This window comes from Gadus chalcogrammus, unplaced genomic scaffold (genome assembly GCF_026213295.1).
Source record: "Gadus chalcogrammus isolate NIFS_2021 unplaced genomic scaffold, NIFS_Gcha_1.0 GACHA071, whole genome shotgun sequence".
Lineage (NCBI taxonomy): Eukaryota > Metazoa > Chordata > Actinopteri > Gadiformes > Gadidae > Gadus > Gadus chalcogrammus.
Window position 1 is genome coordinate 203,621 of NW_026613506.1, and position 135,754 is coordinate 339,374.

The following is a 135,754-nucleotide window of genomic DNA, read 5'->3' on the forward strand; positions in this document are numbered from 1 at the left end:
CTCGTAATATACCTTTATTTTGAATGTCACTTAGCTACATGTTAAAGGTGGTATTAGGGTGCACTCACACTAGGCCATCTGGCCGTGGCCGTTGGCCGTTTTCACACCTAACCGTGCTCAAATGGCCCCATTGTTCTCTGGCCTGCACTCACACTAGGCCATCTGGCCGTGGCCGTTGGCTGTCGCAGCTGTGGCCTGGCCACGGAAGGCTCTTGTACATACGTCATCACGTCGTAACACGTCATCACCAAGCGTCCGCTGCATGGACCATAATAAAAGTCTGCCGCCAGTCAGAGTTTTAACAACAATGGACAACAACACAGAGAACACACCAACAGTTGAACTGCTTGACGCGATGTTTACCGTTTAATGGGAAAGAAGGCTCGTCGCCTTTATTATGTCCGTGGTCGTCGCATTGACTATACGTCATCCAGCTCAGGTTGCGTAGCCGTGCGTGTGCGCGTGTCGGCTCATTAGCATCTGTACCGTAGCGGCCCGTGCCGTAGCAGCACACCTCTCCCAAGTGGCCAAATTGGCCCGGCCTGGCCAGACTGGCCACACTCACTCTGGCAGATTTGAGCATGGTTAGGCCACGGCCACGGCCAGATGGCCTAGTGTGAGTTAGGGCTGTCAAAATTGCTCAAAAATGACATTCGAATGTTCGTTTGGAAAAAAATCACGAATTCGAACTATTCGAATATCTGGTTGCCTATTTTACGCAGTTGCCGTCAATATGTCAATAATGCGACAAAACCATGGTTCAAATTAGTGGGATATATATATATCCTATAAACAGCCCAGTAACGTGGAGGCCTAATCATGAAAAGCCACAACTTTGTATCGCTTGCATTTCACCACCACACCTGCAAGCGCGCAAACTATAGTAATCTGAAGAAGCCCGCTTCTGAATGTTACAAAGTATGCTAGTGGTAACGTTCCTTGCTTTGCTTACCATTTATCGAGAAGGCCTATTAAAATCGATAAAGAAAAAAATGCATGTCGCCTACGTCTTCCACCATGCCAGCGAAAGGGCCAGCACTACGCACCGTTCGGATTCATGAAAAAAAATCTGTCTCGGACTTTGCCGAGAACATTGCGTTATAGCAGCTTTCACCAGCCAGACTACTAGCTCCCTGAGCTCTACTTCGGATGCTTATTGAATGGCATAGCCGAGCTGGAATACCTATATCCAAGTACGGAAACCCAGAGGGGATAAAATACATTCGCTCTTCACAATACTAGTCTGTTACACTTGTACCGCGGGAGTGTTTTTTCACATTCGAATATTATGAGGGACATCGCGAACAGACAGAGGCACATTCACAAAGCAGATAGAGGCGCTTGTACCGCGGGAGTGTTTTTTCACATTCGAATATTAATTTTCACGTTCGAATTCGCGTTTTTGGATACATTTCGAACGAATATTCGAACTTCGAATATTCGTTGACAGCCCTAGTGTGAGTGCACCCTTAGATAATAATCGGTTATGAACAAGAACACTTTAGAAGAAACACTTTATTTAAATAAGAAACACTGAACCACACATCTAAAAATACACACACACGCATCTAAAAATACACACACAAGCACACCTAAAAATACACACACACACACACTCTCTCTCTCAGCTTTTGAGAGAATGGTGGAGAATCACATCTTCTCAACCATTCCGCCAACTTTGCCTCGCTCTCCTCATGCCTCGCCTGCTCCCTGGCACTCTCCTCTTGGAAAGGGTGTCTGGGGTGGTGGAAGAGGTGCCTGGGGTGGAGGAGCATGAGGGAGAGGTGGGGGGGGGGGGCTGGTGGCAGTGGACTCAACGAAGTCCTGAAAGAAAACGAATAAGAAGGAATTAGGAATTATATGCCAGAACTGGTTGATATGGCCATATGTTATGTACAATATATAATAGCTATGTACACAATATAGTACTGCCAAAAAATACATTGATTAACCATGTAATATTACTAATATAATATAATATATTAGTATATATAATAATACTTATAGAATATTACTAATATAATATAATATATTAGTATATATAATATTACTTATAGAATATTACTAATATAATATATATATTAGTATAAATCTTATTTTTAACCTGGAGTCACTAGAACATGGAAGATCTGGATATCATACGACATGATATGCAGCCCGGTCTGCAGAGCCCGGTCGACGGCCGGGCTGCAGAGCCCGGTCGATGGCCGGGCTGCCGGCCGAGAACCGGGGTCGGGCGGCCCGCGAAAGTCGGCCTCGCGATCTTCCGCGAAAGGCGGACTTTCGCGATCTTCCGAGAGTCCGCGGCCGGGCTTCGAAGCCCGCGGCCGGGCTGCAGAGTATAATTAATAAAATAATTACTAGTTAATTACAGAGAAAACACTTACATTTGTGTTTTTCCAATCCTGTCGCATCTTTTCGCCCTCCATCTTGTCTAGGATATTTCTTGATTTTCCGTTTTCTCGCAAGGTATTGTGGGAGCAAGTCACAACTGAAGCGCTTTGAGGGTGCCCATCGAAAATCTCAATTTTGAGGGGATGTTAGCCCTCCCCCTTACCCCTTAAGCTACCTTAAAACTGTATTGGGACATGGCTCCACGGCGCGTGAACGCGCAACAGCAAGGACTAGGGATGAGATTTTCCATGTAGCAAAGGAATGAGATTCGCCCTTACACTCACTACTGAAACGCTCACACACTCACTACTGAAACACTCACACATACATGCATACTCTTCTGAAACACTTACACATACATATTAGAAACACACACGCATACATACATACCTCTGTGGCATATACACATACATATGAAATGCTTACATTCATACAAGTGAAACATTTATACGTATCTATCTGAAACACTCAACAAGCACATATTTGTATAAATGTTTCAAATGTATGAATACGTTTTTCAGTTATATGTATGTATGCTCTTACATGAGGATGTGCAAGCGTTTCACATGTAGTATTCATACCAGTAATTTCAGTAGTGACGGTGAGAGCGTTTCAATAGTGAATGTAAGAGTGTTTCATAGGTATGTGTGCATGAAATTCCAAGGTCAAGGTCGGCATTTAAACCGGAAGGTGGGAACAAAGAGTGCCGGTTTCTATGCCAACGGTGAAGAGCGTGACATTTCAGCCAATCTAAGCCAACGGTGAAGAGAGTGACTGACATTTCAGGTTTTTTGTGTTATTGAATATGAAGGTGCAACTTTTAATTATTTTGATCAGTCTGGAGGCTTTATTTGTAATTGGCAATCGCGATGAAATCGTATATTTTCTAAATAGGGTGCTGCGCTGCGTTGAAAGCCTACAGCAAGACCCGGGAGACGAGAGATGTTTTAGAAAGCTTAATGACCACACCATTATATTAAATTCTATGTTGTCCATGGTTCGCTCTAGGGAAGGACCTGATGGAGAGACTGTTGTTTTTTTGCAGTCAATATCTTTTTGTTTCAGTAGATTGTGTAATTTTAGAACTAGGCCTAGAAATACTCAAGAAAACTGCCTTCCTCCAGTTCCACCTACAGCCAGACTTGGCAATCCATGTCGCCCACGATACGACATAACAGTTGAGCAATTTAACCAGTGCCTGGGACTTGGTTTTAACTGGCAGGGAATTGCTTCTTTTTTCGGAATAAGCCGTCGGACTGTGTTCAGACATAGGCAACGTCTTGGTGTCGGACCTTTAGAATACACGTCCTTGACCAATGTAGAACTTACATCAATCGTGAGGGAGATTTCCATGAGTACCCCGAATGCTGGTGAGAGATACGTCATTGGAAGTCTACGGGCTCGCGGAATTCGAATCCAGCGCTGGAGGATCCGTCAAATTCTGCAGGAGATTGATCCCGTCGGACGGTCATTGAGACGCAGTCAAGCCATTCGCCGAAGGGTTTACAGTGTGCAAACTCCAAACGAGTTATGGTATGTGTGCTTTGGGCCATTGACAGGTCTATTCTTACAAGTTATGGCTTGCCTAACGTTACTGTTTGTGATCCCTGTATTTATATTACCTGTACAATTTTGATTTAAAAGTTTCGCTCATAGGCTTCCCTAGATTAGAACTAGCTGACTTCCCCCAACCGAGGACTGGTTTAGCTCCATTGAGTCAAAAAAAATACAATGTATCCCTGAGTGTGTGTGATCAACACGATAATTTTGATCAGCATATTTTACATAAGTGATCGTGATCACAGATCACACACACTCGGGAGATTAGCCACATTATGGTTAACAAGATTAACAAATATTTTGAATATTGTTGATATTTGGCTGTTCACCATGAGTTCATTGTTTTATTGCTCAATGGTGATCTTGCCCGGCTATCAGTTGGGGAAGCCAGCTACATTATAACTGATACTAATGGACAAATAACACAAACATACAACCTTTTTTTTACCCTAAGGGTTCATTAAGGTCTCGCAACAATATTTCTGGCCCATAGAGATGGACCACTTGTATGATGTGACCCTAAATAATTCAGAGTGTTTTTCCAGGATTGTAACAGCTGTCACTTCTTTCTTTTATACAGGCATATTGACGGGAACCATATATTGGTGAGGTGGATAATGGTGTTCCATGGCTGTGTGGATGGGTACAGTCGCTCCATCATATACCTTGAGTGCCTCAATAATAACAGGGCATCAAGCGTTTTGAGCCTGTTTCAGCAAGGTATATCTGACTTTGGTCTGCCTTCGAGAGTACGGAGCGACCATGGAAGGGAAAACATAGAGGTTGCCCGATTCATGCTGAACAATAGAGGGGTGAATAGAGGGAGTATGATCATGGGGCGCAGCGTACACAAAGAATAGAGAGGCTATGGGCAGAACTAAACCGAGTCGTTTCTTATTACTTCTCTGACTTATTTACGTTTATGGAAAATTAAGGCATACTTGACTCTCTTTGTGATCTTCATTTATTTTGTTTGCATTACATTTACTTACCTCGGGTTCGAAGGGGAGTAAGAGAATTCAGGAGCCAATGGAATAACCATGGACTCTCTACCCAAGGAAGCTGGCCTGCACTCACAGGCCAGCTTCCTTGGGTAGGTAAATTGCAATTGTGGCATAGAGGTGTTGTCAGTCATATTGGAAGCAACAACACAGCTATACGTGGTGTGTTTCAGATTGATCAACATTTAGGCACTGATAATGGTGAACCGCTACCTGCAGTAGAGAGCAGAAATAATATTGAGGTTCCTGAAAACAGTGTTCATGTAACAGTACCATGCAAGAAATTCAAGAATGAATTGACCCATTAATGAATGATGGAAATCATGGAATACAATTATTTCTGTCTCTTTTACATTTTTTGCAAGCAAGACATCCCAGAGGAATAAGTGAATGATTCTCTTACCAGTGTGCAAAGTTGAGTTGGCTCTTAGCCTAAGAATTTCACTACTGATATTGATGTTGCTAGTTGATGTCTAGTATGTCAATAAACTTGAACTTGAATTAAGAGATGGGGCTATTATTACATAAAACATTTATTAATATGTTAATGTACCTGTATAAAAAAAATGTAGATTGGACACATCTACATTCTGCAACAGAACCCCCAAGCTCATTCAACAAGTAAAGTACACTTTAATTAAACTTGACAATAAAAACAAATTCATCAAGTAAACTGGCTCCATTCTTACTCAAACAAACAACAGGACAAATGTAAGCCCTTACTAGGAAATGTATCCACTGAAGTTAACAAAGCAAGCAAACTTGTGTCTAGTGTGAATTCAGTAATTTGACATTACCATGTAATTGTACAATAACAAAATGTCAGATTTTTATTTATTTTTACATACTGTTACATTTTATACGTTTGAACTTTAAATTCATCATCTATGGCATGCCAAACCCCTGTGTGTTTCTTATTGCAAAGTCCATGTTGGTCTTAAAACAATCGTACGTGCTGTAGATCGGCAGTCGAAGACAACTGATGCAGGTGTTGGCAACAGGGAACTTTGCTGCTCCACCACTAGGGTGAAGAAATTCAAGAGATGGTTGAGGAGAAAAGCCGATTGGTGGTACTGCATCAGATCCAGTTGCAAATGCTCGGATGTCCCCCAACTTCTTTGATCCATCTTCCTCTGTGGAGCAAGCAGGACAGCATAGAATTAAGCACAGAACACAAACTACATTTCAGGACTTTGTTGGGGTGGAAGATAAATATGAATGAGAGACAGACCAAATACTTTAAATCATAAACTTTGTCATGTTAACAACAGAAGCTTGTTTCCCTTTTCCTAGAAAAGTGCACATATGAGTTTCCTGAGTTGTTCTCTCTATCTCACACACACACCTTCAACATCTTGCAAATAGTCCCTCCAGAAAGCAACTACTGTTCTCTCCTCTCTTTTCTGGTTCCTCCCCTCCTCTGACCACTGGATGTGGAACAGCCCATCAACCTGGTCAGCGGTGAGCGGCCTTGGATTGTAGCACATCACTGGACTGAACGATTCTGGATGATTCTGGATCTGCTCCAGGACTCCAAGTGTTTTTAACCCATCTCTGAACCTATGACAGTATGGGAGGAATGGTGATTCAATGAAGAGTTCACCCTTTTGCATGTGTCAGGCATCAAACAACAGGATTTTCAATTTAACTAAATTTAAAATACCTTTCAAATGGTCCACGGACTCGATTAATGACTTGAAACATCAAGACATCTTCCACAAGTCTATCCCTGTCGTCAACACTTTTCAGTGGCTTCAGACAGCCTGCATTGGCAAGATAGTCTTGGAGAGGTTCAGTTGACTGGGTGAGTTCCTCCAGAGTTGTTGATTCTGAAACCTAAAAATGATTAACAGTTTATTTTTTAAAAATCAGATAAAATTCTAATCCAAATTCCAGTTAAACATTATTCCAGTGACTACTTTTAGCTCAAAACTCAAATGTTCTCATATTTCAACACTGCTTTGCTAGAGGTGATTGTAACTTTGACGTTAGTGGCTGATAACGTGCCAGTGATATGATTTTACTTTTAATTGGGTAAGACTACTTCAGTCCAATGAACGCAACCTGGGCACTTCGTCACATCCAAAATTATATCTTGTGGCAGATGCATAATACCACAGTGTAAAACGGATATAAACTGATCAATTTAACTGAATTGGGGGCACAAATGATAAGACAGATAGATAGAGACTGCTGAATATGATGAAATGAAAATGCAACAAACCTTTTGTATTTTCTCACGGATTTCGGAGTCGGCGATGTCCCCAAGGTTTGGTCTAGATTTCGCTGGCCCTTGAACTATGCAGTCAAACAGTGTTTGGGACAAGAAATTTGGTGAAGGCCCTCCATGTACCAGACTTACTGCAATAGCCCTTCCTGTAACAAAGTATCGGTCCTCTCTGACAGCTGAAAAAAAAGAGAGGTAGAATTTAGGTAGTGTTAGCATAACCTTTTAACTGTTGCCATGGAAATGCCTTAAAGTCACAGTTTGTAATCTGAGTTTGGCACCCTCTTTGGTACCAGGGTAGCCACACTGGCTTTTTAAAGTGTTAGGCTATTATTTCAAAGGATTAAAATCACTATGAGGTTCAAAATGGAGTGGGAGCCATAATCTATTTTACAGGGTATATAATTATTTCATGAAAACCAAAAACAAGTAATGGCTACCTGATGAATCAAGAGCCAAGTTGAGGTTCCCTTCTGTTCCCTCAAACACTGAAGACTGTGCAAGAGCTTCTGTAAGCAGTCGAAGAAATTCTCTTCTTGGACCACCAAGATCCTCAGCTTCTTCACTTGTTCCTTTGTCGTCAGAAATCTCACACTTATCCTGTGTGTTGGGTCTGTGGTAGAAATTACTGATTATATTCTATGGTAAACTGTGATTATTATGAGGTCTTTTATACATAATAGTGGAAAACACACGGTGCCTAGGTGTCTGGGTTTAGAACAGATGGAGCCCCCCCTAAAAGGAGCAGGGCTATCTTTGCAGACCATTTGTTGTCTATTTTCTGACCATTCAGGTTAAAGTGGATTTATGACTGAATGGAGGCAGACACCTCAAGGAGAAGCTGTTCTGTTTGTGTGTATAAAAAGACGCCGCAGTTTGTGAACGGGAGTGACTCTGCAGACCCACTCAGGCTGTTGTCGTTGTTGTTTTTCTTCACGATAAAGTCTTTTTCAATTCTTGCTCCGGACCCCTCGATTTCTTTTACACTCTCTCTTAAATTAGTCTAAGTGTTTTAAATCTCGATTAATCTCCTACATAATTGGCGTCACGACCAGGAGGAAATAGGGACTCGTCAGCTGCCGGGCCAGAGGACGGGACGCGAACGGATCATACGACCAGAGCTCAAGGGTAAGTTGTCTTGCCATATATAGGATAGAGTCGTTTGATCTGTTCTTGCCCCGTCTGAACGCCGAGCAGCAGGTAAAGTGTCTCTTCGATCAAACAAACCAAAATTATAGATAAATGAGCGAGTGAGAGATACGGGGGCTCCGGGAGAGATTGACGTGCGCGCGCACATTGGCCATTCGCGCTCTGTGGTTCTAAATGACAGAGACGTTGTGTGGCTCCCTATTTTTGATACGAGTTGTTGTTATTTTAAGTTTTGAGGTTTTGGTCAAATAGACCTATTATAAAGTCCTGTGGCTGTATTCTAGAGCAGTCATACTCAAGTAGCGGCCCGCGGGCCTTTTGTGGCCCGCGGGGTGTCTATTAATGGCCCTCGAGCTGTTTTGAAAAGTTTTTTAATTATTAAAAAAAAAAAAAAAAAAAAAAAAAAAAATCGTGCTGGGCGCTCTTATTTTGAAACCGCGCGCCGCGATCTCACTACGAGGCTGGGGGTTGCAACGATAAACAGATAGCACTCCAGCCCACAGACCGCTCCAGCCCTCCCAAACTCGAGGCAGACAGTCCATCTCAGCAGCAGTCAAGGCCGATTTAGGGTCGTTTTAGACGCAGAGACGTAAGCACGTAATTTACACAAGGACCTTGTTTTAGACAAGTTTTGATTCACGGTTCCTTTAAGGTTCCTTAAGGATTGCGCGTGTTGCAAGGGGATTCTCCGCCAGAACAGTAGGGGGAGCAACGAACGAATCTGTGGGCGTGGAAGTGGAAAACGCTGGCTTGTTTATATTTATAATTATCATAATTCGTTCTTGTGTTTTCTTCTTCTCCTTCTTCAAAATTCTTCATTTGCTTCTGTCACGGCCTTTTAAAAATGGCGCTATTATGCTGTAAAACCGGAAATGTGAGACTCCTGAAAGGATGTGGTTAGCTGGCCAATCACAGTCTTTGCGAGCTGCGTAGGGCCGTAGTGTTTTAGTCGCATAGTCAGGAATTTTGGGCGACGCACTTAAGCACGTAAGGGGGGATATTTTACCGCGCAAGGGGGGGTTATGTATCTTACGTGCTTACGCGTAACGTCTAAAACAGAGCATATAACGGCCTCAGTCACACGTATACCGACCGGCCCCTTGAGTCACTGAAAAAAAAAATTGTGGCCCCTCATCATTTCTACTTGAGTACCCCTGTTCTAGAGGATCGAATTAGTGGGAAAGGACAGTAACAGGTCCGCAGGTCGATTGAAGTGCCTGTTGGATGTTTGAGAGTATCACAGAGAGTTGAGTTGGAATTCATTGCCGTTGATGAATTCATTTTTATTTTAGAGGTTTGCTTGGGATGTCGACTGGTGAATTTCTAGTTCCGATGTTGGCATTTTTGAGAAAGCAGATTCTCGCGCTTTTGAATAGATAAGTTTCTTGATTGGAGTACCGTTTGAGTTGGTATTTTGAGGAGTCTCTTGTTTGTTCGTGATCTGGTCGAGTGTTTGTGTTCAGCCATTATTTTGAAGGAATAGACTAGTTGTGCGAAGCATCGTTTGTATGAGTTCAATGCCCTAAACGTGATTCAATTAAGCTGCAGATATTGGATCTGGAGGTGAGGCCAGTCTTTAATTCTGATCTTGGTGCTTTGTGGCAATCATTCTTGTTTGAAATTCTGGTTGAATCATTATTCATCCGACTGTTCATGTGTTAACCAAAAGGCCAATTTCTACACTCGGTCAACCTTTTATTTGTAATTAATTACAAACAATTCGGACATTTTTCAATATAAGATAAATAAATTGTATGAACCGGCTTATTGTCTGTATTTAAGTCGTGTTAGGATTAAGTTACCTCGGAGGTTTTTACGACCCGGTTCATTTTTGTGGTTGTTGATTCTGTCATAAATAAATTAGGCGGACAGAGAATAGTTAATTTGTTTAAAGTAGTTGATAATCATAAATAAATTAGACGGATAGAGAATAGTTGATTTGTTGAAGTATTGAGTAAATGTGTAAATCTTCTTTGACATCACCGCGCTGACTAACTGCACGTGCACGAGCAATCACACAGGGGACGAGCAGGAGCCTGCAAAGCAGGGAGGGAGACGAGCGCCGGGGAGGAGTTCACGTTTGTAGCTTAGAGATAGTAAAGTATTTAAACTAACTAGTAGAATAACTCAAATAAATTGTATTAATAAATAGTGTATTTCAGAAAAAATAAATAAGGTAATAAAGTAATAATTAAAAATGGCACCAACAGCGGTAGAAGTTTTGAGTAGAGACAACCCACTCCTCAGAAATGAGATAAAACAAATTCTAGATAAAACGACATTGAGCATGTTGGTGAAGGGTCATCACAAACATGTGTAAAACACATTACTAAGAATGCTAAAAGGAAATTAAAGAAGCGGAACGAAAAGAAGGAGGAGTGGTCTAGTGGGACACAAGGGGCAGAGGAGCCAGAATCAGAATATGGAAAACACTAAATGCAAGCAATAGGTAGAATAAAAGGTTTAATTAGGTTGTCCAATTTAAATAGATAGTGAAGGGCAATCGGGTAGGATTATGAAGAGGATTGTGATTTTGAGTAACGGATAAGACAGAAGTGAGTCGCCCAATATTGAAGATGCAAGTTTTAATATTGTGATTTTTGTTTTCTTTCACATCTCCCTAGTTAAGGACAATAGGTGGATTGATGCAACATCTGCTGGGAAGGAGTCATACATGCTATGTTGTCAAATTGGATTCGGAAGTAGTGGGTTTACCTTCAAATGCCACTAATACTGCTGCAACACTTTAATAATTTTAACTCTGATAAATTATCTTTTGTTTTATAGTCTCCCTGATGTGTATTCATGACGCACACATATGGCTGCATAAGGGAGATGCGGCTGAAGACTCTGTCTCCATCCCTCCACTTTGCGATCTATACCACCATATAGGTGGGGATTGATCGTATCCCAGGTACGGCATCCTGCAGTAAGCCAGTATGGAAGGCTGGTTAGCCAACGCGGGTAAGATCCCACCTTGAAGCCCGGGACAACCTAATTCAGCACAGTCACGATTACTTGGCAGAGTCACTGTGAGCACTGGCTCACTTGATCATGGAGTGACGGACTGCAACCATCATAGGAAAAGCCGGCTGATGAAAGGTGGAGGGGGAACAGGAGTCAGATATGTCAGCTCTGGCAGCAGAGGTCGTCTTGAAACGGGGCATGTCGCGTTTTATTTTATTTTACCTTTGTGGTATAGAAGGCCACTAACGCATGTACGTTTTTTTCGGTTTAGTGCATGACTTCGGAACAGCGTGGTTTCGGGCGGCTGATGGTAAACCCACCCATATTGGGCTTTGGATTTGGACATACTGGTTTCGATTTCCCTTCCCAAAAGATTGGTTTCAGTTTGCTGATGCTTAAGGTTAGACGTTTCGACGTTGGTTGCACCAACGGCGTTATTAGATTTGCTTATCATTTAATGCGCATGTTTTTGACCATTGCGCAAGGGGGGAGGTATTGAGGAGAATTTGGAATTTTTTTTAAAACAAGGTTTTTCTTCACCATACTTGTAAACAATGATTGACATCCAGCTAAATGAGTGTGAAATATTTGAAAAAACAGTGTTCAACAGATGGGTAGAAGCAGTCCCATCAGAAGACCAAAGTGCGGCTACGGTAATCAAGGTTCTGACTAGAGAAGTCATGCCAAGGTTTGGAATTCCGTCACAAATTAGCTCAGGCGACAGAGCAGCGTTTTTTCAGAAAACACTCAAACAAGTGATTTAACATCTGCATGTCAAACAAAGATTAGGCTGTGTCTACATTCCTCAAACCACAAGGTATGGTGGAGAGAGGAATCGGACGCTTAAGACAAAGATTAACAAAATTACATGAGAGTACTAAATTAAAGGACTAATGCACTACGACTGACACTAATGGGTTATCGCATGAAAACTAACAGAACGACGCATCTAACCCCGCATGAAATGTTTACGGGTCGACCCATGCCTTCACCTGTCATTCGAGGGCCTCATAAAGGACCTCCATTAGAACAATTGGAAACTGAATTAAGACGCTATTTGGGACAACTAACTGGCATACACAGGCTTATTTTTCAACAAGAGAAAGGCAGAGTTCCAGAGTTGGAGAAGGAGCCACCAAGGGGGGTGGAGCCGGGTGACCACGAGCCTAGGCGAGAAGGGCCATACAAAGTCACCAGCGCAACACCAACAGCCATCCAAGTGGAAGGAAGTGCCACGTGGTATCATCTCAACCACTGCACTAAAGCTGCTCAACCCAAAGCCAGAGACGACCGTGAGGAGGAGGAGCCAGACGCAGACACACGTGGGGCTGAGCAGCTGCCCCAGGACCAGATCCAGTCGAGCCAAGAGATACAGCAGCATGATGATGCTGAAAACGGGGAGCCTGTTTCTGATCCTTTACGGGTTGTGCCAGATTTCGCTGGCACAAGCACAGACCCCGAGGAAGGATGAAACCACGGGGACAACACAAACCTGGAAGGGCCAGGAATTAGGGGGTGGTAGGCCTACTGAAGAAAGCCAGAGAGGAACACAGGATAATCCGGCCCAAAATCATTCAGGAATAGTCAACAAGAAAGGGAAAACTGTCCTATATGCTCAGATACCACCGCAGAACCGAGTTAATGAATTTGTGTTTACTGTTATGTCGGATAACCAACCGTTATGTGCATTAACCTTCCGCCAGAATTATGAACATGTGTATAGGAAGAATCGGTGTGAAGTAAATATCCAATTTAATCAAATGAAATGGTGTTTAACAGTAACGTCAGGGATGCATGGGGCTATAACAGAAAGTATAAATTAAATTTGAGAGAATATATACTTCTTAAAGCTGCGGCTTGGCAGAACGGACAGGCTTTAGATTGGCTTTTAGCAGAAAAAGGGGGAGTTTGTGCTCTTATAGGTGAAATGTGTTGTACCTTCATTCCAAATAATACTGCCCCAGATGAATCATTTACACTTGCGATGAACAATTTAAAACGTTTAAGAAAAGAGTTAAAGGAAAACGCAGGCCATGATCAGGGAATGTTTGGATGGCTTGAAACAAAGTTTGGTATGTGGGGAATGATGTTCGCAAAGATAGGTCTAGTGCTCTTAAAAGTACTAACAGTGATGGGTCTGATCTTCTGCTGCTGCATTCCCATAGTCAGATCCGTAATAGCATCCAGGCTTTCTAAAGAGAAGGCCCTCATGGTGACTGACATAGAGGAGTCGGGGGAGTGGGAGAGGATGCTCTATGGAGAGATAGATTGGAGTGACACTAGAAAGGAGACCGGAATGTGAGAATCAGACCCCCTCATGTGAACCACAACCATTTCAGACAGTGTGAACAAATGGACATTGGACTAATGGGTTTCAGGGCTGGTGGCTGCAAACAGAAGCAACAACCACAATGCCCAAACCCCCCACGTTTATATAGTATACCAGTACATGACGATAATCATAGCTATCCAAATCTATGCAAGCTTGTTGACAATCTTAGTTTTTAATTTCTATCATTTACTTATTTTTTTAAATGTTATTTTTTAAGTTTCATATTTTTATGTAATATATTCTGAAATGCTAATTTTCAATGCATTCTGAAAATACTATGTTATGTGTGAATTCTAGTTAAACATTTGATAGATCTTTTTGCCTTTAACAGGTTTAAAATCCTGAGAATTATACAGGTTGAGATTCCTGAACATGCTTAAAGGTTTTTAATGATGATCAAATGTAGTGCAAAATATAGCCTAAACGACTGTTATGTTTTTGTTGTGATCTTATCTTACAAAAAAGGGGGGATGTGTGGTAGAAATTACTGATTATTCTATGGTAAACTGTGATTATATGAGGTCTTTTATACATAATAGTGGAAAACACACGGTGCCTAGGTGTCTGGGTTTAGAACAGATGGAGCCCCCCCTAAAAGGAGCAGGGCTATCTTTGCAGACCATTTGTTGTCTATTTTCTGACCATTCAGGTTAAAGTGGATTTATGACTGAATGGAGGCAGACACCTCAAGGAGAAGCTGTTCTGTTTTGTGTATAAAAAGACGCCGCAGTTTGTGAACGGGAGTGACTCTGCAAACCCACTCAGCTGTTGTCGTTGTTGTTTTTCTTCACGATAAAGTCTTTTTCAATTCTTGCTCCGGACCCCTCGATTTCTTTTACACTCTCTCTTAAATTAGTCTAAGTGTTTTAAATCTCGATTAATCTCCTACAGGTCAAACGAGATTCTTTTAAAGCCCCGAATGGGCTTTAATGGGGCAGCAAAATAACGTCCTTGTTGAACGTTCTGTGGTACGGGGTTTTTCTGTCTGACTCTATGAAAAACAACACGTCAGACGAGCCAACGTTAGTGCTATCTTCCCACAAATATGCTATCGTAAACACACCTATTAGCCCCAAGCTATTACAAATTGTAATAGTTGTCACCTGTGATAAGCGGTAAACCTCAATTTAAAGAGGGAGAGAGATATCGGTGTCGGTTGAAAACTGTATGACCCTCACAAGTTCTCGACGTCGCAAAATCGAATTCGCGCAGTTCGTTTCATGACAGTTTGTACACACATAAATAAATGGCTATCTAGTACACTTAATTACACTCTGCAACTGTAATGTTTTGCACACATACCATGTAAATACCCCTTTTGGGCTGGAGCTTATGTTGTTTAAAATCCGTTATCCTGGTTGACACCGAAATTAATATTAAGTAACGTGTACCAGCGAGTGGGGGGCTAATAGGTCGGGCTACGATAGCTAACAAGCAACATTACCTTTACGTTGCTGGCTAGCCAATATTAGAACAATGCAAATTAATGGTACGGTACAGTTATCTTAAACAATAAAAAATAAACAATTATACTTACTTTTGCTGGGTTTAGCTTTCCATGAGCTAAAAGTTGCCCTTGCTTCATAACGGGACAATAATTCAGTAGTCCGTTGACTGGTGCGGGTTGCATGCTGCTGCTGCTAGACCCAGTTGGTACAAAGACCTAATTCCGAATTAATTGAATTGGCAGAAGTGTATCGAATGAGTTTGTTACGTTATTAATAAGTGAAGGCGACTGTAGTAAGTTCCTCAGTAAGGACACGGCTTCAGCGGTTAAAAGGCTATTGTCTGCCATTGACGGTTAGTGTAAGTAGTAAGTGAGATAAGGTGTAAGTGAGATAACTGACTATTAACGGTCTGATTACTGAGGTAATGTCAAGCTCTTACTCGCTCTTGACGGTTGGCTCAGATTGGCGCGCTCTGGCTGTTAAAAATGCACTCTTTGTTCCCGCCTTCCGGTTTAAATGCCGACCTTGACCTTGGAATTTCATGCACACATACCTATGAACACTCTTACATTCACTATTGAAACGCTCTCACCGTCACTACTGAAATTACTGGTATTGAGGGGAAAAACGTCTGTCTAGTTACTGGACCAGATGAAATGAGACGGAGAGGTAATAAAGTCTGTCGGCACGAGGACCTTGGATTTATTAAGTAAAGTGGCAATGGTTATACAGAGTCATAAAGCGTGAGAGATCGAATATGTCTAAGTCCCTAATCAGCGCTGATGGTTCGTCCAGAGCTTCGCCTCCATGGAAGTCTGCTTCAGAAAGATGAAGAGTCCCTGTGTGATACAGTCTTATGCTGTATCCTCCTCTCGATGAGGTGTGTGCGTTTGAGGTGTGCGTGGTTCTGTGTGTTTTTGCTTGACCTTGGATCTCAGGCCCTGGTATGTGCATGTGTATCTCTTGTGTTCCTCCTAACGGGGGAGAGCTCCTCGAAGTGTCTCCTGTGTGATAAATTAATGTGGCTCTCAGCCCTGGTATTGCATGTGTATCTCTTGTGTTCCTCCTAACGGGGAGAGCTCCTCGAAGTGTCTCCTGTATGATAAATTAATGTGGCTCTCCCGTTCTTGAGGATGACTGGTGCATTGTCTGAGTGTCCACCATTTGCCTGGTTGGGAAATGGGGCCTTCGGCTCTGGCCTTGACCTGACTATATTATCATGTTTGTGTTATGTGTTCGTTGGGTTAGAGCAAGAGTTTACTATATTGTAATGTGCCTGCCATGTGATGTGCTCATCAGGCTAGGGTAGGAGTTACTATATTTGTAATGTACATGTGATGTACTCAGCAGGTTATTTTGCCCAACAGTATGAATACTACATGTGAAACGCTTGCACATCCTCATGTAAGAGCATACATACATATAACTGAAAAACGTATTCAAACATTTGAAACATTTATACAAATATGTGCTTGCATGAGTGTTTCAGATAGATACGTATAAATGTTTCACTTGTATGAATGTAAGCATTTCATATGTATGTGTATATGCAACAGAGGCAGGTATGTATGTACAACCCGGTACCACCACAACAGTATGAGTGGCCGTTTAGGACATAACTAATTGAGACACTCTCACACACATACCTATGAAACACTCTTACACTCACTACTGAAACGCTCACACACTCACTACTGAAACACTCACACATACATACATACTCCCGGTATCACGCCATCGCGTGCTCCTGCGCACGAACGTTAATCTATTGAAGCGTGTTCCCGAGCACGATAGTCCGACTTTTTGCGTGTTACACAAAACGAAATGTAAACCAATGCATCTGAATGGGAGTGTTCTAAGACAATTAACGTGCTCCACAAAACGCTACGAGAGAGAGAGAAAGAGAGAGCGGGAGGGACAGAGAGAGAGCGAGAGAGAGGCTTCAGAAAGGGTGTGCGCAGATAGTACAGTGCACCCTAGTTATGTTTATGCCAAAACCTATATATATAATTAGGCTATAATTATATTATTTAGCGTGTAATGAGACAATCTATAGCCAAATTGTCGAAGATGCCCGAGAATCTTCGGGGATATCAGCATGGGAAATCGGCGAATCAGACCCATGAATCTATGTAGCACCCTGGGACAGTTAAATAGTTTGTGTGTTATGTGTTACATTATATTTCGTTGTCCGTTATGCCAGTTGTTTCTATGTGCATGTATTGTAATGTTATTCTTGTCAAACAGCGTGTGGGGCGAATCATTAGGTCAGCTGGGGGAGGGCCTTGGAAGAACAGGAGGGTGGGGGCCTGCACGCGAGTGAGACCGTGTTGCCGGGGTAACCGGGGTTTGTTTGGGTCCGGTTTTCAGCTGTTGGTTTCAATGTTGTTACAATGTTACGGGTTTCAGTGACCTGGTTTTTGGTCCATTAAAACTACCTTCAACTAATGACTCGACATGATTATGTCACCGGCGAGGTCGTTACACTATAAAGAAACACGTCATCTCAAGCGGAGAGAACGTTTGCGGTGCTGGTTTGTGTCACCAACCCAGCAACCCAGTCGCCAAGAAAAAACGTTGACGGTGTACGTTTCCATGAACACTGGATACGTAGCATTTCAAACGTAAAAAATAGCGTGTTATACTACAGTATCCACGTTGCCGCTGTGGAGGCGGGTTTCGGGGTTTGGGACACGATTGTTTAGGGGGGGGGGAGACTGTTGTTGACCGGGGAGGGGGGGGGGGGGGGGGGGGGGGAGGGGGGGGGGGGGGGGGGGGGGGGGGGGGGAGACACGTTGTGTTGATGGGGGGGGGGGGGGACACGTTTGTTGAGGGGGGGAGACACGTTTGTAGGGGGGGGGGCACGCTCGACAACGAGAGTTGGTTTTTATTGAACGCTCGACAACGAGAGTTGGTTTTTATTGAACGAGACTTCAACACGGAACAGCTGCACGAAACGATGGTCACGTCACTCTCGGTGACGGTGTCGACAATAATGAACACACGAACAATGTTAATAGAACAACACACAACCACATAACATCCCGAACCCATTAACCCCACTTAATCCTAACAACAAAACAAGTTAACAAAAGCCCCATTTGTCAACTGAGAACCCCAATTCCCAGAATCCCCCGCGGCTCCGGAACACGGCTAGCTTATATTAATCTTTATTATCTGAATGGGAAATGCAATATTTTAGGACAGATACACCATTAAACGCGTTTCTAATGACATTTCTAGCGAGAAATGTACATTTTCCTTACATAATCTTCAGTCAGTGAATGTGTATGATCTTTATTAATCTTTATTATCTGAATGGGAAATGCAATATTTTAGGACCGATTCACCGTTAAACGTGTTTCTAATAACATTTCTAGCGAGAAATATACTTTTTACTTGCATAATCTTCAGTCAGTGATTGTGTCTGATCTTTAGTTTTATAGTTATTAGGATTTGATCGGCTCGCTCGCATGTTTCAACGACGTCAGGTTGCTTTCGCTAAACTAGCAGCTCACGTGCTTCCTGCGTTTGTGTTATTAAACTGTTACTTTATGTAACTTTTAATGATATCATCTTGTTAGAAACACGTATATCTGAGAGCCAACCCAGTCGCCAAAAGCATACGTTGACAGTGTACTTTTCGTGAACACTGGATTACGTCGCATTTCAACATAAAATAGCGTGTTATACACACACACACACGCACGCACACGCACACACACACACACACACACACACACACACACACACACGCACACGCGCACGCACGCACACACGCACACACACGCACACGGTCGTGCGCAGGAGCACGCAATCGCGTGATACCGGGTTGAAAGAAAGACGTCAACTCTGGAGTGACCGAAAATTTGCGGTGCTGGTTTGTGTGACGTAAGTACAACTAGGTGATTGACTGCTATTTAAAAACGGTTGAATGCTTGAAATACTAAGATTATGGAGTTGATAGTGCAAATAATTATATTGCCGTTGTCAAAGAATATTAACAGGTATTAACAGCTAATAACATATAACAAAAGCGTTGCTTCATAGGCTAATGTAGGCCTACGTCGCCACCTGTCCCTCGGTAGGCTAGCTAGTTCGTTAGTAATTGAAATTGAACATGAGAAAGGCTTAGATAAGTACCATACACAGCATCATGTTAGAAGGTAATTTCACAATGTAGTCGGCTGTTTGTAAAAAATAGTTTGTTTTTAGTGATTTACTTTTTCTCTCCTGCAGCTTCAAATAAGCATCATGCATCTTAACTATCTATCTGCCAATCTATCTATAATCTTTCTTATCTATCTACTATCTGTGTATCTAATCTGTTTTATTTATCTGTCTATTCGGTTTGTCTGTGTCTTTGTAAATTAGGTAATCTTTCAATATGCCAGGGGCAGACATGCCCCTCCTGCAAAACCATTCTGCCTTGCGCTAAAAAGGTTTGCAGCCACTGCAAAATGGTCCAGCCTGTAAAGAACGCCTCAAAATTGCCTTGAGAAATTGAGGCTAAGCGGGAAGAGTGGGCGTCTTCCCGCAAGAAGAACCACAACATGGCTGTTGTCAAGCAGGAAATGTTCCTCCTGGTATGTAAACATTCTGTTTTAATTATGTTCTACCTTTAACTGTCTGAATCACTATTGCTTTGAATAGTAGGTCTTTTTTGATTACTACAGGCAAAACATTAACATGCTGTGATTTCCTTACAGCTCGAAAAGCTTCAAGCAGGATATAAACCTGTCCTGCTGCTTGGAAAAGCCACTAAAAGAGCCATGTGGTCAAGGTGTTCACACCTCGTTGCACATTGGCCACATTTGCGGAGGAGTCCCTCAAAAAATGGGCTCCATCCATGAGTACATTTGTCAAGGTATGATTCTTTATTTTTATAAATTCCACACACCCTCTGCTTTGTTTACCAAAATACTAACTGCATCTTGTTATTTGTCCACCACATTCATTTTTATCATGGAACTATTGCTACAATTTTTTTGGTTGCCATTTGCAATTTAATAACCCTTTGCAACACTTTTCAAACTTGCACAGGATGGACCCCTTTTGCAAGTGGGACTGCAGAGGGCCAGAAGAGGGCAGGGGGACCACTCAGGTGAAGACATACAGGAATATCTATGACAATTAAAGAGGCTAATCCTATATATTGTTATATACTGCATATATACTCCAATATATTATGCTACAAATTACAATATACTAAGTCAGCTGTATAAGTGCTAACCTCTTTTCATGTTTGTTTATGGTTATTTATGTGTATAGATGTGTATAGATCTGTATGGTCTTAATTTCATATTTTTTAAAACAGAATTTACACTTGCACTGTTGAAGTTCCACGTTGGACTTTGAGTGAGTGTTATCTTATGTCATCTTAGATGGACATGGACATGGGAGAGGTGGAGGACAGGGCCGTGCAGGTGGAGGAGGGGAGGAGGTGGCCCTGCAGGTGGAGGAGGGGGAGGAGGTGGCCCTGCAGTTGGAGGAGGTGGCCCTGCAGTTGGAGGAGGTGGCCCTGCAGGTGGAGGAGGTGGAGGAGGTGGCCCTGCAGGTGGAGGAGGTGGCCCTGCAGGTGGAGGGGGGCCCTGCAGGGGGGAGGGGGCCCTGCAGGTGGAGGAGGGGGCCCTGCAGGTAGAGGAGGTGGCCCACCCGGACACGGAAGGACCAGGTATGGATTTTTCAATTAAAGCATGCATGAGAAGGTACTAAGTGTCATACAAATAAACATCATTGCCTGAATGAGTAATATTTTATTTTCCATTCCAACAGCGGTCTCTACTGTGCAGAGGAAGCGGAGGAGAAAAGGTATGTTCAGAATGTCTGTACAGATCGAATTGCTAATTGACTACTATTCTTTTCACCATAGCATTACATTTATTGTAGTTATTTTGGAAAAAGGACTGTAATAAGAATGTTGGTTATGACCATTTGAGTCTTTGTTTGAATACCTCAACATTTCTTTCTTACAGAGCATCACAGCCAGAAGGGGCTTGAAAAAAGGAATAAGACTTTACCGAAGAGTAAGATGAAATAGTTTGTAACGATCAGAGCACTGACAAACCCTTTACACAATTTATAATTATGGAATTGTAAATTATTCTCCTGTGTATTCATAGCAGCGATTACAGCATTAACCCATTTAAGCCGGGAAAGCATTGCCGCTGTTCTACCTTTAAAGCCGGGAGCGCTGTTGCGTCATTCTACCTTTAAGGACGGGAAAGCGTTTGCGTCGTTTTTCTGTATAAGGGTTTTTTTCCCAAAGTGTCGGCCTCTGGGCCAATGAAATGCATCAATATAGACACATATAGGTGTCAACTGTTCCTCGTGAGTTTAGTTCAGAAATTTCTTCAAGCAAGTATGGCGGAATTTGAGACTGAAGACTTTTCTGACGGTAGCGATTTCGAGGAGTTTCTCGCTTCGAAGATGTTGATGAGGCCGAGTACTTTGATAACGAATACGAACCGATTGACCGGGAATTATGGTTAAGGCACATGTTCGTGAATGACGACGAGGAAGAAGAAGTATGGAATGGGGCTATGGGAATGGGGCTGCTTGTGTTGCCGGTGCGAAGAGATTACTGGCGACAGAGTAAGAATCTCTTTCGGACGCAATTCGCGAGAAATATGTCCCGGGACAGATTTGCGGCCAGCTGGAGGCAAGGACAATAGTAATACTTATTGATTGGGATGATGCTGTAATAAGTAATTACTACAGTTTATATGTAAGAGTATTACTGTCCCGGAGATGCGTAAAGCACCCGGGTGCGTAAAACCAGATAAGCTTCTCTGGAATGTCACTTATACTTATCAATAGTAATACTTATTGATTGTGATGATGCTGTAATAAGAAATTACGACAGTTTATATGTAAGAGATGTATTACTGTCCCGGAGATGCGTAAAGCACCCGTAAAACCAGATAAGCTTCTCTGGAATGTCACCAGTGGCGTAACAAGGCAACGACGGGCCCGTATGCAGGATGTTCAAGGCTCTTCCAAAGAATAGAGCTTCTTTGGAATTTCACACCTAACTGCGATCTCCAGAACAATAAGGCCTAGGCTACTATACATTCCCAATTATAGCCTGTATCTTTTAATTACGCTACTTCTTAGGATGGAATGCAATTGTATTTGTATTATGCATAATACTTTTATTCAGTCATCACATACAAGTGCATGTAATTTAAAACGCAGACTGTTTACAGTTTTAGTCCCAGTTTGTTCCCCTTCCCATGTTTGTTATTATATACTTTATTACTTTCTTATACTTATTTCACTTTATTATACTTAATTTTTTTTCTGTTTTGTGCTGTTCCTGCACTTTTACATATTTTTTTACTTTTTTATTTACTTTTCTACCTGTATGTAAATATTGTAATATTTGTTAATAAAAACTCAAATTTCCCATGAAAGCCACAGGTGTCAGCTCTCAAATACTTTTTGAATTGTGTTCCTATCTGTTACAGGGGCTGAGAAATCAGTAATTTAGTAGGCGTTGACACAATTGCTGAATTTCTAGAAAAACTTCAGGTTTTGGGGGCTTTTCTGAAATCGCCTATAGGTTTTACAGGCATTTTTTTATTCAAGCCCCCGCCCGAGACTTGGCCCGGTCAGACCCCGAGGGCAGGCCCCCCCTGACAAGCTGACAATATTGGTGAGCATAATAAATAGTATTGCTGATGTCACTTACTCTTCCTGCACACAGTGTGCGATGTTCCAGCATTTTTGCAAGGGCTTGCCTGGAGAATCCAGGTGAGATCAACTTCAGCTCCTGAAAGGTGTTGAGGAGGTCCACCGTGTAGATTGTGGAAGCATTTGCAGAAGCTGGCCAATATCCACTCCTGACTAGGTCTCTCACATCAGGGGCCCACTGCTGCAGGCATGTTTGGCACACATAACGTGGCAAATGCAAATCATAACGCCCTAACGAAAAAAACAACATTAGTCATAATCATTGACACATATTGTATATTAGACTAACAGAAGTCTAAATAGAGAACTGGTTTCTACCATTGATGGTAATCAAGATGACTGGTTTCCCAGCTTCCACTGTGAAGCTAGGGACCTGGCAGGTGCAGTGCTGTGCTGGCATTGTGGGTAAAATGCGATCTGTCGAAAAGAACATTCTGTATATGGCAGCAGACTGAATAAACAAGATAAGGATCAGGAAGTCTAGACAGGTAGATTTGTCAGACCTTACCTTGCTCATGTGTGGCATATATTCCAGTCTCTCCTCTTGAGATACATGTGGATGGGGGAATGGCTTTAAAGAAGCCATCCACCATGCTGTCCCTGTTGTGGAGTGGCCGTTTGCTGTGGTTATGCATGTCGCAGGCCCCACAAAACCACTGCTCCGGAAGGCACTCTCTGCACCTAAGCAGACAAAACACTCAAGTCAAGTCACTCAATTTATATGATATACTTTTTTTAGTGTACATAGATACATTCTATTATTTGATTGATAAACATCCAACCTTATAACAGCCGGCTTGTGGCAGAAGCAACACAATGGCTTGCCAACAGCCTCAGATTCCAAAAGACATCTGAGGTGGTACGGCCGTGCTTCCTCCCAACGGTCAGAGGCTTTCTGCTGCCTAACAGACCACGATGATGCTGCGCTTCTCTCAGGCTCAGCAGGACAGGGGCTTGAATCCAGTAGGGCAGAAAGCCTCTCCATGTTTTGTTCTGCAAATAAAATATAACCAAATGATCTACATTCTATATACAGTATTTGGATTTCAGAATTAAACACTGTATATTTACCAAACTCTCTTGAGGATTTTGCTGTGCTCTGGGTAAGGGCAAGGAATCCTCTGAAGGAAGTGCCAACACCTCAGTGTCCATGCCTGTTAAACAGTACATGACAGATTAATATATCTCTACGGCAGACACTCAAGTGCTTGCACTGCTGCAAGAAACTCATTTGACAGTAAGTACGTCAATCAAACGGTCGTACTGCACTCCCTCTCCCCCGCTCCCATGTACTTGTACTTGGAATGGGTAGAGTCAGCGTTGAAGGAGAGGGGGTAGGACCATTTGAGTTGTGTATTTTCAAAATCTGCTGGCGTTTCGCAAATCCCATACCCAACCTTTAACGGTCCAAATGTTACAAATCGACTTTGACCCACGGGAACGAAAAATCGAATAATAGAAAATTCTGACCCATCCCTAATTGCCATGGGTAATTGTTGTCACCAATTAAACTAATCTGAATTTGCACATAAACAAACCTGTAGTTAGGCCACTCCATCGGTCTGCACGGCCTGTATGGCCCGCACGGCCTCCACGTCTCCCTCTGGCCTTGCCGCGTCCGCTCCGTTTGGTTGAGCTCCGTGGTGAATCCCCTCCAGATCTTGCCCGATTGACATTCTCCGCAGCCTCCTGTGTGTTTAAGTCCAACATCTTGTTAGATGGAGTTTCTGAAGTACTGAAACATTCATTTCATGTACAAGTTCAAGTTCAGTTAATGTACAAAAGGTTGTTACCATGGCTTCTGCAAGGAATTGGTCATGCATCAACCCAACGGCAAGGTGTCTTCCTTCTGTGCGGGGGTCACGGAGATCCAGGTCAAACAACTTGTCCATAGCAACACGAGAGAAAAGTTACAGCGATAGAATGAATAGAACTACTGCCGACAATCGATCTTGAGAATGCTTGTAAGATTAGCAGTCCTAGCTATATGTCGCTCGAGAGCAGCGTCATAGAGCTCGTAAGTTCGCCCCTTCCGGTAGGCCCCTCATGGGACCTCTGAGATCGAAAAATATGAATGGGTTTCAATGGAGAGAAAGTAATTATTTTCTGGTCCCCGTCTTATATGTGCTGGATTACACATATGTATACGTAGCGGAAGAGTCGGAGCCAGCTGAGCCAAAGTCGGCGCATTTTCCACATAGCCTGCATTAATAGAGTCATTTTTTAGTTTTTATAGTTTTTTATAGTTGCTAGGCGTAAAGAGTTCACCTTTCAAAGCGGGATGTTTATTGCGGGGGAGGAGCCACGGCGGCAGTCGTGATCGTAATTTCCGGTTAGTGCACCACGGAGTACTCGATTTGGAACAGCACTCACATCTGAAAATTAACGTAGTAGATAGTACGGATAGTATACTTCCTTTAAGTATACTCATGGAAGTACAGGTATTGGAACACGGCAGCCTTAACAGCATAGCCTATTTGCATAATAAGGGAAAATTACTTTTCCAAAGCCAAAACTTACTTTATTTTTCAAGTTTTACAAAGAAGAAATCTAAAAATCATTGTACAAGATACTGTGTGTGTGTGTGCGTGTGTGCGTGTGTGTGTGTGTGTGTGTGTGTGTGCGTGTGCGTGCGTGCGTGTGTGTGTGTATAACACGCTATTTTATGTTGAAATGCGACGTAATCCAGTGTTCACGAAAAGTACACTGTCAACGTATGCTTTTGGCGACTGGGTTGGCTCTCAGATATACGTGTTTCTAACAAGATGATATCATTAAAAGTTACATAAAGTAACAGTTTAATAACACAAACGCAGGAAGCACGTGAGCTGCTAGTTTAGCGAAAGCAACCTGACGTCGTTGAAACATGCGAGCGAGCCGATCAAATCCTAATAACTATAAAACTAAAGATCAGACACAATCACTGACTGAAGATTATGCAAGTAAAAAGTATATTTCTCGCTAGAAATGTTATTAGAAACACGTTTAACGGTGAATCGGTCCTAAAATTGCATTTCCCATTCAGATAATAAAGATTAATAAAGATCATACACATTCACTGACTGAAGATTATGTAAGGAAAATGTACATTTCTCGCTAGAAAAGTCATTAGAAACGCGTTTAATGGTGTATCTGTCCTAAAATATTGCATTTCCCATTCAGATAATAAAGATTAATAAAGATCATACACATTCACTGACTGAAGATTATGTAAGGAAAATGTACATTTCTCGCTAGAAATGTCATTAGAAACGCGTTTAATGGTGTATCTGTCCTAAAATATTGCATTTCCCATTCAGATAATAAAGATTAATATAAGCTAGCCGTGTTCCGGAGCCGCGGGGGATTCTGGGAATTGGGGTTCTCAGTTGACAAATGGGGCTTTTGTTAACTTGTTTTGTTGTTAGGATTAAGTGGGGTTAATGGGTTCGGGATGTTATGTGGTTGTGTGTTGTTCTATTAACATTGTTCGTGTGTTCATTATTGTCGACACCGTCACCGAGAGTGACGTGACCATCGTTTCGTGCAGCTGTTCCGTGTTGAAGTCTCGTTCAATAAAAACCAACTCTCGTTGTCGAGCGTTCAATAAAAACCAACTCTCGTTGTCGAGCGTGCCCCCCCCCCTACAAACGTGTCTCCCCCCTCAACAAACGTGTCCCCCCCCCCCCCCTTCAACTAACGTGTGTCCCCCCCCCCCCTACAATCGTGTGTCCCCCCCCCCCTCAACAAACGTGTCTCCCCCCCCCCCCCCCCCCCTCCCCGGTCAACAACAGTCTCCCCCCCCCCCCCTAAACAATCGTGTCCCAAACCCGAAACCCGCCTCCACAGCGGCACACGTGGATACTGTAGGTATAACACGCTATTTTTTACGTTGAAATGCTACGTATCCAGTGTTCATGGAAACGTACACCGTCAACGTTTTTTCTTGGCGACTGGGTTGCTGGGTTGGTGACACAACCAGCACCGCAAACGTTCTCTCCCGCTTGAGATGACGTGTTTCTTTATAGTGTAACGACCTCGCCGGTGACATAATCATGTCGAGTCATTAGTTGAAGGTAGTTTTAATGGACCAAAAACCAGGTCACTGAAACCCGTAACATTGTAACAACATTGAAACCAACAGCTGAAAACCGGACCCAAACAAACCCCGGTTACCCCGGCAACACGGTCTCACTCGCGTGCAGGCCCCCACCCTCCTGTTCTTCCAAGGCCCACCCCCAGCTGACCTAATGATTCGCCCCACACGCTGTTTGACAAGAATAACATTACAATACATGCACATAGAACAACTGGCATAACGGACAACGAAATATAATGTAACACATAACACACAAACTATTTAACTGTCCCAGGGTCGCTACAATAGATTCATGGGTCTGATTCGCCGATTTCCCATGCTGATATCCCCGAAGATTCTCGGGCATCTTCGACAATTTGGCTATAGATTGTCTCATTACACGCTAAATTATAATTATAGCCTAATTATATATATAGGTTTTGGCATAAACATAACTAGGGTGCACTGTACTATCTGCGCACACCCTTTCTGAAGCCTCTCTCTCGCTCTCTCTCTCTCTCTCTCTCTGTCCCTCCCCTCTCGCTCTCTCTTTCTCTCTCTCTCGTAGCGTTTTGTGGAGCACGTTAATTGTCTTAGAACACTCCCATTCAGAATGCATTGGTTTACATTTCGTTTTGTGTAACACGCAAAAAGTCGGACTATCGTGCTCGGGAACACGCTTCAATAGATTAACGTTCGTGCGCAGGAGCACGCAATGGCGTGATACCGGGTTGGTATGTATGCGTGTGTGTTTCTCATATGTATGTGTAAGTGTTTCAGAAGAGTATGTATGTATGTGTGAGTGTTTCAGTAGTGAGTGTGTGAGCGTTTCAGTAGTGAGTGTAAGAGTGTTTCATAGGTATGTGTGTGAGAGTGTCTCAATTAGTTATGTCCTAAACGGCCACTCATACTGTTGTGGTGGTGGAGAAGACATGTCGATAACTGTTGTGCACCAGGTTGCACAAATAAACGAGGCAAAAATAGATGTACGTCGTTCTACCGCGTTCCTAAAGATGCGGAGAGGCGAGCTAAGTGGATCAGCGCCATTAAAAGAGCCAGGAGCAAGCAAAAAAAGGCTGAAAAATGGGACCCCCCGGCTGTTGGATTCCGCTTGTGCAGCGATCACTTCATATCAGGTGAGTTACAGAATACAAAGCTTAGCAGCTTAGCTTCATTATTTAATAGGCTATAATTGTGGTTTCGGATCAGTTTAATACTACATAGCTAGTTGAATTATAGCATGCAATTCGTGGGGCTAACAATGTCCTGTTTTGTAGCTGCTAAGCTAGCAAGTGCTAACGTAGTAGTAAACAAACCCAAGTTCGACACTGAAATGTTTCTATTTATTTTGTAGGGAGAAAGAGTGATAATCCCTTGAGTCCGGACTTTGTTCCATCTCTTTTCAACTACGTTCCATCTCCAGAGAAGAGGAAAAGAAAAATGAGACTGGAGGTTTTCAACAGAAAGCAAAGCTACAGAAGATAGAGCAGACAAAGCTATCTGCGAAAGCCATCCCTCCCAGGTGAATATTTAAGTTCCTTAACCTGGTCAACCCCACTTCCATGGACTTGGTAAAATTATAAACCAATTTTTTTTTACAATTCATTGTAGGTTTAATAACACCCAATGAGCTAAAAACCATAACATCTGTGACTGGTTTGAAATCATCACACACACCTACCGACTTGCATTTGGCAGCCAATGACTATGCATGTGATTGTCACTGTCATTGTCAATATCCCTGTCATTGTCTTTCTATTCATTTATTTTATTACATTGTTTATTTATCATATACTGACTAGGGCTGGGCGATATGGACCAAAACTCATATCTCGATATCTTCAAGCAGAATATCGATATAAGATAAATATCGATGTTTGTCGAAGGGGGTGGGGGGGGGGAGGCGGGCGCCGTGCTCCGTGCGCAGATTTGATATTACTATTTCTACCGTTCGGAATTGAATACAGTTTGATGGTTGAATAAACCGGGACTAGACACTGCCTCCGCCTCGTATTAGAGAACATTATAATATATAACATCACGGCCAAAAGCTTTGTGCGCCTCCGAAATATTATGAACCGTAACGACTGCGTGGGGGGGGCAGACATGACATGCTATTTTATGTATTCTTTAATATAGGTATTAGTGGGCAACTAACACAGTATTCAAAGACGTTCCCGAAATTCTGCCGTGCAGCCACGGTACCATGCGCTCTGTTTACAGTGGATGTATCGCAATGGCGAGGCGCACATAGCCTTTAGCCGTGTTCTGTAAATATTCTAGAACCCACGGGACCCACATAGCAGGAGACTCCTAGGCGGATCCGCCTTCAATCCGCCAAACCCGCGTAAGCTGCCTCATCCGTTTGGGCGCCGCCCAGAGGATCAGCTCCGCCTCCGAAAGTTCTACTGTCATACAGTGGATCCTGAGCAGACCCATGTCGGATCCCTGTACGCGGATGCGCCTTTCACAGAGGATGGCTCCGCCCACTGTCAAACAGTGGATCCTGAGCGGACCCATTTCGGATACCTGGATGCGGACGCGCCTTTCACAGAGGATGGCTCCGCCCACTTATAACGGTTTAACTTAACAGCTATCGCAGACGCTTAAAGAACCGGAGAAGGTCAAGTCATCATCGGAGATTTTCTGTGCTTTTTTGACTTTGGGCTGAATCCTCTTGACTGAGTAAGTGCATTTATTAATTGAGATATTGTGACATTCACAGTAAACATTGGCCTTTCTGTTTTCATCGTGTAGGGGCTATTGTGGTAGAAATTAACCTTACATTTTATGTTAAACTATGATTATTATTAGGCCTACATATCATATAGATACTTTAATAGTGGAAAACAGCTGATCACCTTTTAGCCTAGATGTTATGTGCCGTGTGGCACCAGTGAGTGAGTCCAGTCCATTCCCATCTAATGTGTCACACCAGTAAGAGAGTCCAGTCTACTCCCATTTTGATGTACTCTCTGAAGACAATGCTTACATTCACACGTGTGCATCATCTCTGTTTGTATAAGGATAATATATGTTCTAAGGTCACATTGGGATCCGGAAGACATGAGAATATGCTGACATCCACACAGTATGACCCAGAAAAACATTCTATGCACATCAATATTTGATGAAAGTCCAACTTTGTATTGTGTAAAGGATTGGGGATATAAGGAGCTGTCCGGGATTCATTTGGCAGTGTGTATTCGCGAATACCATTCGGCTTTGTTGTCTCTCGTTTGCGGGCGGCAATAAACTCTCCATCTATACTTGACCTGGACTCTCCGATTCCTCTTTGCTTATAGCTAGTTGAAGTGAATTAGATAAGTTGTTATTATTAGTGCCACAACACTATATGCTATAATTGTATTGTAATGACTTTGCTTGATATTGAACTAGCAGTAGAACCGAGAAGTGATTGATCATGTGAGTGTATTTGATGTAAAATGCAATAGCAATTTCGGCAGACTATGTTATGTAAGGGACAATGTATAGAACGCCGGTCATTATGGGGAAAATGAGCCCTGTGTCGGTCTGGTCTGTTTTAAGGCCCATATCCATTATCTACTCCTAGCCTATCTGCCTGGCAACGGACGATCACGTCGAATGACGTGAACATTCGCGAACCTTCTATCTAGCGAACCGTTATCTGTATTGTGCTATTTCGTCCTTGACCTGCTTTAAACACTCAGTTTACTTGCTCAATTTGATTAAACAATTAAATACAATACAAATATAAAGTAAAAACAAGTGTTATCAAGCGATCCGTTAACTGTATTATGTTATTTCGTCTTAAGCAACATGAGCGCGAATGTTTTTTGAAACCTGCCCGGCAACGGACGACGTGATCATCTGCTGACAGGCAGGTTTGGAATGGATTACGTATGGATGATGCGCCCGGTAAAAATTTGGCAGCCGGTACAAATTTAGTGTGACAGTGCCCGCGTTGCCCGGGCTGCTGTCACGGGCCCGCAGTTCCAGGGCCATTCATTCATTCACGGGGCACGCGGGAGACGCAGGAGTGCCGTGGCCGCATTGCCCACGGTTCCCGGGCCATTCATTCATTCGTTCGCGGGGCACGGCGGGAGTCGGGGGAGACGCGGGAACGCCGTGGCCACGGTGTTCCAGCAGAGTTTGGTCTCATAGTGTCTATTGCCCCTTTTCCATCCTCTTTGTAATGAAAATTAAGCTTAAACATTTTTCACAGTCGTTTAGACAACGCCTGTTTGTGATTTATTATGGTAGCATTATGGAACTTGGTCCTCATCATCTTCTATTTTGTGTTCTGCAGCTTCAACTTTTCTGCCATTGCCTCCTCTGCTGGGTTTGATTGATCAAGTAAGTCAACATTTCTGTTAATGGACACCTCGTCAGGCATTATCCCTTGCATCTTGCTCATGTTACGTTTATGATACAATTGCCTTTGGAGCACAGAAGATTTCATTGCAACCTCATTACATTCCCTCCATATTGGTTTCTGCTTCCCACTTTACTCACGCAGTCACAACACATCAATGGAACTAAAGCGCCCTGATGTGGCATGAATGGTCTGCTAACAATAATGAGAATAATAATGCCTCACACATACATTTTCCAGAAGGCCATTTCATGTAGCCGAATCAAGTAGAGCATCACAAATGTTTTTTTTTGTCTAGTTTGTAGCAATGAAACAGACAACACCACTAAAGTATATTCAGCAATGTATTTATTTAAAAAACAACATTAGGAGCAATGATTAGGAACATTACATTAGGAACAATGATCAATTGATTGCAACCTGTCTTTCTCAAATGTCTCTTTTAGAACAAAAATGAATAGAAAGACTCTGCCTGTCTCCTCAAACGCCTTAAGACGAAGGGCACGTGTTGACGTCCAAAAAAGGCTTCTTGACATTAGGACAGACATGACTGACATGGACATGACGGCAATGACGGCAGATTACAGAGTTCTCTCTGAGGACACTGCTCCTACCTCTTCAGCTGCAGATGCAGATGCATTTGATTCACTTGAAGATTTAAGTGAAGAGGACATGGATTTTGATGATGGGGATGGGACAACATGTTCAGATTCTGAACCTGATGTCCCATCAGATTCTGAACCTGATGTCCCATCCCCATCCCTTTCCGATAACATTGCCAACTGGGCAGTGAGATTTGGCATTTCAATGGTTGCCCTGACTGCGCTGTTGAGCATACTCAACATAACCCATCCCAATCTGCCCAAGGATGGTAGGACCCTTCTCAAAACAAAAGTCCACTATGATATTCAAGAGAAGGCTGGGGGTAACTACCATCACTTTGGGATCCTTTCCTCCTTAAGGAACACTTTAAATAAACACGTCAAAATACTGACAGAGGGCATGACATTGGGGCTGCAGATTAATGTAGATGGTCTGCCTTTATTTAAAAGTTCCACTTTACAGCTGTGGCCGATCCTTGGATTGCTAGTTACCGTCCCTATGAAGGAACCAGTGGTGATTGGGGCGTACTGTGGACCTAAAAAACCAAGTTCGGCCACAGAGTTCTTATCAGATTTTGTGACTGAATTAAAGGAGCTCGAGGCTGGGTTTTGCTTTGGTGATAAGAACCTCACAATTGAGCTTCACACAGTAGTGTGTGACACCCCTGCACGGGCCTTTGTGAAAAAAACAAAGGCCCATAATGCTTACCATGGGTGCGATAAGTGCCAACACCCGGGGAAGTACCAGAATCACCGCATGTCGTTCCCTGGACCAGAGCACCCCCTTAGAACGGACATGTCATTCAACTTAAAGCTCGATGAAATTCACCACCATGAGGGACCTCATCCATTTCAGGGTATCAAGATAGGCATGGTAACACAGTTTCCATTAGATTACATGCATTTAGTCTGTTTGGGCGTTGTTAAAAAAATGCTCCAGTTCTGGCTCCGGGGTCCTTTAACTGTGAGAATGCCTGCACTGATAGTTGACAGGATTTCACATGAACTCCAGTCTGTCAGGCCGAATGTTCCAGTTGAGTTTGCCAGGAGACCACGGTCACTTAGAGAGTTAGACCGGTGGAAGGCAACCGAATTCCGGCAGTTTTTACTGTACACTGGCCCTGTGGTGCTGGTGGGATTCTTGGACCAGAATATGTATTCTAATTTCATGCTCCTGTCAACTGCCATATCGATCTTGGTAAGCCCTCAACATCACAGCCTTGTAGACTATGCTGGCCAATTGCTGAAGTCTTTTGTTGCTCATTTTGGTGAGCTGTATGGGACAGACCAAATTGTTTACAATGTTCACTGTTTGGTCCACCTAGCAGACGAGGTGAATCGAAATGGCTGTTTGGATACTTTTTCAGCGTTCCCGTATGAGAACTACCTCGGGAAAATAAAAAAACTCGTAAGAAAACCGGAGTTCCCACTAGCCCAGCTTGTCCGGCGCCTTTCAGAGGTTCAAGCTAGGAAATTGGATGTTGATGCAGACATCACTCTAAAAAGGGAGCATTTTGTGGGGCCAATTGTTGTTGGGATGGGAGTGCAGGGCCAATATGGGGAAATGAGATGTGAACGATGGACAGTAAAATGATCAACAGGGGACAATATATTTCTGGTGGGGGAGAAAGTCTGCCTTGTCAAAAACATCATCCAAAATGATAATGGTGTGTTCATTGTATACACTGAATTTTCCCAGCAGTCGCCATTTTATACCTACCCCTTCAACTCCGACATAATTAACATATTCGTTGTCAAACATGCATCTGATGAGCTGAAGTCGGTTGAGGTGTCATACATAATGAATAAAAAAACAATCAGTTCAATCAATCAATCAATCAGTTTAAACAATCAGTTCAAGTTAAAAACTCTAATTATATAGTTGCCTACTGACTATGAATCAGTTCATTCAATCAATCAATCAGTTTAAACAATCAGTTCAAGTTAAAAACGAATTATATAGTTGACTACTGCCTATGAATCAGTTCAATAAATCAATCAGTTTAAACAATCAGTTCAAGTTAAAAACTCTTAATAATATGGTTGACTACTGACTTCTGACTATGACTTCCATTACTTCATTACTCTTGCTGTAAGTATTCCAGAAAAGGTGGTATTTTTCCAGGTATACACTACGTGTCTTGTTTTTTTTATTACTTTATTTTATTTATTATGTTTATTTTTTTATTTAATTTTATTTTTTCCACAATGTCTTGTTTTTTAAACGATTTATGATGACTATATGCTCTGTAAGGTGACCTTGGGTGTCTTGAAAGGCGCCTCTAAATTAAATGTATAAAACACACACACACACACACACACACACACACACACCACACACACCACACACACACACACACACACACACACACTTCTTTTTTTTGCATGACAAATAATTTTTCTTTCTTTCTACATTAAGGATGAGTTTTTCTCACTAAGTTTGCCAACGGGGACATTGCTGTGGTCCCGGAAAATTGGTGTGATGACGGGATGGTGTACTGGCCAAAATATAAAAACACAGAACGTGCCAAAAGGGCAGCGGCCAACAGTGAGACACCAGAGTCAAACTGGCCAAAATATGACATCATGGTCATCAGAACTTGTGGTATGCCAATTCATAAAACTGTAGTTTAAAGAAAATGTGATGGTTTCTTCTCCTTCTGCTTGGAATAACATATTCTGTCTATGTTGTGAAAATTGTCTTGCATTGTTTAAAATGTTCCTTTAATTTGTGGTATGAGCAGCAGTGCTGAGTATGTAGGTTGCGCTCAAGAATAATGTACCAAACAGCACTCTGCCATTGACTCTCTGACTCTGACTCTGACTCTCAGCGCTCTGCCATTGTCCCTGATTGGCATCGCCTGGGAATACCAAAAGCTCAAACTAAGAGTCAATGGCAGAATGCTGTTTGGCACATTTTTCTTGGGCGCAACCTACACATTCAGCTCTGCTGCTCATACCACAAATGCATGTTCCTTACAAATGTGGCATCATTTAAAAGGGGAGGTTTCAGGCTTTCCAACGATGTAAGTTTTCTTGCTAAAAAGCATTGTTATAGCAATGAAAATATCAACCAAACACAAGTTTGCTTACTTTGTGTGCCTAGTTTACGTATCTTTAGTAATAATATTGCAGCTAATTTCAACCTTATGATCATTTTAACATATTCAATTTTAGACAACTACAAAGATGCCTGTAGGCTAATGGAGAAGTACCAGACGGGCTGCAACACACTGATCTTCAGTCTGAGGCAGAGGAGGAGTGTGGGCCGCCAGATAAACGACAAAGGAAGGCAGTGTAAGTGTGTTCTGTCTTGTTTATGTTTTTGTATTGATAGGAAGGATATTTCCCGTAGCATTCAAAAATAGACCAGAGATGTTTGTGCTATACTGTATGTATATTTGGCAATTTTGGGATTACAGTTACCCCAATAATAATATAATATGGTTATTTAACAGGCATCACTTTGGGGACTCTGATGAGAGTGAAGATGGTGGCCAATTGCACTGGCAGAGTAAGGGATAATCTCCTGCCATCAGAAATAACCTTAACTATAATCATAACTTTAATATTAAGATATGGTTAACATTCTTAGTGCTAAAGATAATCACCTCACCTTGTATCCATTCCTCCAGCTCCAACATCTCGCCGAGGGCCAGGCAGCAGCAGCAGAGTCTCTCCTCGACTTGAGGAAAACTGTCTAGGTAAAGACTGATCTCCGAAATAATATTGAATACAGTGGCCCCATCTATATTAACACAGCAATGGTCACTCTGTTTCAAATCAACAGATTGCCACTGCATTACCATCTTAGATTTTCTGCATACTCCACTGAAATTGTAATTTTTTTTTTTGTAAAAATATCTAAATGTCAGCCACATATTTTGTCAATTAAAAACATCTGCATTCATGCAATATTTATCATTCATCAATACCAAATTGTATTGAAATACATCGTCAATCCATTCATGGGATTTAAATAGGTAGTGCATTCCAAAATGTTGCAACATACAAATGAATGCACAACCAGAGCATGACCAGAGATTTTTTGTTTGCAATTGTTTGGTCCTCTAGCTGACAGTCTACCATGGTTAACAAATCACAATAATTTAATAACAATTTCCTTCCCTTAGCACCTCACCATGGGGCAGGACCGCAACAACCGTTGCCAAAACAACTTGCGAGTTACTCAAGGTAAGGAACTTATCTCTGAAATATTAGTGAATAGAAGTCCCATGTGTATTACCAGTCATGATTAACAGATGACTGCTTTTAAATCCATTCTGTCCCCCTCTGGGCCAGGAACGGCAGTCCCTCCTCTTCTCCCTCCACCCCCTCCACCCCCGACAATCAACCCTGAGCCTGCGGCCAACAGAGGAGCCTTCTTCAATCCCCGCCATCGGACCCAACATGGCGAGGGGAAGAATGAATGAGTCCATTCCTGCTCTGGGAAGCAATCTGGCAAATACGGAGGTTCATTCTATGCTACAGATTTGAAGAAATTATGACAACTCTCACATATTTTCTTTCTTCAAACTTTATCATAACTAATGCAGTATGGTGGTAATGAGGATAACACTGAAACGTGATGTTTTTCACACACTACATTTGAGCTATATTTCATGTTTGTTCAATCAGTGGCTGAATTCCACTCCTCAAACCTGCTGAGAGACGATTATAACAGCAGCAAGACCAGCTTGTGGCAAAGGTCAACTACCTCTGCAGCAGGATGAACAGCACCCCGGGGCCAGAAGTTGAGATGCCTGAATAATATTAATCTCCCGTTGGAACACCTGGAGGCAGTGGAGGCATTTGAGGTGTTTTTAAAAGAACCCTCAAACCACCCAGCTCGACAGAGAATAGTGATGAGTCTCTTAATATGAATGGTCCATGCTATAATGCTATTAGGTATATTGATTGTCCCTGATTATTGCAAGTATTCTATGAAGCAGCATGAACATGCCTGTCCTGAACCCCCTTTTCCCAGGTTGTGTCAGTGATGCGCAGTCTACCTGGTATGACATTGTGTGTAAGGTGGCACATGTCCATGAGAGGTGTGAGCCAAGTACATGTTTAGAAAAAGAAAATTCAAGGGAACAGGATTTTTTCTCGAGAGCAAACTAGTACAAATATAGACGTTTTTGTTTTTCTACATTTCGGGATGCTAAGCTTAGAATTGTTTACCTTGCTGATATTTAAAAAAATATATATATATTTGCCTTTTAGATTGCTTCTTTGGCCACAATTGGAGGCCAGGATTTGAAGAGGGTGACTTGGAACATTCTTGGCCGGCTTTACACAGACGACGTGTCCCACCAGATCAACTGGAAAGGTGTGAACACCAAAAAGGCCTTCAAGCCAGATGTCGGCAAAGAGCTTGCTTTTCAGTAAGTATATAATTCAAAGTAATATTGATTGTCTGTGGCGTTGTGTAGCATTATGTAGACAGTGGCGTGAAGTGTAGCAAGGCGGTGTCACGTTAAAATTGTACCGGGGGCGAAATAGAACTTTTACCGGCCTACGTCATCAGTTGTTTACATCTTGACAACCTGCCTGGCAACAGACGACGCGATCGTCTATTGCCGGGCAGGTTGCAAAAAACATTCGGCTCATGTTTCCAAAAGACGAAGTAACATACTATAGATAACGGATCGCTAGATAAAACTTGTTTTACTTTATATTTGTATTGTATTAATTGTTTCATCGAATAGCGGAAACGGGCGAACGCGTCAAATGACGTAGGAAGGTTCTCGTACATTCCTACGTCATTTGACGCGATAGCCTCGATTAAACAATTAAATACAATACAAATATAAAGTAAAAACAAGTGTTATCTAGCGATCCGTTATCTGTATTATGTTATTTCGTCTTTTGAAACATGAGCCGAATGTTGTCGGCAGGTTGTCAAGATGTAAACAACTGATATATATAGCCTACACAGATATCTATATCATATAATATATATTATCACGGCCAAAAGCTGTGTGAGCCGATATTATGAATCTCAAACGACCGCGTTGGGTTCTCCGACGTTCCTGGTTCTTCAACGTCCCCATCAATGTGAATACACACACTGTAACGCAAGTGTTTCTTGTCGGTTCTTTGACGTGTCTTGTATTTCCACAACGAGACTGTCGGGGTTATCTGAGCCATGGTTGAGAAGGAATTGGGGGAAAGGAACTTTGGTTTGACTCGCTGAAGTACATGAACTGCGACATGCCGCGGTTGCCGCGAGGCACCATCGCCCGGCAGCGGGCAGCCGGCAGCAGGGCAGCGCGCGGTTCAGTCGACTTCAGGTTGATGTGAAAGTGGAAGAACCAGAGACGTCGCAGAACCCGCAAAGTCGTTTGTGATTCATAATATCGTCTGGAGGCGCACACAATATGTTATATGATATAGATATCTATGTATTATATGATATTATTTAGATATAGAGCTCCAGGACTGTAACGCAAGTGTTGTACACTTCCCTTGTTATTTGGATAACCGTTCTGCTGTTGGTGTGATGGCGCATAACACGAATGAATGAATTGGGGGGAAGGAACTTTGGCTTTGACTCCCTCAAGAACATGAACCACGACATGGAGGAGAAAGGGATTGTTGGCGGCGTATGTCTCCCGCTTGAGCCCCGCTGAGGGGACCACCGCCGGAGGCGAAGGTGCATAAGCGCTGCCCGGCAAAGATCCCTTTCTCCTCCTTGTCGTGGTTCATGGTCTTGAGGGAGTCAAAGCCAAAGTTCCTTCCCCCCAATTCATTCTCAACCTTGGCTGAGATAACCCCCAATACGAGTCTCGTTGTAGAAATACCAGAGACGAGAGTCCGACGTGATGCGCCATCACACCAACAGCAGAACGGTTATCCAAATAACAAGGAAAGTGTACAACACTTGCGTTACAGTCCTGGAGCTCTATATCTAAATAATATCATATAATACATAGATATCTATATCATATAACATATTGTGTGCGCCTCCAGACGATATTATGAATCACAAACGACTTTGTCGGGTTCTGCGACGTCTCTGGTTCTTCCACTTTCACATCAACCTGAAGTCGACTGAACCGCGCGCTGCCTGCTGCCGGCTTGCCCGCTGCCGGGCGATGGTGCCTCGCGGCAACCGGCGCATGTCGCAGTTCATGTACTTCAGCGAGTCAACCAAAGTTCCTTTCCCCCAATTCCTTCTCAACCATGGCTCAGATAACCCCCACGACAGTCTCGTTGTGGAAATACAAGACACGTCAAAGAACCGACAAGAAACACTTGCGTTACAGTGTGTGTATTCACACACACACATGTGGCGCTCTCACGGTCGAGTCTCATTGGCGGGCCAACGTCTCTGGGCGGGCCAGGCAGAGTAAGGGGAGGAGCTGAGATTCCTCATGACGTCATGAGCACAGATTTCCAAATCAGCGCGCTTGAGCCTCCATTTTTTCAAAGGCGAGCAGAACAGCTAGTGCTCGTTTTACACCAAACGCAAGTTTTAGCCACTGGGGACCATAGGCAGGCTAGGGGAACTCATATTTATGTTAGAAAACCTCATAAACTGAGATTTTCCATGTCATGGGACCTTTAACACTATTCATTTAATTTAAGAAATAGAATAATAATAAAAAAGAAACATTTTTTAAACTGGGGAGTCGGGACCCATTGAATTTCTCAGGGACCCACCCAACTCGCCACCTGTGGGTCCCGGGGACTCACTACATTGAAAACCTATCAACATCACAATATATGTGCTCTGATCAGGGAAATATTTAATACAACTGATATTGTTTGAACATTTTGGATGTCCTTTTAATCATGGCACACCTTGCCCTGATCACAAATTCTTAATTTACCCAAATTCTCAAATTCTTAGTTTACCCACCTCTTATTTTGATCCCCACAACCTTCATAACTTTGCAAGTCAGGTTTTTTTGCACCTCGTAATTTTTTTAATTATTATTATTTAATCTCCTTACCTATTGTATTGTGTTAGCCTACTTGGCTTTGAATGCTACATACCATAAACATAAACATATTTGTCTGATTTCAGGTGCTGTGAGGAAAAATGCTATCACAAAGTCGGTCACCGATGCGGAGGTCACCAAGCACACCATCCGGTGGTTTAACCTGGCCATGGATCGGGCGACAAAGAGACGAGGAGGTGTCCGTCCCCCGACATGTCCCTCACAGCCGTAGTGAAGCCGTAATGAAGCAGTTGAGAACATAATGAATAAAAAAATTACTCAAATTATTGAACGTTTGATTCTTGTTGTTAACCAGTTTTAATTTTCTGATATTTTAGCTGTGTATTGCACAACATTTCATTGAATTTCATTGAAGATGTAGCCTAATATATAAAATGTATGCACTATAGGCCGGTAAAGCACTAAATGAGTTTCTGACCACAAAATGAGTGTAGCCACATTCATTTAACAGGTTAGCAAAAACAGAATAGGCTATAACCGGTATCTTTCCATAAATGTCCATTTTCCATTGAGAAGTTATTACTTTTGTACAGTAAACCGATGTTTTGAATTGAACCTTTTCTGTTAGGCCTATTGTATTGTAAGGTTGAAAATATGCAATGCAGATTTAAGCTTTAGGGCTATATTGCTGTAGTAGGCCTAGTTTCTAGCGATAGTTTTTAGTTTTATCAAATAGTTTAGTTTATCCTATTTTATCCTACACGAGAACAGAAGGGATTTGGAAGGACAAACGGATCCGGGCCGGATGAGCCACGATTTGTATGAGTCCGTTGTGGGTCCGTTGTGGGTCCGCGACGGATGTATGTATCAATTTACGGGTCCCGAACGTACCCGTCGCGGAGGTAAGGTTTTAGTCGTGGATGCGGAGCGGAGGCAGCGCGGAGCCACGGCGGGTCCGCGATCCACCTCCGTGGCGGATCCAACGCGGCGTGCAAGTGGACCCCGATACGGGTCCGTTTCGCGGGCCCGTTCCGGAAGCCGCGATACCTCCGCGGCGGATCCGGTGCGGAGTACTTTTGCTATGTGGGGAGCTTCTGTCATTCAAATAACTAGGACATGTTGTTTAAAACCTATAGCACCCAATTTATTAAATATCCGGATTTAATCGGGCTCTCTCCCATAAGTACAGTTTTAGGACGGGAAGAGACAGGCTCTGTTAGCCCCGGTTAGCGCGATGCTAAAGAGCAGCTCTACCGGAGCATGCCACCTCAACAGGTGCAAGTTAGCCTCCGGTTTGATATTCGCCGGATATTCGGGTTACCACCCAATCGGATTCATCAACATAAGTGCAATACATTACGGGCTTAGTATGTTGAGGACGGTTTAGGACACCGTATCGCGAAAAAATCACTAACACATGTTGGCGCCATCGATGTCTGTGCAACAACGTCATTTACGTTCTGGCTGCTACTTGTTTTAGGGACCGTCAGCAAGTTACACTCACCGACTGGTGGCAGAGACGTTACCATGGAATTGTTTCAGGAAATTAATCACACAAATATATTGCAATATAGTTAATCATAATGCAGTTAATAGTTTAATATTAGACAAAAATCGACTAAACTATATTTGAAATTATTAATTGCATCCCGTTTAACAATAATGCAATATATTAGCAAAGTTACCTGCAGTAAGTAGCAGCCCAGCATTGGCAACTACTACTACAATCAGGTGACAAATGTATTTTTTAGTGATTTTTATGTTATTTTATATGATTTATTTCCAGAAACAATTCCATGGTAACGTCTCTGACACCAGTCGGTGAGTGTAACTTGTTGACGGTCCCTAAAACAGGTAGCAGCCAGAACGTAAATGACGTTGTTGCACAGACATCGATGGCGACAACATGTGTTTGTGATTTTCGCGATACGCCGTCCTAAACCGTCCTCAACATACTAAGCCCGTAATGTATTGCACTTATGTTTTTTTAACGGTCTGAAACGCAAGTGGGAAGCGCAAATCGCAAGTAGCTTTGTGGGCGGTTCTACGGCGCTATCGCTATTTTACAGGCGGATAAATGACACTTGCGTCGCGGCGCAAGTGTCAAAAGGGTTGGTCTGAAGCAGCCTAGTTACCCGTAGGTGTGGTTTGGGCGTAACGTCCAACAAACCAATGAGAGTGCCAGCTCCCATCCCCTTTAAGAGCCATGAGCGCATTTGAATCGGACGAGTTGATATTTTGACAGCGCGTCTGCAGTCTCCGATGAGGACAGATGCACATGAATTTCAACCTGCAAATGGCTCAGTTTAATGCCAAATAATATGGCCTAATTCACACATGGAATAAGGGGGTTTTCTTCCACAACTTCAGAAATACTGAGTCTTCAAATAAATTTCGCCAAAGAAAACGTATATGATATAACATATGATATGCGGTAACTGTGGTTCTATTTAATGATATACGCAATACATTATAAACATTGTTTCTTATCAGTATTGTATGCTATCCTAATATGCATGTGTCCCCGCGGTAATAGACATTGCCATTGATTGTATTATGCGTTACGTGTTTAGTTTGTGTGTGTTTAAACCGAGCACACATGCGCGCCCGCATTCATTCATTCTTTTTAACACTCACTCGCGGTAAAACAATGTTTTTCACGATCAAATACTCATCAATCCTAAAAGTTATGGGCATGTAGGCCTACACGATGTCTGTGTCAAGAAAATATGTTTTTGCTGCACGGTGTTTGCAGATGCATTGATTTAAAAGTACAACTTATTACCGCTGCATCAGCTGTTCTTTCCCAAATAATTTACCAAGAATGTGCGGCTAGGTAGATGAGAGAAGCAAAGTGTATGCGCGAGGTGCACTAGCAATCCGTATGCATCGCATGCGCATGTATGCATCCGCCCTTAAAATAGCATCTGAACAACGCGCCACTGACTTTAAACCAGGTATTTCGATGTCAGTAGCGCAATGGTATTCAGCAACGGCAAAATAGCGTTTGCGCCAGAACACGCCTCCTCCTTCCGCCGAACCGCCCCTTGGGGCGCATGATCAATCCCTAATTTACCGGCGAGTGGCGCTGGTGGGAAAAGAACGCTCTGCGCCAGTTGTAAACTAGCAACGACACATGCGCCAGTGACTAAGTCACTTGCGCCGGATGCAAGATAGGGCCCCAAATCTCGGATATGTCGTTCTCGGGGCCCCGGGAAATGTGTGTAAACATTTTAGCATCCCTAGCTATCTCGAAAAGGCCGGAAAAGGGGCGTGACCTCCAACAGTACAGTAAATGTACGTAAGCATGCCGAGGTTAGTTTCTACTCCCCATTTTTTGTGGGATGGAGGTGTACATTTGTGGCTTAAGGTGTGTAGACACAGCTGGCCTGTGGCCACGTTTTTGAAGTCTGGGGTCAAAAGGTCAAAAGGAGCCGGCACCACGCCGCTTATGAGATAACAAAAAGTTAATCTGTATTTCTCTCATAACTTTTTGTCATTATTAAAGAGAGGACTGATTCTCAGATATGCATGTTGGATGGCTAGGGTGTAGGTCTGGGAAGAACCTCAGGCCAAAATCTTGCAAGCGAGCCGCTGGGTGCAGGTGCAACGAGATGGAGCACTTGCTGAGTCATTTTCTGTAGGACTGGAGCCACAGGTTGAAGCGTATGCGTCCTTTGAGACCCCCTTTTGATATATAGAGACCCCAAGGGACAGCTTACTTAAATTTTCTCGACTCAGTCACCTATTGCATCACTTCCTTTAGGGCTTCAGCCTCCTAATTGATCATTGTAGTATAATTGAATGCCCTCTTTCATATGATACCTCCACCACTGGACGTGGCAACAATTCTCTAAATCCATATGGGGAGGGGGGATGGGGGGATGCTTGTGGACAGTAGGGGTGTATACTAGACATAAATAGGAAGCAAACTCAGTAGAAGGAATGACCTCTCACAAATATTTATTTAATAAATTGTTTCAAATAACCCTGCCTCGTTAAATCAATGAGCTTGGTGTTTTGCTTTCAAAAATAGGTTATAGAAGAAGTCTAAACAGCAGAAAATAAAAACATCCAACGTGCCTTTTAAGGATACATTGGAATATCTGTCTATTTTTTTAACCATCGGACCCTAGTTTACGACAAAAACAACACAATTTACGGCAGCTTTTTTGCCGCGTGGTTTTTAGAGCCGTTTTTCTTGCTCCAAGCCATTTTTGGAGCAAGGATATTTTTATTTTTTTATTTATTTTCAGTTTTTGAGGAGGTGCTTCAAAGATGCTAATTTTTCTGCAATAATCCAAAATCCAATCGAAAAACCCGTTGGCTTTTTGTCAAGGGAACCCAGGGCGACACTTCCGGGTTGGCCAACATACGTCATCCCTCCACCACGCTATACGTGTGTGCGTGCGTGTGTGTGCGTGTGCGTGCGTGTGTGTGTGTGTGTGTATAACACGCTATTTTATGTTGAAATGCGACGTAATCCAGTGTTCACGAAACGTACACTGTCAACGTATGCTTTTGGCGACTGGGTTGGCTCTCAGATATACGTGTTTCTAACAAGATGATATCATTAAAAGTTGCATAAAGTAACGGTTTAATAACACAAACGCAGGAAACACGTGAGCTGCTAGTTTAGCGAAAGCAGCGTCCCTAACAACCTGACGTCGTTGAAACATGCGAGCGAGCCGATCAAATCCTAATAACTATAAAACTAAAGATCAGACACAATCACTGACTGAAGATTATGCAAGTAAAAAGTATATTTCTCGCTAGAAATGTTATTAGAATAGAATAGAATAGAAAGCTTTATTGTCATTGTACAAGTACAACGAAATGCAATGAGCAGCTCCATACATGCATACATGTAAATCAAATATAAATATATAATAATTACAAAAGCAATGTATAATATAAATAAATAAATAAATAAATAAATAAATACAAATTTAAAATACACAGTAAAGACTACCAACAGACTACTCTGCAGTAGACTACCAACAGACTCCTCACTCGACCAATCATCGTGTTTCCGTCCCCAGCTCACCATTCCCTCCTCCCCCTCCCGCAAACCATAGGAGGAGGAGGGAGGAGAGCGCGCGCCTTCCTCACGATGTGCGCGGGGGGGCACCACGGGCATCTACTGCAGAACTGAGTTCAGTAAGGTGACAGCTTTAGGAAAGAAGCTGTCCCTGAGTCTATTTGTTCTGGCATATATGGACCTGAAGCGCCTGCCAGAGGGCAACAGGTTGAAAAGATGGTAGCCGGGGTGGGTGGTGTCCTTCAGGATGCCTCTGGCCCTGCTGAGACACCGGGAGCCGTAGATGGTGCTTAAGGAAGGCAGAGGGCAGCCAATGCTTTTTGAGCAACGTTTGCCACCCTCTGCAGTCTCTTCCTGTCGGCCTCCGTGCAGCTGGAGTGCCACACTGACACAGCGTAGGTCAGCAGGCTCTCGATGGTGGAACGGTAGAAGGTCACCAGCAGCTGTGCCTTTAGATGCTCTCTCCTGAGCACCCTCAGAAAGTGTAGCCGCTGCTGGGCCTTCTTGACCAGCGCTGAAGTTTTGACCGACCAGGAGAGATCAGCAGAGATGAGGACTCCGAGGAATTTGAATGACTGCACTCGCTCCACACCTTCACCGTTGATGTACAGGGGGGCAGGGGCGGCTCTGTTCCATCGGAAGTCCAGGATGAGTTCCTTGGTCTTGGTGATGTTCAGTGCCAGGTTGTTAGAAACACACCACTCACCAAGTTTCAGGACCTCATCTCTGTAGGCTGCCTCGTTTCCCCCTGTTATAAGGCCCACCACCGTTGTGTCATCAGCAAATTTAACAAAGATGTTCTCTGGGTGGGTGGGACTGCAGTCGGATGTGTAGAGAGAGTAGAGTAGTGGGCTCAGCACACAGCCCTGGGGAGAGCCAGTGCTGAGAGTGCGGGAGGAGGAGAGGTGAGGACCCAGTTTCACCTGCTGGGGTCGGTTGACCAGAAAGTCTTTAATCCAGGAGCAGGTGGATGGTGGGAGCCCCAGGTTGATTAACTTGGGGATCAGAATGTCTGGCATTATGGTGTTAAAAGCTGAGCTGAAATCAATGAAGAGCCTCCTGACGTAGCTTCCCTCTTTCTCCAGGTGACTCAGCGCTGAGTGGAGAGCGATGGCTATTGCGTAAATAGACCAAAACCATGCGTTCCTATTAAAACAGTGGGTCAAATCAATGTACTGTCGAGGTTTGAAGAGTACATTGAAGCACTTTTAAGGAATGATGTGGTAACGTGATCGCTTGAATAAATAAGAATGGCAGGGAAGGGGGGGGCACAGGACATCAATAGAATAATTACACAGGGTGCATTTGGAAACCATATTAAAAGTAATATTGTTTGTAAATAGGAATGTATGAAAAATAAAAAATAGGGGGAGGAAGGGGGGCTGGGGCAGGGGGGCAGAATAAACACAAACACATGGTAAGAAAAATAAGAAAGGGGGATCCTTTGTGGGGGGCCGGGGGCTGGGGTGGAGGTCATGTAAGGGGGCCTTTGGGGGGTAGGGAAGGGAGAGGTTGGGGTTAGGGTCAGGGGTGGGAGAGGTTAGGTTTAGGGCCAGGGGGCGGGGTCAGGGTAAGGGCTAGGTAAGGGAGGGGGTTGGGGTTAGGGTCAGGGGTGGGAAGGGTTAGGTTTAGGACCGGGAGAGGGTCGGGGTTAGGGTTAGGGTCAGGTGAGGGAGAGGGTTAGGGTTAGGACAGTCAGCAACTAACGACGCCACGGTGGCGTCGCTGGCACGGGCCATCATCAGGCGGCTCCCTAGGGGTCCCCGACCCACCCCAACGTTCAAACCAAGGGGTTGCATGGTCCCCAGCCTGTCAATCCAAATCCTCTCCGACCTGCGCCGTTGGGCGGCAGACCAGAAGGGGTTGGCTTCTAGCACCGACGCGGATATAAAAATACGAGAGTCTAGTGACTCTGGGCTCCGACAAGGGGCGCAGTTTGGCCCTCACCAGGAGGTCTCTAATATTTTTGTTTCTCCAGTAGGCGGCGATGATGCCATAACCCGGAAGGTAAGTGGTCGTGTCGAGGAGATGTTGGAAGTTCGACCTGACCAGTCGGGTCAGGCGAGCGGACGAGGTGGAGGAGGTCGTGATAAAGGGGATGCGTTGCCCCTCGAGAGGAGGACGTGTGAGTTTAAAGGTTTTAAGGGAGAGACGGCGGGCCGATCGTGAATATCCCCTAAGGGCGAGGGCGTCAAACAGAATTTTAACTGCTTCCCAGAAGTCTGCAGTTCTGGAGCATATGCGCTCAAAGCGCAGGAGTTGCGGTTTAAGGAGCCCCGCGAACGTGTGCCTAGGGTGGAAGCTGTGTAAGAGCGCGTGTGTGTCTGTGGGCTTAAAGAAAACGTTCACGTCTAACATGAGGGACGTCATGAACTGTGGGCCTTTGAACGTGGTGGTATCGAGAAAATCAACGGAGGAAAAATGTTTGCATGATTTGAGAGTAATGGACGGATCGTGCGTGTTTAGGATGTTTAGAAATTGATCGAATTCCGATTCAGAGTGTTGCCAAACGCCCCATATGTCATCTAGATAACGCATGTATGATAGAGGTTGCAGAGGGCAGACGGCGAGCGCAGAGGCTTCCCACTGCGCCATATAGAGGTTTGCATACGAGGGGGCGAACTTCTTCCCCATAGCCGTGCCTTTGATTTGGAGAAAGAACTGATTGTCAAAGAGGAAATCATTTCTCGTGAGGTTTATCTCCAGCAAGCAAAGAAGTTCGTCGTCAGGGCGCGTGACGTCCGGACGCAGGTTAAAAGCATCACGCACGGCGCGCATGCCCCCAGCAATGTCTATATTAGTGTACAGACTGCCAACGTCCATAGTGAATAAGAAAGCGTGCGCAGGGATCCGAAGAGCACGGACCTTGGTGACAAAATCATAAGTGTCTTTTACGTAGCTTGCGTGTGAGATAGAAAGAGGGTAAAGATAGTGATCCAGGTACTCAGCCGTATGGTTGGTTTCACTGCTACAGTCCGAAACTATCGGGCGCCCCGGGGGGATCTTAAAGGGCTCACTCCAGGCCACAGGCTCTTTATGTATTTTTGGTAACATGTAGAAGAGCCTGGGCCTGGGTTGCGCGTCACCCAAGAGGTAGTCACGCTGCCCATAGGTGATGTACTTTTTCTCCACAGGGTGTAAATCAAATCAACAATCATCGGGACGGTCTCAGTATATATGGGAGCCTCCAGTTTGGAGTAGTAGCGCGTGTCGTGCAGCTGCCTGTGGCCCTCCCATATATACTGAGACCTGTCCATGATGACAACAGCGCTGCCTTTATCGGCGGGCTTGATTACTATATTTTTGTTTTGAATTAGTTTGCGGAGAGCCTCCGACTCCTCAGGGAGGAGGTTAGCAGGGGCCCGGTTGATCCTCAAGGATTCGTGATAATAACGGAGGTCAGCATTGACCAAGCGCGCGACTTCTAACGGGATGTCATCCTCGGGTGGAACCCAGGAGGATTTGTATGTGAAGGGTAGTTTCTCCGACGAGGGGTGATCCCGGAAATAGACGGCTAGTTTAACCCTGCGGTGGTACTGTTGCATGTCCGAGCGGACCTGTTGGTACAACTCGCACGGGTCTATGTCGGTGGAGGGAATGAACGTGAGTCCTTTATCCAAAACTGAGAATTGCGCCGCCGTAAGTAGGAAAGATGTAGAAAGGTTAATAACCGAGCGGTTCCCTCGAGGCGTGTCTCGGGACGCGGGAGCGCTCAGTTTAAATACCGGACCCATTGGTTAAAGAGGAGCGCTGCCGTGTCCCGAGACCAGTGGATGTTATCACGTTCGGTGACGAACGCCTGTCTGGGCAGCGTTGGGATCGACTCGTATCGAATGGCGCTGAAAGCATTTAACTTGGAGAGAAGCTCCAGCTCTCTGGTCCAGGGGACCGGAGGCCGGGGGCAGGAGGCGGTGGTCCAGCAGGTAGGGTGAAGCGTGGCAGCACGGCTCCAGGGGCGGGTTGCGGGAACAGCTGGACCAGAGGGACCGGAACGTCCAGAACCTCTCTGAGGCGAGAGCGCAGCGCGCTCACCGTCTCCGGGCGCAGGCGTTGGCCGAAGTGGCGTTGAGCCCAGGCCAGGGCCACGGTGAAGTTCGGGTGCCAGATGGGGTCTGGAAGGAGGAGGAGAGCATCCACCTTCTCGTCCACCGCAGCCTTGTAGTGGTCCCGGAGCAGCATGCTGGTGTACCGCCAGTTGCGCGCGTCACCGTCAATCAGCTGCGCCGTGGCAGCGTTGGGGACAGCAGGGCGAATGGAGACCCTCAGGGACTCAGCTAGCCTGGCGACGACGGGAAGGGGCTCCGGGCCCTCGGCGTTGGCGAGGTGGTGAGAGGCCTTCAGGGCCGCCAGGAGTCCGGGTCGTCAGAGAGCTGAGCAGCCGGGGCACGCGGCGCCTGCCTGGGTGGAGGCGGACGCGCAGACCCAGTGCGCGCCGCGGTGGTGACCGGAGGTCGGGGCCGGTCGCGGGGTCGTGGGTCGGGACGCGGAGATGGAGGTCTCACCTGCGGGGTCCGGCGGGGGGGCTCGGAGCTCGGGCGGGATGGCGAGGAGCCCGACGCGTCTCAGGAGCGCGGCGATGGAGAGGCTCCTGCGCCTCACGGCGAGGAGGCGAGTAGGCCGGTCTGCGAGGAGGCGAGTAGGCCGGTCGGCGTGGAGGCGAGTAGGCCGGTCCGTGGGCCTCGGACCAACCCTCGTGGTGGTGACGGGTAGGCCCGTAGGGAGACCAGTCCCTGACGGGCCTCGCGTGTTGCTCCCAACGTCTGGGAGACGGGTGGCGTGGGGCCCAGAGACGTTCGTGTCCGTGGTCGAAGTGATGGAAGCGGGCCTCCGGAGCAGGTGCAGCCCACGAGGAGAAATCCATCAGCGGTGGGGGGTAGTGGGGGTCCCGAGGAGTCCGCCTGCGACGTCCCCGTTGGACCAGGGTCCACTCACCGTCATCTTGAAGGTGGTTCGGTTGCATGTTTCTTTTCGAATAGTTCGAATTCGAATTAAAACGGAAAGTATCGAAGCTATACTGAAATAAACTAAACTGAACTGTAAGGTAATGAGACAAGTGCGATCCAGCCAATATACGATTTATTTGGAAATTAGGCTGCTGTGGGCATAGTACTATGTTTCGTCAATACAATGACTTCATCAGGTACAAATAGATAGCATAGAAACAGACCGTATAATGGAGAATCCAGACAAGCCGTGGTTACAGAGCACAAATGAGAGACAACGAAAACAAATACTTTTATACAGACATGTAGGAGGGAGGGGGGACTTGAGGTCTGGGGCAGAGACATCCAATAGGGGGCCCGGGCATCAAAACAATTTCAAATTTAAACATGAAAAGCCAATGGGGGGGGTCAGGTGAAGAGCCAATGAGAGGTCAGGAGGGTAAACAACTTTAAAGTTTGAATTTGGGCCAATCAGGGGGTCGAATTTCAAAAGTAATGCTGAAGGAATGCAACATTATATCACTTTTGCTGTGTTTCTCCAGGTCACCAGCAGATGGAGCCCGGAGGATCGTGGTGTCTGCACCAACCGGAGCCGCCAGCAGGGGCTGCTAAGTCGCCTTAAACCGGGTGGTGTTAAGGAAGCAGAGATGACGGCCATAATAGAAATAATTAAAAACACAATAAAATAATACCGTTGCATCGAATTATTGCAGTGTGGGGGTCAAGGTGATACAATCCAAGGGTAAAAAAATATACAAAAACATAAAAGGCAAACTGTACATTAATGCGACCGTAATGCGGGTTCATACATTAAAAACATCGATTTTTACATGTATATATGCATTGGAAAAAATGCATGTAAACATAAAAGAAGAGGGAGCAGCAGGTAAGTGGGGGAGAGGGGATAAGTGAGAAGGAGGCATGGAATGGGGGGCACGGGACACTGATAAAGGATAAAAATAAATAAAAATATGGGCCTGGATGGAAGAAGGAGCCGAGGGAAAGGTCAAAGGGGAGTCGGGAGGGTGAATCAAATTGTAATTACAAGTGGGGACGGTAATAAGGTCAAATTAGACCGTTATAAAACCGTTTTGATAATGTTGTATTTTTCCGTTGCAATACCATCAAACAAACAGGAGATGGAGCATGGAAAGCCGTGGCGTTGGTGTTAGTCTGGGTCACCGACAGGGGGTGCAAAGTGACGCAAAACAATAATGGAATGGGGGACACGGGACATGGATAAAGGATGAAAACTAATGAAATTAAATAAAAGCAAGGGCCTGGATGAAGGGAGGAGTCGAGGGAAAGGGCAATGGGGAGCTGGGAGGGTGAATGAAAATATAATTACAAGTGGGGCCGATAATTAGGTCGAATTAGATCGTTATAAAAACGTTTTGATGTTATTGTACTTTAACGTTGCAATACCACCAAACATCCAGGAGATGGAGCATGGAAAGCCGTGGCGCTGGCGTTAATCTGGGTCACCAACAGGGGGTGCAAAGTGACGCCGAACAATAAAGGTAAATATTGTGTTCGTTTAAACAGGGTTAATGCATTAAAGATATATTAAAGGAAGAGGGGCAGCAGGTGAGTGGCGGATGAGGAATAAGTAAATAAAAGGATGAAAGGGAAGGGGGGCACGGGGCATATAACAAAAAATACCAAATAATAACAGTGGGTGCAGTGGAAGATCATATTAATATAATATTGTTATTAATAATAATATACATATATATATATATGAAAAATAAAAAATAGGGGGACGGAGGGGGGGCCCGGGGGGGGGGGGGGGGGGGGCAGAATGAACACACATACATGTTATGAAAAATAAAAAATGGAGGGACTGAGGGGGGCCCCTGGGGCTGGGGCGGGGGGGGGCCAGAGTAAAAACACACACATGTGGTATGAAAAAAAGAAAATGGGGGATCCTTTGTGGGGGGGGCGGGGGCTGGGATGGGGATCAGATGGGGAAGGGGGGTTAGGGTCAGGGGTGGGAGGGGTTATGTTTAGGGTCAGGGGGGGACCCGGGTTAGGGTTAGGGTCAGGTGAGGGAGGAGGTTAGGGTTAGGATAAGGGGTGGGAGAGGTTATGTTTAGGGCCAGAGGGGGTGGGGTTAGGGTGAGGGCTAGGTAAGGGAGGGGGTTGGGGTTAGGGTGGGAGGTAGGAGGGGTTAGGTTTAGGACCAGGGGGGGCGGGGTTAGGGTGAGGGCTAGGTAAGGGAGGGGGTTGGGTTAGGGTGGGAGGTGGGAGGGGTTAGGTTTAGGACCAGGGGGGGGCGGGGTTAGGGTAAGGGCCAGGTGAGGGAGGGGGTTGGGGTTAGGGTGGAAGGTAGGAGGGGTTAGGTTTAGGACCAGAGGGGGTGGGGTTAGGGTGAGGGCTAGGTAAGGGAGGGGGTTGGGGTTAGGGTGGGAGGTGGGAGGGGTTAGGTTTAGGACCAGGGGGGCGGGGTTAGGGTAAGGGCCAGGTGAGGGAGGGGGTTGGGGTTAGGGTGGGGGGTGGGAGAGGTTATGTTTAGGGCCAGGGGGGGCGGGGTTAAGGTCAGGGTCAGGTGAGGGAGAGGTTAGGATGGGGGCTAGGGGAAGAGGATAAAAACCATGATGAGGGCCCGGTCTGTGGTGGAGGCAGAAGGGGGGCGGGGCCAGGTAGGCTGAGGTAAGGGCCAGGGCGAGGGGCACAGCTCTAAGGGAGGGGGCATTGAGGGAGGGGGGCACACACACTAACATGAAACATAAAACATCAAACATAAAGAACCAACGGCAGGTAGGTAATCTAAACGGGATCACACTTAATAAATGAACAATCCAATGCATGAACCTTACATCATGTAGAGGATAAAAGGTAAGTATGAACATAATAAAGCACAAGCAACACATAAGGTCATAGCACATAGATAGTCATAGATGACCCTGAGGCGGTGCAGTCCATGTAACAGAGATCCCAGTGGGATTCAAGGGAGAGCAGGCAATGGTGGCAGGGAGGGAAGGAGGTCCGAGGAGACTGTAGGAGGCACTGGCGGGTTAGGACAGTGTTAGGGTTGGGGTTGGGGTTAGGGTTAGGTTTAGGATTAGGGCGCTCCCTCATGCGCCATGCAGCAGTACATGGGACTATCATGTAGCCTCCCATGCACTACTACCATGTAACAGGAGGAGGGCACGGGCACAAGCAATTAAAATACGTTAAAAACCTTTGCTTCAATAAAATCAATAAAATATGGGAGAAAGGTTATGTTTAGGAGGGGGGGAGGGAAGAGGTTATGGTAAGGAACTGATGGAGTGGCTATGTTTTAGGACCGGGACGGATGGAGGGGCGAGACGGATCATCATTTAGGCCAAACGGGGCTGTGGAGGAAAGCCTAAAGATCCACCTTCTCTCAGCAGCTCTCCACTGGACCAGGGACCAACCGACATTGGTCTCTAGACCGGACAATGAAAAGTTGTTGATATGATGTGAGATGAAGTGAGTATACAGCCGTTTATCATTTGTTCCTTTCTGAATGTGATAAATGTGTTGGTATAACCTCTGTTTGATAGTAGCTCCCGTTTCGCCCACATAGATGATCCTGCATAGTTTGCACTGGATGGCGTAGACGACGTTGCAGGAGAGTAGTGTGAAGGTCTGCGAGATGGGGGCACCGGCTCGACAGTTGAAGATGTACTTCAGGTTAGTAAAATAGGGGTCGAAGGTTGTGCGTATTGCCTTGTTGAGTGCTGTATGGACTAGCATGTCCTGCACATTTTTACTACGGCGGTGTGACATAAAATTTTTAAAAGAAGCGAGTGGGGCGGTTTGAGGTTTGGCAGAATTAAAATGTTGCTTTATAGCTTGCTTGAGGGGGGCCTAGTTGTCGCGAGAATGTTGTAATGAATGGAATTAACCTATGTTCCGTGTTCTTTTTTCCAGGGAGAACGGGCCGGCCTGGCTGGAAGAGGGCGGTCACTTCCCCTTTAATAGTCAGAAGAAAACGTTTGGAATAGCCGCGGGGTCTAAAGACCTTGAAAAGGGTCCTGGTGGCCTACTCTACGTGGTGGGGTAGAGAGCAGATGCGGTGGAAACGGATTAGTTGGGACTTGATGATGGAGCTGAAAGTATGCCGGGGATGGTAGCTGGTGTTAAATAATAAGGAATGCCTGTCCGTGTCTTTAAAATAAACCTTGGTTGCTAATGTTTTGTGTCCATCCTTCGTCTCTGTAAAAAAAACTATCGTGTCAAGGAAGGGGACCTGCTGAAGATGGAGAGTGTGTTTGAGTTTGATACGGGGGTGGTGTGAGTTGAGGATATGCATAAAGTGGTTGAATTCCGTTTCGGATTTGTCCCAGAGTCCAAAGATATCATCTAGATAGCGGAAATAAATTAAGGGGCGTGACGGGCATTTAAGAAATGCAGATTCCTCCCAGTCGGCCAGATAAATGTCCGCGTAGGCCGGTGAATATTTCCTCCCCATGGCGCAGCCGCATATTTGTAAAAAGAACGATTTGTCGAATAAAAAGTCGTTACGGGTAAGAGCGATTTCTAAAAACTTTAAAATAAATGTATCAGGACGAGATGGATCAGGTGACGAAGCCAATGCTTTCTTCACGGCCTCAAGGCCCAGGACAGTGTCAATGTTCGTGTATAAGGAATCTACATCGATTGAAAAGATAAACGTGTTATCGGGGACGGTGAGATTTTTTAACTTGTTAACAAAGGTAAATGTGTCCTTGAGGTAGCTCAGGTGAGTATGGGATAGGGGGTTAATATATAAATCTATAAACTCCGCCAAATGGTACGATTCAGAGCCACAGTCACTTACTATGGGGCGTCCCGGAGGGACCACGAATGGAACAGTCCAATTCTCTGGGGGTTTGTGTATTTTGGGGAGAAGGTAGAATAATTAAGGCCCTAACCATCGCCTGACGCTCCAGGTACATGGGCTGCGTGAGAGGGCCATAGTAGATGGGGTCATTAAGTTGAAGTGTCGCCTCCAGAATGTAATTAGTTCGATCCTGTATTACAATTTGCCCTCCCTTATCCGCCGGTTTGATAATAATCATGGCGAGATTTTAATTTGTTGAGGGTTAGGGTTAGGGCTCCCGAACCTGATCCCCAAGCCCCCCCGCGCACGTTAAGGCCCCCCGGTTGTACGGTACCAGTGTTGGGCGTAACGCGTTACAAAAGTAACGCGTTACCATAATATATTACATTTAGTCAGTAACGGAGTAATATAACGCGTTACTAACTATATTTCGGTAATATTATTACAGTTACTGAGTCCGGTAACGCGTTACAATCATGGACATAATAAAGGATGGACCACGGACTGGAAAGTGGCCGCCCATTCATTCCTATACAAACTGCTCAGTGGCGCAGGGTAACATACAGGAGCGATTTGCTTCCGCGTTACGCCTCGTGCCCACTGCACCGTCAGTCAAGGGACGTGGGAAGGCGTGGCTGACGGATGGGGGAGTAGTCTTTGCAGAGGCAACCGTCAGCCAATCAAATCGCTTCGCCGGGTTCTTCCCGCTTCTTCCTGCTTGTTGCGAGGCAAGAAGACCCGCTTTCCCGCTTTCCAGTATCGTCAGAGCCCGAGTCGCGTCACAGTGCTTAAATTTGCATACGCGATCTGATTGGATGACGGAACCGTCGCTGCCGAAAAAGTTAAACATTTTTCAACTTTTTGACGGTGGCGAACGCTCCAAGTCAACGGACGGATCCACAATGCATTGCGCGACCGTCCCCATTCAAAGTCAATGGGCAACGGACAACTGACGGAGGTAGTGGGCACGGGGCGTTATGCGGCCAAGACACGTGGCCTTGTCCGTGACGTACGGATGCAGAAATATAGAACGCATGCGTGCCCACCCCCCCACTCCGGTCCAACAACAATATAAAATGATACCGTAATGCACCTGTTCTTTGTCTTTGGATCTTTTGAATAAATGGATCAATACATGATGAATCACAATGATCGCAAGCAGAGGACCGTGAGAGTTATTGAGCAGCAGATGAACCAGTTCAAAAATCGGACACGTTAACGGAGCACTGAACTAGGCCCTCTCGGATGCCATTTGTTTCACTACGACTCCTTTCAACTGCACACCCCTCTTCCCCCGCGAGATAAGGGCTAATAAAACGCTTGAGGTGGCGTTTTGAGGACATGGCATGAAGGTAATTATTAGCCTTTGATTGATATCCAGACATTTTTTGCGGAGACACATTCCTGTTCCCCACTTGTATTGGAGTGAACGGAGATATCTACTTCTGGGTCCCATGATTTGAGGGACCCGTCCACAGCCCGCTTAAACAGCTGCAATACCAGGCTTGGCCGCTGAGCACTGGTGGATTGCGGAAGTATGTGTTCCTGGGGGCTTGGTTACAATCCGAGCCACACAGACTCCAGCCCTTGTTTGGCTGTATATTTTGTCACATTCAACACAAATGTTGAATGTGTTTCATTATTTATGCTGTTCTCATGCTCTTTTTTATTACTGCTATGTACTGCTATTTCAGGGCAGGATATATGCTCAGGTTCTAAAATACTTAATTACAAAACATGCCCTGTCTGGTGGCTGTTAGACGTCATTCTTGAAGTGCACTTTTATTTTATTATTGAAATAGTATAAACTATTAACATGTTTGATTTCATGGAAATGCAACTTTTTTTGTTAAATGTTTGTGTGGCTGCACTTTATAACTAAGGAGCTAATAAATGAGGCATAGAAAAAGAGTTTGTGTCATGTCGTGTAAAGGTTTTGGTTGTTTAATTATTCTATATCATAACATTATTGTAATTCAGCCATTCATGGAACACACTACATGCAGATGCAATATAGACCTCATTAGACTTTAATGTTTGCCCCCCCCCCTCCGCCTTGTCCTGAATGTTTATTTTGGTGAAAGTAATAAGTAACTTATTACTTATTACTCTACACAGAAGGTAATATTGTAAAGAAACTTATTACTTTCAAATGCAAGTAACTAGTAATATGAAATATATTACATTTTGGAAGTAACTTGCCCAACACTGTACGGTACCCAAACGTCGAATCCAGAGGCGTTCGACTTGACGTCTGCTAGCGGTAGACCACCTAAGGTTGCTATGTAACGACGTGGCGTACAGTGAGAGCAAGCCGTGCATAGTAAAGTGTTGCACTAGAGGGAGGTGTGTGTCCTTCTCTCGCAGAATGTTGTACCTGTGCTGGGCGAACCTAGTGAGCAAAGTGTTTTGGGTTTCTCCCACATATTGAGCGCCGCAGACGTCGCACCAGATTAGATAGACACAGTTCTTGGAGAGGGGGCTCCCCCGTCCCTGTGTAGGGAACACGTCGTGTGTGGTTTGATTGCGTACCCAGGGTCGGTACCGGAAAAATTGGCCCTACGCATTCGGTCTAGGGCGAGACGACGAATGGAGTTTAGCCTGGACAAGGATGTCCCGGAGGTTCTTGTTCTTCCTAAACGCTGCGATGATACTAAAGTTATTAAGGAGGGTGGTTGAACTAACCATGTGTGAAAAATTGTTTTTAATTTCCCTCACTAGACGAACCGCCGACGGGGAGTAGGTGGTAACGAAGGGGAGATGAGGGCCAACAGCAACCGCTTTGGTTTCTCTGAACGTTCCGAGGGCCTTTCTCAGAAACGATCTGCAGTACCCTCTGGTGGACAACGCAGAGAATAGTACCTTGGTGGCTGACTGAAAGTCCCCAGGCCTAGAGCAGATCCTATGGAACCTAAGCAATTGTGATTTTACAAGCCCGGCATATGTGTGTCTGTGGTGAAAGCTGGACTTGTGCAGCAGAGCGTGTGTGTCAGTGTCTTTAAAGTAGACCTTGATGTCCAGCCGGGATGTGGATGGGAACTCTGGGCCCTTAAATGTGGTCGTGTCTAGGAAGTCAACAGAGGAGGGGCTAAAGGTAGATTTAATAGTGATGGACGGGTTGTGAGTGTTTAGAATGGTTAAAAAGCTGTCAAAATCCTCCCTAGAGTGTGGCCACACCCCCCAAATATCATCCAGGAATCTAAAATAGTGTAACGTTTTTTTGGGACAGGACGCCAGGGCTGCCACCTCCCATTCGGCCATGAATATGTTTGCGTAGGGTTAGGGTTAGGGTTAGGTTGAGCAAGTGGCACATGGGAGAGAGCGGAGGGCACAGGCACAAGCAAATATATTAAAATAATAACTTTGGCTAATAAGATAATAAGATAATGATAATAAAAAGTATAAAAAAAATAATAAAACAATAATAATAATAATAATAAAGGGTTGGGGTAGGGGGAAGAGCTATAATATAGACAAGAAAGGTTATGGTTAGGAAGGAGGTGGAGAAGGTTATGGTTAGGAGAGGAGATGGAGGAGGTTATGGGTAGGAGAGGAGATGGAGGGGTTATGGTTAGGAGAGGAGATGGAGGAGGTTATGGGTAGGAGAGGAGATGGAGGAGGTTATGGGTAGGAGAGGAGATGGAGGAGGTTATGGGTAGGAGAGGAGATGGAGGAGGTTATGGGTAGGAGAGGAGATGGAGGAGGTTATGGGTAGGAGAGGAGATGGAGGAGGTTATGGGTAGGAGAGGATACTGAGGGGGTTATGGGTAGGAGAGGAGATGGAGGAGGTTATGGTTAGGAGAGGAGATGGAGGAGGTTATGGTTAGGAGAGGAGATGGAGGGGGTTATGGGTAGGAGAGGAGATGGAGGAGGTTATGGTTAGGAGAGGAGATGGAGGAGGTTATGGTTAGGAGAGGAGATGGAGGAGGTTATGGGTAGGAGAGGAGATGGAGGGGGTTATGGGTAGGAGAGGAGATGGAGGGGGTTATGGGTAGGAGAGGATACTGAGGGGGTTATGGTTAGGAGAGGAGATGGAGGGGGTTATGGGTAGGAGAGGAGATGGAGGAGGTTATGGGTAGGAGAGGATACTGAGGGGGTTATGGGTAGGAGAGGAGATGGAGGAGGTTATGGTTAGGAGAGGAGATGGAGGGGTTATGGTTAAGTTATAGTAAGGGCTGGATGTTGACTGGAACTAAAAGGAAGGAATAAATAATAAACAGATGAGTTACGAAGGGGGGCGAGGACCACCCTCATTTAAGCCCAACGGAGCAGTAGAATCAAGCCTGAAAATCCACCTTCTCTCCGCTGCCCTTCTCTGGACCAGGGTCCAACCTAGATTGGTCTCCAGGCCAGAGAGGGAAAAGTTGGAAATATCATGTTTGGCAAAATGGGCGTACAATAACTTTGAAACCGTCCCCCTCTGAATATGATAAATATGTTGGTAAAGTCTCTGTTTTATAGTGGCACCTGTTTCGCCCACATAGATGGTTCTACATTGTCTGCATTGGATGGCATAAACCACATTGGTGGAAAGCAGCGAGAAGGTCTGCCAGATGGGAGTTTGCCAAGTTGAAGATGTATTTGAGGTGAGTGAAGTAGGGATCCAGGGTTGTGCGTATCGTCTTATTTAGTGCCGTATGAACCAGCATATCTTTTACATTTTTATTGCGGCGATATGCCATGATGACTTTAAAGGTTGCGAGTGGAGTGGTTCGAAGTTTAACAGCGTTGAAATGCTGTTTGATGGCTTGGTGAAGGGGGCCTAGTGAGCGAGAGAATGTTGTGACGAGTGGGATTAATTGCTGATCTATGTTTTTGTTTTTTCCAGAGAAGTTGGCCTGGTTGGATGGAAAGAGAGCGGCTACTTCATGCTTGATAGTACGGAGAAAGCGTTTGGAGTAACCGCGGGGCCTAAGGGCCTCAAAAAGGGTCCTAGTAGCCTCCTCTACATGATGGGAGAGGGAACAGATACGATGGAAGCGGATAAGTTGGGATTTGATAATAGAACTACAAGTGTGTCGGGGATGGTAGCTGCTGCTAAATAATAAAGAATGTCTGTCAGTGTCTTTGAAATATACTTTAGTGCCTAATGTTTTGTAACCATCTTTTACCTCAGTAAAGAAGACTATGGTGTCCAAAAAGGGGACCTGTCTCGGATTTATCCCATAAGCCAAAAATGTCATCAAGGTACCGATAATATAGGAGCGGGCGTGACGGGCATTTGAGAAGAGCTGATTCTTCCCAGTCAGCCAAATAGATGTCTGCATAGGCCGGTGAATATTTTCTACCCATAGCGCAACCGCTTATTTGGAGGAAAAAAGGTTTATCAAACAGAAAATCGTTCTGGGTAAGGGTAAGCTGTAAAAATTGTAAAATAAAATAATCAGGACGAGATAAAACGGGTGATGATTCCAAGGCTTTTTTTTTAACAGCCTCCAAGCCAAGAGAAGTATCGATATTGTTATAGAGAGAAAATAAACATTTAACCGTCCCCATTTAACCGTCGGGGACGGTTAAATGTTTCAGTTTATTTACAAATGTATACGTATCTTTGACGTAACTCGGGTGTGAATGGGACAGGGGATTTATATAATGATCAAAAAATTCTGCCAGGCGATAAGAATCCGAACCACAGTCGCTCACAATGGGACGACCCGGAGGGACCAGATATGGTACAGTCCAGCTCTCTGGGGCCTTATGTTTATGATAAAATGATCTGGCATGAGGGAGATCCGGGCCGTAGAGGTAGTTGGCTTGTTTCGCAGTACTAAGGTGTTCTTTTTTCATTTGATCAATTAAAGTTCTGACCATCGTTTGTGTCTCCAAGTACATCGGCTGCGTGAGAGGGCGATAATATGTAGTGTCGTGAAGTTGACGTGTCGTCTCCAAAACGTAATTGGTCCGATCCTGTAGGACTATTTGACCACCTTTATCTGCCGGTTTAATAATAATCTCTGATGAGATTTTAGATCTTTAAGAGCCTGCTGTTGTTGGGTGTTGATATTACCCTCCCCTTTATGACGTCGGGGTCGGAGGTCACGAAAGGACCGGAGGTCGGGGTCAATCAGTTTGCGTATGGGTGTCGAGACGGACTCCATGGCTGGCTCCCACACAGACGGTATGGTAAACGGTAGATGGGAAAAATCGATCAAAATCAGAATAATCCAGAATTTTAAGACGCCGGTGATATGTGTGCATGTCTCGCCTCAACAGGTCGCAGTCTGGAAGTGACGGTGTCGGGATGAAGGCGAGGCCACGTTCGAGGACCTCGCGTTCTAGCGGGGACAGCTGGACGGTGGAGAGGTTAGTGACATTGGAAAGGGAGACCGGGGGGGCAGCGCTGCGCCTGGCGACCCAACTATAAACCCAGTTGGTCCAGCCAGTCCCTCATCATCGATCTCGCCGTCTCCGGAGTCCAGTGGATGTTATCATGAGTGGTCTGAAATTTGAGTAAAGATAATCGGTTGAGGTAGCCAGAGCGGGAGTCCACGTCCTCTATGTGATCTCTAACAAAGGTATTAAATGCTTTAACACAGCGAAGTTGGCAGGCGGATAACCTGATGGAAACGGTTAGCAGAGGAATAACAATACGGGCCTGTGGGAACTTCTCTCTGGCTAATCTGACCAATCGACGGGTGTCTTTGATGATGGTGAGTGCTGTCTGTACCCTAAGGGAGTTGTCAATTTTGTGTCCGGTCTAGGGGACGTAAGCCTAAGCAGGATGGCCGTGAGATGTCTAAGTGTCGCTCCTGGATAGCTGTCTGCCTGGATACAGTCCAATTGAAATGTAGGTATGCGGGCAATATTAGAATCCCCCATAATAATGACCGGTTGTCTAATGGGGAGGGACCAAATGGAGGCCTTCCGGTTGGTGTAAGGGTGTAAACGGGGCTGGTAGCAAGAAGGGGACCCGGATTGGTCATCTACCGATGATTCAGATGGAGAGGGGAGGAGTAATGGGGGAGAGGAGGGGGAGGAAGAAGAGGAAGAGGTAGGAAGAGGAGATGGAGCCTGGTGAGACGATGTGATGTTCGGTTCTTCCCCTGTTGTGGTAGATCCATCTGCAGGAGGGATCAAAGGAGGTGAAGGAGAACAAGGGTGGATCTCGGCAATGAAGGTGAGCAGGTTGGGTTGTTTTTTTGCATTCTGGTTTGTGTTATTTAGTTTGACGACTGTTAAAGTGGTCTCCTCCGTCAGAGAAGGCGGTGAGGAGGTCAACATCAGTGGAGAGGTCAAAGGGCAAAGCTGCCCCTGAGTCGGGTTTCTCCTGCGGGAGAGACGACTGGGTCTGGGGGTTGAACAGGTAAGAGATGTAATTGGGGGTTCAAGGTCTGGTGTGGAAGACTTAAGGAGGGTCACTGAGGTGTGATCTATAGGAGTTGGAGGAATGGTGTCAGTTAAGGTAGTCTGTGCTGGTAAGATGACAGGAGGTGGACGTGGTCTGACCACCGGGAGGCGTTGTGGTAGGGGAGGGTGGTTTTGCCGTGGTGGTTGAGGGGCTGGTGTAGCTGTAGAGGTGGGAGGAAAGCGTCGGGCCAAACCAAGGGAAAATGGTGGGAGGGAGAGAAGAGAAGGGATAGGTAAGGGCCTGGAAGGTAAGATGAGTGTGTTGCGGTGTTTGAAGGGAAATGAAGCAGTTAGTGGTCGTGTAGGGAGCGGTGGGAAGGTTGCGTTGTCTGAGATAAGCAGTGGAGTAGTAGGTGGTGGCAGATCGGCAGTAAGACTGGTTAACAGTGAGCGAAGTGTAGTGATAGATGAGGGAGTCAGGCCTCTGCCGTACCTTTGGCGGGCCCATCTGAGAGCTCTATCAAGGGCCTCCTCACTAAATGGGCTCAGGGTCAAGGGGAAATCCTTTCGGATTCTTCCATAATGTTTCTGTAGGATCCGTAAATTATTATTCAACCAGTCAATTGTGTTATTCTTAATTTCAGTTAAAACAATGTCGTCCGGAGCCGCCGGTTTGATGAAGGCTGTGAGGTAAGCTACCTTTCTAGCCATCCCCAGTGGGGGGACCCCTGTAATGAGGGCTTCCGACAGAATCTCTGTGTGGTGGATCGATTGGAGAAGTTTAAACTATGTTTTGCTTAATAAAAACTCTGAATTGCTTGATGTGTCTGTCCCAACAGGAGTAACCTTGGAAGGAGGAGGCTTCTGTGGTACTGTGTTGTAGGTACCCAATAGGCTAAATCTGTTTTTATAAGAGTTAGCCATTTTAAAGGGGGACCCAGACTAATTCAAAAGAAAAAGAAAAGCGGGGAAGGGGTTGGGGTATAAAAAAATAAAAGAAAAAGGGAAAACAGAAGAAAAATGCAAAACAAACTATCATAAGGTTAAACCGCAATTCGCATTGAAAAAAAGATTTGCTAGAACAGATGTAGTTGTGGTTATGCAGCTGTGAGTCAGATCGTAGAGTAAACTAAAAATAAGGGTAACACTTTATAATAAGGTGCCATAATAAATAGCAAACTAGTCATTACCTAACCCTTTGTTAATATTTGTTAATTGTTACTAAAATATCTATTTGGCACAAGTTAATAGTTTTTCCATCATTAATGAAATATTAGTTGTTTGCATACAATTTGTATGTTAATGTTTTAACAAATAGAAAACAATCTATTAACTAATATTGTATTAATATTTATTAATAGTTAACTAAATGTATTTTTGGCACTAATTAACAGTTATTTCTTACATTATTTAAATGTTAAATGTTTATTTACAAACTATATGTTGATATAAAAGTTAATGACATATTGTTATTTAACTAATTGTTATTAAACTGTGCTTCTGCCTATCCCAATATGAACCACTCCTCATCGGACTCTTACAATGAAGTTGGTTAAGCTTAATTAATATATGAGTAATATATAACTATCAGTATGGGGGACCCTTATAATAAAGTTGGTTAAGCTTAATTAATATATGAGTAATATATAACTATCAGTATGGGGGACCCTTATAATAAAGTTGGTTAAGCTTAATTAATATATTAGTAATATATAACTATCAGTATGGGGAACCCTTATAATAAAGTTGGTTAAGCTTAATTAATATATTAGTAATATATAACTATCAGTATGGGGGACCCTTATAATAAAGTTGGTTAAGCTTAATTAATATATTAGTAATATATAACTATCAGTATGGGGGACCCTTATAATAAAGTTGGTTAAGCTTAATTAATATATTAGTAATATATAACTATCAGTATAGGGGACCCTTATAATCAAGTTGGTTAAGCTTAATTAATATATTAGTAATATATAACTATCAGTATAGGGGACCCTTATAATAAAGTTGGTTAAGCTTAATTAATATATTAGTAATATATAACTATCAGTATGGGGGACCCTTATAATCAAGTTGGTTAAGCTTAATGAATATATTAGTAATATATAACTATTAGTATTGGGGACCCTTATAATAAAGTTGGAACAGTAATTATTAATCATTTACAAATATTTATTATAACATGTATTAACGATAGCAAATATTTTAACTCTCACACTGGAAATGAATGATCTCAGCACACACTGTTGGGAAGGGGGATGAAAATACTTTATTTATAACTCTCTAACAAAGGACTCTCAAAGAGCTCACAAATAGCTTTTTGTTTTCTCCTGGAACACTGACCACTGATAGTTAACCTGATGGTCTACTGGAACACTGATCATTAAACTGATCAAAAGATGATCAAACTAGAATGCCAACAGAATGTATAAAATGGTATATCAAATAAACAGAGAAAGAGAGAGGGGTTCAACCAGAGCGTGAGAAAAAGAGAGAAAGACAGTGAGACAGAGCACAAGAAAGTGAGGGAAAGACAGAGTGAGAGACAGGCAATATTTCTTAACCACACTAGAAAAAAACAACACGAACGGGTATTTGCATACGGGATTAATTTGCATTGACTTTTTAAGTCATCTATTTTTGTCTGAACCTGAGCATCACCTTTAATGTAGTTTTCGCATAAATTTGCTACATCTTTCAGCTTTCCCTGTTTGGTTTTATCGAGGAGCTTTGTGAACTCGGCAGGTGACGCTGTTGCCAGCTCTGCAATGCTTGCCGTGGACCTGACTGTGAGTTCGTTCACCCCTGCGTATGCACAGGAAGCCGACAATTTCAAGCCCCGATTGTATGCTTTCAGGACCTTCTTGTATCTTCTTATCACTTCAAAAGGGCCACGGGCTGCAAGGAGCAAATCATAAAGAAAAACTACATTATGGACGGTACATAAAAATGTGTGTTCACAACAGTGCTATGAGTTGAAATGCTTATTGTATTGTTATGTGGCAGCATACAAGACAAGACAGAATTCCACCTAGCTCCTTTAAATAGGTCCACTTTATGTTAGGGTAGAATTAAAGGGATACGTCACCATTTGGGGAATTACACCAGTTTCCACTTTCCCTCGAGTTAAGTAGCCTAATTGAGATTGACCTTTCTCCAGTTCATTCAGCCGTTCTGAGTCTGACGGTAGCATTTTTGGCTCCAGCCAAGCATAGATCATTGAATCAGATTAGACCATTATCTCGCCCATTAGCATCTTGCTCAAACGTAACTAAGAAATCTGATATTTTCCCTGTGTAATACTTCAGTAATTACAAAGTGTACCAACAGAGAATGAACATGGTGATCAATACCGTGGTTTGCACTACTTGACTTAAAGGGATTATGCGGAGTGAATCAACCTGTAGCCCTGTTGTTTCGCATTGAAAATGCGAATGTTGATTCGCATTTTCGCAAGTGCTGTCGATAGGCATGAGAACGACAGAATTCCATGCACGGTAGACCAAATAGCGAAACGGCAGCCAACGCTAACTACTGAGGGCATGTGAGTTTCGTTTTCCTATGCCCGCATCTGGTCTACGTTGTAACTATTGCTGTCGTTCTGATACCTATTGACAGCACCCGGCAGCCTCAAACAACAGGGCTACGGGTTGATTCACTCCTGATAATCCTTTTAACACATGGAGGGACTATTTTCAGATGTGTCAGCAAATGTCCTAATTTACTATGCTGGAATGAGAGTATAGTTCCATGTTTTATAGGAATAGAAAATCGCCACATTTCATTATCCACTGTCTTTGTACTCTTTGCAACTACAGAAGGATCAAGTTTTAATTAGAATTTTTCTTTGAATTCTTAGTCACTTTTGAGCAAGATACTAACAGGCGAGATGCTAATGGGCTAATCTGATTCAATAATCTATGCTAGGCTGGAGCTTAAAGTACTACTGTCAGACCAAAGTTACTGACCAAGGTAGAGCAACATAATACATTACAATGGGAGTAGTCTCGCAAAGCCAGACCAAACTACAGCAAGTAGAATGGTCTGGAACCACGCTATTTAGAGCCGTCTATCCGTGGGGAAACTGGGCTGGCCTGTTTTTATTTCTTTAAACCAATCATAATCGTAGGGGCGGGGCTAACCCCGGGAAGCAGCAGCGGTGCGCAATACGGGAAAGCCAGAAACCGGAAGGGGAGGAGTAGCGGTGGAATCTGACGCTAGCGCAATAGACGCTGTCCATTTCCGCTCAGCCAGACTACAATGGGAGTAAACGTGAATAGTTCCAGTCTGCATAAGTGGGAGTGTCACATAACGTCACAATGTAAACTTTTCAATTAACTTCTGTATGAGGTATGAGGGCTCGACTCTGGGATTTCCCCCCCTCCCCCTTCTGAAAATAGAACACAGAATTTAACAGACATTTGTGCTTCTCGCTTCACTTTTAACCTCTCTGGTCAAACTCAGAGAAAGGCTGAATGACCTGGAGAAAGGTCAATCTCAAATGTTGAAGACAAGGGGAGGTGGAAAATGAATTTGCTCCATAAAGGATAGATTCAACGTTTTACTGGAGTTTTACCTCTTTTGCGGACATCAGTCACTTTGTGGTGCTTCCTGGCCTTCTTTATTTTGTTCTTTGTCTTTGAAAGTCTGAGTTTTCCCTTGCCCTTTCGTTTCATCTTCTCATCTGAGGAGGAGGAGGAAGAACAGGAGGAGGACCGGCTCATTGAAGACAATGATGAGCAGGAGGCAGTGTCTTCCTCTGAAGATTGTTCTTCTCTGGGAGCTTTAGACAGGTCTAGACAGTACAAAAAAACAAAGATTAAACAGATATTGCTGATGCCTTATACAGAATACCATTTCTTCCTTTTTGTTCCAACAAAGGTAATATTTTGTGTAAAGTCAAAATAACCCTAGACCTGGGATGTGTTACTATTAGGTGGTTACTATTAGGTGGTTAAGTGTCGAACCAGGGTAAGTAAAGCTAGAGGTAGTGGTAAATATGATAATAGAAGAGTCTGGAGTCTCCATTCTCTTAACTACAGAAAGCCAGCAGGCTACTATAAGGAGGTTTACCACTTCCTCTAACTTAACTAACCAGGTGTACCACTTAACCTCCTACTTGGAATAGGTATATGTTTGACTGACACTGTATACATTTTTGTGTCATACACCGAAAATGTAGGCTTGTTGAACCTTACATGCCAGTTGTTTGCGAAGAGCATCCCTCTCCTTTATCACTTTCTGGAGTTTCTTATCTTGAGACCGCTCTCTCATCTTGGCCTTTTGGAGGAGATTCTTCACCGTTGGTGACCGGTCACCTGTCAAAAAACGTCATTTCAGCATAGTTGTACAGCTAACACACAGCAATTTAATATTTTTTTTTAACACAGCCTGTTTATGTTATAGCAAATTCGGTAACAAATACCACGAACATTGTCTATCTAGCCATAACTTTTGAAAGTAAGAGATTTTGAAAGTATTGTGCATCAAAGTTACTGTTAGGAGCAAAATATTGCCGTTCTCATGAATAGCTTAGAGTATTTTGGACATTTAAGTAGTTACTCAGCTGTAAAGTAGCCACTAAGCTGTAATGTAATTCATGCAGAATAATAATTTTTATACACTATGACAAGACCTGAGGTGCGTTCAAGTTCAGCGAACATAGGCGAACGTTCGCAACGAACGCGTTGACCATAAACAATTAATTTTGAACGATTTTTGAACACCGTTCTAAACAAACTGTAAACGAAAAAAATGGATACGAAGGCCATGGTATTAGCGGCAGCCTCCATGTTAATGGAAGAGTTTACAGAAGAGGGTTTGCAAGTGGTCGACCTCGTTGAAAGCCTACTGCAGACAACCAGTACGGAAAATTCAAGAATAGAGGGCTACGTCACCGAAGTTGTACCCACTTACTGCGATATAACGTTCAAATCGCATTTTAGGATGCAAAAGACAACAGTTGAAGTAAGGGTGTAGATAGGCTATATGAAACGTTTTATCTATTGCTTTCAGTGTAGGAAAGGAGTAAATGATTTCAATATAGTTTATTTTAATGCCATGGCAACGAATGTCACGTAGCCGAAGAGAGCACCGCGATCCATCTCTGTTTGTGGAGAACTACCTCTTCAGACAGTTTGCCTATGTTCGTAAACGTTTGCTTGCTTATGTTCGTTTAACGGAAAATGTTTAAAATCGTTCGCGAACGTTCGCCCATGTTTGCGATTCTGAAAGTGAACGCACCTCAGGTTATTTGAATAGGCTCAGGCTTTAATAGGCCTACGGTCAGAGTTCGACACTCCATTTGTTCCGACCCGTGGTCGTAACAAAAGTTGTAAGAATTACATAATACCTAGTCAAAAATAACCACATGTACTCCGACTGTGTAATAAATATGTATTAATAATAATAAAAACAAATCTAGGTCTCGTACCAGTGCATGACATGCTTCGGCCAATGAATCGATTTTCTCACCACGCGGCGGACTATGGCGGTGCGCCATAGTCTCGTCAATGTGTGGGAAAGGGTGCCAGTGTTAATGCTAACCAGTAAGCATAGCCTAATTTTATGAACATAATGCTAGGTCATAACCTGTTCGAACTTACCTTTCTTCGGTTCAGAGACATGGGGGGTATCTGTGGAGTCATCACCACTGTCAAAGTTGATGTCACATGTTTGAGCGGAGGCGGAGGGGAGCATTTTGTCGTCCTTCGCTGCTGTTGTGTTCTTTCTTAAAACTTTCCCAGATCTGGTGCCTGCCGACATTACGTACACTTCCAAATAAACTAGCGAGCCTGGCTTGCGCAATCAAAAGAGCATCAATGTGAACTTCAGCCAAGTGTCTCTGCTTGTTGAGCTCTGCGAAGTGAGTTCCAACAGGAGGAGTCAGATGTATGCAGACCACTGTGATTGGCGCATTTGAAAAAAATAAATGTATGCATATTTATTTATTTAGTGGTTTATAATATAAAAGTTTTAAGAATTACATAATACATAATTACGGTAATAAAAAAAAGTTTCACAGCTAATGTAGCCGTTAGCACACTCAGGATCTCGTAATTACGAGATAATATCTTGTAATTACGAGATCCTGAGTGTGCTAACGGCTGCATTAGCTGTGAATCTTTTTTTTATTATTTATTTTTTATAACCCCAAGGAAGAATTGGAGGGAAAGAGCCATTATGTACATTGGGCTAACAGCGCACTCAGTCAAGCATAGATGGGTCTGACGACATGCTGTGTACACTATGACAGACTTAGCTAGGAAATTTAGAATCCTTATTGAGGGTCGCCGATCAACTAAGAAACATTTAAAATTAATTAAGTGGCTACAGAAAAAACAAATCCTCAAGCAGAAGATGAAATGCAAAACCTGCAGAGGCAAAATGAAAATGACAAAGAAGTCTTGTGGAGACTACTATGAATGGTAAGTTGGTCTTCTTCTTAAGTTTAATGTCAAATTTACTTTTGACTTTTTTGTTAAAGAAATATATTTATATTTTAATCCGCAGGATGTGCAGAGGGGGCTTCAATCACAGGAACAGAGTGAAGCAGTCTATAAGGCACAAGTCAATTTTCAGCCAGTCTAAGTTATCTCTTTTTGATTGGTCACGGTTCATTTACAGGTAAGATTATGACACAATAATGTAGGCTAAGGATAGATGAGTGGAGTGTTTTCATTGTGCGCCTGCATGTAGCCTCTGGTAATGTTATTTTAACGTATAGCTTGAGAATGAAAGGAAAGGTGAGAATGAAGTGAACGGCTCTTCTGCCAAAGTGCACCACATACACCAGCAGCCAAAATGTGACATTAAAATAGCCTGTAGCCAAATAAACACTGTCATGCTCTTACACAATTTCAAATGTGATGTGAAGCCTTGCAGTGTGATGTGAAGCCCTACGCATACCGGCTCTGTTACTAATGTGTTACACGTGTCCTTTCTATTTTCTGAATATTATTACAGTCTATGTATGTATGTGTGTGTGTGTGTGTGTGTGTGTGTGTGTGTGTGTGTGTGTGTGTGTGTGTGTGTGTGTGTGTGTGTGTGTGTGTGTGTGTGTGTGTGTGTGTGTGTGTGTGTGTGTGTGGAAGGGGGGGGGGGGTCATTTGAAGAAATGCTAATTATTTGTGATGCTTTGTTTCAGGTTTTCACAAGGACTGCGTTTAAGACAGATTGACATGATGATGGATGAGATATCAAGGAGTCCGACCTCTCTTTCAAAGATGGCAAAGAAGCTACGAGAAGTATGTATTTGGGCACTTAATAGAAGAAGGAGAAGGAAGGGACAGCGATTGGGTGGAAGACACGAGTATGTGATCGACGAAAGCCACTTCAGACATAAGAGAAAGGTGAGAAAATATTGTTTGAATTTTCATAACATGTACATAAAATATCAGAGTAACTACCATAATTAAAATATTCTGGAAAATTAAGTGTTAGACATCACTGACAACAACACACATTGATAATAGTAAAGTGCATACACACGCATTGTGCACCCATTCCCCTCTGCATTCGGCCAAGTGTCATTCTTCACATTCAGCCCCAACCTACACACACTCATTTACCCACATGGGCCCACTACTCTACCCCGACAGCTCGGCCCCTAGCTCTGCCCATCATCAAAAAAAACCCATAGCCCATCACCAGGAAGCCCCCCGCCCCTCCTGCCTGCAAACCCCACCCAGCACTTGCCCATTCGTCATACCACTTCATCACCTTATGCCTAGTACACAACATCATACGAGTTCAGCCTCTGATTTGGAGAGTGCCGACACCCCTGCTAACTCTCCATTGTTAAAACCACATGTCTGGTATTTTTATAATTGGGAGTCTCGAGTTCGTGCATAGGGCTGATCTGTAACTTCGTTATACACACCACTGGCACAGGTAGACCCTCAGATTACATGGTGACGTCATGTTTAATCCCTTTCAAAGTGTTAACATTAGATCAGGGGCAAATTCAACCGATGCACCGGTTTTCGCAAATGAATTACCGATTGATTTACGAGGCAAGGTCTTTATCTGTGATGTCCAAGCCGACCCTACAATCCCTCAATAATCCCTCCCCAATGTCCAACATGCACTTTACATCTTTACGAACTCAATTTCATTGCATTTCTTACACCAGTAACTATGTGCATGTGACAATAAAACGTTGTTGTATCCTTGTGTAATGCATCCCTTATACACAGAATGTGTTATGCTTTGCTGCGACTTGCTTGCCTTCATGATCATTTTCTCTTTTGTTTTGTTTTAATATAGTATGGGAGAGGCAGAGCGGCTGGGGGGTGGAAAAGACTAAAGTGGGTTTTTGGCATGTTGGGCGTGAAGAAAAGTGATGGGAAGAGTCAGAGACCAATCCTGCGCCTGGTGGACAGGCGAACCAGACAAGAACTTGTCCCTTTGCTATGCCGACATGTAAAAATGGGCTCTTACATCATTAGTGATGAATGGCGGTCATACCTCGTACTTAATGATCTGGGGTTCAGACACTTGACTGTAAACCACAGTATGTGGTATATGGATCCTATTACAGGAAACCATACACAGCACATTGAACGTGCTTGGCGAACTGTTAAGGAGCAGGTCTGGAGACAAAGGGGCAACCGGACAGAAGAACTGTTGTCAGACCACCTAAATGTGATTGAGTGGCATGAATGGATTGCAAAAAAGTACCACAGTGGTCCATTGGGTAGGATTTTGCATGACATAGCAGAGATGTACAAACATCTCTGAAACACATACACAGTCTTTCATTAAAGGCACACCAGGTAACATTTTTAGGTTAATTTAACAGTTTCTTAGTCACTGATGATTAAATGGCTAATTACCGGGTGAATGGAGCGTCTCTCACCCATCTTTGCCTTGTGTGCCTTTAAGAAACCTATTAAATCTTAAAAAAAAGCTATTGGAGAGTTCTTTGTTAGAGTTATAAATAAAATATTTCCATCCCCCTTCCCAACAGTGTGTGCTGAGATCATTCATTTCCAGTGTGAAAGTGAAAATATTTGCTATCGTTAATAAATGTTAAATAAATATTTGCAAATAATTAATAATTACTATTACAACTTTATTATAAGGGTCCCCAATACTAATAGTTATATATTACTAATATATTAATTAAGCTTAACCAACTTTATTATAAGGGTCCTTCTTTCTGTAAACTACTGGACAATCAATGTTCCCAACATCCACATCTGTTTCAATAGCTTCAGGTTCAGTAGTTGAGTTCAGGTGCAATGGCTGAAGACATCTTCTTTTGGGGGGAGGTCTAGCTGGTGTTACCTAAAGGGATAAAAAGAAGAGAGATGTGCATTAGTTAAACATGACAATCAAGCATATTTAAATCAACGAAATGCAATGCAATAATATGGCTATCCAAGAGACCTACTTACATGACATTCATAACCCATGATCAACACAGGATAGGGGTTTTCTCTTGTGGGTCGTCCGTCAGGAAAATGTATCCCACAAACCTTAGAGTGATGAAGATAAATACATAATGAGCAATACATTGGTTGTAAAAGTACTTCTCAAATAAGTGTGAACAAGACAGCACTTTAAATACTATAGCACTCTGCACTTTCTCTTATTTAACGTCAAACATTGACGTTAAAAAGCTTCTGCTTTGTTTTCGCCTGTGGCTATCGATATTGCTAGCAAACTTAGCTAGCGCTGTTTCACTGTATGTTACACCCACTGCATGCAACCTGTGGCATTAACAGATTGGACAGTCAGAGCCAAACTTACCCAAGTGTTCTTGTTTGGCTGGAAGCCATCTCGGTTAATGTATTTCATCCACTTTTGACGCACATCTTGGTCCTCCGCTCGACCAGGAATTCGATGCAATCCATAAGGCCGTATACATGGGCAGTCAACGTGGAGCAAAGGTTTGTGAATTTCACAAGCGGCTTTAAGCCAAGCCTGTATTTTCACACTGTTGTTAAAACAGCCGACCACACAACATGTTCTTCCCGGCATAATTGGACAGCTTATGCACTAAAAAACCCGAAAGAAAAAGGAGAAACTTATCGCATCAGCAACAACCGCCTACGGGGACCAACACCTACTTCCTTAGCAAAACACGGCCAGTCACGTGATTCCAGCAACTCAGCAATGGCGGCGCTACTTTACTTCCTGTTTCGCCGGATTAGTGTATACACTAATCCGGCGAAACAGGAAGTAAAGTAGCGTTCTATGCATTATCCCTACTTATACCACGGTCTGCGGGAATACTCGATTCTGATTGGATGCAGGGTGTGCATTAACTCCTGATATACGGACACCTGGACAAGTAGTTCCGTCAAATTGTCTGTTTACCGTTCTCAATTAATGCGCTAGCTGGCGTATCGTCTCTAAAATAGTAGTAACCATAGCAACGGGAAACAAAACATAGCTCAGCGGACTATAATACCTCCCGTTACCTCCCGTTCTAAAGTCGTAGCTATGGTCCGTCCTAATTACTGGAGGAGTGAACAACGTTTCCGTTGCATGAGAACCCAACGGGCGTGTAATGGTGGTTCCGGGTATTAGTCGGACCCTCAGGCGTAACCAGGCAAACAAATGTATGTTTTGTGGAAAACTTTATGTTCGGATTGTAAAACGCATGAAAATATAAATTAATGGTCTTAATTTGGTCACCGTTGGTAAGTGACCGTGGTATAAGCGGGATAATGCCCTTCGAGGTGTCCATTATCAGGAATTAATGGACTTCGCGGAGGCAACCGTCCTCCGCTTCGCGTCGGACGGTTCACGCCTCCACGTCGTCCATTAATTCCTGATAATGGACACCTCGTCGGGCATTATCCCTTACTTAACCAACTTTATTATAAGGGTCCCCCATACTGATAGTTATATATTACTAATATATTAATTAAGCTTAACCAACTTTATTATAAGGGTCCCCATACTGATAGTTATATATTACTAATATATTAATTAAGCTTAACCAACTTGATTATAAGGGTCCCCCATACTGATAGTTATATATTACTAATATATTAATTAAGCTTAACCAACTTTATTATAAGGGTCCCCCATACTGATAGTTATATATTACTAATATATTAATTAAGCTTAACCAACTTTATTATAAGGGTCCCCATACTGATAGTTATATATTACTAATATATTAATTAAGCTTAACCAACTTTATTATAAGGGTCCCCCATACTGATAGTTATATATTACTAATATATTAATTAAGCTTAACCAACTTTATTATAAGGGTCCCCCATACTGATAGTTATATATTACTAATATATTAATTAAGCTTAACCAACTTTATTATAAGGGTCCCCATACTGATAGTTATATATTACTAATATATTAATTAAGCTTAACCAACTTTATTATAAGGGTCCCCCATACTGATAGTTATATATTACTAATATATTAATTAAGCTTAACCAACTTTATTATAAGGGTCCCCCATACTGATAGTTATATATTACTAATATATTAATTAAGCTTAACCAACTTTATTATAAGGGTCCCCCATACTGATAGTTATATATTACTAATATATTAATTAAGCTTAACCAACTTTATTATAAGGGTCCCCATACTGATAGTTATATATTACTAATATATTAATTAAGCTTAACCAACTTTATTATAAGGGTCCCCCATACTGATAGTTATATATTACTAATATATTAATTAAGCTTAACCAACTTTATTATAAGGGTCCCCCATACTGATAGTTATATATTACTCATATATTAATTAAGCTTAACCAACTTCATTGTAAGAGTCCGATGAGGAGTGGTTCATATTGGGATAGGCAGAAGCACAGTTTAATAACAATTAGTTAAATAATAATATTTCATTAACTTTTACATTAACATATAGTTTGTAAATAAACATTTAACATTTAAATAATGTAAGAAATAACTGTTAATTAGTGCCAAAAATACATTTAGTTAACTATTAATAAATATTAATACAATATTAGTTAATAGATTGTTTTCTATTTGTTAAAACATTAACATACAGATTGTATGCAAACAACTAATATTTAATTAATGATGGAAAAACTATTAACTTGTGCCAAATAGATATTTTAGTAACAATTAACAAATATTAACAAAGAATTAGGTAATGACTAGTTTGCTATTTATTATGGCACCTTATTATAAAGTGTTACCATATTCGGTAAGCTTAACCAACTTGATTATAAGGGTCCCCCATACTGATAGTTATATATTACTAATATATTAATTAAGCTTAACCAACTTTATTATAAGGGTCCCCTATACTGATAGTTATATATTACTAATATATTAATTAAGCTTAACCAACTTGATTATAAGGGTCCCCTATACTGATAGTTATATATTACTAATATATTAATTAAGCTTAACCAACTTTATTATAAGGGTCCCCTATACTGATAGTTATATATTACTAATATATTAATTAAGCTTAACCAACTTGATTATAAGGGTCCCCTATACTGATAGTTATATATTACTAATATATTAATTAAGCTTAACCAACTTTATTATAAGGGTCCCCCATACTGATAGTTATATATTACTCATATATTAATTAAGCTTAACCAACTTTATTATAAGGGTCCCCCATACTGATAGTTATATATTACTCATATATTAATTAAGCTTAACCAACTTCATTGTAAGAGTCCGATGAGGAGTGGTTCATATTGGGATAGGCAGAAGCACAGTTTAATAACAATTAGTTAAATAACAATATGTCATTAACTTTTATATCAACATATAGTTTGTAAATAAACATTTAACATTTAAATAATGTAAGAAATAACTGTTAATTAGTGCCAAAAATACATTTAGTTAACTATTAATAAATATTAATACAATATTAGTTAATAGATTGTTTTCTATTTGTTAAAACATTAACATACAAATTGTATGCAAACAACTAATATTTCATTAATGATGGAAAAACTATTAACTTGTGCCAAATAGATATTTTAGTAACAATTAACAAATATTAACAAAGGGTTAGGTAATGACTAGTTTGCTATTTATTATGGCACCTTATTATAAAGTGTTACCAAAATAAGAAATGAAAATAAAAATGTAAGGGAATGAACTATGCAAAACCAAAAAGGAAAAAGTCAAAGGTAGAGGGTTGGTGGGATGTGGTTGGTCCGATGGTGAATTGTCTTAGCTGGGAGGTAGATTGTGTTCAGGTCAGGAAACAAGATGTTGCTGATCGTCTGGTAGGCTGGTGGTAAGCTGGTTGTGGGCTGGTGGTAGTTCCCAATAAGTGACCCTAGAATGGTTCAAGGGAGGGGGGGCGGGTGGAGTTGGGCCGGTTGGTTGAGTAGATCGTAGTAGATGTTGTGTCGGTCTTCAGTGTACACACATACATATATATGTAGATATATGCACACACATGGACACACGCCCAAAAATCACAAACCCATACTCTCTTCTGTAATGAAAAAAAGCCTTAATGTTGGAATGGCATTGTTCGGGGAAGGCAGGAGTGTGTCCCTGTTGTTTCTCTGTGTGTGTTTTATCTTCTCATAGTCTTGCAGTGTGTACACACTTTAGAAAAAACTGAACTGAACACACAGATGTTGGGGTACTCACCGCCCAATAGACCACCAGGACAAAAGGAGAAGGTCTGAACAACATCACTGCACGCCGTGGACCAGATTGAGTAAGTATATTCCAGAAGCAGTTAAAAAAGTAAATATTGGATCTAGAAACAATAAACTAAAAAAGGTTGCACACCAACAAAGGTTAGGGTTAGGGTTAGGATAGGGGGTTTTAACCGAAGTGCACCCCGGTGAAGGCCGTTTCCGGTGAATATCTTTTGACAGGAAGGTGCTAGAGAAACGGGAGGCAGACGCACCCCCCCCAAAGGGAGGAGCGGCTTTCCAACGGCGCCAAGTCCGTGCGACCTTCCCCCCCCCCGAGATGTGGAGTCGGGCATCACATATGCTGCTGGCCGTAGCGGCTTTGCACAGCAAAATCCTAAGTGTGCTCGGTGCAGGCCATTTTCGGTGAATATATTTTGACAGGAAGGTGCCAGAGAAACGGTTAGGGTTAGGCACAAGCATTAAAGGAGACTCCGGGTGCACGGGCCATCATCATGCAACTCCCCGAGATCCTCGACACACGCCCACATTAAAGCACAAAGGTTATGAGGTCCCCAATCTAGCGATCGTGAGACATTGTGATCTGTTCTTTCTTTTTTCAGAAGCCTTTTTTCCGGGTTGCGTAGCTACGGACAAGAAGGGACTCGCCCCCAGTACCTTGGCATGCCCGATGGGCCTCCTGGTGGGCGTGTCTGGTGACGCTGTCCGCGGGCGGGGCAAAGGTCAGCCGGGCGCGGGTGGAGCCAAGGGGAGTGACGGCGGGGGCAGCGTCCCGACGAGCGGAGGTCTCGGCAAACGCACAGGGGGGTGTCGTAGTCGTACGAAGGGGCGTGGCGAGGGGCTGGAGGAGAGACGACCCGGAAGGGCGGGGCTCACTCCGCGGCAGCGGCAGGGCAGGAGAAGGCCGTGAGCCTTTCTTTGAAGTGCTGACGTGGCGTGTGGGCCCCCTGGTGGGCGTGTCCGGGGCGACGCCATCCGCCGGGATGTCGAGGGCCAGCCGGGCGTGGGCGGAGCCAAGGGGGGACGCACGGGCTGACCAGAGGGGCGTGGCGTGGGCGGAGCCAAGGGGGGACACACGGGCTGACCAGAGGGGTGTGGCGTGGGCGGAGCCAAGGGGGGACGCACGGGCTGACCAGAGGGGCGTGGCGTGGGTCAGGCGCCGGGGCTTGGCGGAGGTGAGCGCCGTCCTCTGTGGCGCGGCCGGAGGGGGTCTCGAGCCTGCAGGGGGAGGGGGGGAGGGGGGGAGGAGGGGAGGGGAGGGGGGGAGGGAGGGGACCCCCCCCGGGGAGATGGGTCGCGGGGGACCCAGTCGCGTCTATGTGGGTGCATGACTGACGCGTATGTGCGTCTAGCTGTAGGCGCGAGTCTATCGGGTGGTAGACTGACCAGAGAGGGGATGTCCGATGGGTCCCGGGCCTGCGGTGGCGTCGGCCGCGCTGGACCAGGGTCCAGTCGTCGTGGTGGCTCGGAACAGGCATATCCAACGGTTCGTTTTATTTAAAAAAGTGATCGGGAGGTTCTAAGAAATGCGAGTGTGGTCCGGTAAGAATCCGTTTTTATTGACTTCTTACCGTTGGGCAAAGTACGACGTTTCGTCACTATTGTGACTTCATCAGGTACATAAAATAGCAACAACAAACCGTGAATATGTCCGTACAAATACAAAAAAACGAAAAACGAGCCGTGGTGACAGTGATAGTTGTTGACGAGCACACACACAGAGTTCCACTGCGCAGACAGGCAAGGGGGAGGGAGAGGAACTGGTTCGTGACATGCGCAGAAGTGACCACGGCAACCCGGGAGGCGGGAGGGCCAATCAGGTGCCAGGCTGGATCAACACTTCCGCACGGTGACAATAGGTAATGACAGCCAACAGAGGACGCCAAACAAACCGATAACATGTGGTATGCTGACTGTACGGGGAAGCACACACAAAACACGAATTACGCGAGTCAAACAATGTAAACGATCGTACCGACAGGACATAAACGAATACATTGGACGGGGCGGGTGAATAAAAAACGATAAACAACAATAAAAGACAATAAACGTAATTCAATGAGGGGATAAAGGGGCAAATAAACCAATAGAAGGTATGGAATAAAGTACGAGCGTCCCAATGAAAGTGCGTCACGCTTCATCATTCCAAGATGGATACCCCGGAAGCGGGGGGACCAATCAGACGCCAGGCCAGGTAAACAAGCCTGAACGGCTGCAAACATTCACAGTGGTCAGCAGAGGACGCCAAATAAACCAATGCTAAGCAGCATTTGGGATGCATGGAGAAGACACACACAGAGTGAATTGAATAGATTAAATAATGTAAACGATTAAAACGGGGCAGATGAATAAAAATAATAACACAATAATAATAACACAATACAATGAGGGGATAAATGAAAAATAATAAACGGATAAATGAATAGATAAATGAATAGAAACTAATGGAAACAACCGAGAGGCAGACGCACACACACACACGCACGAGTGGTGCGGGGTCAAGCCAAACGGGGGGGACCTGAGAACGGTGGTGAGGGGGACCAGAAGGGGAACATGGTAAGGGTCAGGGTCACAACGGGGTCAGGGGTCAGAGCCCGGGGAGGAGGACGGTCAGGGTTAGGGCCAGGGAGGGGGACGGTCAGGGTTAGGGCCAGGGAGGGGGACGGTCAGGGTTAGGGCCAGGGAGGGGGACGGTCAGGGTTAGGGCCAGGGAGGGGGACGGTCAGGGTTAGGGCCAGGGATGGGGACGGTCAGGGTTAGGGCCAGGGAGGGGGACGGTCAGGGTTAGGGCCAGGGAGGGGGACGGTCAGGGTTAGGGCCAGGGATGGGGACGGTCAGGGTTAGGGCCAGGGATGGGGACGGTCAGGGTTAGGGCCAGGGATGGGGACGGTCAGGGTTAGGGCCAGGGAGGAGGACGGTCAGGGTTAGGGCCAGGGAGGGGGACGGTCAGGGTTAGGGCCAGGGAGGGGGACGGTCAGGGTTAGGGCCAGGGAGGGGGACGGTCAGGGTTAGGGCCAGGGAGGGGGACGGTCAGGGTTAGGGCCAGATGAGTGAGGGGTCAGGGTTAGGGCCAGATGAGTGAGGGGTCAGGGTTAGGGCCAGATGAGTGAGTGGTTAAGGTAAGGGCCAGGAGAGGGAGGGGTTAAAGTAAGGGCCAGGAGAGGGAGGGGTTAAGGTAAGGGCCAGGAGAGGGAGGGGTTAAGGTAAGGGCCAGGAGAGGGAGGGGTTAAGGTAAGGGCCAGGAGAGGGAGGGGTTAAGGTAAGGGCCAGGAGAGGGAGGGGTTAGGGTGGACGGTGAAAGGGCGAGGGGGCGAGGGGCCGAACGCAAGGGCCGAGGCGAGGGGCACGTCTCAGAAGGAGAGAGAGGGATGGGGGGCACACGAAAACAACAAACACCTACGGCTCGGGGAGGGACACACGGGACCACACGGGAGAAAACAAAACACAACCACAATATACAAGAACCTTAAAATGTATAAAGGGTGAACAGGTGATGGGCAACAACAATAACACACACAACAACACAAATCATGAGCCCTATAGGGCAACGATACGGCTGAGGGCGTGTAGTGTTTGTTGAGGACGGTCTGGCCGGACTCGCGTGCCCAGGTGTTGGTGGGGAGGGAAGAAGATCAGGAGAGTCGATAGGAGGCACTGGCGGGTTAGGGTTAGGGTTGGGGTTAGGTTCAAGATTAAATGGCATCATCACACAACTCACCTGGATCCCCAACCCAACCCCACACTGGTGATGACGTCCTGGGGGCATGCTACGGAGAGTTCTCGTTGATGAGCCCCTCAGCAGTGGAGCAGCCGAACGAGGCTTCCTGGTAATTGATGCAAGCCTCCTGGCGGTGCTGGCACGTCTGGAGAACATGCACGTGTGCGTGATCGGCGTGACGACGTCCGCAGGCGGGTCAAAGGTCATCCGGGACCTTCTCGCGTTGCTGACGCGTTTCGTGGACCTCCTGGTGGGCGTGTCCAGGATGGCGCTGTCAGCCGGAGGGTTGAAGGTCAGCCGGGCGCGGGTGGAGCCAAGGGGGGTGCCGACGGGGACAGAGGTAGGCGTCGTCCTCTGCGGCAGGGGCGCGGCCGGAGGGGGTCTCGAGCCTGCAGCAGGGCGTCCGCGTGTCCTGGCGGAGGCGGTGGCCGTACTGGCGAGCGGCCCAGGAGGCAGCCACTTCGAAGTTGCGCCGCCAGGCAGGGTCCGCAGGGCAGGAGAGCTCACTCACCTTCTGGGCCACCGTAGCCCTGTAGTGGTCCCGCAGGAGGATGGTGGTGGTGTGTCCCCAGTTGCGAGCGTTGCCATCAATGAAGCCAAGGGTCGCGGCGTTGGGGACAGCAGGGCGGATGCGGATGGAGGCCGTCAAGGAGCCGGTGAGCCTGGCGATGATGGGGAGAGGGTCCGGGCCGGAGGCGTTGTCCAGGTGGTGGGCCGCCTTGATGGCCGCGAGGATGAGGCGGTTCTTGAGCGCGAAGTCCGGGTCATCGGAACGGGGGAAGTCCGTAGTTACAGACTCTCAGAGGTCATTCGTTATTTGATTGTCCTTGTTGGACCGTATGTAGGCAATGCTACACAAAGGAGCCGTGCATTTACTGTTGCGCAGTGTGTCTGTGTTTCAAGTTCAATGGTGGCCCCACACGTTCAACGTACATTAACCTTGGATAGTCAAGCGCCGTGTTGTCCATTATCCCTTACATAACCGCTATGTCAGTGACACAATTAGGCCTAGGCTTTTTGTATTCTACAAATTCATATTATAGCTGTGAGAATTGTTAAGAAAAATCCCCTCCATAGTCGCCCTGGAGTCACAGGCCGACAGTCTCCTGCAAGAATCAGGGAAACCTATTATAGGACATTCATCCCAAAAATTAAACATTTAGATGAATACGTGATACTTAGTTTTGATAGTTATTTACCTCTGATTGGAGATGGATTGTCGGCGGCTCCTCCAAAATAATGTTTGTACCTTCAACTAAAAATGACACAATTAATTTACACTCAATCATTTCACATTTGATTAGCATGACAATTATTTATGTCCATTGCCAATACATGAATACATACTCATTACAAACGCCTTGGAAGTCGAGGCAGTGGGGTCAGAGGACACCCCCCCTTCCACTCCTACCATCATCGGCCGACCTTCGTTATTGGCGAGAGCCAGCTCCTCCGCAGTGGTGAAGGGCGGTGGAGCGGTCCCCCTCCCAGTCGTATTCATTTGGGTTTTCTTTTTATTTGCTACAGGTAATCAACATGTGACTAAAGGTTGGAGCCTATGGTCATTGCAAATCATAGGCTAGATTCACCTGAAATTATTCAAATGGATGCTTACAACTTCCCGCATTGAATAATATTTTAATATTTATTTTTGACTCGGCCCCATGTTCGTAGGAGCGTGCTGGCAACACATCTATGGGGATAAAAGGCATGATGATGCATGATATTTTCCAGACAATATGCAGAATCTTTTCACTTTCGAATTAACACGGTCGGCTACTTTTTGCCAGCACGCCACCCTAGCCATATTATGGGCAACCGTGTTCCCCTTGGCTGTGATTTGAACTTTGAATTCCTCGTAGGAGTTCATAATAATACACTGCTCGCCTTGGGTGAAATACACCGCTCTCGATCGATTAATTTTGCATAAGAGAGAGTCAAATGACGCGAGAAACGCCCCTTTTGTGAACGCGCATTGAACCTAAAGCGGAAAACCTGGTTCAACTAATTGAATCTAAAGTGAGCGTCGTGGAACCATTTAACTCTGACTGCGAGTTGCGGCTGTCGAGCCAGGTTTCCCCAAGAAAGCCTGGGTATGTTCAGCGAGCTTCGTGGTATAACCCCAGGTCCCAGTCTAAACAATCAGGCTTGAACAGAGTGACACACAAACACACAGACACTTTAAAGGAGTTTTTCACCCGCTCCGTATCCTTGCTTGCCCCAACAAGTTTGTGCGGCGTTCTTGTTGTTTTGTTTCCGGTGTAGCTAGATCCGGTATGGTGTTGTAGTTTTTCTAATGTGACTAGTTGTTGCTAGACAGCAGGTGAAACAACTACAACGTTTGGCAAGCCAAAAGAGCGTTAATCGGGCGTTAAAAAAATGAACGCAGTTAAAATTGGTTTGCGTTAATGCTGTTAATAACGTTAAACTGCCAGCCCTAATAAAGACACACATATATAAACATGCGCGCATGCACAGACGCATATATAAACACACATACACAAACACATAGGCCTATGCAGGAATACAAACACATATACACACACACACACACACACGTATATGAACACAAACAAACAAACGTAGTGTGGCAACCCGTCTCTGGCACAGCGCCCCTGGAGGCCAAGGGGGCAGGTTGTGGAGGCGGTGGACCACAGATTTTCATCAGATGGCGCCAGTAAGAACATTGGGGCCAATTAATGAAATGCGGAGCACCTGAGGAGCAGGTGTGGAAGCATGCTTTAAAAAGCATGCTTCCACACTCATTCAGGGCTCTCCTGGTTCGCGTGTGCGGAGAGACCAGTCTCATGGGTGATGGGATTCCACCCGGAGGAAAAAGACTGTTGATTCCTCCAAAGCTGAGTTTTATGTTTAGTTTGATAGATTTATAATTTACTATTGAATAAAAGTGCCATTTTGGGCTCTAAGTAATCTCCAGTTCATGTGCTTATTGGAAGGAGGCGGCTCACTCACCAAGCCGGGTTGCCACAGTATATATGAACACACACACACTCACGTACATATGAACACGCGCCACGTGCACATACACACCTTATTATAAACACTCAAATATACACACAGACACATGTACACCCGCATCTATGAACACACACACACACACACACACACACACACATGCAGATATGAACACACACACTTACTCAGATATGAACACACACACGCAGATGTGAACACACACACGCACGGACTACACACACAAGTATATATAAAAAGACACACACTGTTTTGGTGATTTATATTCATGTAGCCTACTCAACTATAATCCAAATGCTACATTTTCTTGGGCTTCTTAAAGTTGATCTTGATTAACCATGAAAGGAAGAGACTTTTAAGATCTTCCATCAGGTTAACTTAGCAGATTTTGCAAAGACTATATTTCTCATGTCGAATGTATTTGAATTATTGATTGATGGTCAATTTTAACATTTTTAGAATAGAAATAGAATAGAATAGAAAGCCTTTTATTTTTATATTCTTTGGACTCCCTTTATAATGGTTTTTATCAGACTGGTTTATAAAGTGTTGTTCTTTGTCTCCATAAAGAGAGAAGTGCCTCCAAGTGACTGTGGTTTGGGTTTAACGCTTAACTTTTGCTTCGTGAACGAGACTTCCTGTTCTCCCCCACAAGCTAGCGCAGTGGTTCTGCTTTCCTAGATGATGATGACACACACACACACACACACACACACACACACACACACACACACACACACACACACACACACACACACACACACAGAGACGGAGAGAGAGAGAGAGAGAGAGAGAGAGAGAGAGAGAGAGAGAGTGAGAGAGAGAGAGAGAGAGAGAGAGAGAGAGAGAGAGAGGGAGAGGGAGGGAGAGAGAGAGAGGGAGAGGGAGGGAGAGAGAGAGAGAGAGCGCAGACCTACCCAGAGACCATCTCTCCACTGCTGATGATCAACTCATTACTGGAGCCCCCCTCCCCCCTCCCCCCCCCCCCTCCTCCCCTGCCAGAATTGCTGGGAGAGAGGAGAACGAGATCTCGCTGCAGAGGACAGCAAAATACTAAACCATGTACTTTTGTGTGTGTGTGGGTGTGTGTGTGTGGTTGTGTGTGTGTGTGTGCGTATGTGTGTGTGTGTGTGCGCTCGTGTTTAAAATGAAAGCCGACTCCACTGACATATAGAATAGAATAGAATAGAAAGCCTTTTATTGTCATTGCACGAGTCAAGTACAACAACATTTTTAGTAAGCTTTCCCAATTGGTGCATTCGAGAAAATAAATAAATATATAAATAGAACAAGAACAACAGTATACCAAATAGAAATGTAAATAATGTAAAATAAATAATAAAGTAAAGTAAAGTACAATACAGCAGTGGGAGGTTAGGGGGGGTCAGTCAGTCGGGGGTCAGTGCATGTGTGTGTTCAGGGTGGATACAGCTTTAGGGAAGAAGCTGTCTCTGAACCGTGAAGACCTGGTTCTGATGGACCTATAGCGCCTGCCAGAGGGCATCAGGTCGAACAGGTGAAAGCCAGGGTGGGAGCTGTCCTTTGTGATTCTCTCCGCTCTGCTTAGGCAGCGGGAGATATATATGTCCTTCAGGGAGGGGAGGGGGCAGCCAGTGATCCTCTGTGCGGTGTTTATCACTCCCTGGAGTTTCTTCCGCTCTGCCTCAGTGCACTGTGAAAACCACACTGAGATACAGAACGTCAGAAGACTCTCGATGGTGGAACGGTAGAAGGTCACCAGCAGCTTCTCTTCCACGTTGTTCCTCCTGAGCACCCTGAGGAAGTGAAGCCGCTGCTGAGCCTTCTTGATGACCGCCGCCGTGTTGGCAGTCCAGGAGAGGCCAGCAGAGATCATGGTGCCCAGGAAGCGGAAGGTGTGGACTCTCTCTACACAGTCACCGTTGATGTAGAGGGAAGCCGGGTCTGCTCTGCTTTTCCTGAAGTCCAGGATGATCTCCTTAGTTTTTGTGATGTTCAATGCCAGGTTGTTGTCTGAACACCACGATGTTAACTTCAGGATCTCATCCCTGTAGGCAGACTCGTCTCCCTCTGAGATCAGTCCCACCACCGTTGTGTCGTCCGCGAACTTCACTATGGTGTTGCTGGGGTGGGTGGGACTGCAGTCGAAGGTGTACAGAGAGTAGAGGAGTGGGCTCAGCACACACCCCTGTGGAGGGCCTGTGCTGAGGGTGCGGGTGGAGGAATCCAGGAACAGGTGAGCGGGTCGAGACCCAGGGCTGACAGTTTGCAGACCAGGATAACCGGGATGATGGTGTTGAAGGCTGAGCTGTAGTCAATGAAGAGCATCCTGACGTAGCTCTCCCGGTGTTCCAGGTGACTCAGCGCAGCATGAAGGGCTATGGCAATGGCGTCCTCGGTGGATCTGTTCGCTCTGTAAGCGAACTGGTGAGGATCTAAGGTGGGGGGGAGGTAGGCTTTTATGTGGTGTAGGACCAGCCGCTCGAAGCACTTCATAATGATGGGTGTGAGTGCTACTGGGCGGTAGTCATTCAGAGTGTCCGGTGCTGATTTCTTGGGTACGGGGATGATGGTGGAGGACTTCAGACAGGCTGGGATGATGGCCTGTGTCAGGGAGAGGTTGAAAATTGTTGTGAAGACCTGTGAGAGCTGGTCAGCAGAGGCCTTGAGTACCTTCCCAGGAAGTCCGTCTGGTCCGGCAGCTTTCCTGGGGTTGACTCCACTAAGCACACGTCTCACATCCTGCACCTGTACAGTCAGTGAGTGGGTGCTGTGAGCTGGTGGGGGCTGGGGTGGTGATGAAGCTGAGGTCTGTGATGTCCTTGATGTCTCGAAGTGGGCAACGAAGCTGTTCAGCTCTTCTGCCAGCGAGATACTTGAGTTCACAGTTGTGGTGTTGCGTCCCCTGTAGTTTGTTAACTGTTGAATGCCTTGCCACACCTGCCGTGGGTTGTTTTCAGAGAGGTGATCCTCTATTTTCCTCCTGTAGTCTGCCTTTGCCTTCTTAATTCCCCTCCTCAGGTCGGCTCTAGCAGCGCTGTACTGCTCTCTGTCTCCAGACCTGAAGGCGGCGTTGCGGACCTTGAGGAGCGTCCGGACCTGGCTGGTCATCCAGGGCTTCTGGTTGGGGAACACACGAATGCGTTTGTCCACTGTGACGTTTCCCACACAGTACTTGATGTAGGAAAGTACAGATTCTGTGTGGACAGCCAGGTCTTGTAGTTGGGAAAGTGCATCCTGAGGCCACGTGGTGATGGTTTTGGTCTGTAGTGGTGCACTTCTCCTGAGAGGGGTGTATGCAGGGGTAAGGAGCAGAGAGAGGTGGTCTGACTGGCCCAAGTGAGGTAGTGGTATGGCTCTGTAAGCATGTTTAATGTTAGTGTAAACATGGTCCAATGTGTTTTTCCCTCTGGTCGGACACTTCACGTGCTGATAAAACTTCGGCAGGACAGACTTTAAGTTTGCCTGATTAAAATCACCGGCTATGATGTGAACACCGTCGGGGTGAGCACGCTGTTGAGTGTTTATGGCTTTTAGCAGTAGAGAGAGAGCTATGCCAACGTTGGCAACGGGAGGAATGTAAACAGCCGTGATTAGCACTACTGTTAACTCTCTGGGCAGAGAAAATGGGCGACATTTAACTGTAATGTACTCTAAGTCCGGGAGCAGTGTGTGTCTATAGATGTTGTGTTTATAGACCAGCTGTTGTGTATAAAGATGCACAAACCACCTCCTCTGCTCTTACCGGAGTCTTTGTTGCGATCCCAGCGGTGGACGGTGCGCCCCCCCAGCTGTACGGCTGCGTCCGGGATCGACGGGTGAAGCCATGTCTCAGATATTACAGACACGCAACAGTCTCGTACATAGCGGTTACCGTTGGCGAGTAGTTCCAGCTCGTCCATTTTGTGGGTCAGAGATCTTGCGTTGGAGAGGAACATACTCGGTAGAGGAAGCTTATGTGGGTCGTTCCTCAGTCTTGCCAGGAGGCCGGAGCGACGTCCCCGCTTCTGCTTCCTCTCCCTTCTCCGTCGGCGCCGCCTGCCCCAGCTGATTACGATCCACGGAGAGCCTGGTGGTCTCGCTATCTCGTCCGGGATGTTGTTGTGGCAGTGAAAGTCGGCTGTGACCGGTGATTTTCTGTGGAAACCAACGTCCAGTAAAGCCTGTCTACTGTAGCAATTGTTTCCTTGCGTAGTAGACACAAACAAAAACGTAAATAAAAGCGTAAAAAACAAATAAAGCACCGAAAGGGAAGAGCCGTTGCGACCGTGCGCGCCTCCTCCTCTTCCGCCGCTGCGACCGTGCGCGCCGCCATGGCATATGCAAAGGTCAAAGGTCTGAGCGTGTGAACGTATGGAGGGGGGGGGTTGTGGAGGGGGGGGGTCGTTGGAAGGGGGAGGTCGCTGGATGGGTGGGGTCGTTGGAGGGAGGGGGGGTCGTTGGAGGGGGGGGGTTGCAGGCAACCTGTTCATTGGGTGAAAGCAGAGTTGTATGCCGGCTCACCTTTAGATGTTGTGTGCGTCAGCGTGTAGTGGTCCTGAGCGTACGAGACACACACACACACACACACACACACACACACACACACACACACACACACACACACACACACACACAGTGTTGCTGGTGAGTAGTGCCAGCACTGCGGTGTACTTCCATTGAACCGTCCAATCAAAGCGCTCCCACCGCCGCCGCCATTAAGCCATATATATATATATATATATATATATGGAATCCCTAATCACCCTGAACAATTACAAAAGCAGGATCAAGGACTATTTAACCACAAACTGAACACTGACTTACTGCCAATTAGATTGATGCTTTGTGACTTTTTATTGTGTTTTGTGTCTTGTTTTTAGTGTGAAATTTTGTGTTTTTGTTGTTTTTAATGTGAAACTTTAAATGTTTGTATGCTGCCTTCTTGGCCAGGACTCTCTTGAAAAAGAGATTTTGAATCTCAATGAGAATATTCCTGGAAAAATAAAGGTTAATAAAAAAAAAAATATATATATATATATATACATATACATATACATATACATATATATATATATATATATATATATATATATATATATATATATATCTGATATGTATATATGTATATTTAAGCAATAGATCACGCCAGGCTGTGGTATGTGCTCATTATGCCACTGTTAAGGGGCGTTGTCCGGCCCCGACGCGCAGCGGAGGGCCGGCGATCCCCTTCACAGTGGTATAATGAGCACATACCACTGACTGAAGTGATCTATTGCTTTTATACAACGGTTACTGTTATTGCGAAACGAAAGTCATAGACACACTACATTTAAAAAGAAACCAAGAAAGTCAAAGTAGCCGTTTTATTAAAGAATACAAAAAAGTTGTCCCTCCTACTTGCCTTCCAAATGCACGACGGTCGCTATGCAACACACTTTAGCGTCCCTCCGAGAGAAGGCTCGGCTAGAGCGGTTCGCCGGCAATTTATCCTATGGAGCAGTTCACTCGCCGTGTGCCTAAGCTTTCGTTAGTCTCTCCATCGCCTTGCTCACTCCCGGAGTAACAACATTTACACCCTCTCCATCATCCAACATATGCTTTACTTTGTAACTGTTTCTACTTCCAGGCGCGGAGTGATATGCAAACTTTCACAAAATGATCGGGCGTCATAGCAGTTATGTATACGCTCATTATACAACAGTTGGGAACCAATCAGATCGCTGGATTTAGGTCCCCCGTTGTATAAATGTATATATATATATGCATATTATATGGTCCCCGTGGTCTGGTGGGGGGGGGACCAACCAAGGATCTGTTAGGGGCTGATCGTGGTCCCACGTCGACGCAGCCCAAGAGGGTCTACGGACCCCTCACGTCCTCGCGGACCCTCCTTGCGTCCACAGCAAGGGCCTGACGCGCGCCTCCCCGATACGTTAACCCTCCGTCGAGGCGACGCAGCAGCGAGGGCTGTGATTGGTCCGCTCACTAAAAGCCGCCGCAGAACCGAAGCAGGTTCACGACTGCCTGGAAGCGTCTGCGGGTTCATCGTTGCGTCGATGTGGAACCATAATCAGCCCTTTAGCCGGTGGCTAATAAGCAATAGCATTGACCCCTCTCATGTAGGGGGCGGACGCAGAGACACTCAAAGCCCCGTACCCTGCAGGGCGAAGCACTCCTGGACGGAGAGGGGCGCCCCCAGGAGGGGGGGGGGGGGGGGGGTCGGCCAGGACCTCCTCCCCTCCGGTCTCCTCCTCCATCATGTGACCACAGCCACAGCCCGACGCATTACAGTTTGCAATTCGTAAACAAAGAGAAAGAGAGAGATTTGATTTAGATTTTTCAAAAACACTTTTTTTTACAATCAACCGAGAGTACAATACATCAGGAAATGTGCTATTTGTTCAGTCTTTACAAAATGTTGGTTTATCCAACAAAATCCTGTGCAAAGTGCAACTCATCATTTTCAACAAAGCAAATAATATTATTGTAACACCGGCGCTGTTTAAAAGCATCTACATCCCCAAACGCCTTATAAAACGTATACTCCAGCCAGACTCTGGCTCTGAGATGAGATAAACAACGGTCTTGGGGAACAAACAGCCGTTACCGTTATCAAAGACATCCGACGACTCGTTGGAACAGCCAGAGCTAAAGTCCCTCAGGCCCGTTTCGTCATTCCTCTCCTCTCTGTTTCAGTCGAGCTATCCGTTCACCAGCTCCACTGCACTGAGGCCTTCAGCAGCTTTGTGAGAGACAGCATAGAGGAGGTGGACCCCCGATGCGGTCACCTTAAACAACGGTCTCTCCTTCAATTCCAGACGACCCAGGACAGCGTCCATTGGGCTCCGGGGACGGGGGTTAAGGCTTATTCATTGGAGGCTTCTTTTATGTTAAAGGATGGTATGGATGTGTGAATGGTTTTACTATGTCTTATTTATCTTTATTTATATTCCTATTTATTAATTAATTTCAACTATTTTGCACTTATCTGCCAGCACTTATCTTTACCCTGTGTGTTTTTAATACTTCTTGCATGATTTTACCATGTTTTATGCTTTTACCATGTTTTTTATATATATATATGTATATGTGTGTGTGCAATTTTGGGGTTCCTTTATTTTTCACCCATGACTTCTACTGAGATTGCAGTGTGCTCCTTTTTATTCCTATATTTTGTATAAATGCGCATGATTCACTATTAATGAGAGGATGTGTATGGATGGGTCTGGATGCGTGTGTGTGTGTGTGTGTGTGTGTGTGTGTGTGTGTGTGTGTGTGTGTGTGTGTGTGTGTGTGTGTGTGTGTGTGTGTGTGTGTGTGTGTGTGTGTGTGTGTGTGTGTGTGTGTGTGCGTGTGTGTGGCTGCGGCTGCGTCTCGCCGGCATGCTGCACCAACAAACAACTTTTTAACATCTACACCCGTTGTAACTACCAGCGTTAATGTAGTTGATGCATCAAGAGTCCGAAAACTCGTTTTGATCATGTTGATCACCCTACTGAAACTCGCTTTCAAACAAGCGTTGCTCGGTGGGAGAGTCTATCGGCTACCGGAGTATGCCGACCCAGTCACGCCGGGCGCCCTGTCTTTTGATACGGATTTCTCCGCGTACCACCGCCCGCTGTCCCCGCAGCTTTGGGCTGCTTTCCAGGACAGCGAGAGAGCCTTCAGAGCCGGACTCAACACTGGGCCACGAAGGGAGAAGTGCTTCGCGTGTTCGGGAGACCCAGGAGAGTGGATACGTCTGATCAAAGTACTGTTCGGAGTATTCTTTAAGAACGGCGTTTTTACAACTGTGAGCCATCGGGGGAAACAGCTAGGGTTCCCGTTCATGAAATATGTTACGCGGATCCTGAAAAAGTTTCCCCTGTACCAGCCGCTCCCCGAGCCGATGACGTCATCCTCAGCTGCTGTCTGGATCGAGGGACAACTGTGTTTCGTTAGAAATACAGTGCAGCCCCAGCTCTGCATCAGAACGCAGGAGCGCCGCAGTATAAAAGTGAGCAGGAACAAGCTTGCTTCGCTGTGGCAGCATAGAAGATCAAAGGCGATCCAGATAATTCTTAACAACAGTGAATACCCGGACACTCCCCCCTGTCCCAGTGACATCATAGCTGTACAGCAGTACTATGAAAATAAATGTCAAAGCCGAACGTCAATCAGTGATCCTCTCCCATTAACCCCTTGGAGTAGCCTGCCACCATTTCAACCTAGTGACTTTCCAGACACCTCCTACTTCACACTGGCTGAAATAAATACTGTCATATGCAGCCTACCCAACAACAAGGCATGTGGCATAGACGGTGTTAGTTATGAAAGCCTTAAAACTCCACAGACATGCGAAAAAATTACATCTTTATTTAATGTCTGCTTGGAAAATAAAAGAGTCCCTGAGACCTGGAAAGGAGCAATGATTCACCGCATCCCCAAAAAGGATAATATAGCAGATGATCCGTCCACCTGGAGGGACATCTCCCTCCTACCCACCATCTACAAAGTGTTCATGAAGTGTATCCTGTCCCGTGTGTTGCCCTGGCTAGTGGACAATAACATCCTCTCACCCAACCAGAAAGCATACATTAACAGACAGGGCATGAATGAACACGTGTTTTGTCTGAAAACTGGGATCGATGATTTCAAGCATGAATCTTGCAAATTCTACTCTGTCTTCCTGGACTTCAGGGACGCTTTTGGGACCCTGACCCACAATGTCATGATCCACGCCCTTGAGGAAATCCAGCTACCTCGCGTGTTTATTGACATTATTAAGGATGTTTACAGCTCTTCCTTCATTCAGGTTATCTGTGGGAAACAACTCACAGATCCCGTCCCCCTCCAGGTGGGCATTAAAACCGGCTGCCCGTGGAGCGCCATAAATTTTGTCCTGGCCATCAACCAGTGGATTAGGTGGCTGTGCGACTGTGCACCACCCAATGTGATTTCCCCAAACCCCATACAAGGCTACGCAGATGATGTGCAGCTGGCTTCTCGGGAGGAGAGTGTCATCAAGGACATGCTCTCCAGAACTGACACATTCCTGGACTGGTCCGGTCTGGAGATCAAACAGTCTAAATGTGCAGTTCTATACCAGAGAAGGAGTGGCGGGAATCGCTGGTACAAATCTAAAACGGATAGGGATCCAGAGTTTTCCATCAACTCGGAACCAATCCGTGTGTACGACCTGCACGAGACGTACACCTACCTCGGGCACAAATTCAATGTAGCAGGCGAGTGGAAGAAGCAGGTTGAATATATGGTCACGGAATTCACCACCAGGCTGGATTTGATTGATGTTTCACCACTTCCTCTGCTCATGAAGTTGGAGGCCATCAGACAGGTGGCCCTGTCGAGAATTCAACATCTTTTCTCCAACGTACACCTCGCGTGCAAAACACTGCGGGAACTAAACAACCAAGTAGTTTCTGTAGTGAGGAAGTGGTTTGGACTGAACACCCATACAACCAGGGACATTATTTTCCAGCCCAAACAGGAGGGAGGTCTAGGCGTTCCAAACGTGGAGTGGATCTATAATGCCACCAGGCTGTCCCACCTGACCAATATGCTGAACAGTGATGATCGGACTGTCAGGGAACTTGCACGTTCTTCATTGTTTCTGGACATGAAGCGACGTAAAGTTCCCCTGGCAGGAGAGGGTGAGCCGAGCTTCTTAGGCTTTAGAAGGAAGCCCAACAACAAGATGGACTCACATTCTGCTGGGTTTGGGGTCTCGTCGGACTGGCCCGACCTCAATGACCTTTGCGTGCGAGCTGGAGTCTCCCTGGACTGGGTGAAGTCTGACTCAGACACTGTAATGGTGTCTGAGGATGTAATAACTGACTGTACAATCTCAGTAAGGGTAACTGTCAATGATACTGAACATCATGTATCACCAGCTCACACACGCAGGTACCTGCTAGGGTTAGAACAGCAGAGGCAGCAACAACACTGGACTGGTCTAAAGCTACAGGGAAAGCTAGCATGTATTCCCACTGCAGATCACACAGTTTCTCACACAATATTCAAGAACTATGCAGTTGATGAGGATATTCTTACATTTGCAGTTAAAGCCAGATTACAAGTTCTTCCAACCAGACTCAATCTCTCTCTTTGGTACCCTAACAGATTTCCTCCTCATTGTCTGCACCACGACAACTCAACCATAGAATCACTGTCACATATTCTGAATGGCTGCCATGTATACAAGGGCATGTATATTTCCAGACATGATAGAATTGTTGATTTACTGGTTAAGAACATGCTTTTATATACCCCACCTTCCTCCGTTAAAGTATATACCCATTCAAGGGTTTCATCTGACATGTTCACTCTGTGCAATAACGAAGTTGACTATTTTTCAAATGTGACAGCCAATACACCAGATGTTATTGTTGTTGATGAGGTAAGCAGAGAAGTCACCATCTTAGAAGTAAGCTGTACGTTTGACTATAGTCTGGAGGAGGCATTCCTTGCCAAGGTTACAAAATACCAACTTCTCAGAAATGAGATTGCACAACTGGGGTACACCTGCAAACTACTTGTGTTTATATTTGGAAGCCTTGGCCATGTCCACAGACTCGTCATAAGGGGTTTGCAGATGGCTGGAATTCCGAAGCCAAAAGCTAAAGCACTTGCAAAATTCTGCTCCATATCTGTATTAATAGGCAGCCGCCACATATGGAGGAGACGCTGCTTCCTGTATCCATAGACTGAGATCAGACATGTCAAAGAGATTCTGGGCTTGATGAGTGCATCTACCAGTGTTTGTGTTCAAGATTTGTTATTGTAAAATGTGAACATAAATAAATGACTAAAATGTGTGTCTTGTTTTGCCCTCTACCCCCAGCACCTTGCCAGGGTTGACAGATGGTATAAACTCCTCTCCATCAAACCACGCAGACGAGAAGTTGCAGTTCACTCTTTATGGTGAGGTGAAGTAGGGTAAAACTGAGGAATGGAAGTACAGCATTTCAGTATGAGAATAACAGAATGCTGTAAAATTAGCTTAGCTACTAAGTTAGCTTGCTAACGTAAGAATATCCATCCATCTAATTTGTTTACAAAGTTTCCTTCATCTCATTATACATCAAACCCCCTTAACATATCAATACAAATAACGTACCAATGATGCTTACAAAGGCCAACTTGAAACCAGAGGAGACGCAATTATGAAGACGAGTGTGAGTACCATGCTTTCCGATCAAGTGAATGTAGTGTAATGGAGTGCAAGGAATGCATATCAGAACGTGTTCCAGAAAAATACCAAAGTTCGCCAGTAGATGGCATCACAGGACCATCAATAGACTGAATTACACTGAAGACTGAATTACACAGGAGAAAACATACATGTAACAGAACACATGTGTTTATATATATATATATATATATATATATATATATATATATATATATATACTCCTATGCGTGTGTGTGCGGGCGGGGTCCTCAGATCCCCCCTTTTATTTACTCTGATGTACTTTTCATCCTTTCCAATAGAAGTGTGTTTCTATGGGCCCGTTTGCTGTGTCACCGTCAGCAGTTACCAGGGACCGTCCTGCCGTCGCCTCTACCCACCACGGGACCACCACCCTCTCCGGCTACCCACCACGGGACCACCACCGTCACCGTCAGCTGGAGGCCTACCTACACCAATCGCACCAACACCACACAGCCACACTACCACGCACACAACAGACGCACGCTACCTCCCACACCTACATCCCGTTATAGACCCCCCAGCCTTCAGTATAGACCCCCACACACCCACCATCACCACAATAGACCCACACACACATATCAAACCACAGAACACACCAGACCCACACCAACACACCCACACACACAACCAGTCAGACCACAAAGACCACCTCCACCATCCACCCGTCCACTCCTCCCACCACCACCAACACACACCCGGTACATTGCACCAGATGGCCCAACCCGTGGAAAAGACAAAGTATATTTTAAAATACTCCAGGCCCTGCACCACAGGGACACAGCGGACAGAGCGGTGTCCTCCCGGGAACTCCCCAGGGGGATGTTACGACAGGTCCACAAATGATCACACTTCATCAAACCCATCACCCACAGACACCACATCACAAAGAAATAATGACAACACCAACACCTGGATGCACAATGACATGTAGATCCTAAAAGAACACTACACACACACAATAGACCAACTCACACAAACACCCCAGCCCACCAACACACTCTCACTTAAGACCGCTACCAACCGGGCACACAAGAGATTGGGCCACAGACTATTACCCACCACCTTACATCAACTAGAACACACACTACTCCATACACCGTCCGCCCCTCACTCACCACTCATTACCAACCCACACCCCCTCAACCTACTCCCCCCCTCCCCCATACCGACCAGTCCCCATACCACCCCACCTCGAGCCTGGACCTTCCCCTCACCGACACCTCCACAGCCCACACTCAGCCACACAGATCCCCCCCCTCCCCCCTCCCTCTGCCTCCCCAACCAGCACCCACACACACCCTAGATCACTCTATTTAGGCCCACGCCAGTCAGAAATCCTCTCACCAGATGAACCTCCGTCTCAGAGGACCGAGCAACAACCAACACACCACCATACACCACCCTCTCTCCAGAGTTCCCCCTCACTCCATCCAGACACTTGCATCCAACCTCTCCCACTCCCAACCTACGCCACTCAACAGCTACATAGTCACTGATCTCAGTCCCCTACTAGAAACTCCCCACGACACCTTCACCACTCAACCTGACAGCATACACTGGACACCAAACACAGCACAACACATCCTGGGACTGTAAGCTCCCCGGGGTCCGGGGCCCCGGGCCCTGACTACATCATGCAATCCCAATCTGAAGCCCCCTCTAATAACACCAAGTCTCCTCCGCTGTCCGTCCAGTCCACGAGCACACCCTTCACAGCGCACTGTGCAGCTTAGACTCCACCGCGTCCTTAATTCGGCCTCGTTAAGTCCCCTCACCATCACTCCCGAGCGCCGACGGCCGAGTGGAACCACCGACCCGAAGCCTCGACCGAACAAGACGATGTTCAAAAGGACCAGACACGATCCCACGGGGCATAAAGTTAGTGATTGGACTATTTGATCCATCCAGCCCGTAGTGATCATCGGTGAATCAACTCTGAGTCGGTTCCTTCCCCACACTCACACAGACGTCCACATGGAGAGTTATCCCGGTGCCAAATAGCAACACGTCACACAGGTCTGAGATAAACATCCAAGATCCACACCAAGATTCTGGTGCTCTCTCTGGGCCTCAACCACAGGGACAGCCTGTTGGAGCCGGCCACCAGGACCCCCACAACAACCTCACCGGCCCCCGCGGGGCCCTGCTCCCTCTGGGTTCCCCTGGGGCCCTCACCGGCCCTGGAGGTGAGGGCCCCACTCTCTCAGGCCTCTCTCTCTCTCTCTCTCTCTCTCTCTCTCTCTCCTCTCTCTCTCTCTCTGTCTCTGTCTCTGTCTCTGTCTCTGTCTCTGTCTCTGTCTCTGTCTCTGTCTCTGTCTCTGTCTATCTCTCTCTCTCTCTCTCTCTCTCTCTCTCTCTCTCCCCCCCTCTCTCTCTCTCTCTCTCTCTCTCTCTCTCTCTCTCTCTGTCTCTGTCTCTGTCTCTGTCTCTGTCTCTGTCTATCTCTCTCTCTCTCTCCCCCCCTCTCTCTCTCTCTCTCTCTCTCTCTCTCTCTCTCTCTCTCTCTCTCTCTCTCTGTCTCTGTCTCTGTCTCTGTCTCTGTCTCTGTCTATCTCTCTCTCTCTCTCTCTCCCCCCCTCTCTCTCTCTCTCTCTCTCTCTCTCTCTCTCTCTCTCTCTCTGTCTCTGTCTCTGTCTCTCTCTCTCTCGCTCTCTCTCTCTCTCTCTCTCTCTCTCTCTCTGTCTCTCTCTCCCCCTCTCTCTCTCGCTCTCCCCCCTCTCTCTCTCTCTCTCTCTCTCTCCCCCTCTCTCTCTCTCTCTCTCTCTCTCTCTCTCTCTCTCTCTCTCTCTCTCTCTCTCTCTCTCTCTCTCTCTGTCTCTGTCTCTGTCTCTCTCTCTCTCTCTCTCCCCCTCTCTCTCCCCCTCTCTCTGTCTCTGTCTCCCCCTCTCTCTCTGTCTCTCTCCCCCTCTCTCTCTCTCTCTCCCCCTCTCTCTCTCTCTCTCTCTCTCTCTCTCTCTCTCTCTCTCTCGCTCCCCCCGCTGAGAAGAGGGAGACCCCCCCACCCATCTACGAGGCTACACACACATACACACACACACACACACACACAAACATCGAACACACACGCACAAACACACACACACACACACACACACGTACTTACATAAACAGACACACACACAATAACACGCACGTACACACACACACACACACAGTCTTAGCGTGTCAAGATGTAACCCCCGTCATGGCCCCCCCAGCGTCTAACATAGCGCTGTTTGACTCAACATGGCCGCTCTGACGGCTGCAGACTCAAACGCTTCACTCTGTTTCTACTGGTTTAAGCCTGCGCCCCTGGAAGACGGTTAACTATTGAACACGTTAGCATCGTTCATTTTTGTTATTTAACACCCACACAAACACACACACACGCACACACCCACACGCACACACACACGCACAGTTCTGGGAAGTCTAATTCAGTCACTGTGGTGAAACGATGAATTAGGTTGTACAAACCTACCTTGAAGGAACCTTTCATTATGTGTCCATTCAGTGGGGTTGGGTTGGTGTTGGGTCTCTTTCTCTTTTCGCCTGGTTGTTGTGGTGTGTTGAGCACCAAAGGCTCTTCAACCATTCAACACCTCCGCCACACACACACACACACACACACACACACACACACACACACACACACACACACACACACACACACACACACACACACACACACACACACACACACACACACACACACACACACACACACACACACACACACACACACACACACACCTGTGTCTCCTTCACCCTAATCCTGTTGGCCAGAAGGTGAACTGCACCGAGATGGATTCACCGCCTCTTGCTTAAAGGTTGTATTAGCGATTCTGGTTGCCCTGACTTCCGTTGCGAGATTCCAAAAAAACAGAGCCAGCTAGCCCCTCCCTCCTATGTTTTGAAAATGATCATGGACGTGCATTTTCATGAACGTGCATGAAAATGCAAGAGGAATTTGTAGCTACCACTTCACGTGCACAAGCGCGAAACACCACAACACCCACCCCTTGTCTGTGACTGGTTGGAACACTGTATATTTTGATTTTGAGGTGTTGGTAGTACCATTTGTTTCTGTGTGCGATCTCGTAGCCTAGGCTGCCTAGAGAGACGCGTTTTTTTTGACAGCCTGCTTATGGGACGGGCAGCTAGCGGATCGTGAGGAAGAAGCAGATTAATGTGATACTTTATGTTTCAATCAGAATCGCTGATACAACCTTTAATATGAATACAATTAGGGCTATCAAATTAACGCATTAATTAAATGGAGGCAGACGAGAAGACGCTGCTCGGCCCGTGCACGGAAAGTTCAAGTTTAAACTCCCGGACGGAACTGTAGATAGCAACACCGTTATCTGCAATCTCTGTAGTAAGGAATTTTCCTATCACCGGAGTTCATCAACCCTTAAATATCAACTCAACGCAAAACGTTTGGTAGAAAGCTCGCAGGTACGAGCTGCCACAGCCCCTGAAGCTGGCGCTAGCAGCCAGCCTCGTCAAGACACACTCGACTGAGATGCATTGAATCTTGAGTGAGATGGAAATGCTATTAATTTGATCTTAATATGTTAATGAAAGACATGTTTTAAATAAAAGAGACATTATCTTTAAAGTCTATTATGTGAATTATTCATTGAATCACGAGGGAGACCGGGGGAGGGAGGGAGACGGGGGGGGGAGGGGGAGACGGGGAGAGAGAGACAGAGAGAGACGGGGAGAGAGAAAGAGAGACAGAGAGAGATTGTCCGGCCGTCTGTCTGTGCATATAATACAACGTGGGCCTAAATTAGAGTGAGTAATACAATAACATTTAATGTTTTATTTATAATTTCTGATTAATATATTATTATTCTTAAGGCACTTATGGAAGCATTATTCGCTAATAAAACAAAAATCATCGGCTGAACACACGAGAACATTCAGTTGGATCCACTGAGTTGTTTATTACAATTATGCTTCATTAACAAATAAGACAGAAAAATAGTCCCTTACATGTGCACAATAAACACGGGGACTAAAACAATAGAAGCAGCAGACTTTACAAACATCAACAGGTGAGCACGTATCTTTAATAACTGAACATGTTCTGCGGCCGCTTGCTTCCCAACAAAACACTAAAAATCAAGATTCAGTTTAAAGTCATTTACAACATGCAACATTATCCCAAAGAGACACTGAGGCACCCCCCCCCCCCCAAAACAAAACCCAGGGAGGAGGTCCGGGAATAATATCGGAAAAACATTTGTTGTTCTATTGATAATTTCTGATTAATATAGACAGAGAGAGATTGTCCGGCCGTCTGTCTGTGGTTTCTTTCTACAACTGACAAAGAGACACTGAGGCACCCCCCCCAAAACGAAACCCAGGGAGGAGGTCCCAGAATAAAATCGGAATAACATTTAATGTATTATTTATAATTTCTGATTAATATATTATTATTCTTAAGGCACTTATGGAAGCATTATTCACTAATAAAACAAGAAATCATCGACTGAACACACGAGAACATTCAGTTGGATCCACTGAGTTGTTTATTACAATTATGCTTCATTAACAAATAAGACAGAAAAATAGTCCCTTACATGTTCACAATTAACACGAGGACTAAAACAATAGAAGCAGCAGACTTTACAAATCATCAACAGGTGAGCACGTATCTTTAATAACTGAACATGTTCTGCGGCCGTTTGGTTCCGAAAAATCAAAATTCAGTCTTAAGTAATCCACAACATGCAACACTATGCCATAAACCTCTTGGTTATTATGAATAAAATATAAAATCTGCTTTAAATCAGGTTGTAAATCAGGATTATGATAAAAATGATATCAGAGCCCTTAAGACCAAAATTGGTGCCGTCTGAAATTATACAAACATTGACCATCAATAGGTATTTTATGTACAATTCAAGAGAGATCCTAAGCCTTTTCATGGTTTATCATGCTATACTTCAAAGAAGAGAGAGAGAGAGAGAGAGAGAGAGAGAGAGAATGAGAATGAGAGAGAGAATGAGAATGAGAGAGAGAGAGAGAGAGAGAGAGAGAGAGAGAGAGAGAGAGAGAGAGAGAGAGAGAGAGAGAGAGAGAGAGAGAGAGAGAGAGAGAGAGAGGGGGAGAGAGCGAGAGACAGAGAGAGAGAGAGAGAGAGAGAGAGAGAGAGAGAGAGAGAGAGAGAGAGAGAGAGAGAGAGAGAGAGAGAGAGACACAGAGAGAGAGAGAGAGAGAGAGAGAGAGAGAGAGAGAGAGAGAGAGAGAGAGAGAGAGAGAGAGAGACACAGAGAGAGAGAGAGAGAGAGAGAGAGAGAGAGAGAGAGGGACACAGAGAGGGAGCGGCCCCGCCGACCCCCCTCAGCACCCTTCTTGTGTGTGTGTGTGTGTGTGTGTGTGTGTGTGTGTGTGTGTGTGTGTGTGTGTGTGTGTGTGTGTGTGTGTGTGTGTGTGTGTGTGTGTGTGTGTGTGTGTGTGTGTGTGTGTGTGTGTGTATTTACGCGCAGGGGCCACGTAAATACCGCTGATGACAGAGCCCAGAGGAGGAGGTCCTTTTTTTCTACACCCGACACAGAGAGGCTGACCCCCCCCCCCCTCCCAGTCTACCCCCACCCCCGGGAGGAGGTGTGTGTGCAGGGGCCATGCTCAGTCAGGAGGTCCCTTTTGTTTCTACAACCGACACAGAGAGGCTGAGGACCCCTCCCACTCTACCCTCACCCCCGGGAGGAGGTCCTCCTGGGTGAAGGAGGACCAGAAGGTGTGGAGGTGTGTCAGTGTGTCTGAGGACCCTCCTCCACCTGGGGACACTCTGTAGAAGGACAGAGAGCCAGCAGGCCGGTCCAGATACACTCCTACTCTGGTGGAGCCAGCGGGGCGGAGAGGGAGGCCTGTCTTTATACCGTTGTACCGGACAGAGTAACCACCAGCAGAACAATCAAGACTCCAGGACTTGTTGTTCCGTCCAAGCCTGCTGTCACCACCCTGTCCTCTCCTTGTGATTCCTCTGTATGTCACTCCTATATCAACCCGTCCTTCCCTCTCTACCTCCCAGTAACAGCGGCCAGTCAGAGCCTCTCTACCCAACACCTGGGCCCAGGAGTCAAATCTGTCTGGGTGATCCGGATACGACTGGTCCACTCCAACCCACGTCACCTTCCTGTTGTCCTCAGACAGAGAGAGGTCTCTGTAGGCCGTGTTGGGGTCCAGTGTGAGGTCACAGGCATCTGAGGGAGAACCAGACATGATGAGCTGCTGAACCGCTCTTCATCCTCATCATCATCATCACTAGTACTGTTCTCCTGCGCTCTGTGTACATATACATAGATATGAACACATACATACATGTACATATGTCAGGGGTTAATCTAAACCGGGAAATGTTTTAATGTTTCAACCCAGCGCCTCCTTGTCGAAAATTTTAAATTACTTAAAATCTCCCGGAATGGAGAGCGAGCGAGCAAGACCGCGCACAGGAGACAGACGTGCTCCTAACCCCGTTCGCATCTGTGTAGCGAGCGCGCAGCACAACAGAGAGGGATCTAGAAACTGTGCATGAGGCAGTGTGCACGTGAGCCTCAGGCGCCTCCTGATTGGCCTGGATCGGTAAGTCAACCAATCAGTTTACAGTGTAGGCGGGCTTTTATCTCTTCTCCCGAACCAAATTTATCAGTTCAGTGAATCTGAGTGTCTGAGAAGAAATTTAAATAATAAAGATAAAGTGTTCTTCCAGCAGGGTCCGAAGTACGTGTTTTTTTTTCTATATACATTACTGTATGTAATGTTCTGCATCTATGGTAACTTAGCCATTTTGAGTAATTTGGCCTTACTATACGAGTCAACATACTGGTCCTTCACAAGCCTCAGAATGATCCATTTCTACCTCAAATTTTCAAAAGCTCCGCACCGCCCTGCTGATAACCCTGCTGATAACGCCCTGTCCTGTGGACACCTTCCCCCCCGCTCGGTCGCTTTGCTCCCTCGCCATTGATGTTTTCCCCCTTGTGAATTTTTTCTAGAAAAAACCCTGATATGTACACATACATAGATACACACACCTCAGCAATGACGTTATGAACACATCAACAACAATATTATGAAAACATCAACAACAATGTTATGAAAACATCAACAACAGTGTTATGAATACACTCATTCATCACTAGTACTGTTCTCCTGAACATGACATGTGTGGGGGGGGGGGGGGGTCATGTGATGATAGTTACACTATTGCTACATCAACAACAAACATCTCTCCTTGGATCCAGGACTTACCAAAGACAAGCAGCTCAGCGCTGTGATTGGCCGTGCCAGCGCTGTTGCTCGCCATGCAGCAGACCGTGTTCACGCCGTACCTCCCACCTCTGACGAAGAGGAAGCCCCTCTCCACCCAGGCCTCTGATTGGTCGTCTCTGCCGTCCCTCTCCAGGGGCCTGCCGTTGTGGAGCCACTCTACTGTGGGCTCCGGCGTGCCGCCGGCGTGGCAGGTGTAGCGGGCCGTTTGGCCCACGGGCAACACGTGGGTAGAGGAGTGGAACTCTGTGATGCTGGGGGCCTCCTCCTCCTCCTCCGTGGGCATCACTGAACCTGAAGAAACCAGGAGGAGAGGAGTGAACGTCTACAACACGGATCTAGAGATGCAGCGTCAGACACTGCCTTCACTCTCTCCTGACACCTGTCCACTAGAGGGCGACCAGGGGATTCACACCCAGTATTCTGGCCTGCCTTTTCATACATGATTGAGTATCACAGCAGTGTCTACAAAGATTACCCAGGGAGGGGAAGTCACTCCACAAAGAGATTAACGGGTCAGGGGCGGAGCTTGAAGAGAAGAACGCCAAACCGTTCAGCAGCTCCAATAGAAACTAGTGCAGGTGAACCCAGAAAGGGTTGAACCTTGTGATCTGACCTCACTAGACCACAATATAAACCTGACCTCAGTAGACCACAATAGAACCCTGACCTTGGTAGACCTAAACACATCCAACAACCTTTCAACTCTTAAAGAGTGTATTTACTGTATCGACAGCACAGAGAACAGAAAGGAGGAACCGTTCTCCACTCATGAACACAAACAAAGTCTACGGACCCTCTTTGTTCCGCTCAGCCTCCAGATGATCCAGGTCTAGGACCTTCTCACAGATCCAGTGGTGCAGTCTGTTACACGGTTCTTCAGACCAGCCGTCCTCCCCTGCTACGACGCAGTCTCTTGCTCCGCCGTCATCGCGTGGTTTAACGTGTCTCCAACTGAGAACCACGAGGAGGAGACAGTGGAGGTCAGTCTGTCACTTTCAGAGAAGAGATGCTGCTGAACAGAGTCTTCAGCCTTACCTTGAGGTCATGGGGGTACCATCCACCCACTTGTGGGTCCCCTCTTTCTCTCGATCACTCAGTCCAATCCAGGAAGAACCCACCAATCTGCTGACCAACCTGGAAACCTGGTTCTAATAGTAAAAGCATATGTTATCATGACCACAAAGTACACACACACACACACACACACACACACACACACACACACACACACACACACACACACACACACACACACACACACACACACACACACACACACACACACACACACACACACACACACACACCAGTTCTTCTCTGCTGTTGATGACCACCAGGTCTGCCTTTCTCTTCTGACAGTCTTCTCTACTGGCCCTCCAGCCCTTCTTAGTAGTAGAAACACGGTAGAGACTCTTGTCGTGAAGCATCCAGCCCTGAAGCGTCAATTCATCTGTTGAATGTAAAAGAACATCCTGAACAAACAGAGAACTGCTTATCTTACGGTCTTCGTTACGGACACACAACCCTGAGACCTGACCTTAACAGACCACATAGAAGCATGACCTTAATAGACGAAAATAGAAACCTGACCTAAGTAGACCACAATATGAATCACAGAAGCAGCAGGTGTTTTTGAAATGAATGTTAATGACGCGATTGATTTAATAACTTGGATAAAACCCTCACCGAGTTCATCCAGTAAGTGCTCTCTCCCCTCTATCCAGGGTGACGGTGAGTCTAGGACAGGACAGAGGAATACAGAAGATATGAGCTCTAAAACAGAACGACATTGTCACTAAGCATCACAGGACCCACAGCCAAGCAAACACAAAGTCCATAATTATTAATACTAATAATTAATATTATTAGTATTAATAATATTAATACTAATTAAAATAGCAATAACTACAGTTATCAATATCATTATCGTTGCTATTGTTACAATTATTCATATTAGTTGGCCCAACACAAATTCTAACAAATACAATAATGATCATTATCATTGCTATTATTACAGGTTGAGCGCGCGCATTGCACACTCAGCCTCTAGTTGTAATTAAACCCATAGCTATAATGTGGAAACCCCAGTCGATAATGGAACACATTTCTGAGCACATAATATAATAACACTTTGCCTATAATGTTACAACGTATAACATTTAGGTTCAGCTATAACGTAATGAAGCAAGCATTATAATTTCCTCTCTGCGTTATGAAGCAAGCATCTTTTGCCCGCCAACGGAGCTTCATGCCAATTCATTGTGAACCACGGCCGAGATAACCACCGTAGCATGTCTTTACCTGTTGTGGAAGAGGGAGGGACGGCGGAGAACCAGACGCAGTCGGTCCATAATATCGTAATGACCACGGAAGAGGCAGTGAATGAAGTATTGATTAGACCGCGATTTATGAGATACCACTAATACATTTATTAGTTACCACCGCTAATAAACCGTTGGAACACACAGGACCGGTAACCCTAGCAACGCCGGTAAACAAACCCCTCGAAGCCCAATCCCGACGCGCTACGGCCGTCCGGAGGCTCACACAGCTTCTGGCCGTAATATTATATATTACATTTATATCATATTATATACTATTATAGATAGAGCTCCAGGAGTGCAAATGGCAACAATCCCTTCTCCTCCATGCTGCGGTTCACCGGACTGCACTGCAGGGAACGGTTGGCCGGTTGAAAGCTGATTGGCTGTTACGTTACGTCACTCAGTGGCCACGCTGTTGAACGCTGATTGGCTGTTACGTTACGTCCCTCAGTGGCCACGCTGTTGAAAGCTGATTGGCTGTTACGTTATGTCACTCAGTAGCCGTTGAATGCTGATTGGCTGTCATCACACGAATGTCGCGGTGAAGTTCAAATATTTCAATATCATCCCACTGCAGACACAAATGGGCGTTCTCGTGTGGTGGGGGTTCCCGTTCACGCAGACTGGAACGCCCCCTTCTTATTCTTCGTCGCCTTTCTCGCTGAACTGTATTCAAATGTCAAAGTGTACTACTCCGAAACCATGTAAATAGTGTTGTAAATAAACTTCCAAAGTTTTTCAAATCTTATTTGGAAAATAACTTCACATGGTGTCTTTTCACAATTTATTCGTTACCAGCATTCGTAGTGTTGATCAGCAGTGAAATAGTCTGCCGCTGGGGTTGACAAGTTACCGGACTACTACCCATGCAAGTGAACGGAGCGTTCCACGGCATTGAGAAGACCCGTGTAATAAAGGCCTATAATATTTCTGTTTATGGCATAGATTTCTCCTCAGATTAGCCCAATAAAGCAATGAGACAAAAAGAACACAAACGCTCGCGTTTTGTGTGGACGCACCTTCACATGTGCGACAGGCCTGCTATTCTATAGCAGTAAGATGTTTAAAAACATAACGTCTAACCTGGGCGAGTCGCAGTGTGTGCGTGTGTGGTCTTACCTGGGCGCGTGTGTCGATGACGGAGCCGTTATGTTTGAAAACATAACGTGTTACCTGGGCGAGTGTCGCTGCGGTGTGTGCGCGTGCGTGTGTGTTCTTACCTGCGCGTGTGTCGATGGCGGAGCCGTTACGGTTAAAACATAACCTCTTACCTGGGCGAGTGTGTCACTGCCTTTGTATTGGCTAGCGGTGTGTGTGCGTGCGTGTGTGTGTGCTTCCGTGTATGTTTGTGCACAGCTGCGTATGTGCGTGGTGTGTTTGTTCGGTGTGTGTGGATGCGGTGTGTATGTATGCGTTTGCGTTTGCGTTTGCGTGTGCTGTGTGTGTGTGTGAGAGCTGCAGGCTGCTTGGCACATGCACACTGACCAACTTGAGTAACTGGTGCGACAGGCCTGCTATTATATAGAAGTAAGACTAGAGTGTCCGTGTGTGCGTTGCCTGCGCTCAACCTCCAGTAGTTTTTAAACCCATAGCTATAATATGGAAACTCCGGACGATATTGTATTTAATTTCTGAGCGCATAATGTAATACAATTAAATATAAAAAAAAAGAATTGCCTATAATGTTACAACGTATAATATATTGGTTCACCTATAACGTAACGAAGCAAGCATAATAATTTTCTCCTAACTCCATGAAGCAAGCATAATATTTTTAAGTTTGCCGTATTTGTATATCAGAAGATTCGACCCTGAGGGTTTTTCACACTTGATGCTTTATATGCGGGCATCGATGTCGTTCAGACATCAGCAGAATCTAGGGGGGTGGGCTTGCAAAGGGCGGGATTGAACGCATGGTCGAAGTTCGCAAGAGGCGGGATAAGTGCGGCCGCTGACACTGTAGTTTGTTTTGGTTTGACCGCAGACAGCACGGAGGCAGAACGGGCAGAACTCATCGCCATCCTCTTAAATGTTACTGCAACGATGCATCATATATTCTGTTGCATTCACAACATCCGAAGAATCGATCAATGAAAGATTAGAGCATGAGTTAGAGACAAATTCAAGAAAAGACGAAGAAGAAGGGTGTCGCGAACGATACCGGAGAAGGAGAGTGTATTTTATTGCTTAAAGGTCCCATGGCATGAAAATCTCCCTTTATGAGGTTTTCTAACATTAATATGAGTTCCTCTAGCCTGCCTATCGTCTCCCAGTGGCTAAAACTTGCGTTCGGTGTAAAACGAGCACTAGGTATCCTGCTCGCCTATAAAAAATAATAAGGGGCCAAGTTACCTCCCCTTTCTCTGACTGGCCCGCCCAGAAAATTCGGCCTGCCAATCAGACAATGAGCTACGACCATGCGAGCGCCACATGTGTGGTGCTTTGTAGTTTGGATAACCGTTCTGCTTTGATGCTATGGCGCATAAAATGTCGGTTCTTTGACGTCCCTAGTAATTCCACAACCAGACTGTTGGGGTTATCTCCGCCATGGTTGAGAAGGAATTGGGGGAAAGGAACTTTGGCTTTGACTCCCTGAAGCACATGAACCATGACATTGAGGAGAAAGGGATTGATTGTTGTATGCTTCGTCATTGTGAAACATCCACTGTAAGCAGAGCGCATGGTACCGTGGCCTCAAGCTGCTCAGGGCCACACCCCCACCCTCCTTCTTGTCCCGCATCTCTCCTCCTCATTTGCATTAAAGCTACTGCACAGAAACGGCACATTTGGGGAAAGCTCAATGTGCGACTGCCCGTAGTGGCTGTAATTCTGCACCACGGCTGAATTTCAGGAACATCTTCAAATACTGTGTTTGGGGCCCACTAATACCTATATTAAAGCATCCATGAAGTAGCATGCCATGGGACCTTTAATTTCCCATAGCACAAACACTGGGACAAATGCAGTTGATTTCTTGTTTAAACAGGGTGAGAAAACAGGGAGTGGAAGGATGCGACCATATAATGTTCAGCTAACTGTTGGGGGATTTGTTTAATGGAAAGTGTAGTAGACTATGCATGCAAATCAATCATTCAATAGCTTTTACTGTTATTCAGGGCTCAAAGTGCATTGATACTAAAAAAAATGCATGGCAACTACTATTGGTTAGTTGGAAATAATAATAACAAACAGCTGAAAAATGTGTTCATGTTACAACAGCTAAGGCAGCAACCTACCTAACTTTCGTGAACTAAAGCACAGGCTTGTGTGGGGGGGGGAGGGTGAGGGGGGGGGGGGGTGTAAGGGCTAGATTACAGATTGTGGCTACCTGACGTGAGAGATGTTTTTTATTTGTTAACAGAAGAATGCGTCATTGAGATTAAACATCTCTTCAAGTGATCTGGCCAAGACAAGCAGCAGTAGCCTACAGTCACACATAGCCTACACATAAAACATAAGAAAAATAAAACAGCTAATACAGTCGGCAGGGGGGAGGGGGGATTTCAATATCACAAGACATTTCTGGAGGCTCAAGGAGATGGAGAATGTTTAAAGAAAAATAAGGTTTTGCAAAAAAGTGTCTTTGATGGACATAAGGCTCAGGTGGGAGAGTGTGTCGACGGCGGGGCTGTTATCTTAATCTTGCCATTGTTTTGAAACATCTGCATCCACGTGTGTGCAGTGTGTGTATGCACGTGCATGTGTGTGCGTGTGTGTGTGCATGTGTGTGTGGTGTGTGTGTAGGCGGTGTCCTGCGCTGCATTTGTCTTGAAACGCCTGCATCAGCACGCCCGTGTGTGCAGTGTGTGTGCATGTGCGTGTGTGTTTGTGCACGTGTGTGTGGATTGTTTGTGTGTGTGTATGCTGTGTTTATGGGTGTGCGTGCGTTGTATGTGTGCTAACCCTATTATTATCACTAAATCTAACAAAAACAATATTTAACATTATCATTGCTATTAATACAATCAATTATATGATTACTGTATTGTAATTCTATTCAGGAGGATAGGATTTAGACTCACTGAAGCGCAGGGAGATGAGGAGAATACTCAGCAGTCCGATGCTCACAATGACAGTGATGTGAAACCATAGAGCTGTTCAGGAGTAGGACACACACACACACACACACACACACACACACACACACACACACACACACACACACACACACACACACACACACACACACACACACACACACACACACACACACACACACACACACACACACGGTCACTTCAGCTAAAAAAGTTTTATAAACATAAATCTTAAATGTATTTGGAGGAAATCATACTTTTTTGGATCATTGTTTTGGACTGGATTATTTCTTTTAAATTCTCTATAAAGGGGCACCTACCAAATCTTCTCTTCCTGGTCTCCTCCCGGTCCAAAGACGTGTCCTCAGGTTCCTGAGAGAGTCCAGGGTCCGGTTCAGAGATGGTGACCATTGTTACTCTCTGACGGCTTCCACGGCGTCTGGACTTAGCCTTCTTCTTTGCTCTACCAGCTGGAAAAACAACGTCACTTGTGATCATTCTGACCAATTATCAGCTTGCACTCTGATACCATCAGTGTAAGGAAATGTTTTTCTTCTACTGCCCACAGACTCACGAACGCACTCAAGCACACGCACACGGACACACAGAGTAATGTACACACTGATGTATTCATACTGCGTGGCTGTCATTCACAGTCCAGACTCCCTACGGTCTGCAGAATCCCTCCCCGTCTTGAAGAAACACCTGAAGACCTCTACTGAGAACACCTCAGTAAGTGATGACTGGTACTGTGGCTCTCGTGTTTAGAACACACTTAAGCAGAGCAAGTACTGGTCTCTAGCATACATGTTATTATTCCCTCATTATTGACATATACGTGCACATAGTTATACAGTAATGCACACAGAATTACATACGTATACACACAGTAATGGAGGGGGGACAACATGTGGCCTGCGTGTTGCCAGGGTCTTTCACATCGGCCCACGCAGAAAACACACGGACATGTATTGTGGGATAATTTAAGATATGTTCATATTAATGACAAATTTTATAGAATTATGTTAAATTCATAAGTACACCTGATTTCACTTCAGTTAAATGAGAAGCCATTATTAAAACACATAATTCTTGATTAAATTAACCATTGTCACTCTAATGTCACGTGGCACTACCATTAATAATAAGTCTTGAGAAAACTAAACTTGTGCTCTGCTCCCTAAAGTTACTCTGCACTCTGTTTCACGTATACTTGAGATGCCTATCAATAGTCCGTTACTCATGGGCATAATCACAAGTCAAGTTAGGTTAACGTGAGCTTTTTGTCTCAAACGCACACATCTTTATTTAGAATAAATATATACGGTCACTGGTTCATCAGGTCGGACCCTTTGGCTATAAACGTTTTCTAAAAGTACATTTTAAATGTATGCAGTTGAAAACACTTTTCTTTTACTGAATTAATTATTTTAAATCCTCTCAAAAGGGCACCTACCAAATCTTCTCTTCCCGGTCTCCTCCCGGTCCAAAGGCATGTCCTCAGGTTCCTCAGAGAGTCCAGGGTCCGGTTCAGAGATGGTTACCAGGGTTCCTCCCGGCTCCCTGACAGCTTCCAATACGTCTGCTCTCAGGAGTCAGCTCTGCTATATCAGCTGAAAAAACACGTCACATGTTTTAATTCTGACCAATCATGAAGTGACAGTGTTTTTCTTCTACTTTTATCAGATGTCTTCATTTGACTCACGGGCGCATGCAAACACAAACACACACAAACCACAAGATATTTTTTAAATTGAATATAAAGATAAAACATATAGCAGACAGCTTTTCAACTTTTCTATCACAACTTTGTCATTGAGTGAGTGAGTGTGAGAGAGAGAGACATTGCACTGGAAAAAGGGTTTTAAGCCGTACTTCATCTGATTATTATTTTGTAATTCAATTCAAATAAACATTTTTTGTTTTATTTTTAAAATAACTTTTTTTTATTTCAAAATACTGTGAAATATAGATATTTTTAATTAGGAGCTCAATTAAGAAATATCCATTTTGACAAATGTAAAATTTTAAGGTTGTGTATTCAACTGATTAATAATTTTGTCATTCAATCCAAATCATTTTTTTGTTTTCTTCCTAAAACACTGTTAGATTAGGAGCTCAATTTAGAAATATTTGTTCAGACAAATGTACAATTTCAAGGTTACGTACAAGCCTGCGCATGCGCATTAAATACAAAGACGCTTACGACTACTGGACCAAACCGCAGTGTTGCCAACTTAGCTACTTTTCAGACCCCTTTGGCGACTTTTTTTCAAAACAGCGACAAGCGACAAATCTAGCTTATTTTTCAGCTGCTATTGGTGACTTTTGGCGACTTTTTGAGGTGAAAGCACTAGCCTTGACCAGAGTGACGATGACTCACTGGTTCTGTGAGCTAGGACAGTCTGTCTGTGTCTGGAGGGAGGTCTGGAGTAGGTCTAACTCTGCCATTTTAATTGTTAATATATATTGTTTATTGTGTGGCGGCAGTAGCTCAGGTGGTAGAGAGGGTTGGCTGGTAACCTGAAGGTTGTTGGTTCGATCCCCGGCTTCACCAAGCAGAGTATCGAGGTGTCTTTGACAAAGCACCTAACCCTTACTGATGTCGCGATGTGATGTCAAATCCTGGCAGAAGTGCCCCAAGGCCGGGGCGGGAAAAACTGACGATGATGTATACAAAAATATGTTATGTTTAAATGAGCAACAATTGTTTGATTAAATTGTAATCTTTTTGATTGGATAAAACAAATTATTTCTGATAGATATTTCTTAAATGAGAAACAATTGTTGGAGTGAATCCATATTTTTTTGTTTAGGATTTAACATACGATTTAAATGTATTAACTTCATTCAAAGAATAGAATTATACTTGGTGCCAAGTTGTATTATTTTGTTTTTATGAACATAGGAAATATTGTTTAAGTCAAGCTATATATTTGTCATTGGCTCAAGTTATGTAATATAGATGTGAACCATTACCCTTGTTTTTTTTAATTGGTTCAACAGAAGGCTTTTTCCAGTGTGTGTGTGTGTGTGTGTGTGTGTGTGTGTGTGTGTGTGTGTGTGTGTGTGTGTGTGTGTGTGTGTGTGTGTGTGTGTGTGTGTGTGTGCGTGCGTGTGTGTGTGTGTGTATGTGTGTGTGTGTGTGTGTGTGTGTGTGTGTGTGTGTGTGTGTGTGTGTGTGTGTGTCTGCATGTGTGCGTGTGTGTGTGTGGGTAACACTTTAAAACAAGGTACGCAAAAAATTGGGTAGTTACTGTGGAACGAATAAGTAAAGAATGATTCATAACTCCTCAGTAGTTACTGAATAACTGTCACTTAGGGGCCTAGTTAGGGCCTCAGTTGTTCATCATTCGTTACTCAGTAACGAATACAGTATCCCCTAGGCTGTTTACCAGTAACTCCTCAGTAGTTACTGAGTAACCGCCACTTAGGGCGCCGTTAGTGCTCCAGTTAGGGCCCTCAACCCAGTCGCCAAGAAAAAACGTCAGTGGTGTACGTTTCCATGAACACTGGATACGTAGCATTTCAACGTAAAAAATAGCGTGTTATACCTACAGTATCCACGTGTGCCGCTGTGGAGGCGGGTTTCGGGGTTTGGGTTTCACGGCTTTCGCGGTAAATTGTGGACACGATTGTTTAGGGGGGGGGGGGGGGAGACTGTTGTTGACCGGGGAGGGGGGGGGGGGGGGGGAGACACGTTTGTTGAGGGGGGGGGACGACACACGATTGTGGGGGGGGGGGGGACACGTTTGTTGAGGGGGGGGGAGACACGTTTGTAGGGGGGGGGCACGCTCGACAACGAGAGTTGGTTTTTATTGAACGCTCGACAACGAGAGTTGGTTTTTATTGAACGAGACTTCAACACGGAACAGCTGCGCGAAACGATGGTCACGTCACTCTCGGTGACGGTGTCGACAATAATGAACACACGGACAATGTTAATAGAACAACACACAACCACATAACATCCCGAACCCATTAACCCCACTTAATTCTAACAACAAAACAAGTTAACAAAAGCCCCATTTGTTAACTGAGAACCCCAATTCCCAGAATCCCCCGCGGCTCCGGAACACGGCGTAGCTTATATTAATCTTTATTATCTGAATGGGAAATGCAATATTTTAGGACAGATACACCATTAAACGCGTTTCTAATGACATTTCTAGCGAGAAATTTATATTTTCCTTACATAATCTTCAGTCAGTGAATGTGTATGATCTTTATTAATCTTTATTATCTGAATGGGAAATGCAATATTTTAGGACCGATTCACCGTTAAACGTGTTTCTAATAACATTTCTAGCGAGAAATATACTTTTTAATTGCATAATCTTCAGTCAGTGATTGTGTCTGATCTTTAGTTTTATAGTTATTAGGAGTTGATCGGCACGCTCGCATGTTTCAACGACGTCAGGTTGCTTTCGCTAAACTAGCAGCTCACGTGCTTCCTGCGTTTGTGTTATTAAACTGTTACTTTATGTAACTTTTAATGATATCATCTTGTTAGAAACACGTATATCTGAGAGCCAACCCAGTCGCCAAAAACATACCTACGTTGACAGTGTACGTTTCGTGAACACTGGATTACATCGCATTTCAACATAAAATAGCGTGTTATACACACACACACACGCACGCACATGCACAGACACACACACACAAGCACACACAAGCACACACACGCACGCACGCACAGACACACAGACACAGACACAGACACACACACACACACACACACACACACACACACACACACACACACACGCACACACACACACACACACACACGCACACACGCACACGGTGCATTTCGCTGCTAAAACAACAACAAAAAAATATTCCCTCAAATATTATTACTTTCAAAACGTTGGCCAAAATGGCCAATAATATCTTTTTTTTTTGGGATGCTTCTAGGACATTTTGGGTGGATTTTGAACGGTATGTGGGGGGCACGTTTTTTGCAGGACCTGGCAACCCTGCGCTGTTGCCCGAGATCTGGATCCACCCCGGCGTGGTGCCGTCTCCTTTTGACCTTTTGACCCCAGACTTCTGGGGGAATAGCTGAATCAATTCATTAGTCAATCAGAAGCATGTAAATATCTTTCCGGTGGGGTAAGAGGACGAACAAGGTGTCCTTCAACATCTACGCTTCCAGGCGATTGCAACGGTGCCACACATGAGCATATTCGAACATGTTTAATGGTAGTAATTAGCTGTCGAAATTGGAGGCCTTAATCAATACTGAGCAGCTATTGATTTGCTTCCCGATAAAGATTTGTCACAAATGACATGTTATTTAGCATCTACACGTTGAGCTGAGTCCAATGACACCAAGAACGACACTCTAGCTAATGGTAACATGTATTGTACATGGTACACCTAGGTCTAGGACATGATCTCGGTGTAGCAAGAGGCCGAGCTTGATCTCATTGGACTCAGCTTAACGTGTAGATGCTAATTAACATGTAATTTGTCAAAAATCTCCATCGGGAAGCAAATCTATAGCTGGTCATTATTGATAAAGGCCTCCAAAATCGACAGCTAATTACTACCCCGAAACATATTCAAATATGATCATGTGTGGCACTGTTGCAATCGTCTCGAAACGTAGATGTCAAAGGACACCTTGTTTGCTCTGTTGCACCACCGGGAACATATTTTCATACTTCTAATGGATTGATTCATATTTTAAGGTTCTCGGAGTGAGACTTTAAGTGGCTGCAGCAGAAGTGTTGAGACGAAAGATGATATCAAGAGATTTATAGAATATTCCCATTCACATTATGATTCTTCGTCGTAACATCCGACCAAACATCCTTTACATTCACAGAGCGAAGATTATGAAAGTCCAGGCTCAGCAAGTGCTCCATCTCGTTGCACCTGCACCCAGCGGCTCGCTTGCAAGATTTTGGCCTGAAGTTCTTCCCAGACCTATACCCTAACAGTCCAATATGCATATCTGAGAATCAGGCCTCTCTTCAATAATGACAAAATGTAATGAGAGAAATACAGATTCACTTTTTGTTATCTCATAAGCGGCGTGGTGCCGGCTCCTTTTGACCTTTTGACCCCAGACTTCAAAGACGTGGCCACAGGCCAGCGGTGTCTACACACATTAAGCCACAAATGTACACCTCCATCCCGCAAAAAATGGGGCCTAGAAACTAACCTCTGTCTTATGTACATTGACTGTACTGTTGGAGGTCACGCCCCTTTTCCAGCCTTTTCGAGATAGCTAGGGATGATAAAATGTTGACACACATTTCCCGGGGCCCCGAGAACGACATATGCAAGATTTGTAGTTCTAGCCCATAGAGAAAAAAAGTTTTCCCAAATGGACTGTCATTTGGACAAAGCCCCTTCAGAAGTGTTGCCTGCGAGACCTAATGGTTCAGAATGTGGTGGAAAAAAAGTTTTTGAGATAGGAAGGTCCTACCGCCCTGAAATTTGAATACCATATTCTAGGGCCTAACTGGGACCCCCGCACCGAAACTTGGCCCGGTCGGACCCCGAGGGCAGGAAGGGGGGGCCTGCCCTCGGGGTCTGACCGGGCCAAGTCTCGGGCAGGAAGGGCCCCCCCTTCCTCCCCTCGGGGTCCGACCGGGCCAAGTTTCGGTGCGGAGGTCCCAGTTAGGCCCTAGAATAAGGTATTAAAATTTCAGGGCGGTAGGACCTTCCTATCTCAAAAACTGTTTTTCCACCACATTCTGAACCATTAGGTCTTGCAGGCTACACTTCTGAGGGGCTTTGTCCAAATGACACTCCATTTGGGAAAACTTTTTTTCTCTAAGGGCTAGAACTCCAAATCTCGGATATGTCGTACACGGGGCCCCGGGAAATGTGTGTAAACATTTTAGCATCCCTAGCTATCTCGAAAAGGTCGGCAAAGGGGCGTGACCTCCAACAGTACAGTCAATGTACATAAGACAGAGGTTAGTTTCTAGTCCCCATTTTTTGTGGGATGGAGGTGTACATTTGTGGCTACAGGTGTGTAGACACAGCTGGCCTGTGGCCACGTTTTTGAAGTCGGGGGTCAAAAGGTCAAAAGGAGCCGGCACCACGCCGCTTATGAGATAACAAAAAGTTAATGTGTGTTTCTCTCATAACTTTTTGTCATTATTAAAGAGAGGCCTGATTCTCAGATATGCATGTTGGATGGCTAGGGTGTTGGTCTGGGAAGAACTTCAGGCCAAAATCTTGCAAGCGAGCCGCTGGGTGCAGGTGCAACGAGATGGAGCACTTGCTGAGCCTGGACATTCATAATCTTCGCTCTGTGAATGTGAAGGATGTTTGGTCGGATGTTACGACGAAGAATCATAATGTGAATGGGAATATTCTATAAATCTCTTGATATCATCTTTCGTCTCAACACTTCTGCTGCAGCCACTTAAAGTCTCACTCCGAGAACCTTAAAATATGAATCAATCCATTAGAAGTATGAAAATATGTTCCCGGTGGTGCAACAGAGCAAACAAGGTGTCCTTTGACATCTACGTTTCGAGACGATTGCAACAGTGCCACACATGATCATATTTGAATATGTTTCGGGGTAGTAATTAGCTGTCGATTTTGGAGGCCTTTATCAATAATGACCAGCTATAGATTTGCTTCCCGATGGAGATTTTTGACAAATTACATGTTAATTAGCATCTACACGTTAAGCTGAGTCCAATGAGATCAAGCTCGGCCTCTTGCTACACCGAGATCATGTCCTAGACCTAGGTGTACCATGTACAATACATGTTACCATTAGCTAGAGTGTCGTTCTTGGTGTCATTGGACTCAGCTCAACGTGTAGATGCTAAATAACATGTCATTTGTGACAAATCTTTATCGGGAAGCAAATCAATAGCTGCTCAGTATTGATTAAGGCCTCCAATTTCGACAGCTAATTACTACCATTAAACATGTTCGAATATGCTCATGTGTGGCACCGTTGCAATCGCCTGGAAGCGTAGATGTTGAAGGACACCTTGTTCGTCCTCTTACCCCACCGGAAAGATATTTACATGCTTCTGATTGACTAATGAATTGATTCAGCTATTCCCCCAGAAGTCTGGGGTCAAAAGGTCAAAAGGAGACGGCACCACGCCGGGGTGGATCCAGATCTCGGGCAACAGCACAGGGTTGCCAGGTCCTGCAAAAAACGTGCCCCCCACATACCGTTCAAAATCCACCCAAAATGTCCTAGAAGCATCCCAAAAAAAAAAGATATTATTGGCCATTTTGGCCAACGTTTTGAAAGTAATAATATTTGAGGGAATATTTTTTTGTTGTTGTTTTAGCAGCGAAATGCACCGTGTGCGTGTGTGCGTGTGTGTGTGTGTGTGTGTCTGTGTCTGTGTGTCTGTGCGTGCGTGTGTGTGCTTGTGTGTGTATGTCTGTGCATGTGCGTGCGTGTGTGTGTGTGTATAACACGCTATTTTATGTTGAAATGCGACGTAATCCAGTGTTCACGAAACGTACACTGTCAACGTAGGTATGATTTTTGCGACTGGGTTGGCTCTCAGATATACGTGTTTCTAACAAGATGATATCATTAAAAGTTACATAAAGTAACAGTTTAATAACACAAACGCAGGAAGCACGTGAGCTGCTAGTTTAGCGAAAGCAACCTGACGTCGTTGAAACATGCGAGCGAGCCGATCAACTCCTAATAACTATAAAACTAAAGATCAGACACAATCACTGACTGAAGATTATGCAATTAAAAAGTATATTTCTCGCTAGAAATGTTGTTAGAAACACGTTTAACGGTGAATCGGTCCTAAAATATTGCATTTCCCATTCAGATAATAAAGATTAATAAAGATCATACACATTCACTGACTGAAGATTATGTAAGGAAAATGTACATTTCTCACTAGAAATGTCATTAGAAACGCGTTTAATGGTGTATCTGTCCTAAAATATTGCATTTCCCATTCAGATAATAAAGATTAATATAAGCTACGCCGTGTTCCGGAGCCGCGGGGGATTCTGGGAATTGGGGTTCTCAGTTGACAAATGGGGCTTTTGTTAACTTGTTTTGTTGTTAGGATTAAGTGGGGTTAATGGGTTCGGGATGTTGTGTGTTGTTCTATTAACATTGTTCGTGTGTTCATTATTGTCGACACCGTCACCGAGAGTGACGTGACCATCGTTTCGAGCAGCTGTTCCGTGTTGAAGTCTTGTTCAAGAAAAACCAACTCTCGTTGTCGAGCGTTCAATAAAAACCAACTCTCGTTGTCGAGCGTGCCCCCCCCCTACAAACGTGTCTCCCCCCCCCTCAACAAACGTGTCCCCCCCCCCCCCCTTCAACTAACGTGTCGTCCCCCCCCCCCGTCCCCCCCACAATCGTGTGTCGTCCCCCCCCCTCAACAAACGTGTCTCCCCCCCCCCCCCCCTCCCCGGTCAACACCAGTCTCCCCCCCCCCCCCCCCCTAAACAATCGTGTCCACAATTTGCCGCGAAAGCCGTGAAACCCAAACCCCGAAACCCGCCTCCACAGCGGCACACGTGGATACTGTAGGTATAACACGCTATTTTTTATGTTGAAATGCTACGTATCCAGTGTTCATGGAAACGTACACCACTGACGTTTTTTCTTGGCGACTGGGTTGGGGCCCTGGTCATTCATCATTCTTTCCTCACTCGTCCCTCAGTAACTACCCACGTTTTTGCGTACCTTATTGCAAAGTCTTACCAAAACATTTCTATGTTTGTGACACTGTTTGGATTTACATCATGACTCCATCATTAGTCTGAGTAACAGCTGCTGTGTTGTGGTGACGCCCAGAGCAGCAGCAGAGAGCAGACTCTCCTGGACCCAGCTGTGTCTCCATGAAGAGTGACTGGTCTATGGGACTTCCTGAACAGTTTAAAGATGGAAAGTCTATTGAGAAGAAGTGAGGATTTAAACATTGCTCAGAGGTGGTGTGATTGAGAGGAGGGATATGGCTGTTTTAGTGATGTGGTTGACATGGTGTGAATGATTGCAACTGTTGGTTCTTTTGAATTCCGCATTCTCCGTTCGCAAACATGAACAATTATTGAATTGTAAGATGACAAATTTTTCCTCGGAAAAGTGATTTTTTTGCATTGACAAGTAAAAGGTAATTGTACTTATGCGAGGGAAATGGCCTCATAAAAAACGAAATGTTGACACACACACACACGCACGCACGCGCGCACGCACACACACACACACACACACACACACACACACACACACACACACACACACACACACACACACACACACACACACACACACACACACACACACACACACAGACACAGACACACACCTTTGCTGTTTTGCAAGCTGTTATGTACAATTGCAGACTTGCAGGCTTCTATGGTAATAGTAATGAAGAAACTTATTTATCTTCAGATCTTCATTTCCTCCTTTGCACCGCTGCATCTCCAGATACGTAGAGCTACAGGACGCTAAACCCTTTGATAACCCCTTGTTATCTGTGGTCTATGTGTGGGTGTGTGGGTGTATCTGTTTGGCTACTTGGTGGGAACTTGAACCTGATTGCACACCAAACCCGTGGGAAACTCGTGTGCGGTGAGGACCTGAGTCCAGGTCCCCAGAGGCACAAGCATTGCAAATGAAAGAAAACACAATTCTAACATGCTTGGCGAAGTCCCCCTCAAAATCCATATAGGTCCTCGTCGGGTAGGATCCACCGGATTTAAAGTGTGTGTGTGTGTGTGTGTGTGTGTGTATCTATGTGTGTACATATTTCTCGGAGTGCACCCCTAGTGGTCAGTTCTAGAAAAACTGTGTGTGAACTGTGTGTTCACCTGACATATCAGGTCGCCACCACACACACTGCGCCCCACCCACGCCCACCCCTAGCCCGGCTCAAAAATGAATAACTGTTACTTAGGGCCCCGTTAGGGCTCCAGTTAGGGCCCTGGTCGTTCATCATTCGTTCCTCATTCGTCCCTCAGTAACTACCCATGTTTTTGCGTACCTTATTGTAAAGTCTTAACAAAATATTTCCATGTTGACACTGTTTGGATGTATGTCATGACTTCATCATTAGTCTGAGTAACAGCTGTGATGTGGTGAAGCCCAGAGCAGCAGGAGAGAGCAGACTCCCCTGGACCCAGCTGTGTCTCCATGAAGGGTGACTGGTCTATGGGACTTCCTGAACAGTTTAAAGATGCTAAGTCTATTGAGAAGAAGTGAGGATGTAAACATTGCTCAGAGGTGGTGTGATTGAGAGGAGGGATATGGCTGTTTTAGTGATGTGGTTGACATGTTGTGAATGATTGCAACTGTTGGTTCTTTTGAATTCCGCATTCTGCGTTCGCAAACAACATGAACATTTTTTGAATTGTAAGATGACACATTTTTACTCGTAAAAGTGACATTTGTGCTTTGACAAGTAAAAGGTTAATGTACTTATCCGAGGGAAAAGGCCTCATAAAAAGTTAATGTTGACACACACACGCACACAAACACACACACACACACACACACAAACATCTTTGCTGTTGTGCAAGCTGTGATGGATACTTGCAGGCTTGCAGGCTTATGTGGTAATAGTAATGAAGAAACTTTTTTACCTTGAGATCTTCATTTCCTCCTTTGAACCGTTGCGTCTCCAGATACGTAGAGCCCCAGGACGCTAAACTCTTTAATAACCCCTTGTTATCTGTGGTCTGTGTGTGTGTGTGTGTGTGTGTGTGTGTGTGTGTGTGTGTGTGTGTGTGTGTGTGTGTGTGTGTGTGTATTTGTGTGTGTGTGTGTGTGTGTGTGTGTGTGTGTGTGTGTGTGTGTGTGTGTGTGTGTGTGTGTGTGTGTGTGTGTGTGTGTGTGTGTGTGTGTGTAGTCTTGTGTTTTTTTTCCATGTCGTCAGAATAATTATTGAGTGTATTTCACAATATTGTCTCAGCCATGGCAACATGTCTGTATTTGGGGGGATGGCTCTTTGGGGGAAACTCCCCGGCCGTCCGAGCAGCCTTGAAACACCACATCCCCATCAGGTCAAACAGTTTAGAACGCCCTGGACCAGAGATCTGAAGGGCTTCACAGGCCGCTTCTTGACCCTAGCCCCCCAAAGGGCAGGGAAACCCCCCCTAATATCAGGGAAGCTGGAGAAGGAACCCAGAAGAGGGATCCCTCTCCAGGGATGGTAGGAGTGCAATAGGAGCCATAATAATGTGCAGACGTAATGGTAGCATAACAAGTGCTATCTGAGAGATATCCTCTATCCATCACTATCTCTTGTCTTTATACACAGATTACGAACACAGCTCATAGGAAGTATGTGCAAGATGGCGGCACACATAGACACGCGGCTTGGAGCTCCTCCGGATGGTGCCTTGTCTGGTTTATTTATGTACGGTTTTATGTTTGTCTCAGTTTTAGTTTTAGTACCAGTAGACATTTGCTGTGCACACACAGCCTACAGCAGACACGACTTGCTAGGGATCGGTACACACAGCGAGAGTAACATCTCAGCTGAATACCTAGGCGAACACGGAGTACCCGAAGACATCGCCCGGACACCGGGAGACAGACGGTTCACGGTCCCGGATCTGAAGCGCAAGCGACGGCGAGGGGATCGTAAGCAACGACGGGGGCCGCATGTGAGGACCGTTAGCGAGGACGAAGAGATGCCCGGACAAACCGGCTTTGCCAAGTATTTTCCTCTCAAGCGTTAGCTCAATCGCTAACAAGACGGACAAACTGAGACTGTGGGTTGTAACTAACAACTTCGTGAAGGCAAGCTGTGTGCTCATTTTCACGGAAACCTGGCTCCAGGCGTCCATTCCCGACTCTGCGGTAGCACTGGATGGACGTGCAGCTCACAGAGCTGATAGAATCAAGGCTAGTGGGAAACAAGGTGGTGGCGGCCTACTCATTTTCACTAAAGACAGCTGGAGCTCCAACACTAGAACTGTGAGTACCCACTGTTCCCCAGAGTTGGAATATATCACAGTTAAATGTCGGCCTACATACCTCCGGAGGGAATTCAATGCCATGCTGATCACAGCTGTTTACAAACCTCCCGACGCTGATGCTAACATAGCACTGGCTCAGCTACATGACGTCATCAGTAAACAACAGAGCACGGACCCTGAGGCAGTCCGCATCATCGCCGGGGACTTTATTCACGCCAATCTAAAGGTAGTACTTCAGAAATTCTACCAGCACGTTAAATGTGCCACGGGGGGAGTGAAGACACTGGACAAGGTTTATACCAACATTAAACTAGCCAACATAGCTAGACCGCTGGCTCACCTAGGCCAGTCAGACCCTGTGTCCATCCTTCTGATTCCATTGTACAGCCCCATCAGGAAAAGTACCCCCATCACCACTAGGAGTGCCAAAACCTGGCCAGCAGACCCCACGCCACTGCAGATCAGTCTCCATGACACCGGTTGGGAGGAATACGAGCATGAGGACCTGGAACGGTTCACATCAATAGTCCTCCAACACGTCAGGAGCTGTGCAGACTCGTTCACCGTGGACAAGCGTGTCAGGGTTTACCCCGACACAAAGCCATGGATGAACAGACACACCCACAAGCAAACCCACACACAGACATGAACACACATACACACACACACACCCACACACACACAGCGGGAAAGTCAGCTTAAAAGCATTTAGAAACCACCACTCGACTCAGAGATGAGGTGACACGTGTCGGGTCCCACTGACCGCCCTTAGCGACTGACCCTAACCCTGACCCTAACCCTCTTCTGGTCCCCCTCACCACCGTTCTCAGGTCCCCCCCGTTTGGCCTGACCCAGCACCGCTCGTGCGTGTGTGTGTGTGTGTGCGTCTGCCTCTCGGTTGTTTCCATTAGTTTCTATTGATTTATCTATTCATTTATCCGTTTATTATTTTTCATTTATCCCCTTATTGTATTGTGTTTATTGTTTTTATTCATCTGCCCCGCTTAATGCATTCGTTTATGTCCTCTTGGTACGTTTTTTTGCATTATTTCATCTGTCCCGTTCACTCTGTTTGTAGTTCCCCATGTATTCCGACTGCTACCTGGTACCGGTTTGTTTGGCGTCCTCTGCTGTCCACTGGGTTTGATTGCAGCCGTTCTGGCTTGTCTTTCTGCTCTGGCGTTTGATTGGCTCCCCCACTTCCGGGCCGCCATTTTAAAATCGTGACGCGTTACACATTCGTATTGTGACGCTTTTGCGTTATTCTATTATTTTTCTTTGTTTATTTGCCCCTTTGTCCCCTCATTTTAATGCGTTTTATTTTGTTTATTGTTATTTATTCACCTGCCCGTCCAATGTATTCGTTTATGTCCTGTTGGTACGTTCGTTTACATTTGGTTCGCTTTTTGTGTGTTTCCCCTTGTGTCCCTACTGCCACTGGGTATCGGCTTTTTTGGCGTCCTCTGCTGGCTGGGATCACCCATTGTCACGGCTCAGCGTTGTTTACCCGTCCTGGCTTGTGATTGGTCCCCCCGTCTCCGGGCGACCGTCACTAGCTATGACGTGTGACACATTTTTCAAATACGAACGGTGTTTACCTAATAATAATAATAATAATAATACATTTAATTTAGAGGCGCCTTTCAAGACACCCAAGGTCACCTTCCAGAGCATATAGTCATCATTCAAAACTATGTAAAACAGACTAGGAATAAAAGGAAAACAGAGGTTAAACATGAAAAATAATAATAATTAATAACACTCAAAGACGCCTAAAGTGAAGGGGGGACCTCACCAGGCCCGGTTCCAGAACAGAATGCCTTGGGGTGCATCTGAGATTACAGGGGGTGCACCAGTAGGCTACTATACTAAAACCAGCTACCCAGCTTCAGTTCAGACTTCGCTTTTTTACACACAGGCTTTTCCTACCATAGACAAGCACTTCTGCGTAGTTCTACTGACATGTTGGGACAACAAACAATTACTGTGCTTAAAAGATGGTATCATATCATGTCTTGTGATGTGGAGAACATTTCAGCTGCAACATTAGCTTATTAATATCTTAGATAGCTTTGAATATGAGATAGGTTTTTGAGGTGTAAAAAAGAACAGAATTCTACACAAAAAAAACAACATGTGACTGCAATTCAAAAATAACGATTATTTTTTTATAAATTGTGGCAGGATATTTGACGTAACAAATAATTGTACATTGCCACTTATAAATAAAACAGATTTTAGCTGAACAAGGAAAGAACACTTTCAGACTTTGAACTTTGAACAAAAAGTAATCAGTATAATACTCAGTATAATTTAAAGTTAACACGATTGTAAATAAATGCAATAAAAAGAAATATGGGTTCCTATGAACATTATACATTTAATACATGTATTGGATATCCAACGGATATATAACTGTTGATGCCGAAGAAGTTCAATGTCACTACCGTGCGCACCATCGATATACTATATGGGTGCGTGCATTTTGCACACGATGCCGGCCGGCGGCCAATCACAGCAGCGCTGATATAGAGCGACAACATTGCGACCTCGAGTGTGATATTGCTTTATACAACAGTTATACTAGCAAAAATGTACTGTTAATAATAACAATTGACAATAGATTTTGATTTGTTTGTTTATTTAATCATATAAACGAATGAAATTGCTTCCGGCAACAAAAATAGATCCCCACTGAGCGGACTGTTGCCAAGCAACATATAAACAAAACACCATACATAAATGCGGAGTGACTTTGTCAGTTTGGTGAACAGTCAGAGTGATGTTGGATGCTGATATCTCAACGGTATTTAATGGAAATTGTCACAGGTTTCATTACAATTTGTTTTGTGAGCAAGTATTTTATTATTTTTTATAATATTTATAAGAAAATAATCTTTTTTATTTTTTTTAGTTTTTTTCAATTGAGGGTGCAAACATTTTTTTTGGGGGTGCAATCAGGGTCGGACTGGGAACGATTTTCGGCCCTGGCATTTTTCCATCTACACCGGCCCCTTATGGACCGACCGACCGACGACCCCCCCCCCCTTTAGCGCAAATGAGCCGAACCAACTTCAGCGAACCTACTTAAAGGGGTAGTTCGGAATTTTGGACATAGGGCCTGATTCCGAAGTGAGCATTGGTATTCTATATCATTGGAGACAGTTTTCAACACATTTCATTCAGTCCTTCTAGTTGCAGAGTTCGCTCGTGCTAGGCTAGCGCACGTCAACGGGCAATGCTAGCCTGCTATTAAAAACAGTCTTACCCACTCCACAGTACACCCGAGGTAAATCAATTATAACGACAGACTATAAATCTAAATGTCTGTTTATAGAATAATGTTAGAAATAAAACCAACCTTGCATTGCATTGCATTTTGAGGGAATTGCGGGGTCTCAGCAGCAGTGTTTATATTCCTGTACGTAGGCTACGGCAGCGGCGGGCTGAAACCTAGGTTACCTGCTGCTGTCATTGCTACAAACGCAGAGTACAGTGAACGAAGGAATTATACAAATGAAATGTGTTGAAAACTGTCTCCAGTGATATAGAATACCAATGCTCACTTCGGAATCAGGCCCTATGTCCAAAATTCCGAACTACCCCTTTAAGAAAGACCTGTGAGCCGAATTCAACATGTCGCGGTGGGCACAATTAAAAACCAAACGGCCTACCTTGACGCTGTCTTGATCGCGGGGCTTCTTGCAAGTTGCAATTATTCCACATTAATCCACACGGTTTAACATACCCGGACAGTCCTGCTAGGCTAGCAAGCAATGGATTATGTTAGGTTGTAGCAGCAGGGACGTCGGGGGCACTAGCAGGGACGTCGGGGGCACTAGCAGCAACGGTTGAAGCACTGGCCACAGCAAACAAGCGATCTATTTTAAAACATCCAGACGCCTCAGCTTGTAGAGATTTCTGCCTTTTGTCCCGAATCTTCTCCGCTCCCCCTTTCTTCTTTTTGCCAACTCCTTCCATGATTTTTAGCCCATCCACTGAAATTAAAATATAAGCAAAGCAACATCCGCAGCATCCATGGACCGTTAACGTTCGCTGTTAGATGTATAATCCCATCGTGCACCGCAACATATTTTTGCAAAATATTCGAACATAAATTCGCCAAATATAAGAAGAAAATCGTAGTTTAGTTTAAAGAAAGCATTTTAGTTAGCATTTTAATTTAGTTTGTTGCAATGATTGTACAGTTTGAAGAAACAGGATTTTACAGTTTGAAGAAATAGAAAATTATACCATATAGGAACCGTCACATAGATGTGCATGACAAGGAAGCGCTATATATACTGGATGCACCATTGCAACAATTTGTCGTTAGGTTCTTTCTTGGGCTCTTTGAGTTATCCGTATTGTCAGGTAAGTAAGGCGGTCGTATAATCAGTATTGGGGCCGGTATGATTGAAGGAGGGCCGGCCCTCGCACGCTGAAATGTGGACCGGCCCTTCTGGCAAATGCCCGGTATCACAGATTACCAGTCCGAGCCTGGGTGCAATGCATGCTTATGCACCCCCGTAGAACCGGGCCTGGACCTCACTAACCACCACCAATATGTAGCACCCAGTTGGGTGATGCACGGCAGCCAATTGGCGCCAGAACGCTCACTACACACCAGCTTGAGGTGGAGAGTTAGGGATGAGGTGGAGAGTGAGGGAAAAGAACATGACCTGACCTGACATCTGATTGCCCCCCCCCTCATCTGGGAGACCTCATCTGGGAGACGGCCTCTCTATTTTGATACATTCGTGACCTTTGATACAATCTTCGCAAATTTGAAATTGTTTACTCAGCCTGGCACCTGATTGGCCCCTCCGCCTCCCGGGTTGCCTTCGGCGCTTCTGCGCATGTTACACGCAGAGTCCCGCCTCCCCTGCACGACTCTGATTGGCTCAGGGTCGTGCGGAGTTCACGGCCACTCTCCCTCACCCGACACGTGTCTCAGTGGAACGTGTGTGTGTACGCATCTACTACTGTCACTGTTACCGCGGCTCGTTTTTTGTAATTGTATGGACATTTTTCACAGTTTGCTATTGCTCTGTTGTACCTGATGAAGTCACTATTGTGACGAAACGTCGTACCTGCATAAACGATAATTAAATCCAAATCCAAAACTTTTTTTACCGGACCACTCGTGTTTTTATTCGTTTTTTTTAGCCTTTCACGCAACCTACCGTTGATGATGCCTGCTCCGAGCCCCCGTGATGACTGGACCCTGGTCCAACACGGAAGACGCCACCATACACCCCGGGACCCATCGGATATCCCTCCTCTGGGTAGTCTACCTTTTAGACAAACAACTGACATGAGATGCACTTACGCGTCGTTCGCGGACCCTCACGGGCGCGACTGGGCTCCCCGCGACCCCCCTCCACGGGGCTGGAAAGCCCGCTCACGACCCGCCCGGTACCCGTCTCCCTGTTGACGCGCGAAGCTAACGCGCGTCAGAACTCGTTTACTCGGCCGAGATCGTTTATTGGCCTGTGGCATGTGCCACCGCGACCACTGACATACCATGGCATATGCCGTTCTGGAACGGTAACTACCGTTCTGAAACGGTAATACCATGGCATATGCCTTTCTGGAACGGTAACTGCCGTTCTGAAACGGTAACTACCGTTCTGAAACGGTAATACCATGGCATATGCCTTTCTGGAACGGTAACTACCGTTCTGAAACGGTAACTGCCGTTCAGGAACGGTAACTGCAGTTCCCAACAATGGTATGTGACACCAGCATAACTCCTCCGTATAATTTCAAGACAGGTATTGCCATAAATGTAAAGGTATATATATTTGGTATTTATTGACACAATATCACAACATAACGCCGTAAATAAAGGGATTTACACGTTTCTCTCGTCCGTGCTGTTGTTAGGATATTTCCGATCTGTTTGTTGTTGCTTTTGTAATGACAGATGCTTTTGAAAACAGCCGGACTTGCTCCGGTGACGGTAGTTATAGCCTAGCCTTCTAGGTGGCCATAGAGCTATAGTCTATTGCTTTGTTCCAATTTCCATACTATCCATACTATCCATTATACTTTATTTTAGTATGACTTCTTTTTTATATAGTTTGAGTACGTAGTGCGTTGCAATTAAGATCAGGGCGAAAGGAAGTGTAGTGAAAGGACCCGGATGGTATACTCAAAACGGTCAAACCGATGAGTGTGGATTGATGTACACCTTTCGTGCTCCACGGCAGCGATCTTAGCTACGTAGCTGAAGAGGCGGAGCCAGGCTGAGCCAATGTCGGCGCATTTTCTTTAATAGTTCCATGCATTTTCCACGTATCCTGCATTAATGGAGTCATTTTGTTGTTTTAATAGCTTTATAACTACTATGTGTAAAGAGTTCACCGTTCAAAGCGAGATGTTTATTGCGGTTGCGATCGTAGTTTCCGGTTAGTGCACCAGAGCCAGGTCCCTATAGGGGTGGCACTGTAGGCTATGGCTAGACAGTCATCCATTCTTCCACTTGTGTTTTATCAAGATGTTCTAGTAGCGTAGCCTATAATAAAGCCTACTGTATGACTGCTTCAGCTCATAACTATTCAATAGGCCAAATATTAAGTTTTGCATTTGTTCTTATTGGTGTTTAACCAAATAATTTAAGCAGGCCTATAGGTTCCTATCATTTAACCCTGATCCAGTGTCATAAACCTTTCTATATCGACATGATCCAGTGGTATCATGGCATACAGGCCAAAAGTTTTTCCGCTGGCAAGCCAATTATGTTAATCGGAAGTTCCATTTCCTACTGGAACCACCGTTTTTCCGATGGCATGCCACTCATGGAAAATGGTAATTACCAGTTTCTACTGGCACCTACCGTTTGCCAGTAGATATTCCTTTCCTGTGGTATTTGCCCGTTCATACACACATACCACTCATGATTCACAGCTACACAATCATTCTTATAAAAACGGTAGGTGCCAGTAGAAACTGGTAATTACCATTTTCCATGAGTGGCATGCCAGCGGAAAAACGGTAGGTGCCAGTATAAACTGGTAATTACCATTTTCCATGAGTGGCATGCCAGCGGAAAAACGGTAGGTGCCAGTAGAAACTGGTAATTACCATTTTCCATGAGTGGCATACCAGCGGAAAAACGGTAGGTGCCAGTAGAAACTGGTTGTAATAAAACACGGAATGTCCAGACACAGGTAAGTTGTTACTTCTGACTTTATCCAGGAGCTCTCGGGTTCATGTCCACAGCATATAGGTGAAGACTCACGTGAAAGTCCCTCCCACTGCCGTAACACCCACTGGAGTAAACATCAACAGCTACGTTACGACAACCGTAAAGCAGAGTACCGTAAACACTCTAATACTCTGACATCTCCCCTTTTTAGTTCTACTTTCCTCAATAAAGTAAACAGATAAACATTCTGTAAAGAACAATGCTATTCTGTAGCAATAAGCCGGACCACATTAAACATCCTGTGAAATGTAAACAATGTCATTCTTCATTAAATATCAATAAACGACATTCAACCCTTGGTCTGTCTTCTGTAGTACTTATATTCAATAAACCTTTAGATTATCAAACGATTATCAAATTACTTTTCACTATAAGATAACAGTTTGCATTCCTGAACTCTTTAATAAGATTTAAAGATATTAAGATTTAAGATATTAAAACACATCAGTTTATAACATTCTATGGAACTCTTTTTCTTTTATGTGGCTTTACCACCTGGAACTCTTTTATGTGGTTTAAAGGTTACCACACCTGGAACTCTTTTCCCTTCTTCCCCCCCAAAGGCCATGAGTGCGAGGACATGTTAACTCACAAGTCCAGTCTGATGACTGGCTTAGAGATCCGTCCAGACCTGGTCTATGACAGATTTTCAGCACCAGCATGCATGCTGACACTGGAGTCCCCCTGCTGTCGATTGATGTCCGGATTGTCCGTGCAAACAGGTAAGACAGGTGCTTTGCCTCCAGGCGGCTGTGGAGCTCTCCTGCAGGTGGCGCCGGTTGCGCCTGAGTCTTGCCCCCTGCTGCGTCTGGATGATGTAAGAGCGTGGCGTGACACTCTCAGCGGTCACAACTGCAGGAGCTGTCCAGGATTTCTGGTGGTCCAGCTTGGTGAGGACGTTACCACCAGGCTGAAGTGGGGGTAGGGGTCTGGCCCCATGGCGTCTGTTGTAGTAGAAGGCTTGCTTCTTCTTCTCTGCCTCGTCATTCTGCCTGATGCGCTGCCCGTCGGGCCATGAGGGCTGCAGGTTTCTCTCGAGGGTAGGCAGTGTCGTTCGAATCTTCCGGCCCATTAGTAGTTCAGCTGGGCTGGCTCCAGTTGTGCTGCATGGTGTTGACCTGTAGCACATGAGTGCGATGAGAGGGTCGTTCTGTTTCAATATTCGCTTTGCGGTCTGCACCGCCCTCTCTGCGTGACCGTTGCCTTGTGCGTTGTGTGGGCTTGAGGTGACGTGTTCAAAGTCAAGCTCACGGGCGAGGTCTTGAAACTCTGTGCTTGTGAACTGCGGCCCGTTGTCGCTGACGACCACATCTGGAATGCCGTAGCGGGCGCATATAGCTTTCAGCTTCAGAGAGACATGAGCACTTGTTGTTGTTTTCATGTGCAATATCTCGATGTATCTCGAGTAGTAGTCTGAGATGATTAAGTAGTTCTGTTTATTATGTTCACATAGGTCCAGAGCTATGCGCTGCCATGGTCTGTCGGGGAGCGGGGTAGAGATCAACGGCTCCTTCTGCTGTGCTCTTCTCAACTCACAGCAGGACAACACCTTGTGTTTCAGTTGTGAGGAGATGCCGGGCCACCAGACAGCGGCGTTTGCCCTGTCCCGACACTTTGAGAGCCCTTGATGTCCGTCGTGGATTCTCTCAAGGATGTCTGCCCTCAGCGTCCCTGGTATCACGATGCGGCTTCCTCTCACGACCATCCCGCCATACTCTGAAAGTTCATCTCTCATAGAGAAGTACTCACGTATGTTACTTGGTACTTGGCATGCGTGTTCTGGCCAGCCGGACCCAATGTACCTGATCACTGTCTGCAGCTTCTCATCAGCTGCAGTAGCTGCTCTGATGTTGTTCATCTTCTGTGGGGTAGCTGGCACGCTGTCCATGACTGCTGCAATGTAGCACTCAACCTCAGAGTGTGTGTCTCTCCCGTCCTCCGCGTTGCTCAGAGGGCTCCGTGACAGTGTGTCTGCCACAACAAGGGTCTTTCCCGGCGCATACGCAGCCACTGGCTTAAAGCGCATGAGCCGCATAAGAAGTCTCTGGCACCTTAATGGAACGTTGTCTAAGTCCTTACTGTTCATTAGTGGGACCAGGGGCTTGTGGTCTGTCACAAGTTCAAAACTCTCCAGGCCGTAGAGGTATTTTTCAAACCGTTCACAGGCCCAGACACTCGCCAGGCATTCTTTCTCAATCTGCGCGTATCTGGTCTCTGCGTCTGTCAGCCTCCTTGAGCAGTATGCGACTGGTTTCCAGTTTTGTCCATGGAGCTGCAACAGCACGCCACCGAGCCCATAGCTGCTTGCATCAGCTGAGACAGCGGTGGGTCTGTTGACGTCATAAAACACTAACACTGGCGATGTCATCAGTAGCTCTTTTAGCTTCTCAAAAGCTGTGTGTTGTGCGGGACCCCAGGTCCAAGCTGTCTTGGACCGGAGCAGCTCGTACAGTGGCTGGCCCACTGTGGACAGGTTCGGCACATATTTACCGAGATAGTTCACCATGCCCAGGATACGTTTGAGCTCGTGGACGTTCTCTGGTGCAGCGAGCTCCCGGATTGCTCGCACCTTTGCTGGATCCGGCCGCACGCCTGTGGCATCGACCACCTGGCCCAGGAAGTTGAGCTGCTCTTGTCTGAGCTTACACTTTTCCTTATTGAGCTTGAGCCCAGCAGACTTGACTCTCTCCAGGACCTTCTGGAGATGGAGGTCGTGCTCTTCCATGTCCTTTCCATACACAACAATGTCATCCATGTAAACTGAGACGCCCTGTAGGCCTTGAAGTGTCTCCAACATTTTCCTTTGGAAAATTTCTGGGGCGCTCGTTATCCTGAATGGTATGCGCCGGAAACAGTACCTGCCAAATGGCGTAATGAATGTGGTGAGTAGGCTACTCTCACTGTGCAGAGGAATCTGGAAGATCCCAGAGGCTGCATCAAGGCTGGAGAACACCGTTGCTCCACACAGCTCCGCTGTAATCTCCTCTGGTGTAGGTAAGATGAATCTCTCTCTCTTTACCTGTTCATTTAGTTTCTTAAGATCCACACATATACGAACCTTTCCGTTCTTTTTGAGCACGGGCACCATGGGGGCGCACCAATCGGTTGGCTGGGTTACCTCCTCTATGATGCCGTACTCCTCCATGCGGCGCAGCTCCTCCCTGACCTTGGACCTCAGCGGTATTGGGACCCTGCGCACAGTCTGCACCGCGTACAGGGTGGCGTTGTCCTTGAGCTGTATCCTCACAGGCTCCGTCTTGAGCGTGCCATGCTCTCCAAAGGCACCATGGACCTCCTCGATCCGTTTCACGAGGCCCATCTCAGCTGCAGTGGATCTACTGAGTAAGTTGTTGACAGACTTTCCTCTAATAACATACACTGGGAATGAGTATGAGTTCTTCTTGTATGTGGTGTTAACTTGAAATTGTCCTTTACAGTCTAATTGACCCCCTGGGCTGGTCAAAGATACACTAGTCTGCTTCAGTTCTCTCTCTGGAATGAGCATATTGAAAGTCTCTTCACACATTACACTAGCATCAGCCCCAGTATCGATCTTAAACTTAACAGGAGTTGCACCCAGCAGAAGTTGCACTGTCCACTCATCACTCGCGTTTGCATTCACTGATCCCAGGAAGTATTCACTCTGCTCATCTGCCTCTGTTACTTCCCTCACCGCTTTGGTTTTGCACTGGCTCTGCCAATGTCCGTTCCTGCCAAATTTGTTGCAAGCTGAATTGCGAGCGGGGCATCTCTCTGGATCCTTGTGCTCTGTTTTCCCACACCGGCTGCACTTCCTCCCGTGCTCCGTCTTTCCCGCTCTCTCGGCGTTGCGCTGCCATTTTATATTCGTCTTCCGCGCGCCCCGCACCTCTTGTACAGATGCCGTGGCTGCCATGGCCTCTGCTGCCTGCGCACTGATCTGCATGTTCACTGTCTCTGACTGGCGAACAGGCTGTATAGTCTGCGCCAGTGTAAGATCCGCCATGAGCTGCAATTTACGAGACTGCTCTTTATCTTGAATCCCCACCACGATTCGGTCCCGAATATTTTCACACAGGTAAGTTGTTACTTCTGACTTTATCCAGGAGCTCTCGGGTTCATGTCCACAGCATATAGGTGAAGACTCACGTGAAAGCCCCTCCCACTGCCGTAACACCCACTGGAGTAAACCTCAACAGCTACGTTACGACAGCCGTAAAGCAGAGTACCGTAAACACTCTAATACTCTGACACTGGTAATACCATTTTACATGAGTGGCATGCCAGCGGAAAAACGGTGGTTCCAGTAGGAAATGGAACTTCCGATTAACATAATTGGCTTGCCAGCGGAAAAACTTTTGGCCTGTATGCCATGATACCACTGGATCATGTCGATATAGAAAGGTTTATGACACTGGATCAGGGTTAAATGATAGGAACCTATAGGCCTGCTTAAATTATTTGGTTAAACACCAATAAGAACAAATGCAAAACTTAATATTTGGCCTATTGAATAGTTATGAGCTGAAGCAGTCATACAGTAGGCTTTATTATAGGCTACGCTACTAGAACATCTTGATAAAACACGAGTGGAAGAATGGATGACTGTCTAGCCATAGCCTACAGTGCCACCCCTATAGGGACCTGGCTCTGGTGCACTAACCGGAAACTACGATCGCAACCGCAATAAACATCTCGCTTTGAACGGTGAACTCTTTACACATAGTAGTTATAAAGCTATTAAAACAACAAAATGACTCCATTAATGCAGGATACGTGGAAAATGCATGGACCTATTAAAGAAAATGCGCTGACGTTGGCTCAGCCTGGCTCCGCCTCTTCAGCTACGTAGCTAAGATCGCTGCCGTGGAGCACGAAAGGTGTACATCAATCCACACTCATCGGTTTGACCGTTTTGAGTATACCATCCGGGTCCTTTCACTACACTTCCTTTCGCCCTGATCTTAATTGCAACGCACTACGTACTCAAACTATATAAAAAAGAAGTCATACTAAAATAAAGTATAATGACTGCGGATAGTATGGATATTGGAACAAAGCAATATACTATAGCTCTATGGCCACCTAGAAGGCTAGGTTATAACTACCGTCACCGGAGCAAGTCCGGCTGTTTTCAAAAGCATCTGTCATTACAAAAGCAACAACAAACAGATCGGAAATATCCTAACAACAGCACGGACGAGAGAAACGTGTTAATCCCTTTATTTACGGCGTTATGTTGTGATATTGTGTCAATAAATACCAAATATATATACCTTTACATTTATGGCAATACCTGTCTTGAAATTATACGGAGGAGTTATGCTGGTGTCACTTACCATTGTTGGGAACTGCAGTTACCGTTCCACCTGAACGGCAGTTACCGTTTCAGAACGGTAGTTACCGTTCCAGAAAGGCATATGCCATGGCATTACCGTTTCAGAACGGTAGTTACCGTTTCAGAACGGTAGTTACCGTTTCAGAACGGCAGTTACCGTTCCAGAACGGCATATGCCATGGTATTACCGTTTCAGAACGGTAGTTACCGTTTCAGAACGGTAGTTACCGTTTCAGAACGGCAGTTACCGTTCCAGAACGGCATATGCCATGGTATGTCAGTGGTCGCGGTGGCACATGCCACAGGCCATTAAACGATCTCGGCGTCTCTCAGAACTTCCGCCCCGCCGCCCGTGACCGAGGCCTCCGCGCCGGCCCTCCACGACCACGGCACCAGGTACCCTCCAGACCTGGTCCTAGGCCCCGTGCCCGCCCCCGCATTCCCCGGCGTCCCAGGCCTCCTGAGACGTCTGCCGCGTGCTCCAGACCCCTAGCTCCGGACGCCCCGCGTTCCGATGACCCGGACTTCGCGCTGAAGAACCGCCTCATCCTCGTGGCCATCAAGGCGGCCCACCACCTGGACAACGCCTCCGGCCCGGACCCTCTCCCCATCATCGCCAGGCTCACCGCCTCCTTGACGGCCTCCATCCGCATCCGCCCTGCTGTCCCCAACGCCGCGACCCTTGCCTTTCTTGATGGCAACGCTCGCAACTGGGGACACACCACCACCATCCTCCTGCGGGACCACTACAGGGCTACGGTGGCCCAGAAGGTGAGCGACCTCTCCTGCCTTGCGGACCCTGCCTGGCACCGCAACTTTGATGTGGCTGCCTCCTGGGCCGCTCGCCAGTACGGCCACCGCCTCCGCCAGGACACGCTGGACGCCCTCCGCTCCGAGCTCAGGTGTGAGCTTGATGCCCCGGACCCCGCGGACGCCCTGCGTGACGGCTCCCTGCCCTCCTCCGACCTGCCGCCTCCCTCCCCGGACCCCAGGGCCCCGGACAGCGAAGACCGCGAGGACCGCTCTCCGTCCCAGGCCAGCTGCTATTCCCTCTTCTCCTCTCTGTTCCTCCCCACTTCCTCCCCCCCCTCCCTCTTCTCCCCCCTCTCCCTGCAGTCTTGAGACCCCCTCCGGCCGCGCCCCTGCCGCAGAGAACGACACCTACCTCCATCCTGCATTGGCTCCGGACCCTCGCCACGCCCCCTCCGCCAGCTCCTGCGTCTCCCGGCACGACACCTCCCCATGTGTTTGCCCAGACCAGCGCTTCCGCCCTGCCAGGGCGCCGGACCCTCGCCACGCCCCTTCAGCCAGCTCCTGCGTCTCCCGGCATGACACCCCCCAGTGGGTCTGCCCAGACCAACGCTCGTCGGGACGCTGTCCCTGTCGGCAGCCCCGTTGGCTCCAACCGCGCCCGGCAGACCTTCAACCCTCCGG

The 135,754-nt window shown here is 45.4% G+C and overlaps 3 protein-coding genes and 6 long non-coding RNA genes across 10 annotated transcripts; 5 read left to right on the top strand and 4 right to left on the bottom strand.

The window, feature by feature from the left end:
• Positions 1 to 22,759: 22,759 nt before the first annotated feature.
• Positions 22,760 to 23,620, bottom strand: LOC130378323 (uncharacterized). The gene is made up of 4 exons (XR_008894641.1): positions 23,556 to 23,620; positions 23,282 to 23,454; positions 23,092 to 23,190; positions 22,760 to 23,004 (listed from the first exon to the last, which is right to left on the bottom strand). It is a non-coding gene; the product is annotated as an uncharacterized LOC130378323 (long non-coding RNA).
• Positions 23,621 to 23,852: 232 nt separating this feature from the next.
• LOC130378321 (uncharacterized) lies at positions 23,853 to 24,846 on the bottom strand. The gene is made up of 3 exons (XR_008894639.1): positions 24,567 to 24,846; positions 24,312 to 24,462; positions 23,853 to 23,927 (listed from the first exon to the last, which is right to left on the bottom strand). It is a non-coding gene; the product is annotated as an uncharacterized LOC130378321 (long non-coding RNA).
• Positions 24,847 to 27,441: 2,595 nt separating this feature from the next.
• LOC130378309 (uncharacterized) lies at positions 27,442 to 34,640 on the top strand. Its single transcript, XM_056585103.1, has 5 exons — positions 27,442 to 27,564; positions 27,844 to 27,966; positions 28,185 to 28,352; positions 31,122 to 33,138; positions 34,621 to 34,640. The coding sequence occupies exons 4-5, from the start codon at positions 31,641 to 31,643 to the stop codon at positions 34,638 to 34,640; spliced, it is 1,518 nt and encodes a 505-aa protein (XP_056441078.1). The 5' UTR covers positions 27,442 to 27,564; positions 27,844 to 27,966; positions 28,185 to 28,352; positions 31,122 to 31,640.
• Positions 34,641 to 35,034: 394 nt separating this feature from the next.
• Positions 35,035 to 35,959, top strand: LOC130378326 (uncharacterized). Its single transcript, XR_008894644.1, has 4 exons — positions 35,035 to 35,086; positions 35,248 to 35,303; positions 35,425 to 35,493; positions 35,923 to 35,959. It is a non-coding gene; the product is annotated as an uncharacterized LOC130378326 (long non-coding RNA).
• Positions 35,960 to 36,560: 601 nt separating this feature from the next.
• Positions 36,561 to 39,991, top strand: LOC130378325 (uncharacterized). The gene is made up of 3 exons (XR_008894643.1): positions 36,561 to 36,651; positions 37,016 to 37,176; positions 39,825 to 39,991. It is a non-coding gene; the product is annotated as an uncharacterized LOC130378325 (long non-coding RNA).
• Positions 39,992 to 55,474: 15,483 nt separating this feature from the next.
• Positions 55,475 to 59,590, top strand: LOC130378322 (uncharacterized). Its single transcript, XR_008894640.1, has 4 exons — positions 55,475 to 55,827; positions 57,197 to 57,569; positions 58,960 to 59,061; positions 59,304 to 59,590. It is a non-coding gene; the product is annotated as an uncharacterized LOC130378322 (long non-coding RNA).
• A 1,581-nt stretch (positions 59,591 to 61,171) lies between these two features.
• LOC130378320 (uncharacterized) lies at positions 61,172 to 67,787 on the top strand. Of its 2 annotated transcripts, XR_008894638.1 has the most exons (5): positions 61,172 to 61,592; positions 61,678 to 61,778; positions 62,407 to 62,452; positions 62,602 to 62,641; positions 64,467 to 67,787. It is a non-coding gene; the product is annotated as an uncharacterized LOC130378320 (long non-coding RNA). The 2 variants fall into 2 exon arrangements; XR_008894637.1 differs by having other exon boundaries at positions 61,172 to 61,778.
• Positions 63,894 to 68,810, bottom strand: LOC130378314 (uncharacterized). The gene is made up of 4 exons (XM_056585110.1): positions 68,371 to 68,810; positions 66,964 to 67,083; positions 66,342 to 66,560; positions 63,894 to 64,663 (listed from the first exon to the last, which is right to left on the bottom strand). The coding sequence occupies exons 1-4, from the start codon at positions 68,528 to 68,530 to the stop codon at positions 64,158 to 64,160; spliced, it is 1,005 nt and encodes a 334-aa protein (XP_056441085.1). The 5' UTR covers positions 68,531 to 68,810; the 3' UTR covers positions 63,894 to 64,157.
• A 34,446-nt stretch (positions 68,811 to 103,256) lies between these two features.
• On the bottom strand, positions 103,257 to 110,429 carry LOC130378318 (CD209 antigen-like protein D). The gene is made up of 7 exons (XM_056585113.1): positions 110,335 to 110,429; positions 109,199 to 109,348; positions 108,864 to 108,935; positions 104,204 to 104,254; positions 103,825 to 103,967; positions 103,553 to 103,665; positions 103,257 to 103,468 (listed from the first exon to the last, which is right to left on the bottom strand). The coding sequence occupies exons 1-7, from the start codon at positions 110,372 to 110,374 to the stop codon at positions 103,303 to 103,305; spliced, it is 735 nt and encodes a 244-aa protein (XP_056441088.1). The 5' UTR covers positions 110,375 to 110,429; the 3' UTR covers positions 103,257 to 103,302.
• Positions 110,430 to 135,754: the final 25,325 nt, after the last annotated feature.

Excerpts from the sequence above, each read along its gene's own strand:
- LOC130378309 (XM_056585103.1), top strand. The coding sequence starts at position 31,641 with ATGAATAGAAAGACTCTGCCTGTCTCCTCAAACGCCTTAAGACGAAGG. Across the intron at positions 33,139-34,620 it reads CGAGGTGAATCGAAATGGCT|CGCTCTGCCATTGTCCCTGA; the intron begins GTTTGGATACTT and ends TCTGACTCTCAG.
- LOC130378314 (XM_056585110.1), bottom strand. The coding sequence starts at position 68,530 with ATGTCGGCAGGCACCAGATCTGGGAAAGTTTTAAGAAAGAACACAACA. Across the intron at positions 67,084-68,370 it reads TGTCTCTGAACCGAAGAAAG|GTGACCGGTCACCAACGGTG; the intron begins GTAAGTTCGAAC and ends GTTTTTTGACAG. Across the intron at positions 66,561-66,963 it reads TCTTCGCAAACAACTGGCAT|ACCTGTCTAAAGCTCCCAGA; the intron begins GTAAGGTTCAAC and ends TGTACTGTCTAG.
- LOC130378318 (XM_056585113.1), bottom strand. The coding sequence starts at position 110,374 with ATGCCTTTGGACCGGGAGGAGACCGGGAAGAGAAGATTTG. Across the intron at positions 104,255-108,863 it reads CCTCATCTCCCTGCGCTTCA|ACTCACCGTCACCCTGGATA; the intron begins GTGAGTCTAAAT and ends GTCCTGTCCTAG. Across the intron at positions 103,666-103,824 it reads TCAACAGCAGAGAAGAACTG|AACCAGGTTTCCAGGTTGGT; the intron begins GTGTGTGTGTGT and ends TTTTACTATTAG.